This window comes from Rousettus aegyptiacus, unplaced genomic scaffold, assembly GCF_014176215.1.
Source record: "Rousettus aegyptiacus isolate mRouAeg1 unplaced genomic scaffold, mRouAeg1.p scaffold_m13_p_9, whole genome shotgun sequence".
NCBI classification, from domain to species: domain Eukaryota; kingdom Metazoa; phylum Chordata; class Mammalia; order Chiroptera; family Pteropodidae; genus Rousettus; species Rousettus aegyptiacus.
The window spans coordinates 82,232,734-82,347,679 of record NW_023416312.1 but is presented as its reverse complement, the minus strand read 5'-3'; the positions used below and the strand labels follow the sequence as shown (position 1 = coordinate 82,347,679).

At 47.1% G+C, this 114,946-nt stretch overlaps 2 protein-coding genes across 13 annotated transcripts; one reads left to right on the top strand and one right to left on the bottom strand.

Annotated features, from left to right (window-relative positions):
* The first annotated feature begins 14,533 nt into the window (after positions 1 to 14,533).
* Positions 14,534 to 52,692, top strand: ELF4 (E74 like ETS transcription factor 4). 3 transcript variants are annotated; one of them, XM_016152780.2, is made up of 10 exons: positions 14,874 to 15,100; positions 15,573 to 15,753; positions 39,074 to 39,348; positions 42,825 to 42,996; positions 43,418 to 43,510; positions 44,798 to 44,989; positions 45,685 to 45,768; positions 45,837 to 46,029; positions 46,605 to 46,982; positions 47,840 to 52,692. In XM_016152780.2, the coding sequence occupies exons 3-10, from the start codon at positions 39,277 to 39,279 to the stop codon at positions 48,654 to 48,656; spliced, it is 2,001 nt and encodes a 666-aa protein (XP_016008266.1). In that variant the 5' UTR covers positions 14,874 to 15,100; positions 15,573 to 15,753; positions 39,074 to 39,276; the 3' UTR covers positions 48,657 to 52,692. The 3 variants fall into 3 exon arrangements, with proteins under 3 accessions (XP_016008263.1, XP_016008266.1, XP_016008264.1); XM_016152777.2 differs by lacking the exons at positions 14,874 to 15,100; positions 15,573 to 15,753 and adding an exon at positions 14,534 to 14,812; XM_016152778.2 differs by lacking the exon at positions 15,573 to 15,753.
* Positions 52,693 to 55,760: 3,068 nt separating this feature from the next.
* On the bottom strand, positions 55,761 to 113,261 carry BCORL1 (BCL6 corepressor like 1). Of its 10 annotated transcripts, none has more exons than XM_016152772.2 (15): positions 113,244 to 113,261; positions 112,193 to 112,272; positions 95,055 to 95,184; positions 92,110 to 92,200; positions 88,565 to 91,822; positions 84,039 to 84,204; positions 82,907 to 82,987; positions 80,566 to 80,955; positions 76,636 to 76,859; positions 72,447 to 72,668; positions 70,145 to 70,311; positions 69,095 to 69,240; positions 62,408 to 62,485; positions 61,195 to 61,345; positions 55,761 to 57,935 (listed from the first exon to the last, which is right to left on the bottom strand). In XM_016152772.2, exons 3-15 carry the CDS (start codon positions 95,138 to 95,140, stop codon positions 57,656 to 57,658), a joined length of 5,340 nt encoding a protein of 1,779 aa, XP_016008258.1. In that variant the 5' UTR covers positions 95,141 to 95,184; positions 112,193 to 112,272; positions 113,244 to 113,261; the 3' UTR covers positions 55,761 to 57,655. The 10 variants fall into 10 exon arrangements, with proteins under 10 accessions (XP_016008258.1, XP_036082291.1, XP_016008256.1 ...); XM_036226398.1 differs by lacking the exon at positions 113,244 to 113,261 and adding an exon at positions 112,859 to 113,020 and having other exon boundaries at positions 112,161 to 112,272; XM_016152770.2 differs by lacking the exon at positions 113,244 to 113,261 and adding an exon at positions 112,859 to 113,020.
* Positions 113,262 to 114,946: the final 1,685 nt, after the last annotated feature.

Genomic DNA, 114,946 nt, shown 5'->3' with positions numbered 1-114,946 from the left:
GAGACTGACTCCTTGAGGGATCATGAGTTCTCAACTCCTCTGCCAACTGTCCTCCAAACAGTGGAGAGGACAGAAATATGCCCTCCACTAACCCCTTTTATCTAAAATAAGCTTATAGGCATACCTCACTTTACAGATAGTACCTGGGAATATAAGTCAGAGTTTCATAAATCAGCTTTTTTTGTTGTTGCATTTCAAATTACTTAGCTTTTAAAATTCAAATCTTATTTCAATTAAGAGAAAGAGTCTAACTGAATCTTTTTGTAAAGAGAAAATTATGACCAGCCTGGATTAATTTTTCATGTTGTGTTTGTTTAAAGGGGGTTGAAACTACAACAAAATCCCTTCTGAGCACTAGAACAAGACAAATGTTCACATTAAGAATGAGCTGAATTAGAACAGTTCTTATTACATGTGTACAGGTTTGGTGAAATATAATTTGATGCATGATATCTAAGTCTGTAGGTACAATACTCATCTAGTATCCTGTGAGATAGGACTCATTTATACAGTAATCATCACTGCTTACAAAGATGGTATTCTTTGAGTGCCTACTATGAGCCAGGTGGATGTTATAAGAGGAAGACAGAGAAAACATGGTTACTTCTCTAAAGGAACTCCTGGTGTCAGTGAGGAAGGCAGACACGTGAAAACATAATAATAATATAGTGAAATGTGTCCTCAGAAAGACACAAAGTACCACGGACACACCAAGAATGGAGATCACCCAGAGCATCCACACTTAAGTCTACCACTTCTGCTAGATCACTTCCTAAAGCATCACTTGGTCCATGTCCCTCCCACCGCACCTTACCTCACCTTGTTTACATACAACGACTCTGTTACCAACCACATCAAGTCCAAAGTCTTCCATAGCGCTCCTGATCTCATCCCACTCTGTCCTGTCTAGCCTCCTTTCCCATGACTTCATACGCACATGTACATGCACACATAAACATCTGGTTTATTGCCACCCTTAAGCTTTTGTTCATGTTCTTCGCATCTGGAACTCCATCCCGATACCCTTTTACCTATCCAAATCCTGCTCATCCTTCAAGGCCCAAATGAAATCCTACCTTGCTCTTAATGTCAAATTAATAAAATCCTCTTTAAGTCCAAGGTCTTTGAGTTTAGTTCCTGTTTTCTTCTATGCACTTTATTGTTTCAGGTCTTATATTCAGGTCCTTAATCCATTTTGAGTTAATTTCGGTGTATGGTGATAGACAACAGTCTAGTTTCATTCTTTTGCAGGTGGCTTTCCAGTTTTCCTAGTACCATTTATTGAAGAGGCTTTCTTTTCTCCACTGTATGTTTTTGGCTTTTTTGTTAAAAATTATTTGCCCATATAAATATGGGTTTATTGCTGGACTCTCAATTCTGTTCCACTGGTCTGTGTGTCTGTTTTGCTGCCAATACCATTTTGATTACTGTCACTTTGAAGTATAATTTGAAGTCGGGTAGAGTGATGCCTTCAGCCTCGTTCTTTTTTCTCAGGATGGCTTCGTAATTTGGAGTCTTTTGTGCTTCCATACAAATCTGATTATTTTATTGTTCGATTTCTTTAAAAAATGCCAAAGGGATTTTGATGGGGATTGCATTAAATCTGTATAACACTTTAGGTAATATGGTCATTTTATCTATGTTGATTCTTCCAATCCAAGAACACAGAATATCTTTTCAGTTTCTTTTAATAGGGTCTTGTTTTCATTATAAAGGTCCTTCGCATGTTTCATTAAATTTGTTGCTAAGTATTTTATTATTTTTCTTGCAATTACAAAAGGAATTATTTTTGTACCTCTTTTTCTGGCACTTCATTATTAGAGTACAGGAACGTTGATTTTGTATCGAGACTTTACTGTATTTGCTTATTGTTTCTAGTAGTGTTCATGTGGAGTCTTTAGGGTTTTCTATATAGAGAATCGCATCATCCACAAATAGTGACAGTTTGACTTCTTCATTTCCTATTTGGATGCCTTTTATATTTTTCTCTTGTCTTATTGTACTCATTAGGACCTCCAATGTTATATTGAATAACAGTGGTGATCATAGACAGCCTTGCCTTTTTCTTGATCTCTTTTATTGTGTTATCTTTACCAGGTTTTGGTATCAGGGTAATATTGGCCTCATAAAATGAGTTGGGAAGTATTGCCTCCTCTTCAATTTTTTGGAAGAGTTTGAGGAGAATAGGTATTAAATCTTCTTTGAACGTTTGGTAGAATTCACTGGTGAAGTCATCTGGTCCTGGACTTTTACTCTTCGGTAGATTTTTAATGATTGTTTCAGTTTCCACACTATTGATCAGTCTATTTAGATTTTCTAGTTCTTGATTCAGTCTAGGAAGATTGTATTTTTCTAAGTACTGGTCCATTTCTTCTAGGTTATTAAATTTGGTGTTATATACTTTTTCATAGTATTCTTGTATGATCTTTTGTATTTCTGTGATATCAGTCATAATTTCCCCTCTTTCATCCCTGATTTTGTTTATTTGTGTCCTTTCACTTTTTTCTTTAGTGAGTTTAGCCAGGGGTTTGTCAATTTTATTAACCTTCTCAAAGAACCAGCTCTTGGTTGCATTTATTTTTTCTATTATATTTTTCAATTTCATTTATTTCTGCTTTAATTATGATTATTTCTTTCCTTCTGCTGACTTTAGGCCTCGTTTGTTCTTCCTTTTCTAGTTTTTTAAGATGACGCATTAGGTTTTTATTTAGGCTCATTCTTATTTTTGGAGATAGGCCTGTAATGATATGAACTTTCCTCTTATGACCATTTTTGCCATGTCCCAAAAGTTTTGATATGTTGTACTTTCATTATCATTCATTTCTATGTATCTCTTGATCTCTCTTTTTATTTTTTCCCTGACCTAGTTATTCTTCAGTAGTATGTTGTTTAATCTCCATGTATTTATGGTTCTTCCTGATTTCTTTCTGCAGTTGATCTCTAGTTTCAAAGCATTATGATCAGAGAATATGGTTGGTATGATTTCAAACTTCTTGTATTTGTTGAGGCTATCTCTGTGTCCCAGTATGTGGTCGCTCTTGAGAATGTTCCATGTGCACTAGAGAAGAATGTATAAGAAGCTGTTTTGGGGTGGAAGGCTCTATAAATGCCAATTATGTCCAGTTGGTCTAATGTGTCATTTAAGGATGATATTTCACAGGGACTTATTTCCGCCTGTACTGATAATCAGTACCAGTTGATGTTTGGCCCTCGGTAGCCAGCCAGTGATTAGCTAGGCCATAGCACAGTGCAGAATAGGGCTAGTCACACCCTACAGAAGAGTTGAGGCTCTGCCCAAATATCAAGTATTTGGAACCCACCCACTTAATTTCAATCTCGCTTTTCTTTGCCGTTTTGCAAATGCTATCCAGTGTCACCTCAGCACTGCTTCATGATGGTATTAGCCTTTGCCTGGTCACCTATAAGGAATAGCAGAAAACGTCCTCATACTTTAGCTGGACAGATGGACCTGAGGGAAGGAAGTGTGTTTTGATTGGAAAGGGGTCAGTGTATGCCTCTTCTTGGAGGATGAAGTCAACACATGTAAATTTTTTGTTTTAATCAACAGGGCCTGTTTTGGAGACAAGAGACTTAAAGCAGAAAGGGATGGGGGTGGGGGCTGCTTCCTTGAAAGAAAATAAACAGATTCTCTAGAGACCCACTTATACAAATGAATTCTCTCCTCCCTTCCACCACTACTCCTTCCCTTTCCCACTCCTCTCAAGTTTGGCTACTGCAATATCCTCTGTGTCCTGCCCTGACACCACCTAAAGCGGGGCAACCTTGCTGCCCTAGAGATTGTTAGGATTCAATCTCAGTGCCTTGCTCTCTGGGCAGAGAGGAAGTCCTGCTAAGCCCAGAGGTGAAGCAGGACTACCTCTGGCCTCTTTCCCATCTTATCAGGGAATATCTGATGGGCACAGACATATATACACAAAACCACACACAAAGACGCAGCCCAAATGGGTGATGACGTTCTCCTGCCTGGCTGGTTCTACAGGTGGGTGTGACTGGGTCAAAGTATAGGGAGGGTCTAAGTATTTAGATACTAGACTGCCAAGCCTTCTTTGGAAAACAGGGATCATTTCAAAATGAGCATTTTGAGAAAGAGAAACTCAGCCCTTGACCTCTAGAAGCTGACCTGGCTGGGACTGTCAGCTAGGCCTCAGTGTTGCCACGAACTGGCTTGGCACTTACCACTAGGCCTGAGTGTTGTGTTGAAGGTAAACAAATTAAAAAAAAAAAACAGCATCATTGTACAAGGCCATTCTGACCATGGTGGATCAAGACAAAAGCAAGACTACTCCACAATCTTGTAAATACAGATAAAAACATGAACATTGCCCAAACCACAGAAATGACCAATACCCCTCTCCTCTCCTAGCTAATCTGAGCGACTGCTGCTTCCTTACCAGTTAGAGCATTAGCTTCACTCTAGTCTGCTCATCTAATGGATAAAATTTATTTAATAAGACCCAATCATCAAAATTACCCTGCTTCCTAACAGCATCCAATCCGGAGCAAAACCTCACTTCCTTAAACCCCGCCTCCCCCAAATCAACCAGGCCAGCCCAAATCCCATAAGTCCTTTCTAGCACCTTCTTCCTGAGACACCCCATGGTTCCCTAAGGTGTGCATTCCCCCTTGTTTCAGTGAGCAATAAACCAAACTCATTCAACCATAAGAGTGTCCCGGTGGTCTCCGGCTAGTGGGTGTTGACAATTTGGAGACAAAGAGCCAAAATATCTTCTGGAGGCCCACTACCAGGCAGGGATCCCTGTTAATTTTGCCTAGTCTGTACTTCCCTGAACATCTTACCTAGTCCCAGTAGAGCCTCCATGGTCTGTGTCTTAGTTGGGGAAACCTCAAGAGTCAAGTCTGGGACAGAGGTGCCTGGCCTCCCAGGCAGGTTCCCACCTACAGTGTCTTGGCATTTGCATGGCAACACGGATTTTTCTAGAGGAGCACCTAACATGGGTGTTGAATTATGAATATATACATACATTAATAAATTTGTCGGTCAGCTAGCAAACATTTACTGCACAGCTACTGCATGCCATGGTACGACAGGCCCTGGAGATAAGAAGATGAGTAATATATAGTCCCTGCACTCAGTGGCTTTATAACCTAGTGGCAAACACAGATGGATCAACAGGTACTATCAATGCAACATAAGTATTGGGAGTATGATGCATGAATTCAGATCGGAACTTCTTTACTCCTCAAATTGCTTCATGGTTCTGCTTCTATCTAGGCTTTTCTTTCACCAACAAAATCATGATTCTTCCTCCAGTCTATGGTATATTCTCTGTCATCTCTAGGGACAGAACATGAATATGTTTACTACGCTTAAATGAGTATGTGTAATACGCTTATAACAGAGGATGGAGCCGACATTCAAAGAGATTACACCTCTTTCTCTTCACTTTTCCTTAGCTCCTTCACTTTCCCTGCTTCCTCAGAGATCTCTGCATGTTCCCACCCTTTGTTTTCCTTCTCCCTGTGTTTCTTCCTCAGGTCCCAGTAAGTGCTCCCTGCCTGTGTGTTTTCTTCCCAAAGTAGTGGAGCATAATGGAAAGAGCACTCTTCTGGATTTTGAGTCTCAGCTCTACCATTCACTCATGGAGGACCTGAACAGCCACTTTCCTAAGTCCCAGCGGCCTCATCTGGGAAATGAGGGGAACAGACTAGATCATTCCTCCACCTGCTGCTCTAACCTCCTGTGTATGGCAAAGTCTCTCATGTGCTTGCACAGGACTTTCTTTGTCTTTCCATGGATTCAGTCACTTTCCATCTCTTAGGTCAAGAGCAGGTGCTAACGAAACCTAAAGTAAAGTCCTTGGCAAACATCTCCCTACCTTGCCTATGATGTCTCTTTGGCTCAACTAGATTTATGGGTTTGGTTTTGTGTTCATTTGTAGCTTATGATTCTTTGGTCTAGCAAGTTACATTTAGACCTAAGACCCCTAGAAATTGCACCTTGCCTTATTTGCTCTCCATTGAGAGTTCGACGGCCTCAAAACTGGTTGCATGAAAGGTGGCATCCCTCAAACCCTAAAAAGGGTTGGCTTCAAGCCCAGAATTTCTCTAGGAAGGCTTTATGATTAGATTATTCTATGCCATGTTCAGGCACATACATTCCTATCCAATTATTTAATGAGTCCAATCCCTCCCTGACACACACTGCAGAGCTGTTGGGTGGACAGCCACCATCACCCAGGGTAGCTCTCAACTTGATGCCAAGAACTCAGAATCATCCCCCACCTCATGCCATAAAATCCCCAAGACCAGCCTGTTCACCCCCTTTGCTCTTAGTCCATGGCCATTTCCACATTGGCCATGGTCTTGACATAGCCCTGCCCAAAAGTGCAGTGACAAGTGAGCTAGGAAGCTTGCAAGCTGCATCAGCACCTGGCTTCTGCCATAGAGACAAAAGGAAAATGCATAGAGGGAAAGAAAAAAATCCAGTACCATGATTTGCTGGGTGGGAAAAGACATCTAGAGATCATTGACTCCTCTGGAGGGAATGAGGAGCTTTAGGTGTTTCAGAGATCAACAGAGCTCCTCCAACTTGAAGCCTTCCCTGGCTCTAGCCAGAGGCCCTTAGCCACCTTGTTGAGACTAATATCCCATGCAACCAGTGTAGGATTCTGGTCTCCCACTCCAGCGGGAGTCCTCAAACTAGTGGCATGGTGGGGAGAGGTGCGTGAAAACAGAGAATCCTTGGCTTCAGAATTATCCCCACCTCAACCTGGACCGGGCCAATACCAAGTTCTAAGAGGAAGGGCCACAGTGACCTCTCAGGCAATCAGCTTAACTTAATACAAAGGTCGAGGGAAGCTGAAGGCTCAGATATTCCCCACTTGTCCCCATGGTGGCACAAGACCATGTGCTGGGCTGTTCCTTGGAACATGAGGTACCAAAGAAGAAACCTCAGCCTCCAAGTGACCTCTGCAGCCAGTTCTGAAGTCCTGAGGCCAGAAAGAAGTCTCCAGACGCCCTCCTCTCAGCAGGTGCTCTTTGTGCGTGGTAGATAATTGCAAAAGGATACCCGGGTACCTTTACCTTGATTTGGGGATATGCAGTTCCCTCTCCAGCATTCCTTGTGTGCCCCAAAACAGTGCAGAGAGGCCTGGCTGGGACAGAAACTCCAAGGTCTCCATGAGGACTCTGGTCCTACACTTTACGTCCCAGCTGCCACACTGAGTGTTTCCCCAGGACCCCGGGAGCCGCCCTTGCTTGCACGGCACGATCGGAGGAAAGAAGAGGGGTGAGAGCGGGAAAGAAGGGATTGAGGGGAAGTTTCAAGGTGTGTGTCAGAGACGGGGGAGGATTCTCTTTGAGTCAGTGGATTGGGTTCAGTGTGACTTCACGATTTGCCCAGAAGAGGCTCCCGGGGCAGAAGGCTGCTGGGAGCGCAGCTGCAAGAGTGCAAGGTCGGAGCCGCCGGCTGCCTGCTCTGGGCGGGCGCGGAACAGGCTTGGGGCTGACCAGGCCGCCTGGGGCTGGGGCAGCGAAGGGAGGCCACACGCGAGCTGGGAAGTCTCCGGGCAGGAAAGCTGACCTCTTCCTTCTCCTCTCTCCCGGACTCCTCCTGGAGCCCTGGGCCCCAGACTCCGCGTAGCGCGCGTCCCGCCTGCAGGTGGCGCTGCGGAGGCGCCCTGGGCCCATGCCCTTGGGGTCGGGGTTGAAGCTCAGCCCTCGGGGATCTGGGATCCCTCTTTGGAAGGCGCAAGCCAAGAAAGGAGGTGGCCAGGGAGATGCGAGAGGGGCCGATAGAACCCCCATCGCCAGTGGGCCTAGGGCTCCCCCCACGTGGTGGTAGATTCGAAGAGCGGACCTGCAGCGCTAGCGCACAGGGGTGGGGCTGGCTCAGGCACAGGCACGCTTCCAATAGTCCCTCAAGACACCTCTTGGACCCTGCCAGGCTCTGGGCTGCTCACCTTCAGGAAAAGGACTGCGGTCTTGACCCGGGGGCTCTTGACCCAGGGGCAGTAGAATGGAAACTCTGTGCAGCCACTGTCTAGCCGGGCCCCCTTGGGACCTAGAATGCATCTCCTGCACAGGGATAGACTGTGGCAGGAGCTGGGGAAGCATCTGGAAACAGGGCTCGTCCTAAATGAGGGGTAGGGACTCAGCATTGGGCGATGATGGTTAGGGATCCCTGAGCTTGTAAATCAGGTCGTCAGCACCCATAAAGAAAAAAATCTAAGAGGCTCATCTGGGGCTCAAAACCTGCAACCTTGGTTAGCCTGGGTAGATAGAACCTTGTGTCCTACCTCCTTGCAGGCCCTGAGCTCTATAAGTCATGATGCTACTGGCCTTCTTGTGTTGGTTCATGGCTATGTGTTGGCTGTTTAGTTAACATAATGAGAGTATCGGGGCACAAAAATAACCTGTGGCCAGACACCTTTAAGCTGAAAAAAAAAAGTTGTTGGGGATCCAGTCTCATCCTTTTCAGAGGCTTCAGTGGCTATTCCTATGAAACAACTTTACATACTACAGAGTGTGTCTTCCTTCTCTGTGCCAAGATATAAAAGCTATGTCCTGTACTAGTGTTCTGGGTGCCTCTTCTCTCCTGTCAGTCAGTCTAGCTTCCTTGCTTTCAGGATATCCAGAGCCATCTGAGAAAGTTCTCTAAGGATTTTCCATAAAGAAGAGGAAAGGTGGGGGGGGGATAACCCCAAAGATCCTAAATGTTCCCAAGTTTCAGTGTGTTCCAGGAGAAATACCGTCTGTCTCCTGCCCAGACCTCAGAGCCTGGGCCTCCTTCCTACAGGGTGGTGCCTAGCTATTCCTGGAAACCCCCTCCTTTCTATTAACACCCTCACCAAGGTGTCTCCTCCCAGAGCAGGACCTAGGAAAAGGATCATATTGTCAAAACTTGATGTCCCCTGTCCTGTCTCTGTCCCCAACCTGACTTGCCAAAGTCCTTCTCTTGATGCCCTTAGGCTGGCTTCTTCTCCTCCAGCCAGAGCTGTGCCTTCTCTCTCCAGTCTAGCTCTACGCCCCACTAGATGACTAGAAGAGGATCAGATATGCTAATTTGTGCTAATGTGACAACAGGAGTTAATGGGGTCCCATGTAACCATGGGCCAACTTCTAGCCTGGCCTCACAGCCTCAGCCCCAAGTCAGGCTGCAGGAATGGGAATTTCAGGCTGATTAATCTGCATAGCCTGCTGCAAGGGCGGGGGAGTAGGAGGAACTGAAGGCCTGGAAGATCCCAGGGTGCTGGCGCCTTGGTTTCAGTTTCATCCTTGGCTGACGCTTTCCTCCAACTAGTGGAATTGCTTTGGTTTCCCTCCAGCCCCTCTCCCTTCCCCAGCTGCTCCCCTTTTGGACCACTAGCTTTCCTCAGCCAGCCCTTCATTTTGTGAGGGGAGAGATGGGAAGATAATTTGGCAGCAATGAGGAAAAATGTACACGTAGACACCCTCAGACACACAGGCTCATATGCCATACTGCCTTGCATACACGCGCACACACACACACACACACACACACACAGCCACAGTTACACCCTCATATCTGAGAGACCCACATGGACACACATAGAGGCAGGCAAGGCCCTACGGAGACCCATCCCACACACAGACCCACACATAAGCTCACGTACTCTCACACACAAACCAGCAGCAGCCGCCAAGTTGGATGGCTTCCTCAGAAGAGGGCTGGAAAGTTTGTTTGCTGCCAGCAAAGGGGCCTAGACATTCTGTAAAATAACTCATAGTGCACCTTTATACACACTAAATGTTGTATTTTTCTGGATTAAACAACAACCCTTGACCCGTGCCATGGGGGCAGGTCAGGGAAACTGAGGAGTGGCTGCATTCCCATTGGGTCTCTGTTTCAGGCTTGTCTTTTCTTCCCTGTGGGATGGGGCATTCCTGAAAGAGCAGAATCATCTATCTCCTGATACAAACCTCAGCCCAGAGCCACCCCTTGGCAGGATGTCAAGTGGATGAAATTGGAAACTTAATGAGTCCCCCTTACAGATTCTCCCCACTACCCCCACCTCACCCCCAGTCCTGGAGATCTGAAGTCAGGCCTGGTGTCCCCAATGTGATATCTCAGTCTGAGTCCTTCCTGATCTCTCATTCCATTCAAACACCCCTTCCCAACTTTCCTGGGTCTGTCCTTCCTGCCACCACCGCACACAACTCCAGGGGGTGCTATTCATCTTGTACAATACATAGCACCCCATGCAATGTCACTGGAGCCCCTTCCACTCACCTGAGCCTCCTCTCTATATGAGGAGTGAACATCTAGCTTGATAGTTGCTTGTGTCTCTGTCCCCTAACCCAAGGGCCCCCAACCTCTGGCCCACAGACCAGTACTGGTCCATGGCCTGTTAGGAACTGGACACACCAGGAAATGAACAGCAGGAGAGTGAGAGAAGCTTCATCTGTATTTGTAGCTGCTCCTCAGCGCTAGCATCACCGCCTCGGCTCCACCTCTGATCATCAGGCATTAGATTCTCATAGGAGCACTGGTCCCTGGTGCCAAAAAAGTTGGGGACCAGTTCCCTAGCCCACCCAAGGGCTCACAGAAGGTGTCCATGTGTTGGCATTTATTTACCGCCACCCCACCTCACCCCAATCCCAATCCCTGCCCCCTAGCAGCAGTCTCTTGGGTCAAAGCTTCCCTAGGCCTACTCGTTTGTCCTGTGGGCCATGAGGGGAGGCACCTTTGGAGTGTCATTTGACCTCTCCACAAGTCAGTGAGGCACAGTAAGGCACAGTAATGCTGACCACCACATAAGATGGGTATTGGGTCAGCAGATGTCAGGGGTTGAAGGGTTAACTCTGTCTCCGTTGGAGAGTGGCCCCAAAACTCTGGATGCTGCACTGCCTGTCATAGGTGCCCTAGAGCAGGAGCCTGCCATCCACCCTCATCTCTGAGACTTTTCCAGCCTGAGCTTTGGCTTCCAGACAGAGGCTAGGGACCAGCGGGATTAAAGACTCCAGGGGGCTTGCCCTCAATTGTTGAACTCAGCCTGAAACCACTTCTGCCTTATTTTTTTGCAAATGAACCACAGGATTTGGTCCCTACCCCTACCCCACCCCCCAAATCTTCCACCATTCAAGAGAGCATTGAACCTATCCTCCCTTCCAAAACTAGGCCTGCACATGGCACCTCCTACATCCTACCTTGTCAGGGCTGTCATCTCCCTCCAGACAGGACGTGAGCTGCTGTCCAGCCTTCCAAGAAGTGAAAGCCAGTGGTCCTCTTAAGTTTTGTAGGTGCTCTCATGGTTCCAGGTCCTGTCCCAGCAAAGGCCTGGAGGGGAAAGGTGTAACTCTCCATTTAAATGAGAGCAGGGTGTGACGGGGGTGGGGACCAAGTGGTTTCCCAAGAGCTCAACTAAGGGAGGAAGGAAGGAAGGTGACCCCGCAGACGAAAGTCATGGTCTGGGAAGTTGCTCCTAGGTTCACCTGAATACCTGTGTTTTGCTTAGGCACACCCCTACCCCCACCCCCATTACCCCTCAATGTGGGCCAGGACAACAGACTGTCACCTGGGGAGGTAGCTATCCTAAAGAATTCTTCTAATTTGTAGCTACTCAACAATCTTTTTCCAACAAACACTCCTTATAATGCCCAGCCACAACCTAGGACTTAGAGCTTTCTGTCTGTCATTGGATCTAGCTAGGGTCTCATCATGTAAACTTAATAGAGGTAAACCTGGAGTTATTGAACATATTAACAGAGGCATGATTTCTGGCTAGACAGAAATTTATAGGGGGCCTCTTAGCTTTACAGGTGGGAGGGTTCCTTTTAAATTATAATTTCTCTCCTGGCTTTTGAATATGCTTCTCATTCTGAAAGTCTGGTTTATATTGTTTATGGTGGAAAGTAAGGGCCATGGCCACAGAAACCGTGGCACTGTGGTATTTCATTCTGGCCACAGGCTTGAATAGAATTTTTTGAGGCTAAGGGGTTAAGGGAGGAGGGAAACAACCAGCCACTTTGTCTCCAAAGAACTTGGGGTGATCTACAGAAGAACATAGGCTGTCAGGTACTGCTTAAAAGAGGGCTGAAAAAGTTGCCAAGGTGATAAGGCAAGTTAAGTGCAGAAGTGAGGAGGTGGTCCTACAGAGGCTATGGGCAGTCAGGAGGCCCCTTTTCTCCTGGAGGACCCAGGTTCTGAGGCCTGAAAGGACCGAGTGGAGGTTGGAGAGTTGGGGGAAAACAGGACTGGAAAGGGAGAAACTGAGACTACACACTGGATGGCATGGCCTGGGCATCCACAGGGAACTCGAGAAGGGGAATTCCTGCCAAGTCAGGGAATGAGCCATTGGCAGAGACAACATGACTGTTGTCAGGAATGGTGATCTCAGCCGGCTGGCCCCACCTGGCTAGGGTTCACCCAGTGGGTAAGTGGAAGAGCAGGGAGCCAAGTAGGGAAGGCCTGGCAGGCTGGGGAGCACCAAAATCATAGAGAAGGGCAGCCTAGCTGACCTGGAGCCATGGAGTCAGGAAGGTCATTCTCGAGGCAAGGTTGGCACAAGATTTTCATCAAGGGGGTGGGGTTTACTTTGGATGTAATTCCCAAATCATGGGGCTGTAGTTAGTTCCAAGTGGCCTGGGATAGTGAGAATTTATGGGATTCTCACAAGCTGTGGGCTCCAGGTCACTGCCAGGCATTGGGGCCAGTCACTATGAGCTGGTCAGTATAGTGCTGTCCTCTTTCCCTGCCCTTCCCAAGAGGAAGACTTCTGCTCTGGCTTTTCCATGCCTTAAGGATTCATCCTTGGTTTAAACCACAATCACAGGATGGATCCACCATTAGTCCTCTGTAGCTTCTGGCCTGACCCTGTCAGACTTCCCCCCATCCCAAGCTGGGTAGAGAAAAGTGAAATGAGGACAAAGATGATGCTGAGGTCAGGTAAGCTAACAGTTATTAAGGAGTTACTAGGCACCAGGCACTGCCATAGACATAGGTTACCTCATTCGGTCCTCACCGCAGCCTTATCTGGTAGGTTCTTAATATTGCCAATTTAAAAATAAGGAAAGTGAGGCTTAAAGAGTTTAAAGTGACTTGCCCAAAGACAAACAGCTGGAATAAGAATCCATATCTGTCTGTTGTTAGAGACGACTGAATTCTTAGCAAAATGGGAAAGAGTGAGTGAGTGAGTGTGTGTGTGTGTGTGTGTGTGTGTTCATTAGTGAGTTTCAAGATCAAGGCCAGCAGAGAATTCTGTCCACAGGATATGGAATCCCCTGGAGAAAGCATGCCCACCTAGGAAAAAAGTGGAAATTTTCTCTTGGTGCTTATTTCAGGGACTTGGCTATAGATAGCCAAGAGGTCAAGGGCCAGTGCCGCAGTGCAGCCCCTAGGTCCTTTCCTGAAGCTGCCTTCACCACCATCACTCACCACCACTCCTGTCCCCCAGTCTTGTGCCAGGAACTATCCTTTCCTAATGCTGGGGAAGCAATCTGAAACTGATGGCCGGAGCAGGTCCTTGAGCTTCAGATCCTTTAGCCATCCCCGCCCCTCAGAGGTACTTCCTTCCTTGGGTCCCCTTCAGTTTTGCTTTCTGCCGAGGAGATGCTTGGGCTGAGGCCTGGTTGGTACCTTCCTCCAGACCATGTAGATCTATAAGGAGTGACAATTCCCAGTGCCTTCCTCCTAGTCTCCTAGCTATGGGACCAGACGGGAGGACTGGTGTGGAGGTTGAGGCAGATCAGAGAAAAGAGCAAGGAGGAGAGAGAAGGGAAGGCTGGGGTTCAAGTGGGTGCCTCAAGCAGAGCAACCTGGCTTTGAACAGAATAGGACATGGCCTTTCTCCCAGCACCTCAATTCCCGCTGCCTTTGCACCTGCTGCGCAAGCCCTTCTCTCCCCAGCCCTTAACCCATTCATATCCTTCTGGCCTCCCCAACCAGGATCCCTAGGTCAGCCCAAGTTCGGGATGCATTTGGCCCAGTGATTCTGCAGTGTTTGGCATTTGTTCTCAGGCTATATCCTCTGTTCACCTTCTGGCCACACCCACCCGCGCAGCCCGCCCTTGGTTCAGGTAAGCACACAGCAGACGCTCAAAAATCTGGAGTGCAGGGCTCCAGCTACAGGCTTTGAATGAGTGGAGTGTGAAGGCCAATAGGGCTGGATGAACCATCCAAAATCCCCCGGGAATGGAATTCTTTCAGAGGCACTGTGTGGGGGCTTCCCGCCAGGAAGAGCCCCACAGGGAGCTGAGAAGCCCCGGGACTCGCCGCGTGGGAGCCGAGTTGTGGAGGGCGCGGGCCAGGGCGGGGCGCGCGCCGTGGGCTCTGAGGAAGCCCTGCCTTCGCTGTCGCCGGGGGGCGAACAAGCCGTGAGGGGAAGGAGAGGCCGCGCGGGCCCCTGGCACAGCTCCCCTGCCGTGCTGGCGACTGCGGCGGGCGGGGAGTGGAGGGGCGCTGTTTCCACCAAGACGTCTCCTCCCTCCTTCACTCCCTCCCCCACTCCGCGCGCCCGCGGTCCCTCCCGTCGGTCCCTCCCTCCAGCTCTTCCCTCCCTCCCGCCCAGCCTCCTTCACTCCCGCCCCAGCTGCCGCCTGCGGGGACGTGTGTGGCTCTGTACAATTTCCCCTTTTGCTGGGTTGTCTCACAGGTCTCTGCTGGCTTGCGCCCCCTCCTCGGGCATCCCCGCCGCCCAGGCCGCCGGCCTGGACCCCACCCTGCGTCCACCCTGCCCCCCGGAGTCATTTTCTCTGAGGCGCCGCCGTTCACCTGGTATTTGCATCTCTCCTTCCAACTTGCCATTGGTGGCGCGACGTGTGGGAGAGCCCTGTGCCTCGCCCGCCCCGACCGGCCGGCCCCCGCGCTGAGGTGAGTCACGGGCACAGGGACGCGGGGGCAGGCGGGCAGGGAGCAGAGGAGGGAGGGAAAGGGGGAGGGGGACGCTGGCCCTAGCGGCCGCGGCGACCGACTGGGCGCCGCGCTCAACTTCCACTTCTCCTTTCGTTGACGCGGAGGTCCCGGCGCCGCTTGCCCGGCCCGGCTTCCAAGAGGAGAAGGCGGGCTGGCGGGGCTAGAGCCCCGCGTCTCAGCCCCCGGAACGGGGAGGGGAGCACGGCGAACGACCCCGGCCCGTCAACTGAGCCCACTTCACCTCAGGTACTTCGATGGCACGGATTTTTCGAGCCTTCAGGGACCTCAAAAAGTTTTCCCGAGGGCGGGATATGGGGCGCCGCGGTCCCGGAGTGTAGATGTTGAGGACCTAGGGAATGAGGGGAGAGCCTCTCCCTTTGCTTCGCCCCACCGCGTGTGCGTTAGGGAATCCCGGCTCCTGATCCCGGGTTAGAAGAGGGAATGATTTTCCGAGTCCGGGCCAGTTTTCCCGCGCCCTAGGCAACCCGGCCCGGGTTCCGTGACAAGGCCTAGCGCAACAGCGGGTCTCCCCAAACCCTGGGTTCGCGAGGGCAGGAGGTTGGGCCAGACTGTGGCGGGGCTGTTAGATCCGGCGGCCCGTAGGGCTTCTGGGGCCAGGCGACTTAAGGTAAAATACACGCGCGCGTGCGCGCGCGCACACACACACACACACACACACACACACACACACACTTGAATAATTGTATCGCCAAAATAGAGACCCCTTGGCTGAGGGCCGGAGTTTGCGTGTGAGATAGCCGCCAGCCTTCCCTCCCGCGTTCCCGCTCTCCCGGGTTCTTCCGCCTCTCTCTTCCCTCCTTGGCTGCCAGCAACGAGAGTCCGCAGCCACGCAGCACGCGATCCCTTCCGACAGCGCCGTACTTCGGAAGACTGCTGAGGTAGTAGTGATTTTATGAATTCCTGGTCCCTCCGCCACACCCTAACTCTGCCGCCCTTTCCTCACGACTGTGTGAGGGGACATGGCCTTTCTGACTTCCTGAACTCTTGGAGCCTGGCTTAGCCGTGTTCTCCCTAGCTGCTCCCACCACCACCACAACCCAGATGTGGGATTTGATGGTTGTTTGATTACTGCCCCTCATCCCTCTGCCCGAGATTTAAGGCCTGTCTGGTCTTGCAGCTTCTTCTGGTTAATGTTTGACAGTTCATTGTACCTAATCATTTTAATTAGCTCTTAAAGTGGGAAGGAACAGTTAACCTTGGACTTCTCGATTTTTGCCTGGTGGGGCCTCAAATGGGAGGAGTGCTGTGGAGGTGGGGAGGTAGGAGCGGAAGTGAGGTCACCAACCCAGGGCCTAAGCCACCACTGCTGGGCCCCAACAGCTGGTGGGAACGCCCATCGGGGACTCAGCCCCTGTGAGCTGACCCCTGGCCTGAGTATCAGGTGGGGGTTTGTGAGTGAACAGATCTAGCTCTCCCTTTTAGCACTCAAAATGCCCAGGGAACAAGTATGCCTGGCAAGAATGCAAATCCCTCCCCACAGTTAGTTACACAAAGTTTGACCTGTTGTAAAGTGCTTTCTACCATTAATTCAGTGGACCCAGAGCAGAAGAAACTTAGCAAGGAGCTATTTTGAATTGAGTGAAGGACTGAGCTATCCTGGAGGACTTCCTATCCCCAAAAGTGTAGGGAAAATGCTGCCTTGCATGTGGTTGTCTATAAGCCTTGGTTCAAAGGCTGGGATGTCTTGTGGGGGATAGGGAGAAAGGGGAGCAGGCTCCACGTTGCCATTCTCACCCAGCCTCCATCGTGAACTGAAGGAGTGGCTTGTTTGCAGCCATGTCTGGCATCCCTCCCACTGCTGCACCGTTTGCTGGGTGGTTGCTCAGGAACTGGTGCCCACCCCTGGACAAGCTGGGGGTTTGAAACTCACCCTCTACTTGCCTAGAGCTAAGGTAGCAAGGTTGCTTCTCTCTTATATTGGTAGTTAAAAATTAGGGTGCAGTGACCTGTTGTTCATGAGCCTGATTGATAGGATGTGCAAAATGTCCCAAACCTGCAAAAATCAGGACTTTTGTCTCCTAGAGGCCCAGCCAGATGAAGGCTGAGAGGGACTGCTTTACTAGAGACTGCTTTACTAGGCCCTGCTCATAAGCGTTGCCTTGGTCCTCGCCAATCCTAGCCTCTAACTTTCTCATTTTCCCTCTAATCCTTAGAGCCAGACTGTCTGGGTCTAGATCCAACTTTCATATTTACTAGTCCAGTGATCCCAATCCATTGCATACCTCTTTTTCCTCATCCATCTAATGGGACCCACTTCATAATGTTATGCAGAAGGTTGAATACATTAATACACATAAACTGCTTATCAGAACAGTTTGCGGCACACAGTAAGTGTGGGCTAGCATGATGATATTGCCTAATGCAGTGCCTAAAGTTCAGATTCAACTCAGCAAGCATTTTCTGAGAGCCAATCTCAGGACCAGTCACCAGTGGTAGTGAGGAAAATATGTCGGTGAAAGAGACACCTCCTGCCTTTAGGGATTGTGTATGTAATTGGTGTGGGCTGGAGATATGGTGGGGTGTGTGAGAGGGGCTTGGGAGAGTGGCTAGGTCGTCTATAAAAATAACCATGAGTCAAACCTAAGCTCCAATCCTTGAGCCATTGCAGGGAGCTAGGTACCCTACATTTGGAGGCTTCTCCTTGCCTGAGGTCCCTGGCTGGGTTCTGGGCTAGATGCCACTCTACCAGTCCCCCACCCCTTGCTGTCAGAGGCCTGTCCTGGGATTTGGGTGAACTACAGGGAAAAGAAGATCTGGTTCCTGCATGGGCCGCAGGTGGCAAGCATTCAGTGGTACCATTTATTGGTTCCAGGGCAGGCTGGCATTATTTAGGGCCATCCCCAAACACCCGTGAAGCCCCAGGAGTGGCAGGACCCATGCCTGTCATACTCCCCATCCCCACACCTCCTGGAGGTTCCTGCTGAGCTGGGAAGGGCCTTGGGCAGACTCCTATCCTCAGGCTTGGGTCTGACCCCAACCTGAGTTTGGTTATTTCTGGGATTTCTAAGCTGCAAAGAGGTTTCTGGATTCACTGCCAATTTATTCTCTTTGTGCTTTACAAACTGAAAACTAGTTCTGCAGGGGAGAAAATAAACTCATTTGAGGTACCCAGAATCCCGTGGGCGCATTCCTAGGGGTCAGAGGCTTTTCTCATCAACACAAACCTGTCTGCAAATCTTGGGCTGCTGAGCCTTGCGTGGCCTGTAATGGTGGCCCTGCCACTAATTCCCTGTAGCCCTGGCCCTAGCTTCGGTTGCCTAGAAACTGCTGATTGGAAAGCTTATGAAGGTTCTGGGTTCATAAAGGCTACTGAGTTTTGATTCAACAGACATTTATTAACACCTACTGTGTGCTCAACCTGTGCTTGGTGCCATAGGGGAGGTGTGTGAAGGAGGCGGTAGGGGAGAGATGACTAAGACATGGAAATAATCAGAGGCAGGACAAGCAGTCAGGTCAGTGGCTGGTTAGGTGCTAATTGTGCTCCTTGGAGTAGGGGCCAGAGGTGGTCAGGGCTCTGAGGTCAGCAGTAGCTGGAGGAGGGAGGCAAATCTTTATGAGGGAGGCAGCTCGAGCTAGTCCTTGAAGGGAGATAGGGCGGTGCGGGGGAGATTTGGCTAGGCAGAAAGGGGAGAAAAGATGCCTTTCTCTTCCATGGCTAAAGACTGACCTTAGAAGCTTGAATATTTGGCGAATGCATGTCACATAAAAGACCAGGTTAGCAAGTGTGAGTGTAAACCTCAGTCTCCACTCTAGGAGATATAAGGCAGCTAGCCCAGACTAGGAGCCCAACCCGTATTGTTAAGATACAAAGGGTGGCCAGGCTTCTCTGCCTCCCAAGCTGAGGGGATTTCATTTTGAACCACTGCCCGCCCCACACACACAGAGGCCCTGGTGAGAACAGAGAGGAAAAGAAAGATGGTAGCGGCGGGGTGGGGGAGGCACCAAAGGGGCAGAAAAACTGACACGACACAGGTGTTCATAGCAGGCATAGGCTGGTTGGGTACCCCCTTCCCCAGGCTTCTGAGAGTTCCCTGGAAGCCCAGAGGTTCAGGTGGAGGACAGAGATTTTCATTTTCTCATCCATCTGAGAACCAAAGGATCTAGAGAGTCCTATATGTCTCTACCCAGACGACCTGGCAAGGGCAAAAACTGGCCATATATTTATTCTGCTGCTTTTGTGTCTCCCATAAGTAAGCATAGAAGTTGACGGGCCCTTGTTGAGTTTAATTGGATATACACACCTGGATACACACAAAACCCCCATGCATCACTTTTCCTCTTTCACTGCCCCCTTGTCTTGCCCCTGCCCCGGTACATTGCAACACCGCAGGAATACGCCAGAGTGCCCTGACTTCTTGGCTGGGAAATTGTGTCCCAAGGTAAGTTTCTTTGCACAGAGACCCCAGCCTGCTCCTAGGGTAAGGAGGAGGTACAGGCAGCAAGAAAGGATGTTTCATACAGAAGGGTCTGCGAGAGAAAGTGCCAGAACATTTCTCAGACCAATAAGCAAGAGGCTACACAGCTTGCCCAGGATGAACAAGCTGTGTCTTAAGTTTCTACCTTTGTGATGGATCATTTTCTCATTCTGGTGCTGGCACTTCCCTCAGTCCCTGTCCTTCCTGAAGCTACCTTCCCTCTTCTAGTCTAACTCAATATGGTTCCCAAGAAGTCTGTTGTCTAGAAGCAGGAAAGATCATAGGCTTTCTGCATTCATGTTCCAGAGCTACTACTTACTGGCTTTATGACTATGGGCTTGTCACTTAACCACCTTGGGTCTCAGTGCCCACCTCACAGCATTAGAATGAGGGTTAAAGAAGATAATGCATGTAAAGAATTTAGCATAGTACCTGGCACATAGTAACCATCCAATGAGTGCTAGCTGTTATTATTCCTGTGGCTATATTATTATTATTGTTGCTGTCATTTCCCATCACACACCTTTGACTTTGCCAGGCTCCAGGGATCAACTGCTTCTCTGGCAGTTTTTGTAGGGCATACCATACCCATTCCTAAAATCGAGAAAAAGATTTTCCAGAACTTTCTGCTAACTTTTTGTTAACACTTCCATTACACAAGAAAAGGAGGGGATGTGGAAGAAGAAGGAGAAGGAGGAGGAGGAGGAGGAGGAGGAGGAGGAGGAGGAGGAGGAGGAGAAGGAGAAGGAGAAGAAGAAGTTTGTGTGTGTGTGTGTGTGTGTGTGTGTGAGAGAGAGAGAGAGAGAGAGAGAGATAGTCTTTCCGAGTAGCAGGCAGTGCCGTAGTGAAGAGTGAAACTCAAGTCTTTTCTATTTTTATTAAAATTGCCATCTTTATTTCTTCATTACTTTCATCTTGAGTATTATTACAACTTAGTTCCTTTGAGAGCAGGTCTCACTTTCCACCCCAGGCGAGTATTTAGCAATCATGTTTGTTGTTCTTACACTACTGAATGTAGACTTCTGGGAGCCAACTGGCCAACATTGCTCACTTTCTCCCTCCTTTCGTTAGAAAAGATGATGGGTCCATTCCAGGCCAGTGCTTATAGAGGTCTGGGGTTGGGACTGGGGCAATGCCTTTGCCCAGAAGAGTTCCTAGGAGGGCTGGGGACAGTCCCATTCTAAAGGACTCCCAGAAGATAACTTAGAGGTTTCATCTGCTATCAAATAGGTCGTGTTTACTTGAGGAGCCTGTGGCCATCCACAAGGCCTAGGATAAACTGGATCACCCTTGGACCATACCTGAGCTACTTTGCTCAATCCTTTGGTCCCCATCTCTTAAGTTAAAACTGCTAGGCCTCAGGAAATGGGAGAGTAGGCAATTAGTCTTAACCTCCTGAAATTCCTAATGACCTGATAACAAGGAGATACTTAAACATACATTTAAGAAATAATGTGTCTTTTTTTCCCATAATGCCTTCAGAGGCTAAGAGAGGCTAGTTCAGCTTTGCTGATTCTCTGAAAATCCATGCACAGAAAACACCTTTCTCATTAGATGACTACGGTCTTGATGCCATGCTAATCTCTCTCTCTCTCTCTCTCTCTCTCTCTCTCTCTCTCTCTCTCTCACACACACACACACACACACACACACACACACACACACCAGGCCCAGCCCCAATTTTAGGGTACTAGCAATGCATATGCACTTAGTCCCACAGTGGGCAGGAGCTGAGGTGCTAACCAGCCTATGGCACTTAAGATTTGTTTATTGGGTGATGATGGGGCCCATGGCTTATCTAGAAGATCATTCTTCTCCTCAGCTTCACTGAGGAAGGCTTCCTGTGGTGAGAGGGCAGATGGCTTTTCAAAAGAGGAAGGAGAAAGTATTGGCTGTGCTATAGGGACATTCCAGGCTAGGTGGGACAATAACATTGATATGAGAGTGAGAAAAAGATAACACAACACAAACTCACTAGAATCAGTACACTCAGTAAGTCCCAAGGTTCAGAATTTGTCTTTGCTGGTGGCACTGAGTATGTTTTCTAGGAGGGCATTGGTGTTCTTGCTTCTTTTGTCTTTCCTGCTGTTATAAAATAAAATTCTACATAGTTAAATTACATCGTAATGTGACTTACTAAACACTTAAAAGTGTTTGCTGCTGTTGTAATTTTATCCAATGTGAGAACCTTTTCCTTTCTCTTTGTTTAAGGACTTTATTGAGGTAATATTGACATACAAGAAACTGCACATATCTAAAATGTGCAATTTGATAATATTTGACATATGCATATACTTGTGAAACCATCACCCCTGAAAGTTTCCTTGTGTACCTTTGCAATCCTTTGTTCTCATCCTGAGCAATAACTTATCTGTTTTCTGCCACTATTGATTAATGTGCACTTTTAATTGAAATATATTTGACACATAATAATGACTGTGTAAATTTAAGGTGTACAACATGTTAATTTGATGCATTTATATACTACAACATAGCTGCCATTATGACAATTAAAATTTTTGCCACTTTACATAAATATCCTTTTTTTAGTGATTGAAATAATTAAGATCTAGTCTCTTAGCAAGTTTGATGATTATAATACAGTATTATTGTCCTATACTCACTATACTGTGCACTAGAGCTCTAGAGCTCATTTGCTACTCATTGTAATAGTTTGCAATGAGTTGTATATAAATAGAATATATTTCATGTACTCTCTTTTTTGTATGATTTCTTTCATTCAGCATATTTATTTTCAAATCCATCCATGTTGTTATATACATCAGTATTTCATTCTTTTTTATTGTTAAGTACCATTCCTTTGTATGGATATACCATACGTTGTTTATTTATTCATCAGTTGATGGACGTTTAGTGGATCTCTCACCTCACCCCACCCCACCCCCCACCAATTTTTGGCTATTACAAACAAAGTTGCTGTGAACATCTGTGTACAAATCTGTCTATGGCTATTTTCTTGGTTATTTACTATATAGGTGGATCATATAATAATGAGATAATGAGACACATTATCTCATATAGTAGTTTGTAGGTTCAGCTTTTTAAGAGACCATCAAACGGATTTTGTAAAGTGGCTGCACCATTTTACATTCCCATCAGCAGTGTATGAGAGTTCCAGTTGTCCCACATCCTTGTCAAAATTTGGTGCAGGCAGACTTTTTAGTTTCATACATTTTAACAGGCGGGCAGTGCTATTTCATTGTGGTTTTAATTTGTGTTTCCCTAATGACTGATGATGTTGAACATCTTTTCATGTACATACTTGTCATCCATATATCTTCTTTGGTGAGGTAGCTGTTCAGAGCTTTTGCCCATTTCGAAATGGACTTGTATTTTTTTTTTCTTGTAGTTGAGTTTTGAGAGTTCTTTATATATTCTGGATGCATGCTGTGCAAAGATTTTCTCTGAGCTCGTGGCTGGTCTTTTCATTCTATTCCTAGTGTCTTTGAAAAGAGGAAGTTTTTTTAATTTCAATAAAGTCTAACTAATCAATTTTTATTTCTGGTGCTTTTGGTGTCATATCTAAAAACCTTTCCACTTAGCCTTAGGTCACAAATATTTTGTCTAATGTTTTCTTTTAGAAGTTTTATAGTTTTAGGCTTTACATTTTGGTCTTTGATCCATTTCAAATTAATTTGTATGGTAAGGAGTATGGATCCAAATTTATTATTTTTCTTTTTACATATGGCTATCCAATTATTCCATCACCATTTGTTGAAAAAAAATTATCCTTAGTTTACTGCAGTTGTCCTTTTATATGTGGGCTTGTCTCTGGACTCTATATTCTGTTTCATCGATTGATTGATATACTTGTTTATTTTTATGCCATTGCCTATTGTTTTAATTACTATAGCTTTATAATCTTTCTTGGAATCAGGTAGTATTAGCCCTTCAACTTTGTTCTTTTTCAAAGTTATTTTTTCCTATTTTAAGTCATTTGCAATTCTGTATGAATTTTAGAATCAGATTGTCAATATTATCTCATTTTTATACTTGAATTTATCCTATTTACAGTCATTGCTATAGCAGATATGCTTGGCTGTGCTTTTGTGATCTTATTTTATAATCATGGATGACCCTGATGTTACTGTCATTTTAGAAGATGCTTAATCTGTCCATTGGTATTCTTAGCTAAAAAGTTCCTTAACTTTACTATGCATTTGCAAAATAAGACCATTTATTTGCCCTTCATTTATAACACATTTTTTGTAATGCACCAAACTGATATTTATGGCCTTTTATAAAAATATGAATATTATATCTGTAAAAAACTGATTGACTCTGTTCTAAATTATAGTTATATATGTTGCTCCTAACATTCTTTTATTTTTTTTATTTTTATTATTTGTTATTTTTTATATTCTATCCCCATTTCCCTACTCCCCTCCCCTTTGGCAACCATTACCTTGTTCTCTATATCTATGAGTCTGTTTCTGTTTCGTTTTGTTTATTTTCTTTTGTTTTTCTGTAGATGCCACATATAAGTGAGATCATACAGTATTTGTCTTTTTCTGTCTGATTTATTTCACTTAGCATAATACCCCCTAGGTCTAATCATGTTGTTGCAAATTGCAATATTTCATTCTTATTTATTGCTGAATAATATTCCTGTGTGTGTGTGTGTGTGTGTGTGTGTGTGTGTGTGTGTGTGTGTGTAATTTTTTTGAGGCATCTGCATACTGTTTTCCATGGTGGTACCAATTTACAATCCCACCAACAGTGTATGAGAATAACCAATTTTTGCTGAATAGGTCTATGATTATCTGCTCCATACATCATTTTATAGATGCCAATCATATCCCTTTCCAACCTTGTCTGTCTAGACAACAAAAGGCCTCTAAAAAAAAAGCTTATCCTCATATAGTTATCTTCACACTCTGTTCTCTTGGATCATTTTAGCTCTTAGAACTGATCCAGAATCATGAAGTCTTTCCCAAGTGTTCACTAATCAGACCAGCATGCAATATTCCTGGGGTGGAAACACTGGTTTTGTATTGCCTTCTTGACGCTGTTTGGAATAAATGACTCTAGCTGGTATATGTTTCCCCTAACAGGCTTGCAGTTAAAAGGAAACAATTTTTGAGCCTGGAGACCTTGCCCCCTAATTCTATCCCTATCCCACCCCTAGACTGTTTCTATCAGGACCCAGTGTCTCTTTTCTAGAGACCTTACTCAGGCCAAAGATTTACATGGATTTAATTAATGAATGCCCATACCTGTGTTAGAGTCAAGGAAAGATGAGATAGGCCTTAATCCTATGGATTTTACTGCCTGTTGAGGAAACAAGATATATACATGAAATAATTAAAGGACAGTTCGAGACTTGTGAGATTAAGAGATTTTATGGTGGAATTTAAGAGGCATAGGAGTTAGAGAAGGGGGGTACACTCTAGTTATTAGGGTGTAACCAGTTCCATGGGTTTGGGGAACTTGGTTGGGACCCTTCTGGATGCGCACTATTTGATTAACCAAAACAGAGAAGCAAGGACATGGCAGGCCTGAGAAACTCTGTGAATGAGCCTGGAATGTTCCCTCAGGGGACTATGAGGAGACCACTGGGCTTGAAGCCCAGCCTTGAGTTGGGAAATCATGGGAAACAAGGCTGAGTAGGTAGGGTGGGGTCAGACTATGCAGGACCTTTGGAAACCAAGCAGATGAGTTTAGACCGTAAAGCTCTGTGGAGTACAGTTGATGTGGCTACAGCCATAGATCTAATAACTATGTGCCCTGGAGTAAGAGTTGGCACCAGCTCAAAGGTTGAGGGAGGAGCTATGCAGAAGCAGGGCCACAACTGGATCTTAATCTTTTTTATGCCTACTCAAGTGGGCTTTCTGCTGTACCAAGCCTAGTTGTTAGCTTTTTCAAAGGCTTTTATATCCACTTTGTACAGCTTTCTTACAGAGACCACAGGCTTGGAGAATAGATGGTGAAGGCCAGCTTGGTTAATGGCTAATGGTATGACAGGAGACAGAGCCACCTAGAAACACTCTTGGCTCAACTATGGAATAGTCTGCTCCACTATTGCCCTGGAGCCACCCCTTAGTCTAAAGCAAGGTAGCTCCAGATGGACGTTTAAAATGAAAATATGTTAAGGAGAAAGTTGGTACATTAACCCAATATCACCCATTAACACATGAACATTAAATGGTCTATATATCTGAGTGGCGGGAAAGTCATTCCTGAGGAAATGGGATGGTGGCTTGCAAAGCCCTGACTGCTACTGGAGCCAGTAAGCTTCAGAGGAGCTATGGATAGCATGAGATCTATAGTGAAGAAGGGGAAGGGAGACCCAAGGCTTCAAGAGCCATGTGGCATGGCATACCTGTGGTTACATAGCCCATTAATGGCAAAATTGCCTGAGCAGAGTTTCTCCAAACTTTCCCACCCAAGTGCCCAAAACTATTGAATTGTGTGCTATATATCTAGAAGGATGCAGTCTCATAAGATTTATTTGAAGTATGGCATTTTATCTTAAGTATGAATGTTGCAATCTGCTACCTAAATATATTTTAATTAATTTATCAGTGAACAAAATGGAAACCCCTGGAAGATGAGCCAGGTTTGGGCTGTGGCTTTGATTCCTACTTTGGAACTTCATCAGCAAGCCATGTCCCTTGTGGTACCTGCCTATGGACAGGTCAGAACTTGAACTTTCAAGATATTAGCCCAAATGCTAGAAGGGAAATGGAAATCCATTACCTGTGGCACGTTCATTTGCATACTACCCCCATCCCTGTCCCCTTCTTTGGTTAAAATCTAAGCCCTATGTACTGGGAGGAAGTTGTTGTACTTGTTCACTGTTTAGCTCTGGCCTCAGCCTTTGGGTAGGTGAGCAGATCCCATGGTGAGATAGAGACAAGTGGGACCTGTGAGGTTCCAAAGTCTGGGCATGGAGTGTTTGAAGCTGTTCCCATGGATTCCTCAATCTTTCCTCCTCCTCCACAGCCTGCAGCTCCTCATTCTGCCTGCCTGGCCTTTAGCTTGGAGTGGTTACAGTACTCTGCTGTTAAAAAAAAGTCTGCCTATCCTCTCTTAGAACCTTCCAATCTAGTTCTGCCCCTGCTCATCTCTTAGTGACTGAGAACAAAAGAGCCGAGGAGGTACTCCAGGCTGAAGAGCCTCCTCAACAGCCCAAGTATCTCATTCCTGTCCCCATAGCCTGCAGACAGAGACATTACAGTATAGAAAGAACAAACCAAGCTCTTCTCCAGCTTGAGCAAGGTGGATAAAGCAAGCACTATGAATATTCAGGTTTCAGCAGCTAAGCCTGCATCTATACTCTCTGCCTCTGGGGCAGGGTGGGGGAGTGATGGGGAGTTCACCAGACTGTGAGTGCCTTTAGTGACCAAACCACAGCAGGTAGGGCCCCGGGCAGGCTGGTGGGGCGGGGCAGAAGGCTGGGTGAGGCCCAGATTCCCCAGGCTGATAAGACAGCCTGTAAACACCCAGCAAGGGGAGGGGGCAGAGTGCAGGCAACCAGAAGGCCAGAGAAGGGGGGAACCGGAGACCAACCTTAGCTGCAGGAAGTGGGGTTTGATGTGGAAACATCCTGTCCAGCGGGGGCTAGACCAGTGGCCATCAGTGATCACTCCCTCCACTGCAGAGGCAAGCTCAGTATAAAGTTGGGCTGCCTGGGCACCAGGCCAAGAACCTAGTTCCTGACATCTCCAAAGGAAGTGATCAGCAGGTCTCTATTATGGGTTATTCTCCCACCAAATACTGCTGGTGGAGAGATCAGAACCAAGCTATCCTCTGTGGAGAGAGGCAGCAATAAAATTGTCTGAGAGAATTTGGCTCTCACTGGAAAGTCCTGGTCATCACTAGCAGTGAGGATCATTGATTAGAAGACCTGATTGTGTCCAAGGCCTCCTGTAGCACTCTGAGAAGAACCATATAGCTGACACGCCATTCTATTCCATGTTGCAGTGCTTTATAATTAGGACCTCAGAGCTGGTGGAGCCTTTTGCAAGGGCTCACCAAATTCATTTGCTTCACTTTTCAGATGGGGACACTGAGATCCAGGGAAGGCCATAGCCACACTCATGCAGACCCCTGTTCTAAAGCATTTTCCATTGCTTACCCCGTTGCTTTAGGTCCAGCCACCAACCCTCACGTATTGGGCTGGCCCTGCCTTGCACATTCTGTGAACCTCGGCAGTTATCCTTGCTTAGGGTTATGGGGAGGCTGATAGGAAGAAAGAGCCCCAGAGTCATAAATCAGAAGACCTGGAGTCTGGTCTGAGCTGCTCAACTTGCATGTGGCTTTGATTGAGCTGCTGCCCTGCCCCCCAGGCCTCTTTTTTTTTTAAATAACAGCTTTATTAGACACAGTTCAAAACCATATAATTCACCTAATTAAAGTGTATGATTATGATTCAGTGTCTTTTAGTATACTCAGAGTTACACATGTATCACCACAATCCATCTTAGAATATTTTCATCACACCATAAAGAAACTATACCCAGTAGCAGTTGCTACCACTTTCCTCCTAACCTCTGGGCCTCAGTTTTGAAGAGATATTTGCTATAGAAGTATTTTGCATGTGCGGAGGAGGCAGGAGGAGAAACAGCAATTTTGTTGAGGTGAATTGGCTAACCCAGCTTATTGAGAACTTAGATATGAAATTCGACCACAGAGAAGAATCAGGTAGGCCCAGAGGTAAGCCCTTGGCCATGGGTCTGGCACCTATGAGGTGCTCAGAGTTGACTTTCTATAAATATTTGCATAAACATGTGAACCAACACCCCAAGATAAGAACTCAGACTTACATTATGTGTAAGCCGAGAGCCAGTGTATATTTATGGGGCAGGGACCATGCCATGGCCACTCCAGGTCTGGATCCAGGAACTCTCTGGAAATGGTAAGTCCCTGAGGTACAAGAATAGCATTAGCCTCATTCATACCAGAGCTGGAAGCCTCCTTAATCCACAATATCCTTCCTCTACAGCTGGCCACAGGGGCTCGATTTATCACCAGTTTGATGCATACTTGGCCCAGGGAAGTTAGGATTGGCTTATCAGATATAGCTTTGGTTGAGATTGAGGCACCAGGAGGGATGGGACATTGGCTTGGGAAGCTTTTGTTAAAAGGGCATCCTAGAGGCTCTGAGCCTTCAAAGTTGAGTGTTGTGAGAAAGAACTGAGCTAGGGATCTGAGCAGCTGCTCACCATCACAGAGCAGTGGGAAAGCAGGCTTTGATGGATAAAGGTCACACAGGCCTGGGTTTGAGTTCTCCCTCCATTCTTGACAGGCAGTGTGACCTTGGTCATATTACTTAATCTTTTATGAGCCTCACTTCTGCTGTTTTTTAAATGGAACTATTAAGACAGGATTATTACCAAAAGATTTAACTGAAAACAGGGTTTGAGGGGTGAAATAGTTGGAAATAAACCCCAGCTCTGCCATTGACTAGCTACTTTGTAGGTATGTTGGAAGAATTAAAGGAGAAAGCCCATGTAGTAAAGTGCCTGGTGTGACACCAGCCGCACATAGCTTGTACCCAACGGATGTAAGTCCCTGCCACCTTCCCTGTGCTCCACCCTTTCACTCTATAACTTTTACTGTTTTGCTCTCTTCCTCAGAAGCAGAGGGAATGACTTGAAGTGTTATCAGAGGGCAAAAAAGAAAATTTTGACCACGTTTAAACAAGTACTTATGCCCCTCTGTTCTTCCCCCAACAGGTTCATGGCCAAGGTCACAGTGACCACACCCACCATCCCAGGTACAGCGCTAGGTCAGATCAGTGCCAATCCCACAAGCACTTGCCCTGAGCTGGCACTAATCTCAAGCACTTCCACCCCCTCCTCCTGGTTTAGATGTGCTTTCCAAACACGTGCCACTAGCTTTGAGTTGGGCTTGTAACCAAGCCATGGCCCTGGATTTGTACTGCAGATGTTGGGAGGGGCTGGCAGGAGCCCAGGTGCACATCCAGATGTTGTCTCTGAGGCTTCCTTGGTGACCTGCATACCAGCTGTGAAGCAATATTTCCTACAGTTTGCAGGGGTGGAGAAACAGGCTTGTGTGGAGCAGTCACTCTCCTCAGGAGCTATTGGGCCCTATCACTGGGGCACAAGATTCTATTTGCCATGAGGGGCCGTAGAGGTAGTAGGGAGAGGGGAAGTGGGATTCTGCTCTTTTGACAGGAGGCCTGGCTGGGCAGGGCTCTTGGCCAAAGGTACATGAGGATGGATGACTTTTCAGAGCATTTGTTGGCCCACCCAGAACCATCATTTATAGGGCAGCTCTATAGCTTCTCTCACTACTATTTGAACCTCATGGAAAAATATTATCACAGGGAGACCAAGCTATTGTGTCTATCTGCTACTAGGCCACCTCAGGCATCAAGGTTTCTAGAACCATGATCATGGACTTCTAACCTGTCCTCAGGAGGACTGATAGCTGAACAGAGATCTGGGCCCTCAAGCTGCTACTGCTTCTCTTACCCCTTGCCCTAGGAAGGCTTGGCAGAGCTGGTCACCTGCCTGCAAGATTCCTCATGGGCACAGAGCCTCATCGCTAGGAGCCCCACCTTGCAAGCACATCTGGGAGGTATTTACGAGTGGAAGTCACCACACCAAATCAGCCTTAGCTATGTAATGTGATAGCTTCCTATTTCATCACTCAAAATGACACTACCCTTGACCCACATATAATATAATACTTTGCTCTCCATTGTTGCTTCTGTCCATTTGGTGCTAAGGATAAGTACAATCATGAAGTGACATTGATTTCAGTGTCACCTGCCCCTCCAAATTAACCCCATTGTTGACCGCTTTCCCCAGGCTCTTGCTTTAAGCAGCCCCTCCATCCGAAGCCACCAGGGCTAGTCCTAAGCCCAGCTGGACATTAACCTCAGCATTTGTAGTCCAGTCTCTGACCCAATCCTCTAAGGCCAGGCTCATTAGTCCCCAAGGTGATTGCTAGATAAGATGATGAACTCAGCTCTTCTCATCTGCTAACAGGAGAGGGTTTGTGGAGACAGCCCCATTTGCCTCCCAGGTCACCACTCCCATAGCCCAAGCAGGCTGGCAGAGTTTCTGCTGGGGCATCCGCTTGTGTAGACAGCTGTCTCCTCGGCCTTCCTGTGAGGGGTCCTCCCCACTCACCCAAAGGGCCCCTTCCTTTCCTGTACTTTCTGACCTGTGAGAGAGGGCAGGGGTGGGGCTGGGTGGGCCAGTAGGCCCCAAAGGGGAAACTGCTGAAACTCCTGGGACAGGAAGTGGCAGAGAGGAGCTGTTTCCTCTGGCAGAGCAAGGGTGTGGTAAAAGCTGGCTCTGCCTCCTGCCTGACAGCTGTGGGCCCTGGGAGGCTGGGGAGAGCTGAGAGCCCTTCTTTCCCTGCCCCCACCTCCACACACCAATGGAGGCTCCTGGCCCACCAGATTGGAGGGGGAGATCTCTCAGAGGAGAGCATCTTTTTTTGCAGGGAGAGGAATTCTGAGAAAAGGGCAGACAGGTCAGCAGAAGGGGAAGGGAAAGGTGGGGTGAAGAGGTAAGTATGGAGTCAAGGGGGCCCACAGTGGCAGCGGAAAACCACAGCTGGGCAGAGGATTCTTCTATAAGCTCTTGTTCTGAGATAAAATGAGCAGGATTGTGCCTGCTCAAAACTGCGGGAGTTGGAAATGCAGCAAATGACTGACTCTCTAAATCTCAGGGCTATAAAAGACCTTAGACCATCCGGTCCAACCTCTCATTGTTTGGCTGAGGAAACTGAGGCCCACAAAACAGAAGTGATTTGCTCAAGGTCACACCATGGGCAGAGCCAAGGCTAGGATTTTCTTTCTATTGAAAAGCTGCTAAGTTTGTATATGGTGTTCCATACCTTCTTCCAGGCACCTCTGAGTGCTCTGTGGCATCCTTCTCAGAAATGAACTTTATGAATTTATTCACACTGAAGGGGAGTGAAATCTTTAGTCCAGGAGTCAGAAAACTTTTCCTGCAAAGGACCAATTAGTAAATATTTTAAGGCTTTGTGGCCCATACAAACTTTGTCGCAAAAATTCAACTTATCATGCAAAAGTAGCCACAGGTAATACATAAATAAATGAGCATAGATGTGTTCCAATAAAACTTTATTTGTGGACACTGAAATTTGAACTTCGTATAATCCTCACGTGGCATGAAATATTATCCTTTGGATTTTCTCCCCAATATCTAAACACGTAAAACCATTCTTAGCTCACAGGCCATACAACAACAGATGGTGGGCCATAGTTTGTGATCCTTAGTTTAGTGTAAGAGGTCAAGCTGAAGTGTTAGGAGGAGGGGAGGAGGAGAGAATATACCAGGTGGGGAGAAAGTAGGTGAGGCGTTTGCTTCAGATCTTGAATGCCCTGTGGGAATTGGAGCCACCGAAATTGGGGAAAGACATATCATACTAGGGGACACTGAATAAAAGCAGGGAGGTGGAGAAATCAATGGGAAAGTTCTGTGTGTTCTGCACATGCATGGCTGCATTGTTATTTGCCAACCCTGGGTCTTTGGCTGCTGTTCATACTCACCAGAGGAAAGGTTTGGTTTTTGAGGATGCCGAGAGACAGTGAGGAGGGGAGGAAGAAAGATCCCCTTGGGAGTAACAGCAGCTAGCTGTGTGACCTTGAGCAAGTCACTTCTCCTCCCTCAGGAAGTTGGTGTCTGCAGCTGGGTGATAGGAAGGATGGATGTGATGATTTTTCAAGGTCCCTTTTAACTTTGATATATCATGGGACTCTGAGTCAAGGAGAGCCTGTCAGCAGTGTGGGTGAGGGGAAGGAAGACCCCTGGGAGCTCATGGTGACATAAGAGCTGAGACTGCCCTCCCTGTCTTCCCACGTCACCCTCAGCATAAGCCATCTTTCCACCTCATCCTTCCTTGTGCCCTCCTCTCTGTGTAGGGAACACTGCTTTGGTTGGCCTGGGAAGTGGCCAGGGGGAGGAGGCATTTGGAAGAGTGCCCAGAACCAAGAAGGCAGTGAACCCAATGTGGCCCCTCCCACAAGGGGTTATTCCAGATTTGAGCTAGGAACCTCTGACTCAGTTTTTAGGGCACTCGCTGGCAGCAGACTCGACGAAAAACACTGTCCCTTCAGTAAAAGTTATTTGACCTAATAGCCTGTCGGCACAGAGTTAAAGATTACCCCAGCTTTCAAAAAACCCACTAATGGATGTAGTCTCTGCTCAGTGTTTCTGTTGCCTCCCTCTCTCACTCCTCTTCCCCCATGGAGATACAAGCAGGCCTTCTTAGGGGCAGGGGTGAGGTGTGTGCCATGTGAAGTCACCTTTCATTTGGCACATGCAACCTTCTACCACAGTATTGTATCTGTACTGCCATCCTCACTAGGCCAGGGCTGTTCCTTTGGCCACTGAAGGCCTATCGAGACCCCTCTGGCCGTGTGTGTGTGTGTGTGTGTGTGTGTGTGTGTGTGTGTGTAGCAAATGACTCTCTGGGTCCTCTTTTCTTTTTTACCATTCCTGGGTTTTTTGAGGTAATGCCAACTTCAAAATGTCCAAGTTGAACTCATCTTCTTGCCATATTTCTTGCCCTAATCATTCTATATCCCTTAGCATTCTTACAGCAAAAACAGGCTACATATCTTGGGGTCTCTACAACAACTCTGTCATCTTTCTCCTTCAGGGTAGCTCTGGATTTCACCTCCTAGGTTCCAGCTGCCCATCTCATCTCCTTCCATTTTTCCCACTCATACATTAGACCAAACCAATCTTAATAAACAACTGCTAGCTTTGCGCCCCTCCCTTGTTCAAGAATCTACAGTAACTCCCAGTAGCTTTCCATATTTTCACATTCTGCTGCCTGGTGAGTCTCGGGCCTATGCACTTATTCAACTGATTTCTCTGACCACCTAATCCCTCTCCCCGTAGTCAATCTGGTTTCTTCTCTCTATCATAAGTTTTACAGTTGTCAGTTATGCCCCGCTCCATTTTTATTTTATCACACTATCTCCATTTCCCCTTCTTCCTATCCAAATAGGTAAAGATATGCTGACTACTTAATGAGTGACTGTGACCAAAATGACAAATCAGACTGGGAAATTGAAAAACATGTTTGAGACATAACAGAGGGGGACTCACTGCCCTATCAGGACCATCCTTGGGCTACGGTGGTTGTCCCTGTTTCACAGAGGGGGAAGAGGACCTGCCTAACCCCCAAGGCAAAGCTGTATCTTTTTTCTGGGAAGCCCATGCCTTTACAGTCAGCTGGGACTTCTGGGGTCCCCCTCTAGGCTCTAGCTGTTGGCCCACCATACTGGGGTTCAATAGCTGCCTTGGACTTGGCTTTGCCTCCCTTTCCTGCAATGTGTTCTCCTGTCATTAACTTGTCTTTCACATCTCAGAAGAGCTCTGTGCCCTTCTGCCTCCTCCCTGTTCCTGAAGCATTAGAGACAAGAATGTGGTAGCTCCAGGCACCTCTAGGAAGTGCTGTTTTGGCTTTTTCAGGCAAGGCCCCTGGGAGTCAGGGAAGCCAGGAAATCAGGTTCCCTTTGTCAGTAGCCCTTCTCCTGCCCCTCCTCCCCTATTTGGCTTCTGTAGTGCTCTTCTTGACACTTAACCACATCCCAAAGGGCTGGGGCAGGGTGAAGGTGGTAAGGACAGGGGACCCTGAGCACTCCAACCACAGCAGCCTGCCCCTCCCTATGTGGCCCCCAACCCGGGTGAGGAGCTAGCCCCTCCAAGCCAACAATAGAAAGCCTCTAGCCCCATCCTATGTTCTGGAGCCAGTGGTGGGACTTCTAGGGCCCTTCTGGGGCCCCAGTTCCATTTGGTCTCTGGGAGGTCATCTGAAACTAATTATCTGGATGAGTACTTTTTAATTTTCAGTGTTTTCTCACCACCATCTTCATTCACCTGAGACTTTCTGGTGAGCATCTACTAAGCCTGGATTACCCTCAGCCCTCACCCACTTTAAGGATGACAGAAACCACAGCGCAGAAATAGGGCTGACTTTTCCAGGGTCACACATCTTGTTGGGATGCAGCCAAGAGAAGGCTTCCCTCCTCCTCCCCCAACTTGGCCAGCTATGACACACACCATAGGTCGTAGGTCACCTAGTGGATCTCCTGGAGAAAGAGGAGGGGGCATTTCTCTGTCTGCAGCCTGCCATCTTCTGTAGCCCTAATTGCCCCACCCCCCACTGGGACAGGCCAGGGCCTGAGAAGGTAGAGACAAGACTAGAGCTGAGAAAGGTGGGGGACAGCTGGAGAGTAGCTCTGGATCTGCCTCACCACCAAAGCAAGCCCTGTACTGGAATCAGGCAGTGACCGAGGGCCAAGGAAGGAAACTGGATTTCTTGTGAATAAACACAGAGAAACCCCTACCAACAGAGCTTACAAAACCTTTGTTTTTCCCCTCCCTCTTCCCAATTTCATCTTAAATGGAGGAGGTGGTAGAAAGAAAGGAATACAGGGGAGGAGCTGATAAAATAGCTGCAGCTGCAGTCCCCTTGCTGGGCATTTGCTCAAGGAGGAGAGTTCAGCTTGTGATCTGAGTCAAGGTTGTGCAGGAATCCTTTGGATGGGTTACCTCTGCTCTGTCTGTGGTCCGTGGCTAGAGATTGGATCCCTGATTCTGGCCTTCTGTCTCTTAAATACATGCCATTGGTCACGTGGCACATCATGCAAATTTGCTGCTGGATGACTTAGCTGGAGGAGGGGCTGTTTTTCAGTGGAGGGTACAGCTATTCCTGGGGTAGTCTCCATTTTGTTTGTGGTTGTGGGGGAAGAGTGTTGACAGAGTGGGAAATGGCATGAAGGAAATTGTCACTTCCTTTCCAGAGAATTCCAGAAAGGTTTCATAGGGGACCGGGTATTTTAGAAGTGAGAGCTGGCTTGGAGGGGACAAAGAACTGGAGGATAAGAACTCTGCTTTGTGGCCCAGCTGACCATCTGGCCCCTAGTTTCCTGGCATGTGTGGAAATGCCATGGGTGTTAGCAATTCAGTGAGAGCCATTGGCTCAACTAAATTGGTATAGATTTAAACTTACTCCACAGAGACTGTGGATGTGGTTTTCACATAGGGGTGGCTTCCTGTAGAGGAGGCCCTGGTGGGTGGATGCTGGACCCCGCTTGACATGTTCCAGTGACAGCCCCAGAAAGGGTCTTTATGTCTGAAGTGGACCCAGGTGTGGTGACACAGGAGCAGCTCAAACCACTTGTATTTTGCTATTTTGGTTTTGAAATGCAGTCAGAACCGCAAAGAGTCAGAGGTACGCATTTGCGGGCAGAGGATGTAGGCTCCCTCGCTTGCTCGATCCCTCCTGTGACACACACACACACTCACACACAACATCTAGGGGCCATATGCTTTTATGGAGGCTTTGCTTTCAGCCCAAGTAGGACAGGCTCTAGGAGCCAGGGATCTTGCAGTGGCCTTGAAGGCAGTCAAGGGTATGGAACTTTTGCCACCCTGGGTGCAGACTTTCATTGCAGCTGTGCAATGATGGGGCCAGGTAAGGAGAATTCACCACTGGTTACTAAGGGTTCCCAGATTCCTCAGTTCCTTGAGCCAAGTGTTTGTGTGTACCTCCTAACCCCCTACTTGCCAGCAAGACATTGTCCAGGGCTCTAGGCTACTGAAGCTATGTCCCAGTCTGTAAGGACGATGGGAAGGGAAGCCCCTGGTGTGGGCCTCTGTAGCCAACGGCAAGGCAGTCGGGCTTTCTGTGGTGATGTCTTCTTTGGTTTCAGGTTCCTGGGAGAGGGAGGTTATTTTGAGGGACTTGGGGAGGTGGTTCAGGGGAAAGTAAGTAAACATGCAAATGAACCTCTCCCCACCTCTCACTTTCAAATCCTCAAACATCTGAAGGGGGTGGGATAAAACTTTCTGGACTGCAAGTTTCCTTGGGGCAGAGGGAAGGGGAGTTTTCTTAACCTTGGCCAAGAAAGTAAGACAAATGGGACAACAGCTTCCTCACCCTACACTCCTTTACCTTGGTTTCAGGCTTGAGATTGGGCAGAATGAGACACCAGGATCAGCTGTGGGTGCTGGGTGCAGCCTCCCAATACTCAGAGTCCTGGGCCAGGTGGACCTGCACCAAAAAGGTCCTTAATTTAGAAATTTAGACATGTGGAGTCTTAATGCAATTGCATTAATCTCTTTTATTTCAAACCTCTTCTCGCGTTGATGGCCAAGATTTCCATTCAATATAGTGCAGTGCTGCCTCCCCTCTTCTACCACCTCCCTAGCAGAGTGGACCTTGTAGGGCTCACTCAAAGGACCTGTGGACCACATATATATTCTTCTGTTGGCATGCTCTCTCTGGGCAGCATAGGACTTTGAATTTCTAGAGTGGGGCAGTGGCAGCCCCCCACTAACATCTTCACTGCAACCTCTTTGAGCTGGCATGAACTAGAGGGGGTAGGAGGAACCAATGACTGAGCTTGCTGCCCTGATGGGCTGACCAGGGCAGGTCTTTGGCACACAGAGGCTCTCATAGACTTGTCTTCACACTTGGGACACATGGGCACACCTTGCACAGGTGCATATTTACGGTGTGTTTGCACACCTATGTTGTAAACTGCAATGCAAAAATATATGATGTAACATACAGAGTGCACACATTCCTCTCACTCTTGTATGAGCCAGAGTACAGGACACTCACTCCACACCCAGTGCACACATGGATATACTTACTGCCCAGAAAACACATCTCACTGGTACTGACTCACCAGTACCATTCATGCATTCATTTATTCATTCATGGTTTCTGCAAACATGAATTGAGTGTCTGCTACATGTCAAGCACAGTACAAGTTACTAAAGTTTCATCAATGACCAACATTGTCCCTGCTCTCAAGGAAGCCACTATCTAATGGGAGAGGTAAGGAAGGTACACAGAAGTTCCACAGGCTGAGGTCATGAGCAGTGAACTCGCAAACATGAAATACTAGTATCTGTGAAGAGAAGCCAAAGAGATGAGCAAACCTAGAAGGAGAGGGAGCAGACACAGGAGTTTAGAAGTTTTATGTTTAGACAAAGTGAGACTAGGTGAAAGTGATAGTCTTTCATTTGATTTGTTTGAGAATGCTTCCTGGGGGCAGACAGCCTACCTGTGGGACGGTGACAGGAAACTGGGTCTCATGCAGGTTCAGGGATGGGTGGAATTCAGGTGAGGACCATCATTTCATCGGTGCCTCCTCTCTGTTTTAGCAGGCATCAGCCTCTCATTCACCCAAAGGGAAACAGACCTGACAGGTTGAGTTGAGAGGCTTCTCAAAGTTTTTGTTGGGGGTGGGTAGAAAGGTGTGGGGGTGAAAATGGGGGTGGAGAGAGGGTGGAGCCAGCCCTGTGGGCTAACGGAAAGGAAGTGGGAGAGGCCTGGGTGTCTCCTGCGGGGTAAAGCGGTCATCAGGGAGGTCACCCATGGTCCCCCTTCCTTCCCTCCCCTTTGCCCCTCTCTGAAGTTCCTCATTTTTTTCCAGGCAAGGAGAAGATTTTGCCACCCTGGCACTGCCAAAGGAGTGTCAAGGATGTAGGGGTCAAGTCTGTTGCTCCCACTACGGTGTGTGACCCCATTTCTTCAGGTGCTCATGGTTGAACTAGGCTGTCTGTAGACCCACTTCACATGCACACACACACATTCTACTAAAAAACAGCACATTCTACTAAAAAACAGAACCCTAAGAGCCAAAGACCTGGCACCTAGAAGTGTAGAAGCCCAACTGTTTAGGGCTGGAGGAGTGGAGCAGACTGGCAGGAAGCAGTGGCAGCTAAGGCTTTGGGAGACAGGCATGAATGAGAGTAGCAAGCAAAGGAAACAGTTGGAGGCCTGGATGCCACATGAATGCTAGAGGTGCAGACTGTGAACACAAGAGGCATTCAAAGAGAAGGACATGTGGTCTACAGTAAATAGATGTCCTGGAAAAGGGGGACCTCTGACCCAGACCTGGAGGATGAGAAATGTTCTTTACACCCCTCCTCCAGCTGAGGCTCTCCTTAGAAGTTCCCAGGGTGACAGTTCAATCTTGAAACTGAAAGCAAAGCTGAACCAAGAACATAAACCCACAACTGGCACAGAAGCCGTCCTCCCTGGCCAGGCAGCAGTGGTGGCAGAGTGGTGACAAGTGCACACAGCATATGTCCCACTTGTCCCTCTGTCTCCAGGCTCTCTGGAGGTGTCGCCATGTCTGAGAGTCCCATCCCCACAAGCAGGGTCAGGCTGACAACACAAGCCTCACAGTGAGACATTTCTTCCTCTGTAGGCTGCCCTTGAGAGCTAGGTGGCCCTCACTCCCAAGTTAAACTGAGCTAGGCAGAATATGGAAGAGTACCCTGTACACCTGTGGGTCCTCCCCCGCCGCAAGATTCTTTCTTGAGCCAAGGGAATTTTAGGGCTTTTTCATGCTATTTCCCCATTCATGAAGCTTTGACTTTCCTTGTAGCTGAACCCTGGAGATTAATCTCCAGGTTGGAGAGAGGCCAGAGTCCCTAAATCTGTCACCTTCTCTAGAAGAGTGAGGGAAGGATGGGAGGGAGGCTATGTATCTTCAAGGCCAGCTCAGGTACAAATGCTGGTGACTCAGACTGGTGTTGAGGCCTGGCCACTTCCCACTGGAGGTGACTCAGTTCTTTTCCTCTTTTTCCTTATTCCTTTACCTACCTCCTTTTTTTCTCCTTTCCTGGTCTTCTCCCATTGTCCTCCCTTTTCAGCCATCCCTCTTCCAAAAGTCCGCATTGGCATGGCAGGGTCATTCTGGCTCACCAGCTGTCCTTGGAACAGAGCTCAAGGGAGGTGACTTAACTTACTGCCCCCATCTCTCCCTTCTCTCTAGGTACTACTACAATTGTCCAGCCCAGCTTGCAGCCTTGAACCTGGCTTAGGTCACCACCTACTCCAGCTCTCTACGCCCCATATTCTGCTGTGGCTCAGGGTAGGCTCTAAGCTCCAAGGTACCTGAGCAACATCTCTTCGTCAAGAAAACCCCGCAGGTCCAGAGAGCCTTGTGAATCCTGCTGTCAGCTCTGAGAAGACAGCATGGCTATTACCCTGCAGTCTAGTGACCTGATATTTGAATTTGCGAGCAACGGGATGGATGATATACACCAGGTATGTCCCCAGAGAACAGAGCTTGATTAGATAGACACAGACAGGCAGGCAGACAGCCAGTAAGCCAGCCAGCTGGCCAGCTAGCCAGTCAGCAAATATTGATCAAGCACCTACTTGGTTCAGGGCACTGGGTCTGCTTGCCAGCCAAACTGTGTGCCAGCTAGTCACTCATGAGGCCATTCAGTAATCATTGGGTGGTCATTTAGTGAGCCAATTGCCCACATGCAATTACGGGCACGTGCAGTCACTAAGTCAGCTAAGCAGCTGCTAAATACATGACCTGAGCTGTTGGCCAGTCAGCAATGTGGGCTGAATGCACAGGTGTGCACTGACCTTTCTGTGCATTTTCAGTCACTTCCCTTCACCACTAGTGCCACAGTAAGAAACTGTTGGGACAACCACATAGCAAGAGTGAATATTGCCAGCTGGAACGGCAAGGCAGAGTCTAACCACTGGCACCTTCAGACTCATGTCTCTAGCCTGGTTGGCGAATCTTTCCATAACTGTCTTTCAGCCTCAATCCGAGATTCAGGACAAACTGGACATGGGGTCTTCAGGAGGGAGGAAGTTGGAAAATAGGACAGACTTTAGGTGCTTGGGCCCCCACTGCTCCATACCTTGCCCTGCACTGGGGCTAAGAGAGCATATTTTCTGTGCACTTAGCTATACCCATTGGATGGTGTCCTGTCACACTCATTGCCACCCTTCGCTCCCTTCTTTTCACAAACTGGAGAAGAGGCAACCAGGTACCGCAGAAGTAACGAAAGATTAGGAGTCAGCAATCCTGGGTTCTGATCTCAGTTTGGCCACCTAGGCAAGTCCTGTCCCCTACCCTATCTGGTTGCCATCTCTCCATCTTCACCAAGAGTAAATTCAGCTGGATCTCAGCCTAATTCTGATGCTCTCTATCCTGAATCCTTGCAAGGATGGAATACTGTCTTATCCAAAGTTGCCTACAGAAGGCTGCCCCCTAGTGGGCTTTGAGCACGTTGTAATTTCTGTCTACCTGGGTCTTAAAGTTGCTCAGTTTTATTGAACACCTCAGGTTTGCCTAGCCTTGTCAAAAGCAATTATGGGCTGAGAAAGTAAGAAAAATATAACCTTAACTGGGTTCTCAATGCTACTGGTCATTTTTTACTTGTTTCTAGCCTGCTTAGCAACTGTTTCTGTTCTTCATAGAGGCTGTTCACAGAAGCCCTCAACCCCGTATCTCCCAACACCACACGTGCCCTTCCACCCTCAGCAGATAGCCTCTCCTCCAACCCACAGAGAACCTCAAAGCCAAGGATGCCCTCTGTTCCCCTTTATCCTCCCTTTTATTGATAAGAGCACTGTTCTTATTTCCTTTCTACTGACCTGGGAGAAACAAGTGTCCCTCTTCCTTCCAAGGGTAGTTTCTGTGCCTGCGCCTAACCTCATCTCTCCTATTTTCTTCAAGACCTCAAGCTCTCAATCACCTCCTCTCTCATATCTTTCAGTCCTCCCAGACCTTTCTGCTAAACCTAGACCATCTTCGGGTTTCACCAACCTTAAAAGAAAACTTTGCCTCTCTTCCACCCACCTCCTTCAAAATACCACCTTTTTAGCACCATTTTTTCTCCCCAGCATAGTCTCCACCCTCTGTGTTTATGTTCTTACCTCCCTTCTCTCACTCTTTTTAGGAAACAATTTTTATTGCAAAATGTATCATTAATACAAAAAAGTGCATAAATCACATATGTGTGTGTACATGTATATATATTTATTTAAAGAATAATTATATAATGAACATCCATGAACTCACCATGCAGGTTAAGAAATAAAATTTTACCAGTCTCCTTGAAGCCCCTGATACCTAAAACAATGAGAACCTACTCTCTTCCAGGCCCTGTTTAAGTACTTTATATGTATTGATCCACTTAAACAATCCTATGGGGTCCATAATATGATCAACCTAATTTTATAAATGAGGAAACCGATACACCAGAAAGGTTAGGTAACATGCCCAAGGTCACACTGCCAGTAAGCAGCAGTGTTTGGTTTCAAACCCAGGCAGTCTAGCTCTATATCAGCATAATCCAATAGAATGTTCTGAGATGCTAAAGGTGTTCTATATTTGAGCTATCTAGTATGAGGCTGCTAGTCACATGTGGCTATGGAGCACTTGAACTTTGGCTAGCACAACTGAAGAGCTGATTCTTAATCTTGAAAAAATAATTGCATTTATATTCAAATAGTTACCCATAGTTAGTGGCTACCATATTGGACAGACAGCTCTTAACTTTATGACCTTAATCACTATACCCTACTGCCTGCCTCAGTCTGTCTGCTTTGTTATCCATTGTAATGTACCTTGGGACCCCAGCACTCCCCTGAAACTGCTCTAGCCAGGGTGACTGCCCAATCCAAAGGAGTTTTATTAATGTTTATTACTCTGGATCCTTCAGGAACACTAGGCAAGACTGAGCATTCTCATTTTTTTTCCATGAAGAAATTATTAACAGTCCCATGAAAAAAAATTTGGAAAATACAGAAAAGTAGAAAGAAGGGGGACAAAATTACCCAAAGTCCCACAACCAAAATATAATTATTATGAGCATGCTGATATAGTTCCTTCTATACATATTTTTTAAAAAATTTAAATTTGAAAAATCACACTCCTTTTTTCTTTAGCTTTGTTTGCTTTTAGAACAACTATGTCCTCCTGGGGTCAAATTCTCATCCCGAGAATTTTATACCTTCCAAAGGATTTAGCAACCACCCTTTTGAGCTCCTGGACACATATTTTTGACTCCCTCAGAGGTATCTCCATTTTAAATATCTCTAAGGTAACTCGAACTCACCATATTCAGACACTGTACCTCTTACCTTTATCCAAAAACATGCCCCTCTTCCTCCCGGGTTCCCCCTTAACATGAACAGTATCCTCATTGAATCAAGTACCCATTGATTCAAGCTGGAAATTGGAACAGTCTCTCCAACCCAGGCAGGGGCTGGGGCCTTACTTTTCTACCTCTATAATGCCCCTGTTTTTCCATCTTCATTGCCACACACTGAGCCCCAAGATGTCCACAATCTGCACCCCTAACTCTGGGTACTCAATCCTGACTGTAGGCTGAGTCCCTCACCTGGCTATAGATCAAACCCTTGCCCTTGCCATTGAGTAATCCTTTCCCATTGGCCTAAGAATGAGCCTAACCCTTCTCGTAGACTAAGCACCAACCCTGGCCATGGATTAACCCATAACTACAACCAATTAACACTGTCTGCCCTTGGTTTAGCACAGGTGGTACAGAGCTAACCCATCGCTATTAATTAAGAATCCACTCAAAGTATCATTTAGTGAGGTTGGACCCAGAGTAATGTCATCTCATACAAAGGACAGCCTCTGAGGACTCTAAGAATTAGGAATTATAAGAAGGATCAGATTTTCTGGTAGTGTGGGCTTCCTAGAAGTGGCAGATAGGTCTTGAACCAGATCTCTGTCTTCTCCACAGCTGGAAGACCCTTCAGTGTTCCCAGCTGTGATTGTGGAGCAGGTACCCTACCCTGAATTACTGCATCTCTACTCAGGACTGGAACTGGATGACGTTCACAATGGCATCATAACGGACAGGACCTTGTGCATGACGCAGGATCAGATCTTGGAGGGAAGTTTTTTGGTAGCAGGTCTGTCCCCTTCTTGGGCAAGGAACATGTGGTGGAGGTGGAGAAAGGGGTTCTGTCTTCAGGGAACAGTATCCCACAATTGCTTCTAGTGATACATGCAGCAAGGGCAAAGGCCCCAACAGTTGGAAATTAGATGGGGCTCTTAAGACAAACAAAAAGGTAGTACCACTTCATAGAAGAGAGACATCTAAATGGATTCGTGATCTTTTAAGATCAAGGGGGACAATGAGGAGTGGAGATGGCTGGGATGGGTGTAGAGAGAAGGTGAAAGATTAGGGTGAGAGGTGCATTGGTCCCTTTCTGGCTATCTCTTGGCTCCTTAGCACCACTCTCTGGGCTGGCCTTGGTTATGGCTGTACCCCCTGCCCCGTGCCCTGAGAGAACTTTTCTTCTTCCTTCCCACCATGGAACCTGGAACTAGATGACAATGAAGCAACCTCACAAACTATGTCAGCCACTGAAGTCTTGCTCAATGTTGAGTCTCCCAACAATATCCTGGATGAGAAGCAGATCTGTAAGTTTGAACCCTGGTGTCTTAACTTAAGGCAACACAAAATGATATTTTAAAAGATTGCATCTGTGTATTGGATTCTCAGGCACATGTGTAGACAAGGAAAAGATGGCCAGGGTCACTTTTTTCCCGATTTTTAAATTGTGGTAAAATATACATGAAATTGACCACCTTAACCATTCATCAGTGGTATTCAGTGTTATTAAGTTCATTTGTATTGTTGTGCAGTTATCATCACCATCCATCTCCAGAACTCTTTTCGTCTTGCAAAACTGAAACTCTGTACCCATTAAACAACAACTCCCCATTTACCCTCTCCCCTCAGCCCCTGGCAACCTCCCTTCTACTTTCTGTCTCTATGAATTTGACTCCTTATATAAGTGGAATCATACAGTGTTTCTCTTTTGGGGACTGGCTTATTTCACTGAGTATAATGTCCTCAAGGTCTGCTCATATTGTAGCACATGTTAGAATTTCCTTCCTTTTAAAGGTTGAATACTATTGGCCAGAGTGACTTTTCAGGTCTGTCTGCTCTCTTACTGGGCTCCCAGGAAGGCTATGCAGGGTGTGGCTTATTTTAAAATGTACCAGGCTTGGAACCCCCTCATCCCTTCCTGGTTCTTAGAAGTTGGCCCTCAGTCCCCTGCCCCCAGGGCAGGCTTCTCTCTCAGGAACCCCTCAAACATTTGCTCTGACTCCATAGGAGGATCCTTGGCCCTAACTGCCCCTTCCCAAGAGGGAGCTGGGATATAGTGCAAGAAAGAAAGCCCTGAAGCTGCCAGTTAAGAGTCCTAGCATTTATAATCCCAGCTCTGTCACTAATATTCATTCAGGATTCAACAGATAGTTATTGAATGCATACATATACCAGGTACCAACTTGCTGTGTGACCGTGGGCATATGTCCTGCCGTCTCTAGGTCTAAGTTTCCTCATCAAGAAAGCAGAATTTGATTAAATTTTGTCTAAGGCCCCTTCCAGTTGTAAAAGTGAGTGAATGACTAAATCATGGTGTCCCTTTACCCTGGGTGTTGCCTGGAACTTCCCCACCATCAGCAGTGGGCTCAAAATGTGACAGCCATGATTGGGGCTGGCTCATGCCCACAGCTCTGCAGATGTTTCCTCTCCTCATGGTGCAAGATACATGAGGTGTTTTCAGGTGTATCCTGTGTCTGGGCTGAGGGTAACAGCAACTCTGCCTTCTTTGGGAGCCTGCCATACTCTTGAGTGCTGAGAGACCATGCTCCCACCCTGCACTGGGCCTCAGCCACCTCGGGCCTTTATTCTTGCAGTCAGCACCTCTGAAATGCTTCCAGACTCAGACTCTGCTCCAGCCGTCACTCTGCCCAACTACCTGTTTCCTGTCTCTGAGCCCGATGCCCTGAACAGAGCTGGTGACACTGGTGACCAGGAGGGGCATTTTCTGGAGGAGAAGGTCCCCAGAGAGGAAGGTGCCAAGAAGACGGGAAAATCAAAGAAGAGAAGTAAGAGAGGGAGAGAGGGAGAGGGAGAAGAAGAGAGAGAGGCTTCAAGGGGGAGGGTGGTAGGTGAGGGAGACCTTAGAGGTAAATGGGTAGAGTCTCACAGACACATGTTGAATCTTAGACTGTTCAGACACCAGGCTTGGCCCTCTGGCCAGTCCCTCGTCCCATAGGGACTACTGCCATGTGCTTATCTTCCTTCCTGACACTCATGGAGACAAGACTGTATATGAGAGAGGACTTTGGGCTTTCCCAAGCCTCAGTGTTATTGATTTACTTGGGTGATGGCTGGGTGATACTTCCTTGTCAGCGTGGCAACCCAAACCCCAATCCACAGTTACCTGCAGTTGCACTTTTGGGCTGTCTTTTCATTTCAAAAATTAAGGTAGGTGGGTTCTGTTCTTCTAAGGGTGACTTAGAAGAACAATGTCTGCATGCACTACATTGCCCCACATTGTAGCAGTGTTCTGTTTTACCTTTGGGGCCTGAAAATGAGGGTGGCCCATTGGGTAGGTGCACGTACCTGAGGGCTTTGGCCATGGAGAGTGATCCTGGACCACAAGCCCTGGTAACCTGGCTCTTTCTTGTCTGTCTTGTCACTCTCGACTTGATAAGCTCTGGGCTCTCCTTCCTGGAAGCCTGTCCTGGAGCTCTTGTCATGGTCTCAGCCTCATCCTGCTCTCACCTTCTCCTCACAGTACGGAAGACAAAGGGCACCCGCAGTACCTCACCTGTCACTGACCCCAGCATCCCCATTCGGAAGAAATCTAAGGATGGCAAAGGTAGGGCTGGGAGTCAGGTGAGGTGGGAAAGGAGCTGGGGCCACCCCTCACTGCCTTCTTCTCTGCAGGCAGCACCATCTATCTGTGGGAGTTCCTCCTGGCACTTCTGCAAGACAGAAATACCTGCCCCAAGTACATCAAGTGGACCCAGCGAGAGAAAGGCATCTTCAAGTTGGTGGATTCCAAAGCTGTGTCCAAGCTATGGGGGAAGCAGAAAAACAAACCTGACATGAACTATGAGACAATGGGGCGGGCACTAAGGTAGGAGTTGATGGGGGACCCCGCCCTGAGTCACCAAGCTCTTCTTTATGTGCAAGGAGGCCCTCCCACTTTATGGTCTCCTGATTCCTATTTGCATATCCCTAAGCCCATTCCCCAGGCCACCTCTGGGAGAAAAAATTTCCTCCCTCTTGTAGCTCTGTCTTAGTTTTTTTTTTTCCTTTAATACGAGAACATTTTAGGGCCTCCCATCCCCAAGAAAGGCTTTCTTCACATTCTTCAAGCCAGGGACCTAGGGATATGGGCTAGAGTTACTCATAGTTAGTCTCAGCTGGGGGACTGCTAAATCCCTTATTATCTATTCATCCCTTCCCATCATCCTTCACTCACCCCTTATCCTCTACCCCAAAGCAGGGTGGGGGTTGGTATTTGAAACTCCTTTTTCTGGACCCTTTGAGTCTTCATGGGAGATCTCAGAAATTTCATAAAAGCTTTCCAAGTCTAAGAGTCTCTTGCTCTTGCCCTTGAGCTCCTGTCTGGCCCTGGCCATTCTTTGCCTCATGCCTGCTCTGCCCTGGAAGGTGGTCTGTCCCTAACTACCCACTCTTTGTTCCCAGATATTACTACCAAAGGGGCATCCTTGCCAAAGTTGAAGGGCAGAGGCTGGTGTACCAGTTTAAGGAGATGCCCAAGGACCTAGTGGTGATCGAAGATGAAGACCAGAGAAGTGAAGTCAAAGAGACAACCCCTCAAGCCTCCACTGCCACTGCCTCCTCCATGAGCACTGCTCGAAGAGCCAGCTCCAGGGTTTCATGCAGGCCTGCCTCCCAGAGCAACAGCAGCCCTCCCTGGGAAAAGCCAAGGGTTCAGCACATTGGTCTACAGCCATCTGCGAGTTTGGAATTAGGACAGTCTCTAGATGAGGAGAGCCCCACTACCTCCACTGTGTTTGTCTCTCCATCTGAGGGCCAGGCCAAACTCACCAAAGCCGTGAGGTAAGGACACCCAAGGCGTTATGAGTCTTCCTATAATACTCCAGGTTGAGGGGGCCTCAGTTTTCAACCTCTTGCAAAGCTCTGCTATATGTCCAGTCTTGTGGGACACTCGCAGAATCCCTGGGAAACCAGTGGGGACATCTGTTGGTCAAGAGAGGAAAAGCAAGTTGCCCGAGGTCACATACTAAAGTAATGGTAAAGCCGGCACTTGATCTGGGGTAGGGGGGTTTCTGATACCAGCTGGGGCTCTTCGTTTCACTCCAAAGTGCTCCCCAATCAGCCACCAGAGGCTTCCACATCTGCCCCCCCAAACCACCCCCACTCCATAAAAGAGGCAATAGAAAATGTTACAGAGAGGCTCACTCTACTTTCCTGAGGCCCTCCAGGCCCACCTGGTAAGCTCTTGATACTTGTACATGCTAAGTGTTTCTAGTTTTCTGTGAAAGACAATTGGACTTTGTCTTTCTGTTATGGCTCACTAAAATGCTCTTCTAAGGAGGGACGGCAGTAGAATGGAGCAGCGAGGAACATGAGCTCAAGTCAGAGAGCCCAGATGTGAGTCCTTGCTATTAGCTGTGTAATGTAGGGCAAGTGGCATAACCTCTTTGTGCCTCAGTTTCCTCAAGCTGTAAAATCAGATTAATCTTATTCAATTCATGGGCTGTTTTGAAGATTGATAGAAATACTATCTGTCAATCATTTTGAGTGTTTCTGACCTATACTAAGTACTCAGTAAGTATTAGCTGAAACAACGAAGTAATAAAACACCTTCAGCTCCTTTCCTTCTATGCCCTCCTTTCTAGCCAGTTGGGAGATGCTTCCTGTCTTAACCAAATCTCTTGTCTGTTTCTTCTCAGTACTTCATCAGTGCCCAGCAACATCCACCTAGGAGTGGCCCCTGTAGGGTCAAGCTCAGCCTTGACCCTGCAGACAATCCCGCTAACCACAGTGCTGACCAACGGGCCTTCTACCAGTACTACTGCATCAACCCAGCTAGTTCTCCAGAGTGTTCCACCTGCTTCGACCTTCAAGGACACCTTCAAGGACACCTTCACTTTGCAGGCCTCCTTCCCCCTGAACACCAATTTCCAAGAGCGCCAGGTGGCAGCACCGGGGACTCCGCTGATTCTCAGTGGCCTCCCCCAACTTCTGGCTGGGCCCAACCATCCGAATAATCCAGCAGCACCCCCAGTCACAGGGGCTGGAGCAACAGGGCCCAGCTCTCAGCCCCCTGGGACTGTCATTGCTGCCTTCATCAGGACTTCCAGTGCTACCACAGCTCCTGGGGTCAAGGAGGGGCCACTGAGGCCCTCCTCATATGTGCAGGGCATGGTGACCGGGGCCCCCATGGAGGGACTGCTGGTTCCCGAAGAGACCCTGAGGGAGCTCCTGAGGGATCAGGCTCACCTTCAGCCACTTCCAACCCACATGGTTTCAAGGGGTTCCCACAATCCAAGCCATCTGGGAAACCAGACTTTCTCTCCTCCCAGCTGCCCAACTGTTGGGCTGACCCCAGTGGCTGAACTTGAGCTCTCCTCAGGCTCAGGGTCCCTGTTTATGGCTGAGCCTAGTGTGAGCACATCTGGGAGCCTGCTGACTAGATCCCCAACCTCAGCCTCCTTCTCTCCATTTAACCCCACTTCTCTCATTAAGATGGAGCCCCACGACATATAAACAGAGGTGTGGGGAAAGTATGACCTGCCAGGAAAAGCTGAGCAGCATTTTCCTATGGACTGCCTCTAGCAGACCTGACTTAAATAGCTCACCTACCCTTAAATTTTGGTGAGATGTCAATACACCATATCCTCTTTGTCCCCCACTCATGACTGATGTCACTATGGTCAAGCCATGCCCAGTTTGAGCATCCCTGGCATCAGACCATGGCCTTCAAGAGTATTAAGGGATATGCTTTTATCAGGGGTGATGGATTGACGTGGTGATGAAGGGATAATCTCCTGAGAAGTTGGTGGCCATGGAGGGTGCAGGGGCTTCATGGGAAGAGCCTTTTTTTGACTGGTTGTATTTCACCATCTGTATTCCCTCTACAGGGAACTTACTATCCAATATGTGAATATCTCGGTATGTATTTTGAGTGCACTCATGGGTCTGTATTTTTGTTTCTTTAGAAGAGGGTGTACTTATGAAGTATTCAAGAACATGTGTCTCTCTATGGGTCAGTTGCAGAGGTGAGGATTTGTTCTAAGGAAAAGAATTCTCTAGTTCCCTTTGTACAAACCAAGATTCCATTGCTCTGAGATTATGGGGTGCAGGTTGGATCCCCCAAATCTGGAGAGATGTCACAGAGCTAGAGCAGGTCCAGGGTGGCAGAGCTTTGATTGGCATGTGTGTTGGAACAGATGCAGTTTTAGGGATAGAAGGCCGAGTGGGATAAAAGCACAAGAGAGGGAAAGGAACTCAGCCCTGGTGAGCAGCCCCCAGCCTAGACTGAGGCCCTCTTCCTGGAGTCGGCCTCAATACCCAACACACTTGTAAGCATGCTGGAACCTTGGCCACCCCAGAAGGCTGTGCTGAAGTGTTAGACAGGGGTTGAGTGCCCCTCCAGAATCAGACCCAGCCACCAAGTCTGACTTAAATGTTTGCATAAAGGGCTGGAGCTATAAGACCATTCTTTGCACTTGGCTTATACCCTGAGTCCTGGGTTCCACCTTGATTCATTTCGTTCCTGATATTTTCCCGCTGCCAGGTATTGCTGGGAGTAGCTGTGTAGCAGTGTAGATTATGTCTGCCTCCATTCTTGCTCATGTGCGCCCGTTGCACAGCCCATATTCTAATCACCTTGTAAGTTTGCCAACCCACCTGCCCCCACCATGCCTACAGCAGACATTCAAGTGGACCATTGCCCCTCTTTTCCAACTTTCACATCTGACCAATTCCTTCTTCACCAAGAAAACAGGAGCTAGCAGATATGAGTTCCCATGGAACTTCTGCCTCTACATGGCTCCTTGCTTTCCTTTTTCCCCTCTCTGAGGAAGGGTCAGCCAATTTTTCTTAAAGCCAACCCCTCAGCTTAGGACCTGGATCCTTCCCTCTCCCTTCTTTGAATTAGCTTGCCTCTCTCCTGCCAAATTTGGGGGCAACGCTAAGAGCTAAGACGTATCAACCTTGGAAATAATTACATTATCTGGTGAATTTGGTTAATGTGAATCAATGCCTTAGGACCTTGGCTATGTCCTCAGTGCAAAACCATCCACTTGATCTAACTACCTCCCCAGGTTGTTCTTTCTCTCCTAGTCACTGCCAAGCCTACTATCATCCTTTCTCACTTTTGTTTTCCCCCACAAGGGAATCATATATAGTTGTGCAGGTGTATTGATTATATATTCCAGCACTTGGCATTAAAGTGCTTTTTTCTAATAAAATCACTTTTTTTGACAATTTCCTGATGGTGGAAAGAGTCACCTTTGAAATTTTTTTTGCATAAAGGTGCTGCATGGGTTATGGGTGGCCCTAACCCCTTCACCTCAACTTCATAATACTCATCATTTGAAGGTCACTGATGTCTCTATGGTGACATCAAATGTCTTCAAAGTTTTTGGCTCCTGTGAGCCCTCACAGCATGGGGAACTACCTTCCATCCCCTCCAGCACTAGTCAGACTCAACTTTTCCCTCCATAGCCTGGTTCTGTGCCCATGCTGGCTCCGCATCTATGGGTATCCCCTGAGTCTCATCCATCCCCTTGGCTCTGGCTCAGCTCTTCAGGGATGAGTAAGAAATCTAGAGCTGCAGCCCCCACTTTTCTCCTCAGTTCCTGGCTTGCAAGTCCACAGTCCTGCTGGACATTTCCACCTAGATGCCCACAAGGCCCTTAAAAACAGCCCCTCCCCTGAAAGCTGATTTTGAAAGTCTTCACATACACACAAAACCCTGCCAAGAAAAAAATGAAAAGCCGTCATGACTTGCCTATTTCTATTAATAATGCCCCCATTTTCCTGACCTAAGCTGGACATTTCAGAGTCATCTGATGGTTAACTTCACTTGACCCCATCCCCTCCCCCATCTCCTGAAGTCTAGCACCACTTGCTGTATATTTCAAATCTGGCCTTTCCACATTTCCAGAGCCTCAAATTACCCAGAGCTTATCACCTTCCCCAGACACATCTACAACACCACTGTGACCTGTCTTGTCCCCTCCAATCTGCCAGGGCACCAGTTCTGATCTTCCTCTGTGAAAAAGAATTCAGGGGATCCTCATTGGCTACAGGTAGGGGTGACACTCAAAATAACCTCTAATCCAGTGGTCCCCAACCTTTTTGGCATCAGGGACTGGTGCTCCTATGAGAATCTAATGCCCGATGATCTAAAGTGGAGCTGAGGCGGTGATGCTGCCACTGGGGAGCAGCTGAAAATACAGATGAAACTTCACTCACTGGCCCATCACTCACCTCCTGCTGTGCAGCCCAGTTCCTAACAGGTTACTGACCGGTATCGGTCCAAAGCCCAGGGGTTAAGGTCTCCACTTTAATCCATTCTAGGATTCGAAACCATTTGCTGAATCATGAGGCTGTCCAAGGGTCCTGGAGGAGGGCATTTGAGAGCTCACAGTAGTAGTTCCAAAAGTATTTTGAGTTTAGCATAATCCCTGTCTTCAGACAAGGTCCAAAGTCCTTGACCTTCTGTCAAGGTACTTCATCAATGGATCCCATCTGACTTACCAGCTGTCTTACATTGCTTCCCTCATCCCCTGTATTGCTCCAGCCAAATGGATGGGCTTGCTGGCCTTTGAGCAAGCCTCTGTTCGAGTTTCCCTGTGTCTTGCTTTACTAGGTTCTGTTCAACTAGAATGTTCCTCCCACCCCACTAATACCAATTTAATCCTATTCATCCTTCAAGACACAATTTATGAGAGCTGGCTCCCCAGAGTTCTTTATTTGAAACTTATAACAATTGCTACTCTTTAGGCAGTTGACCGCAGCCTGTGATGTCTTCTCTATTATAATCACAAACTGTTACTTAAATTGTCAATGGCCTGGAGTTATTTCGTCTCCCCAATTAGCATGTTACCTTCTGAGGGGTGGGTAACTATATCACTCAAAGCAGGGCACACTACATACCAAGCATCTAGTGAGCAAATGGTTACTGATTTGAACTGGTGAGCGATGAGGACCACACTTTGAGGTAGATGACACCAACCCCTCCTCTGCATAGGCACTCGCCCCAGATGTTCCACTGCCCAGGGCCTGCAGTCCTTGACTCAGTGCCCTCATGGTTCCCCCACCCCAACCCGAGTTGTTACTATTCTGAACACTCCTCTCCTCCTAAAGAAACTTCCCTGTCCAGTTTCTTTCCTAACTCAAAGTGTTAAATGAGCTAATCTGATAAACTAACCTGTGCTAATATAGTTATGGGAGAGGGCTAGCAGAGAACCTCAGGAGACATTCATTTTAACCAGAGTTGTGTGGCATCAACATCCCTGCCTTCTCAATGGTTTAATGGAGTTAAGAGACTCGATACTTGCCCCCAGCAGCTGATGTATTACTCCCTCCTCTGGGCTCCCACAGCACTTTGTATATACCTCTTACTGTATGTAGCAGCACATGGTAGCTCCATAGTTATGTGTTTATATGTTTCCCCTCCAAAGACTGTGAGCTCCTCAAGGACAGGGACTGTGTGTTAGTCACTGATGTATCCCCAGCAACTAGCACAGCGCCTAGCACACAGTAGGTGCTCAATAAATGTTTATTGAAAGAATGAATGAGTCCTGTGTCTAGTCATGGGGTTGTAGTCCTATACTATGACAGGTAAGAAGGGTGGGAGGACAACCTATACTTAGGGGCTACCAGAGCTTTTTGACCTCTCATATAACACTGCAGGAAGCTGTTTCAAGGAGCCCAAGGCTGTTGTGTTTTGCTGTCACCAGGTGTTATGGGTGACTCCTGAACTCCTGCCCTTTGCTGCTGCTCCTTCCTGGGACAGCCTTGCCACTATTTCCTCATTCCTGGGTGGGACTGATAGAAAGATCGGGGCCTGTGGGAGGGGCAGGACAAGAAGTTATTCTCCAGAACATAGGTCTTTCTGACTTTATTATGTATTTTTAAAGAGGCAGTTGCCTCCAACTCCAAAGCTGCTGGATCCACGATGAGGGAACTTATTCCTCTCCCTGCTCCCAAGGTCGGAAGTCCCAGGCCGTCTCTGCCCTCGAGATCCCAGGTCCTGGCACATCAGATGTAAGGGCTGATGTGCAGCAGGGGGCGCTGTCAAGCTGGAGACAGCTGACAGGTGGTTGGCTGAGCCCAGAGGGACAGGCGGTTGAGGCAGGGCCTGCCGCTCCCAACATCTTCCCGTCGCTCTATCCTGATCCTGCGCCCCCAACTATCCCTGTGTGGCTCCAGTCCCTACCAAGGCCTTCAATTACTCTCAAGCTTCAAACTTTCCCTGGGTCCCAGCCCCCTCCACCTTACAAGGGAAAAATGAAACAATTAAATGCCCTCTCTCCATTGGCCAGACGCACCCTGGCCCCGCCCAGGGAGGCTCCTCCCCGCGGAGTCCGCTGCCCCAGCCTTCTGGACCAGCAGGTAAACACATCACGGGTCCAACCACTCAGCTGCCTCCACTCTACCCTGGGTGGTGGAGTGATCGTGGGGGCCGCTGACTCTGTCCTGGCCGCAGGTCGCCAGGCCTGGCCCATCTCTGCTCCCCGGCTTGCCTTTAGCTACATTTTCACGTGGTGCTGCTTTCTGCCATGAAATCGGAGAGCAATTGAGGTGCCCGCGACAGGAGAAACTAACTTCAGCTACACTGTGTGATTCTCTTCCATGGTCGAGAAATTGAGCCACATCTGGCAGATGGAGCAACGAAGTGAAAGATTTAGGTTCTCACTCAATGTCAGCCTAGGTGGTAAGTGGTGGAGCTGGCACTTTTCTCTGGTGTTAGAAGGTCATTTAATGAGACCACCATCCTCACCCCTACTTCGACCAGGGATGTAGATTTTGTATCATGGTTCTTACCTCCTGTCTTGATATTCCCACCCTAGCTGAAGGGCAGTAAGTAGACTCTAGGAAAGGTGTGGGGAAAAGAACCCAAGAGCAAGAAAAGAATAAACTGCTGTTTGGTGCCACTTTTAACTCTCCTCCTTTATGCAGAGGAATAGAGGAGTGTGCATGCCCACACACCCAAACCCAAACACACATGACTGTCCACGGTTTTCCAAAGGACCATCGCCTATCCCTTTGGGGTCATTCTGCCTGCCTACAGCGTCTCCTTCCTGGCTTAAAAGGAAATCCTTCTAATATCCCCACCACTCTCCCTTCATCCTCTCTTTGGAATCACAAGCAATTACCTTTCTTTCCTTCCCTCTGCCTGTCCTACCTCTAACACATTTTTACCATTTTATTAAAGCAAAAAGAAAAACAAAAGACAATCCCGTTTAAACCCAGTTTAAAGTTTCCCATTTCCCTATCACCTAAGGCAAAAGTCCAAGCCTTAGTCCTTAGCATAGCCGGCAGGTCTCCTGTGCCCACCCCCTCCCCATCTGTCCCTTCCAACTGTGCTGGCACTGAAGTGGACCATAGTTGCCTGCACGTACTACCCTCTTTGTCCTCAAGACTTTGCTCGGATTGTCGCCTCAAAAATTCTTCCTTGTTACCCCTAATTCCTACTTTTCTACTTGTGTAAGGCATCAACTCTCCCAGGAAATCTTTTCAAACACCCACCCCTTGTGTGTTCACACCCAGTACCCTTGCCCACCCCTTCGAGCTCCCAGAACATCCTGGGCATCACTGAGTCCTTGTACTTACCACATGGCTTTCATGACCTATTGATAAGTCTTAGTTCTTAACTGCAAGTGTCAAGCAGAGGACTGACCTAAATCAGTACTGTTACAGGGTTGTTTGGGAACCTTAGGAAACAACTATTCTAAAGGGACTCTGGATCAGAAAGTGGGGAAATGAAGGCCAATGAGGACAATTCATGCTGGGGCTCAAAGGGGACGATGCTCCTCCATCTGACAGAAAGATGATGGTAAAGGCTGTTTCTGGGCCTTGAGTAAAGAGAGTAACTCAGTTCTTTCCTGGGAATGGCTGGACTCCAGTTGGCCAGACACAGATCCCCTGGCCTATACATTGACAGGGCTCTCTAGAGACAAACCACAGTGAAGGCCCTAGAATAATGCTTAAAATAATGCTCACCTGAGGCCTGCCAAATATCTCCTTCCCCTCAAACAGTAACAGGAACATTCTGGAGCCAGTGGTCAGAAAGAATCATAGCTTCTATCACGGTTTTTCAGAAGTTGGAAGAAACATAAAATCCAGGGCATCCAGGCAAGTTAGGCATCTTACCTCCACAATAGCTGGGACTTAGGAAACCAGAACTTTGGTAGGCCTGCACTAGGTGGTTGGGCAGGGGGGACACTGGTACATAGTGAGGGCAATGATAAGATTGTGCAGTTAGATGCCAACATGGGTGATCCAGGGAAGGAAAGAGAGACAGCAGGCAGGTGATTTCCTTGAGTTAGAGAGGATCATTCTTCACGGACACCTAAAAGAGGGTTCCTCTCTCCAATCCTGCTACTCCTATAGCAAACGAGGAGTATGTATGCATCCCTAAACTAATGCAGGTATGTAATTCTCCACACCAGCCCACCCCCAGGATTTGCCCATGCTTTCTTAATCACTAGCTACTCTACCTTTTCTTCCTCCATTAAGAACCCAAAACTGTGAAGCAGGATCGGGGTTTCCCCTCCGACTTCATTAGGATGCCCATCTTCTTTAACCACAGAAAAGCCAATGTGGGAGAACAGTAAAGGAGACGGGAGACAGAAGCCCTGACACAGGTTTTTCAGTATGCAAGAGTTATTGACTCTATAGCCAGTTGCTTAAAATGAAACATAAAAGGCAGCCAGAATACACACCCAAATGCAAAAAAGTAAAGGCAAACATAAAACAAACCACAAAATACCATGAACCCCAACAAAACCAAAAAATTCAAACCCAAAACCCCTTTTGTTTGTTTTAAAAGGGGGAACATCAGTTCAAAACCAACTGGGCAGTATGGTGTGGGTGGGGAGCAGTCCTACAGAAGGGGGCTGAGAACCTCCCCCTGGGAACAAAGAACAAACACAATACAAAGAAAATAGCCACCAAGAGTCAGGAGTCTCTGGAGAATAGATTGTCCCAGCCTCAAACTGGCTTTTTTTTTCTTTTTCTTTTTGGTCTTTTTTTCCATTTTCTTCTTTTGTTGTTGTTGTTTTAGCACCTGTACAATAAAACTGTACCATCTCCAACTAGAGCCAGCCACAGTGAGGCCCCCCTGCCTTTGGATGGCACATACTTTCTATAAGGATTGTTCGGAAAAATAGCAATCGGTAGAAAAATAAGAACAAGAGTGGGAAAGTCGATGCCACAGAGGGGGTTGGGAAAAAGGAAGCAGCCCAAGCTCCTCCCTCTCCTCCTGAACAAGGCCAGTGCTGGAGGCCAGAGGCCGGGCACTCAGCCCCAGGTCCCTACCAGAGACTAGTCTCCTGCTCTCACCTAGGAAACAGCTTAGACCTGGATTTCACATATGACAGTCAACCCCAGAACCCTCTACAGATTGCAAGGAAGAATGAGAGGCAGAGGGAGAAGGAGGAAGGAGAGAGAGAAGAGAGAGGAAAGGGGTGCTGTGTCTGGTGAGGGGGAGAGATAGGGGCCAAGGGCTCGGATCTGAGAGGCTCAGTGACCACAGAGCGTGAGGGCATACCTAGGTGAGGTGGCTGGGGGTACCGGGGGTACAGCCGCAGGAACAAACCCATATTGTGCACTCTGAGGGGAGCAGCAAAGAAAGCATGAGGAGGGGGCAACTTTATCTTTCAGGTATACTCTCAATTCTCTATTAGAGTAACTAATTAAACCCCTCACTCCCACAATCCTCTCCCATCTCCAGTAAACACTAATATCAAAATAGTAGGGCTGCTGCAAAGGGAAGGGGGTGGTGAATTGAGAAAAAACTGGGAGTGGTGGAGCACCAAAGCCTCAGGATTTACCCTTGACTCTTCAACCCTGGGCCAGTATCAGTCACCTTTGTTAGTCATAAATCAATGGCCTCCCTACTCCCTCCCCAGTGTGTGTGTGTGGGGAACCTGGGATTAACTTTGTCAGAGGGAGGGAGGAAGCAGCTCCAGAGCTTATCAAGAAAAACAAGGAGGTGAAGTCCCTCAATACAACAAATTGTCTCAAATCATCACAGTGATACAGACTTATCAGAAACCAATGAAATAATACAAATTAAATACTAATAAAATAAATACTATGGAAGACAGAAGAACACAAGGGAATAGAGGGGGCACTCAGAGATTTAACTTTTCTCATTTCTCCTCTGGACAGCCCATGGCTACCCAGGGCCCAGGTTTGGTCTTGGTCATACACAAGGAAGCCAGTCCAAGGGAACATGGTGCCACCTCCCACCACCCTGGGGACCTCTTGTCTTCAGACGTGGAGTTCAACTTTCCACCCTCATCATCAACCATACAACAATAACGATGACAGGGAGATGTGAGCTAATTTTAACCCCACCCCCCAAAAAAATCCAGTCACTAATGCTGGCATTGATAAGGCGGCTTCTTGTTGGTCCATATTATTGCCTCATTCTGCAGTCTGGTGCTGGGTGGGGGAAAAGAGGGGAGGTGGGGAAGGGTGAACTTGGGAGGAGAAAGAAGAAAAGGGAGGGACTGTTTTCCCAGTCAACTGTTCCAAGGCTGGAACTCCACCTCAGACCCTAGAAGCCGAAGTAGCTCAGGCTCATACCGCACCAGCTCCACAGTCTCAGAGGAGCCTGGGGGGCATTCCTCCAAGCCTCCAGGCCTCTCAGCAGGAGTCAGCAGCTGACTGGAGGCCACCTGCCGGTAGAACTCAGCCTTGGGCAGGGTGGTAATTTCAAAGTGCGGGAACCGAGCCTGAAATATCCTCGAGGAAAGCTTCAGCCTCTTCAGGACATCAGTAAAGAGAAACCAGTTGCAGGGCCTGGAAAAGGCAAGGATGGGAGTTAGAGAAGGGGACTGAGGGGAAGTGGTGGGGACATTGGGAGCACTCTGGAAGGCCCAGGAAGGCTGTAAGTCTGGCTACGCCCCCGCCCCTCAAAACCAGAGGATTCCTGGGTATAGCTAAGGCAAAATTTTTCTGCCCCTTTGTTGGCTGGCCCAGCTATCAGCTAAATGGCAAGCATTTAACCCATGACTGATCTCTTCCAAAAAGTGAGAGCAGGGGGGAAAGGGGCCTTCCAGAATCTAAAACTTAGCAGGGCTTCCCCAGGCCTTACACACACCCATGACCTGGAATTTACCATCGACTGGGACCAGGTCTTTCCCCAACCAACCCTTGCCGGCCCTGTTTGGTTTCCTTTCCTGTTCTCACTCCTGCATCCTCTGCCTCCTTGTTCTCCAAGATCTTCCCCAGCAGAGGGGGGCCATGGAGAAAGGCAGAAACTGTGGGTAATCTAAAAGGCATTTCTCTCTGGCTCTGGAATGCATTAGGCAAGTTTTTTTTTCCCCTCTAGCAGCAGCACCATGGAGGGCTGGGAGCTCACGTTACAGCAAGTCTGCCTTTGCTGAGCACACCCAAGTAAACTAGGCGCAGCCTAGGTACAGCTGGGAGGGGTACTAGAGAGAACTGTCATAGGCCAAACATTTGCCTTGACTAAACCAGGAAGAAATGTTGCATCCCCATGCCAATGGTCCCTGTTTCCAGGGCTTTCCCTCCTTGCCATTCACTATCCCACATCCAGCCTTCGCCATTTTTGGCCTAGACTATATTACATCAGCCTCCTAACTGGTTTCCCTCTGCCAAGAGTCACTCTTCTGCACCTCCCCACTGGATCCTCTGTTACTGTTTTCTAAAAACAAAATTTGACCTGCTCGCTTATTTCTAAACAGCTTTCAATGGATCCCTAGTACTCCCAGAAAAAAAAAACCCTCTAAATTCTTTCACATGATATTTTGCAAGACCTTCCAAACATAACCCCATTCAACCTCTTCAGCCCAATCTCCACCCAATAACCTCCCCGCCAATCTCTGTATACCCCACCCCACCAAGTGCCAGCCATTTGAGGAAGGACTAGCCCTGCTCTCTGAACTTTTTGAACTTGTATGTCTCAGTGCCTTAACTCATGGAACACCCTTCCTCATTCTCTTCTCTTAGCCCAACTTAAAACACTACATACCCTGTGAGGCTTTCTCCCAATATAATTGGTTGCTCATCCTGTCTTCCATAGTCTGGTACTTTGTTCACATCCCTATTATACTACTTATGATGGAGCCCAAAACAAACTTAAACTGTGGTTCTCTCTGTGGCATAGGAATGGGGGCTCAGGGTAGCCTGGAACTGTGATTTTTCACTTGATACTCTTCTGAACTGTTTGAGTTATTTACAATAATTCATCTGCTTAGGACATTTGGTCTTTTATTAGGGTTAAGTATATACTTGTCTGTCTCCTCCACTAGACTGGAGACTCTCTGAAGGCCAAGCTGTATTGTGGTCCTTGGGGTATGACTGGTTCGACTGCTTAAGGCGTGTTTATGGAACTGAAGGTTCTATACAGTTCCTAAAACTTCTACCGAAACCTGCAATCCTCATCCCTAAAATGCAACGTTTCTTCCAAATTAGTGCAAACTATGTCATCCCACACACATCAGGAAATGGAGTGCTCTGGGTTGAGAGAAAGGGCTTACAGATACCATACATCTGGACCACCACTTTCAAAACATGGGGGGGGGACCCCAGAACATTAACACTAGCGATAAGAATTCAGTTTTGGTTTGATGATGCAGAAGGCACTTCTGAATCCCACATGGCCTTAGAGTCATTGTTCTACTCCCCTGCACGTGCGTGCGTGCACACACACACACACACACACACACACGCACACACACACACTTCTTGAAAAACAAAATTTTTGCATTGTGCTGAAGTTGTGAGGAAGTGCAGATTCAGAAAAAGTACTGGGGGATGTAACATCATGAAAAACAGCTTTGCTTGCAGCAAGGTCTCAACCAAAAACCTGCCTGCCACCCAGCTAAGTGGTGCACAACCCTGGTTGCCCATGTTCTGTCTGCACTACTCTGGTCCTTTTACTGCCCAGGGCCCAAGATCCTGTTTCAGAGAAGGAGGTGCTGAATACTTTGGAGGAATTAACTGTGCAATACTATATCTCAGAAGCCTAGCCCTACCTTCAGGGATCAGCTGATACCCAGAAGAATAAGGACCAAAAACCCCTGAAACTGACACCTAGTAGTGTCATCGTATAGGCTATTTTTATTCTTATCAGGCCATGGGGGAAGGGTTGCAAAGAAACTGGTTGATTAGTTACAGTTGTCAACCAAGGGACTCACTTGAAGGGTTCCTAATCCACTGTCCACCCCTCTCTCTCTCTATCTATATGTGCTTCATGCTCTTTCACTTAAAAAATAGGGTCTGATATTTTAAGAATAGATATCAAAGGAAAAGTATCCTTGAAAGTGTTCACAAAGGTATTTGAAATATGTGAAAACAACAAGAAGAAAATACTTAATGATGGAGGTTAAGAACAAAAGGACAGTTTATCCTGCATCATTATAACCAGCACTGCTACACCCTGCTGTATAGTGAAGCCAAAAAGTAGCACATACCTGCAGGCTGTCCAACTCCCTTCTGAATCATCAAATAAAAATTAAATGGGTTCAGTCTAATGTTAAGTGTCGGGTATATTCTAGTCTCTGAAGATGGGTGATCCCCATTATAAAATGCATGGTAACCTGAGATGACAGTTCTGATGCCATCATCTTGCTAGCATTATGGCTATGAGAAACTAGCCTGTGGATTATTTAAGGACCCCAGTGGCCCCATAGCTATGGCAACCATATGTCCTGGCTTTTCCAAGAATCTCAATTTCAAATATTCTGTCTAGCTGTCCCCAGAAAACACACAAAATGTTCCAGAGATTCTAACAGTTCATAAGCCCAAAGATCATCTCTTACACCCAGGAACAGTGCAAAAATCCTTCAAGAGTGAATTTATATCTGAGGTTGGGGAAATAAATACAATCATTGTATCTAGAGCTTATAGCCTCTATTTTGAACGTAACCAATCTGGGTTGGAAAGTCAGACTGGCCTTGGTCACATATCATCTTTCCCATGCTCCAGCATTTGTCTCAGCTCCCTTTTGGAGAACTCCACCCTTCCCAGGGAAGCAGGCCAGGAATTATCAGGATCCTGGAGCTCAGTCTCCATAGATCTCTCAGACACTTACCCATGGGACACTGACACTTGGAGGTTGTAGCAAGGGAGAAGAGGCCTGTCTGAGAATTCAAACATAAAATCATCCTCTTCTCCATCGTCTCCTTGCTCAGAGTTCCCAGGGGGATTATGTAGGAGGTCACAGGCAAACCCGTCTTTTTCCTCTGTAAGATGAGCAGACAGGAAATTAGGACTTACCTACATGCACAAAACCAAAGAATAGAAATGTTCCAATGAGATAAAGGGGCATGAATGTGTGGGTGATTAGGAGATAAACAATAAGCCTACAGCTTCCTGGCTAGTGCCATGGTTCACTGATCCCATGGCTCCCATCCTTGGGAGGGCACATAAAAGTTCTAGCCCTGGAAGATAGTACTTTGAGGCCAGAGGTTCACTGTGCTCCTCCACATTTCAAAAGGAAAAAAAGCTGTTGGGAGATGGAAGCCTGAAGATACCATCACAGTCAAAGGCAAGGGAAAACACCTGTCCTTCACTTATCACAGCTTTCCCAAACCACCCTAACTACCTGCTGGATCCCCAAAAGCCTGAAGTGGGCTCAGCCAGTTGCCCTCCCAAGCCATGAGTTTGGGTGTGGCGTATTTCACTCCATCCCAACCTTCTCCTGCTCCAGCTTCCCCTAAGCCTAGAGGTGGGTGCATCCCACAATCTGCAGCCACTGGCCTGATGGTGAGTGCTAGATGCCACAGATAAAGACTGATTGCTCTTCCAAGAGAGGAAAGCTTAGGCCAGAAGGCTAAGGGCTTGGGAGACAGTAGCTATCTAAGAAACTCTGTACACATTGTGGTGGCAGGGGAAGGAGGGAATGGCAGCTAACAGATGAGGGGCTGGGTCCCTCCTGAGTTTGAGCAACATCACAAAAGGTGACAATGTAGGGGCAGGGCTTCTGGCAGGGTTAGGACAAAACAAAGGAGAAAGGGACCTTGGAAGAGAGAATTAGAAATAGATACCAAGAATAGGGAATGGTAGAGGGCTAAACAGCCTTTTCGTCCAAATCAGTGGCATTTCCTGGTTTAGGCCAATGAGTTCTGAGTCTGGGGTAGGCATGTATTAAGGTTTCTGCTGAAAGAGTCTGCAAACTACTAATGGGAAGAGGGGCTACCTCCACAGAGTCACTCCTGCTTTTGAGAAGAATCAGTGAAACCCAAAGCAAATCCCACATCTCTGAGCCATAGATGGGGGTGAGAATAATCCCACTGAAAGCTTACCCAATACAGAACTGCTATAAAAGTCCCAGGATACACCAGGATCGCCCTCTGCCCGGCCCTGAAGATCCGAGAGGTGATCTGATGAAAGAAGAGAAGGCAGTGACACAAGGAGGGTAGGCTGGAGAAGGAACCTAGAAGCAAAGTATGTCCATGTGGGGCTAGGAGAATGGGAAAAGAGAAGGACCACAAAAGCGGCCAGGAGTGACAAAAGAGTGATACACTTCTGGCTGTCAATTAGAGGTTGCAAACCAGCAGCCAGGACCAAATCTAGCCACTGACCATCTGGGGTTTGGCCCAGTGTTTTAAACTGCCCCTCACCAAATTAACAACTATCATTTTTAAAAGGAGAGATTTCACTTAAAAATCCAGATTTCCAACTTTTCTTGAAAAAAAAATATCAGAAGGTCTGGCAACATTGCATCTATATTCCTGCATGTCAACAGTTGGCTGGAGGGAGAGGTGACATGTGCTGTTCTTCAGTTCAACAGACCCCACCCGGCCTGCTCTTTCTTACATGAAGCCATTCAGGTTCGGGATCCATGCTTTAAATGTAGGAAATTACTCTCTAAGTAGAATCCTAGACCTATCCCAGGATTTTAACTCAATGCTGGTCACAATGTTTTTATCCAATCATGATCTCCCCAATTCAAAGTGAGACAGGAAGCACAATTTTTGTTCATCTTTGAAAAACATGGGAGAGATGGCCAAGTTTATCTTCATGAAAACATTTTGCTTCCACTCCTAGGTATAGACACAAAAGAAATGAAAATGGGTATTCAAACAAAAACTTATACTTGAATGTTCATAGCAGCTCTATTCACAACAGTCCCAAAGTAGAAACAACCCAAATGTCAATCAGATAAATCAGGGATAAACAAAATGTATTATACCCATACCATGGAATATTATACACCTGTAAGGAGGAATGAAGTGCTAATATATACTGCAATATGAATGAAACTTGAAAACATTACACTAAGTGAAAGAAGCTAGACACAAAAGGCCACATATTATCTGATTCCATGTATATGAAATGTCCAGACCAGGTACATCTATAGAGAGAGCAAGCAGATCAGTGGTTAGGAAGGAAGAGGAAACGACTGCCTATTGGGTACAGGGTTTCTTTTTGGGGTGATGGAAAAGTTCTGAAACTCAGTGGTGATGCTTGCACAACATTGTGAATCTCAATTATATGTTTTAAAATGATTAAAATATTTTATGTTATAAGCATTTTACCACAATAAAATAATTTTTTAAACCATCTTTTGCTTACTTGATCTGAAGACAGACATCAGGCCACCCCTCAGCCTGCTTGTTTCCTAGCTAAACGTCACCTAGTAGAACTGTTTTACCTCTCAACTCCACGTGGACAAGAAAACAGGTTTTCATGACAAATTCAATTGTGTCATCTGTGGACACATGACCCCGCAGTTGTCAATACGCTACCTAGTACTGCTGGCAAGCTGATTTAACTGTGTACAGTTGCTACTAGCCCTCAAGTGACACCTGGACAACAGAACAAAAGAGAGTCCACAGGGCACAGGTAAGGTGAGGGTACCCGCTGTAAACAAAATCCCAGGAGGAAGTGGGCTGCCACTCTTAAGGGAGTGGAGCTAGTTTCCCCCAACGGAAGGTACCACTGCACTCCAACATACCTTCCTTTTGGGTCACACATCCTATCAGCAAAAATGCCTATTAGTTGTTATGACCTACAGAAAGAAGTCCTTTTTTAGCAACCTTCTAGGAGATGCAGGGCTTCTTTCAATAGGAAAAGGCAGCCAGAGAGAAGCTTTAGTGGAAAACCTTTAGTTGTGTCCATTAGATCTTTTGTCCATTCCATGAAAAAAAATCCTGAGGTCGTGGCTGCCAGCTTATGTGCTCTTCTGTATCCTGTGCCACTTGAGAGCTGGCACTAGTTTCTTCCCAAAGCATTTGTCAGTTAACTAGCTGTCTATTCTGTGCCTATCCCTGTGCTAGGTGTCCTAGGAGATAAAAGAATGAGATCCTAAGTTCCCAAAAGGCAGGGACCACGTCTGTTTTGTTCATTATTGTCTTCTTGGTACCTAAGCCCAGGTGCCTGGCACATAATAAGAGCATAATAAATATATGGGGAAGAAAGGAAGGAAGAGAGGAATTACTGCAAGGTGAGACTATGAAGTTATGTGCTTGCGTAAACGACATGCTGAAACCTAGGCATTAAAATGACTGCTGTTCCCCGTAAGAGGTCACGGAAGGATTCCATCAGAACAGCCCTAGCTCACCACATTCCTAGGGCTCCTTTCTAGGAACTGCCTTTAGAGCCTCTGGCTCATTCCTCTCATTCTCACTGGCAGCAAATCTTTTGTTATTTGCAAGTGAATTTACCTTTTTGAGATAGCCAAAAGTTAACTGGCTTGAGCAAAGATGCAAAAGTCTAAACAGGACGTAAGTGGTATACAAGAAGAAACTGCAAGGTTTGCTTGATGGTACAGCTTCAAGTCATATTTCCTCAGAAGTATCACGATGAAGACTGACTTTCCTTTTCCTTGATTCTCCCTTGCCCCCTCCCACAACTTTCAGTCCTTTACTCTTATCCTTTCTTTCAAAAGTATCTCAGCCTGGCAATCCTGCTCCTAGGTATATATCCAAAAGAACTGAAAACTGGTACCCAAACAAATACTTGTACATGCATATTCATAGCAGTGCTAGTCACAATTGCCAAAAGGTGGACACAACCCAAATGTCTATCGACTGATGGATAAGGAAAATGTGATATATCCATATAATGAGTTATTATTGAACCTTAAAAGGAATGAAGAACTGAAACATGCTACCACATGGATGGACCTTAAAAACATGCTGCTACGTGAAAGAAGTCAGACACAAAAGGTCCCACGTTGTATGATTCCATTTATATGAAATGTCCAGAATGGGCAAATTCATACAGAGAAAATAGATGGATGGTCGCCAGGGGCTGAGGTCAGGGAGAAGAAATTGAGAGCAACTGGTTAATGGGTACTGGGTTTCATTTTGGGATGATGAACATGTCTTGGAACTAGAGAGGGGTAGTGGTTATACAACACTGTGAATGTACCAAATGCCACTGAATTGTTTACTTTTAAATGGTTAATTTTACGTGAATTTTGCCTCAATTAAAAATAATAATAAAGTACTCAGTGTGAGTGATCACCCTGGCAATAGGAGTTTCTCTATTTTCCAGGGTCCTATCATACCCCTATTCATCTCCTCCAACCAAGTTGCCAGCCGAGGGACATGAAAGGAGAGAAAAACAAAAAATAACCAGTCTTCTACAGGGGGTCCTGTGGCAGAGGTGTCTGGCAGGAAAAACAAAAACCTGTGATTCAGTGACTTCAAGTGGTAAATTGTTAACCCTTTCATCAGTGGAAGAAAAAGCAATCCTGATACTTCCTCCAATGCCCAAAACCATATGGCAACAATGCCTCCAAGTTTCTACATTCTTTCCAACAGAGAAGGAAAAATGAAACTCTTTTCCTTTGGCTAGCTTGGATATTATTCTTCTCTTCAAAGGGTCAAAGGCAAATCAGTCACATGCCTGACTGTCACTTGGCCTGAGGAGGTCTTCTTCCAAAGGCCTTTGGGAGGGTTTGGATGGCTTGGTGCTCCAAGCCCCAGGACAAGAGAGAAAGGACCCACTGTCTGGCCTCAAGTATCTAGCATTGTACCTGAAACCTAACAGGTGCTCAATAAATGCATGGATGAATGAATGAAGGAAGGAAGGAGAGCTGCTATATCCATGATCTCATGAGAAACAGGCCTCACTTTAAGCCAACTCAGTATAGGAAAAGTTACATTTACAACCCAGATGAATACCAACATCTTCTACTCTACAAAAGAATTAAATACAGTATACCTGTAAATAGTGACATTCCTTTGTGTGTTTAAAAGGGGATTTGATTCACAGAACAGAGGCCTTGCACAAAATGAGGGAAGTCATAAATGAGGTACAACCTGATGCTCTTGCTCACCTTTTCTGCCTGCAGAAAAATGGGGATTTGTACCCTATAGGGATTCACCTTCACTTTCTGCCCACTAGGGGAAGAAAAAAAGAAGACAATTAATCTGCGGAGAGTCTGGTCAGGCAAATGCTTGGGGATGAAAAGCAAAAAGCTTTTTAAATACCTCAGCCAGACAAGCAAGATTTTTAAAAAAATCTACAAGTCTACCAAAATGCATCCAGGTGTAGGGGTTGGGGGAAGGCAGTGGAGGGAAATGCCTCTCCAACTTCATGTTGATCCCTACAGCCACTTTGCCACTTTACCCAGTGGCTCCTTGAGATCTGGGGATGGGGTACCAGGATTTAAAAAAGAAACAAACAAACAAACAAACAAAACAGAAATATTCAGTTCATGGAATAACAACAACAACAAAAAAATCTGATGATGGTTGTACAACATTGTGACTATACTAAGTGCCAATGAATTATTCACATCCAAATAGTTGTTAGGTGAATTTCACCTCAATTTAAAAAAAAAGACACTGAGTGTTGTCCTCTCATATCCACCAAAACAGCCTTTGGGCCCAAATCCCCCTGAAAATCTGCTGACTGCTGCCAGTGCCCGCCTCCCTAGGGTGTCAGGCCAAGGTCCTAGTCCCACTTGCTAGCACTTTTCCTAAAAGCCAGACAGAGCTCTTCCTTTGATGCCACTTGATAATTGCACAGAAAAGAGGTGGCCCAATTTTAACACTTCCTTCAGCTCCTGACCCCCATTATGAAGCTACAGTTCCATCTAATGCAGCTGAGAAACAACGTCAAGATTTGAATGGTGTTCCGCCTGGACAGGCTAGGGAGTGCAGGAATTAAGAAAAGTCTCCTCTGGATTCTGCAGCAGGCATTGGCATTCGAATTAGTTCAAGGAGGCATCGAAAGATGCCTCGTAGTTGGGATGTTGGCAGAGATGAGAAGAGAAAAGAAAGTGTTTATTTTTAATTGAACTACTGAAAATAGTTTCAATATTTAAACTTCTTTAGGATTTTGGACAAGAGGCCTGGGAAGAAGAGTTCATCTGCTTACTCTGGTGGTCAGGCATAGCTTTAGGTGGATGCAGAGGGCTCTAAGACCCTCAGGATGGCGGTCTCTATCCCACAGAGGCCCTGGATTACAGCTGTTGATCAGAGACAGAGCTTTATGTGGCGTTTTTATCAAGTTGAGATGCTCTAGATGGTCATCTTTGACAGTGTTTCCTAGGAGTCTAGCGTATGAGTGTATGTAAGAAAGAGTGAATATGAGGCACTGTATGTGGGAGGAGGCCCTGCAGCCCAGTGATGGTTCAGCTAAAGGGATTAGGAGTTATCACTAGCCTAGGACAAATGACTGAATGAGCCTCAAAGTGACTCTGCCCCTCAATGACAGGGGTTTGGGACTCCAGAGCTAAGGGAAAGGAAAAGGCAGTCCTCCTTCCCCGAGCTAAGGAGGGGCTGGGTCCAGCTGTGAGGCGTGAGGCCTATACATGGTAACCAGAGACTGCAGAGTTTAGTTGGCTTGACTGGGGACTGGATGGGAGCTGGCTGAGCAGAAGCCAAGGCCCCCCTCGGTGTCCTCCTATTGCTCTCCCTCTAGCTTTTATTAGTATCTAGGTTGCACTTCCCATCTAGTCCTCCTTTCATGAGGACTTTCAGTTCAGGTTCCCTTGTTTCTTCCTCCATCACCAGCTACCCAGTTAACCTTTGTTCCATAAACAAATGAGCCCCTGGTTGTGAGCCCAGAACTGCCTCTCTGGGGGTTGAGGACCAACCATGGAGTGGCCTTGGGCAAAGCGTTGGTTTTGTGGGCTCCCAGTTCAAGAGGGGTCCTACCACAGACATCAACAGCTCCAAGGAGGGTCAGTGATACAACTCCCAGCTGCTCTGTCTCTGTCTGCTAAACAGACTGTCTGAAGAAGTAACTGCTAGAGCAAGGGCCAAGCTTTGATGTCACTGAGGAGGCATGGTTCCTTCCTTCAGAGTTAAAGTCTGAGGAGATTTCCACTGAGCATGTCCAAGTTAGAATTCCTTCCTTATCTACCCTCCTCCCCCACTGCCCTACTCAGTAGAGCTATCTAACTGCAGATAAACACCTGCAATCCACTGATCAGAAAATAAGCCCATGTTGGCTTGTGGCCCTTGCCATGGGCCTGAACACCAGACACTTTTCCAGAGGGGACAGGTGAGGGAATAAGAAAAAGGAAGGAGGGGTACAGAGGGAACATCACAGTTACCACAAGCCAGGGCTAGGAGGAATGAAGTGTCAGGAGGTGTTCAAAGGGTTTCACTGTGATCATCAATAGGAGAAAATGCGAAAACAAAAGCAAAACACTAAGTGTCACTTCTCTGCAAATGCCACCCCATTCAAAGAACAGGCCAATTCATTTTGCCCCCAACTAAATCTATTAGTGGGGCTGCTGCCTCACAAGGAGGCCTGTCCTATATGCCTCCCCATGGGCTACCTGGGCCCTGAAGAGGATGCACATGATGTAGACACTCACAGCATGGAGATAAGAGGAGGTAGATCTTTGGGCTTTTAAAAGTGCATAGAGATTTCCGAGACCCTTGAAGGAAATCCTGTGAAGAGAGCTGACACCTCTCATGGAAACTGTTTGAGATGGAGGGAGATGAAGAATATCTCCTCAGAAGTTAAGGAATCAAAGGCCAATCCCAAAGATGATGGCTTCGAGTCTAGGCTGTGCTTACCACTGAGAAAGCGCTTCATGGTGTCGCTGCTGGCCAGCTTCATGGCCGTCTGTCCAGAGTAGGTGGCCAGTGTGGGGTCGGCCCCATAGGATAGCAAGAGCCAGATGGTCTCCAGATTGTCGTTGACCACTGCATCATGAACTGGCCTGCAGAGATGATACATGGTGAGGACAATAGGGCTCAAGTGGTAACCTAAGTGTCTAGACCTCAGGCTACCTCATCAGGAAAAAGTAAAATGAGATGACCCCAGTGTAATGTGGATATGATTTAGGGTGGAGGAACCACCTCTGGGCTGTAGCCCTCGCTACATCCCCTCACCTTCTCTATGTCTCTTTTTCCTCCCTCTCATTTCTGTCTCTTATGTTCCCACATACCTTGGGACAATCCCTAGGGCACAATCCCTGGTAGATCTGGAATTTGGGAGAGAACAGGCCTCTGACTGAGGGTAAACTTAAAGCAGATGCTGGGTGTTAGCAACAGAAAGACCAGAATGACCACCTGTGAGCAAGGATGAGCAGAACAGGTCCATACACCAGGTGGTGGCCAAACAGAGCCTAAATTCTTTAACCCAAGTCTCATGTCTCAATTTTGCCCAGGAAGTAGGCCCTCTGATGGAGAAGAAAATAATGGGCGCGATTTCTTTAAGACACATCAGGTGTCTTTTTAAAGTGTACAGAGATGAAATCAAGAATAAAATCTGGATGTTACCCTAAGGTCAGCCTCCTGGTTCCTAAGGCCCAAGATTCTGCCTGAGACAGGTACACCACCAGGACAGTTTGCAGGAAGCCTAAGCAGTCTTTCTGGTGAAGCTGCATACGATGGGGGTAATCCCTAGATAACTCCGGCCTTCCCTTGGTAAATGATATGGACTGGCCAGCCAGGAACACATCTACCTCTTCCCTAATCCAGTTCCCCCTGTAGTCTACAGATGTCTTCCTGAAACACCTCCTGATAAAGCCTCTCTATAACTCGCAGCCTGGTGTGATGCAAAAGTCCAGACTGGGGCTTAGCCGGGGGAGGGTGGAGTGGCAGGGGAAGTGGCCTTCTTGCCTCGTGCCATCTTGTGCACTGCAGTTCACATTGGCCCCGTGCTTCAGCAGGATGTTCAGGATGTCAGTCCAGCCCCGGGAGCAGGCCTCATGAAGGGCTGTGTAGCCAGCATTGTCACGGTGATTCACGTCCTCGCTGTCTTTCTGGAGGCAGTAGAGAACAACATCCTGTGGGGACAGAGATAGGTCTATGAGCAAAGAGAGGCCTAATTCTTAAAACCACTCCAGTTAGGGTCAAAACTCTCCAAATATCCGTAGAGTCTTAGAGCCTGTCCTTTATTCTGGGGACTGACAGGCAAGTCTCAAAATCTTTTGTCAACGAAGTCAGTCCAGAGCTGCCATCACCGAAGCCCCAGCTCTGGGCTTTTTTCTCGGCAACAGGGAGACGTTTCTTATGACCAAGAACACTCATCTGAGTGTGAGTTGTTGGGGTGAGGTCCTCAGACAGGCTCACCTACCCGCCCAGAGCCCAAACCCTCAGGCCTCCCTCAGCACCAGTTCCTTGGTCTGGGGTTTTGCAAGAGTAATGAGATTTGTGGTGGCAAGCACAGCCTCTGGTGGTAATTTGAGAACAAGGACTAAAGAACTGGTTTAAGTACTATCCGTGGGTGCTAGTTTTCATTGTTTTAAGTACTATCCCTGGACGCTTATCCAAATCCTCCCTTCAAATCAGGATTGTTTCAAGTATAATTCAGTGTGCTCATTCATCCATCTAGTAGTAATTAGCTTCCCTAGGCTGAGAAGATAGGACCAGAGGCAGGACTCTAGGCCTAGAAGCACCCTAGGTAGTTTTGGTTATGAAACTGGTGAATAAGCTGAGGGGAAAGGAAGAAGCAGCTCTTCTTCTGAAGGAAGAGGGCACAGAAACTACTGGGGGCCTATCATCAGCCCTCCCAGGCCCTGGCAAAATGGGCTGCTCAGCTATCTTACTGACAGTGAGCTCACATGCTGGCTGGTAGAGCAAGTAAGCAAGCTTGCAAGTGAGCATGTATACCTGAGTTGGGGGTGCTGCCTTGGGGGTGCTGTCTCCTGGATATAGGAGCTATCACACAGCCTGTGCCTGGGGGAGCATGAGGCCCTCTACTTTCTCCACCAATGCAGATGCCCACCTCTCTCCCAGGCCCCAAACTACTCTTCCCTCCCTCCTGTGACATGCTGTCCTACCACTCAGGCCCTGTCCTGGTTGGTTCTCCTGTGATTTCCTGTTTACTGGTTTGGCTCCATGTTAAAGAAAATTAACCTTGACGGAAGAAGTTGCTCAATGTCTTTTCTTTAGATCTCCCTTGGCAGTCCTCCAGGCACCTGCACTAGGTGCTCAAGAAAGACAGCTGCTTGCCGTGAGACACTGTCAAGGCAGTTCTTCTATATGGGCCAGCCTGGCTAGGTGTATGGCTGTCTTTAAATGAGTCAGTTATAGGCATCGGAAGCCTTAAAGAAAAGAGGGCTTACTCTATAATCCAGCAGCTCCACTCTAGGAACAAATCCTGAGGAAATATTTAGTGTGATGGGCAACAGTACATGGTCAAGGGAGTTCATATCAACAAAAAGTGGGAAACCAAAATGTCCAGCATTATTTCATGATGGTGAATGAGTCAGGCTTCCACCCCTACCCCGGCACTTGGGAATCAAAAAGACCTTGGTGTGAATTCAGACACATATGTATGTAGTAGTTGGGTGATCTTAGACAAGATACTTAATATTGCTAAGCCTTGATTTTCTCATCCGTAAAATGGGGCTAATAAAACTTACACCCATAGGCTTATGGTGAAGATGAAATGATATGAAGTAATCGGAGCTCCTAACATGACAAAAGAAGTGCTCTATAAACACCAGCTTCCTTTTCTGCTTTCATTCTGATCCATAGGGAAGTAGTATACAGTGAAGTGAACCCAGCCCTTCCCTCCAACATACTCCTGACTCCTCTACTACTGGAAGCCAAAAAGAGAGGTTGTTAGATGGGGATATTAAGGATGAGCAATTATCACCCCTGTTCCTCTCTGAGTGGGGGAGCCACTGCACAGGGAAATACAACACCAAAACTCCCAAATCCCATTTCTGGCCTAGAAATGTATTGGATGATATTGTGCTACCATTTTAATTATGTTCATCATAAACTACCAAACGAGCTTACATTCGCCTGCACCATACCAGGGACATGTATGCCCCAGAAGCCAGCTGGGCAATAGAAGGCCAGCCTGGGCTCAGGCCCCAAACAAAGCTCTGCCCAGGCTACAGAAGAGCCAATAGGAGAAACTTCACCACAGATGCTTGGGCAATGGCATCCTGCAACTAGATGCTCTTACCTTATAGCCAAGACGAGCCGCCCGCTGGAGAAGGGTTTCACCCGCATTTTTGTTCACTATGAGCCGACGTGCCTCTGGGGGAATCTGCCGGGCTACAGGTGACTCTGAGGCCTCCTCTAGGCTGGCACTTCGGGATTTAGATGGTGTGCATGGTTCTATGGGTTTCACTAGGGTGGGAGATTTTGGAGATCGCGCCTTCTGCTGGCTCCAACGCCCTTTGCCCTGGAAAGCAGAGATGCAGTCCCGGATCAGCACAGGTTTCCATCCACTTCCACCCAGTGAGTGGAAGCAAAGGGGCTCAAATCCTCCACCACAAAAACACAAGGAATAATGAAGGGAATGGAAATCCGAGATTGAGGGGACATCCCAGCTTCTCTCAAGTACTCTGCCTGCCTTCTTCACCTGCCTCAATCCCCATTTACTGAGGTTTTTACAAGTCATCTATATAAATAAGCAGAAGCAAACTGAGAATAAAGAGAAGCAGAGATAGTTATCTTTGACTAAAGAGGCACAGCTGCAGAAGCCTTCACTCTTAGTGTAAAAACCTTCCTTCACATCTGACCTCCACCAGGTTTTCCCCATCTTCCACCACACTGCATCCCCAGGTCACAGTCATGACCACATGGGGCGGGTTTGAATCCTGCCTCTGCCAGCCACTAGCTGCAAGGCCCAACCCGAGTCTCACTTTCTGCCTTGCAGGATCTTCGAGATAATGAACTAGAAAGGCTCCAGAGCAATTCACAGGGTAGATACTCACAAACTATTAGAGTCCTTTCTTCATAAATGACCCCTGTGTGTCTCCTTTATCCTCCCATTTGAACTGGAATGTCTAGAGCAAGTTCCCATGCCTATCCCACCACGGTACATTGCATTTGTGGGGATAAATAATATGTCTCCTTAGTTCAGGGGTCTTTGTACCAGGAGGAACTGTGCTCCAGGAGCTATATTCAAGGAACCAGACCCAAGGAACCACATCTAAACCTGGACCTAAGTTAGATGATGAGATTCTAAACTTGAAGCTGATGCCATAATTGGTTGAGATTTAGGAGGAGCCTTGGGAAAGGTGGGGCATGCCTTGCATGTAAGAGGGACATGAATCATTGTTGGGGGACAGTGGGCAGACAGTACCCTCATTAGACATCACCTCCTGATGTTTGTGCTCTTGTATAGTCCCCTCCAACACTGTATAGGGCTAACTTGTCTAGCCAATAGGAGACTGCAGGGATGATAGTGCGTGACTTCCAAGGCCTGGTCCTAAAAGAGTCTGTGGCTTCTGCCTTGCTCTGTTGGATCACTAGTTCTAGGGGAAGCCAGCTGCCATGTCACAAGGACACTCAAGCAAACCCTTTGGAGAACGCCATAAGCAAAGATAGGACACCTCCTGCCAACAACCAGCATCAACTTGCCAGCTATGTGAGGGAGCCAACCTGAAAGCCCCAGATCCAGTAAAGCCTTCAGATGAATCTAGTCCTGGCTGACATTCTGACTGCAACCTCATGGGAGACCTCAAGCCAGACCTAGTTAAGCTGCTCCAAAATTCATGATCCCCAGAAACTGTGTGAGTTAATATATGTTTATCATTGTGTGAAGCTGCTATATTTTAGGGTCATCTGTTACACCACAATAGATGCATTCCTCAGTTTATCCAAACTCATCAGGGCATCAAAGTTTCACTTAAATCATAGGTCTTCTATAATACTCTGGTCCCCAATGCCATCTTTCTCTGCATATCCAGAACACCTAGTCCAAATCACATAATCTGGTACCTGATGCCTGTCTTAATTTCCTTTCATTGTTTCATGGGCAAGTCTGGCCTCCCCTGCTAGGTTTTAAGTTCCTTGGGAGCAGGGTTCATATTGTCGTCTTCTCTTTTGTCCTTTACAGCACATAACTCACAGCTGGGCACATCATCACAACAAATATTTGTTGAGTTGATTCAAGACAGCTACATACAGAGCCCTAGACGGCCAGAAAAGACACCTAGAAAGACATGAAGCCAGGTAAAAAGGGCTCCAGGTATTTGTTTCCTCTCGTAAATCCCAAGACAACAGCAGCTGCTTTCTGTCCCCGTCCCAAAAGGGCATACAGAAACAATCATTAGGAGAAAAGCATGAGCTCTGAGTGTAGAATGCTGCTCAACTGCCAGGAGAACAGAGGTGTATAATGGCAGTACTAGAGGATGCTGAGTAGAGTGCCCAGGTTTTTGCAAAGCCAAGACAGGAGCCAAAAAAATGACTCTTCTTCCAGGGGCCAGAGCTGCCGGAGACAAGGAAGGCTGCCTGGGAGGGGGAGACACAAGAGCAAATGGGGGCTACCTCCCTCTCCCTCGTTTCTTCCTGGCTTGGAACCCCTGTAGGAAGAAGCCTTTGGCCAATTCCCCAGCTTCAGTATTGTAGGCACATCCCCTGGTCCCGCCATGCCCCCTTACCTCGCACTATTAAGCACCATGCCATGTGGGCAACTGTAGCAGGTGGTGGTGACTGGGAGAGAAAGAAAGGCAGGAGAGAGAAAAGGAGGCCCTGTGAAGGGACAAAAACCTCTCCAGGAAGAACATTTCATTGGACACACTACCAACAGAATAATCAGACAGAAGTATTAGCATGTGCTCCTGAATGTCAGGTGGCTGGGCATGGGCCATCTGACTGTTGGGAGGAACAGGGGGAATGGAAGTAGTTCGTCCACCTTTTGCCAGAACTGCTCAGGGTGTCAGTGTTTCCCTGTCTATCTTCCCCCTCCCCCAGTGTCTCTGGAATACAGACAAAAGCCACCCATTTATAGGGTGGAGGCATATGGAATGAGCCGGGAGGGAGGTTGGGCTCCAGAGGGCAGCCAGGCAAGCTTTACAACCCAGCTGTCACTCATGACCACTGAGTAACCTTGAACAAGTCCCTTAACCTCCCTGAGCCTCAGTTTCCTCACCATAAAAAGAGGGCAACAGTGCCTACTTCCAAGAGCTGCTGTGGGAATTAGGAACACTCAGTAAAGACCAGACTTCGCTGCTCCTCCCTGTCCTCTATGGAGGTCAAGGGAATTGTCACCGCTACTTTGCCACTCCATGCTAGTACCTCTATCCCCTCATTCTTTCCTTGGTTGAAGCTGAAGCTCAAGGATGTACACCAACCTTGGTGAGCACTTTATGACTATCAAAGCCTTTAATATTGCCTTCTTTGTTTCCCTAAGCACTCTTGTGAGATGGAAAGGACAGAGAATATCATTTCCATTTTTAAAGATAAGAAAATAGTCTTGAGTACCTCTTCTGAGCTGGAACCAAATTCCAGAATGGGGGAGGGGGAGAGAAGCAGGAAAGGAGGAGGTAAATGAGCACCAGCGTCTCCCACCTTTTGCCAGTGCCACTCAGTGATCCCTGCTCTGGAGTTGGAAAGAGCCGGAAGAAGCACAACTACCAGAACAAGCCCAATTTGACCTTTTTTTGGTTGTCAATGACAAACACATATTACAGGTATACATTTGAACCCAAACCTTCATTTTTCTCAAACATACAACTTACCTAGGATGAGGGCTGCATAATTTTTCCAAACTGTACAATGTGGAACACAAATGCCATAAACATCAGACCCAAGAGACATGTCAATTTTGAACATGGTTTCTAGACTGCTCACCTGGCTACTGATTGGTGAGTGCCCACTTACCTACTCTTTTGCTTCCATGAGAAGGGCAGCACTATAAAGGGGCCCAAGTGGAATTTCTTTAGCTCCACCCTCTGGCAACCTTATCTGGACATTAACATCCTTGCTCCTACAAGTGGTTTTCTACCCTGATTGACTCAGAAAGCTCCTTGATTGATTTCCAGTGAGTTAAACCCAGACAAAAGCTTCTTGACTGAATATTAACAAGCCAGTCAGGCTAATATCCTGCCATATTCTTTAACTTTCCTTAATTCAAAGGAGCTCCAAGGACTGTTGAGAAAAACCCATCATGGGCCAAACTATAGTTTGCAAATGCTTATTGTTAGCTTTAACTTTAGTTCCCATTCTTCGAATCTGACCCTGAATCCTCCTAGATCTAGTTTAAAATACTTTAATAAATATGGGTTAATTTGATCCTCCCCATCTACTCACTTATTCTCACTTACTCATTCACTCAGAGACCTTCTGATAGAGGAGCCTGCTGAAAGCCTGCAGCCCTGACCCACTCCCCTCCCCAACAAGTCCCCTCACTAGCAACACACCTTTGCCTCTTCTGAGACATTCACCATGTGCTTGGTCTTGCACTTTCGTTTTCCTGATGGCTTTTCTGAAATTTCAAGGCAGGCTGGTTCCTCCAGGTTATTTGGGAGGAAACCATTTGGTGAATCCGAGATCCCCTGGGCTTTGTTGGGCAAGAGAAGGTTCCTGTTCCTGAGGTGGTGCTCTGAACTTTGGGAGGAAGTCTTCTGCTTACGGGCCTTTAAATCTGAAGGCAAGAGACATGAAAAAAAATGGATGTCAGGGAAATGGAACACAGACAAGCAATGCCTTCTTCTAAAATAAATCAGAGAAATTTGAGCATTAGAATCTCAGTACAAAGTTGTGTAACTATCGGTTACCTGTATCACTTCTCAGATGAACACTGTATTTCACCATCAACATCCCTCCTCTACAAACAGGCGACAACTCCCAGCCCTGCCAGGAGGGGGCAGCCCATCTGGGTGTCCACAAATGAGGGTAATTTTTAAAAGTTCCCCATAGCCCAGAGCCAATCAGAACTTTCCTCTCAGCTTTTCCCCAACCCCCTTTGTCTCTTTCTCCATTCCAACATGAAATCAAATTTAGAAGCCCTGCTGAAGCAAAGTATGAGGTATACTGGGTAGGGAGTAAATGGTAGGTGGCTTCCTTCATAGCCTCAGCTCTAACCACCTGACTGCCATGGTGGTCACTCTCTGAGGACACAAAGATCAAAGCCACAGAAACTCCCTGAAACCAGAAGGTGCTATGGGGACTTAGCAGACGGGCAGTCGCAGAAACATGGGGTCTTCCCTGGTTGGAAATCAAGTCACTGGAAAACACTGGGCAACATCTCTAATTCTAGCCACAGTTCACTGAACAAAGTACTTTCTAATTTTTAAAAGTGTGGTTGTGATTCTTATGGCTCTTTCCAGTTCCAGAGCAGGGATCCCTGAATGGCACTAGGAACCCATTACCAAGAGCCTCATCTCCCAGGCCAGTCCTAAACCCCATTTGTATGGAGGATAGACTAGGTTTACCCTTATGTCTTAGCTAATATTAGTGTTACCTGGCTTGACCATTAGCTGTGTGACTGGCTGGACACAAGTCATAATCTCCCCAAGCCTCAGTTGCTAAGCATGTAAAATGAGGAGAATATAATCCAAATGGCAGGACTAGTATGAGAATTAAATAAGGCACCATATGCAAAACCTCTTTAAAAAGTGTTAGAATAAGGCATCATAATTGCATTATTTAAGTATAAGCTCTTTATATAGGGCCATGCTCATGTGTTCTTTATCTCCCCCACAGGACTGACCACTATGCCTAGCACATGAAAAAAGATCTCTATGACTGTGAAATGAGTAACTGTGGCCTTGGTTTCTCCAATTTGTAAAACAAGGAGGTTGAACAAGATCCAAAAGTTCTCAACTCGCCTCCCCGGACCTTGGTATTTGCTCTCACGTGTGACATTTCCAAGGGTGGACCTAGATGTGGGAGCCATTATTACAGTATGAGGAATTGGGTGTAGGTTATGCAAAGCTGTTAGAAGCCGTCATATCATCATACCACCCCCCTTTCTCCCAACTAGGTCCAACCCACGAGTGGGTCCTCCCACCTGTCCAAGATCTGGTGTGCTAGATCAGCAGTCCCCAACCTTTTTGGCACTGGGGAACAGTGCTCCTATGAGAATATAATGCCTAATGATCTGAGGTGGAGTTGAGCCTGTGATGCTACTGCTGGGGAGCGGCTGCAAATACAGATGAAATTTCACTTGCTTACCCACCACTCACCTCCTGCTGTGCAGCCTGGTTCCAAACAGGCCACAGACCAGTACCAGTCTGCAGCCTAGGGCTTAGGGACCCCTGTGCTAGACGGCTTGTAATGCCACTTTCAACCAAAACATTCTAAACCAAAGCTTTTGATGCAACAGGTTCGGACTGAGGCAAAAAAGGAAGGGACAGAACCATGCTTTGTGAATACCTCAGGAAACATGGAGAAGTCATATTATAGCTTTTGGTACCACAGGAAAAGCAGCAGCCCCTACCCTGTTACCCAGAGCATGACAGGTTCTGGAGTTTAATTAACTGTGGTAGAGCAAAGGCTTCCTAGTAGCACAGAAAGGAACAGAGAGTAGATGTAGTATGTGTGTGAGTGATCTTTTTCTTCCCTCCACAGGTCAAGAAGGGGGAGATGCAAGCCCAGGACCAAAGGAAAGGTCATGAGGCTCAGACGGGAGTAAAGTGATCTGTCTAATTTGGGCTCTGCCCAACTCCCTGATGTCCACCTGAATGATAGGCAGTAATTAGAGGGATTGAGCTTTTTCAGAAAAGAGATGTTTGCCAGGCAATTTCTCCATGTAGATGTCACTATCAGATCTAGAGGAAGGTGACAAGACCATATGCTAAAACCAACAGCCACAACTAGAAACTGTAGGCAAACACATAGAGGGAGGATGACGTACTTTCCAATGACTGGAGCTGCCCCCAAGTCAAATAAGAGGCCTTGCTAAGTGGTGTTCTCCATGCTCCTTTGACAGGTGTAGAGAAGGCAGAAGTGGGAACACGCAAGATGCCCAAGGATGCCCTGGAGATGTTTAAGTAAAAGCTGCCTGCCAAGAGTGGGGATCTCTGTATTGGGTGGAAAACTAGACCAGGCAACCTTGAAGGTTCTGCTTCTGAAAGCCCATAAGTTCAATAAGAAGCTTCCAAGCTTCTAGGAAACTAACCCTATTAAAGAAGATTGGTAATACAAAAGGTCCTCTTCATCTTAACACAAATGGCTGAGGCCAATGGCCTGACAATGCATTCCTGAGCAATCTATTATGGTTCTGGCAGAAAAAAAAGGGAAAATTATCCCTGCTCTCTCATATAGTTGATGAAAATTAGCTCAATTTCTCTCATAAGTATAGGGATCGGTATCATATATGTCTCTATTTGAACAGAGCCAGAAATGAGGTTTAGCCTTCTTTGCATTATAGCAAGCCTAGATTCTACCACCTACTCAGAATGTAGTTATTCAATTTTGCTAATCAGGAGACTGAAGATATTTACCAGCAGCTCAGAATGAATACATTACAGGAGACAATCAATTGTTGCTTCAAGGGCAGAGGTCAAAGAAAGAGAGAGACAGAGGTGCTCTTATGGAACCCAGAGATGTGCTTTTTGTTCATCTACAAATCCATTATAGGAATGCTCCTGAACAGTACTTAATGGAACATACTGTTATTAGCTCGGTGACAGGCTGTGCCTCCATGATTACATATTATAGCATTTGACATGGCCAAAGAAAGCCTGGTTTTCTCCTTGGGCTGCCTGCTTTTCCAACTCGGGTCCAACAAAAATAATGCCATCTTGGGTCACCTCAAAGCTTCACCCTGCCTCTTAATAACCTTTGTGGCTTTAACTGAGAAAGCAAAGTTGTGCCCACTTCTACTTGAAGTTCTTCATTGGGTTGAGAAAACTACTGCACTTCTTTCAGTTTAGGGGCTGGAGGCAACCCATAAAGGTCAATCGATGCCCTTTCTTCTTGAACCCAGGATTTTAGGAGAGAGTGCCCGACCTCCCAAAAGATCCGACTTCCTCAAGCCAACCAGAGAACTCCCTGGTATCGAGTTGTCTTATGCCAAGGGTATCACTTTGGCCTTGCCCACAGGTTTAGATTTTATAAGAAACTGGAGGGCTTGGGCCAATGTGTCCTCAGCTCTCCTGTAGGTCAATTGAATTTATTCAATCTCAACCCTAAGCCAAAACCTCAGACTGGTGTTGAGTGACCCCCTCTGGCAGGTGGAGTTCATAGCACCAGGTTTCTTTGGGTGCAGAGGCCTCTAAACAGGCATAGAAAAGGCAGAGGTGAAAACACCCAAGATTCCTGAGGGTGCCCAGAAGCAAAAGCCATTGTGGTTTGGGGATGGGTGACAGCAGCTTACTGGGGCAGCAACCCCTGCCTGGTCTTACCTGCTCTCCCTTTCCGCCGCTGCTCTTCTTCTTGCTCAGTCAGGTACTCCCCAGTCTGATATTTTCGGCTCTTCTGCCGTCTCCGCTTCTTCCTCTTCACAAGGCCCTCCTCCTCATCTTCCTCCTCCTCCTCATTTGTGTCCCACATTTGCCGGGCAGCCTCTGTCCTCCAGGGCATTTCTCGAGCTCGCCACAGGTGCCTGCGGCCCTGGGTCAGCAGAGTCTTGTCCTGGGCATGGTGGCTGCGATACTGAGTGTCCCGTTGGGTCTTTCTTACCTTCCGACGCTTAGCTGGGATGGGGGTTACCTCCTCCTCCTCCTCTGTTGGGAAAACTTCCTGGCTTCCCATGTCACTGTCTGCCATTCCAGCAAAGGAGCTACAGATGCTTCCTGTGGACAGGATGTACAGAAGACGGTCAGGTACCTCTTCAAAGGACAAAGAGTATGGTGTTGAAGCAAGTGCCCTGGAATAGGAGTTTGAAGGTCTGAGTTCAAGTTCAGGCTCTGCCAGTTATTAGCTATAGGCTCTGGGACAGTTCCTTCACTCTGTTTCCTCACCTATAAAACGAGAATACTATTTTCTGCCTTACTGACCTTGCAGGACTGTTTTGAGGTTCAAACAAGATAATCTGCCTGTAAGTGCTTTACAGAGTCCAATATATCACACAGCTATAGAGTATCCAAACCACACGCCATTTCTCATCCACGCTGCCACTTTAATCCATTCCACAAACTCTTACTTAGTGCTTCCGAGGCACCAAGCATTTTGTGAGGGGCAGAAGAGAGCCAAAAGTCCCTGCCCTTTGGGAAATCAGAGTTTAGTACAGAGGAAATGAGAGCAGACTAGCATGGCGCTCCCACCCCTGCTTACTATGTAACCACCAATCTCACTGATATAGCCACTGTCACAAAAGAAGAGTCTCAAGAAAAGAAAAGCGAGAAGGAGTTCCCTTCCCTTGACATGGTATGGGTTAGTTTTGCCCAATTGCTCCTCAACCAGGCCCTCTTCCCTTACATTGAGTGGCCAGGAGTCCAGGGGTGGAGCTTTCTCCCTGGCATCTTCCCTGCCCACTGCAGCTATTCCTCACCTCACCGCTGGCAAACCATTTCCCCTTCCTCTCGCCACCACCCCAGGATGATGGTACCTTTCCTGCCCTCCTCTGCCACCTTGCCAAGAGGCCATTTTTCTCCTCACCTCTTCCTTCAACTCTGCTAACAACAGAAGTACAAATCCTAAATTGGCCCGATTTAGCACTACAGGAGAACTGACATCTTCCTCAGAAACAGCTCTAAAACACCACCCTTTTTCTCTCAAGGCCTCACTATTAACTCAATGATCTCCAAAGCTAAGTAAGGTCAGCAGAAGGAAGAAATGGTTTGAGGCAAACAGAGCAGCCCTTGACCAAAGCTTCAAGTCTGTCAGACCACTTAAAGACAGCAAATATCCAGCAAACTTTCCATTATACAGACCAGACAGGGAACAAAGTGTTCTGATTAATCTAATATTCTGGTTAATACAGAATCACCATAGAGCTCACACAAGAATCTCCAGTTTCCAAAGAATCAAATGCAGTACAATGTGTTTAACACTAAAATGGAATTCTCTCTTCAATGATTCAGAAGACACTTGAGGATTTTGTGAGGCCTTCAGGCTGTCATTATGAGCCCCAATTACCACTGAGCTGTCTATGTGCTGAGGTGCTAGTGAACAGAATGTCAGATAACTGAGTTTACAATGTGCCCTGTTTCCCCATTCTATCCACCCTGCATGAAAATCTGGGTGAATCGGGGCAACCATTTTCAGCACTATGTACCAACACGGCAGCTAGCAGACAATAGAGGTGGCTGGAAAGGGCTATCCCTTTTAAACACTGGGGGTTGACCAATACAAAATCAGAAGACCATATGTGATACTACTGGCCCTGACTACTCAATGACCATTTCCAATTTTCATAACACCTATCACATAGGGCAATAAGACAGAGGCCCAAAAGTTCAATGTCTGTACCTGAGATTGGCCCTAATAATCATTAGATGCCAAAGCTTAGAGTAGAACTAGTTTTCCCCAGTGGCGCAGGCCTTTCCTCTTTCCACCATTGACTGCCAACAAGAGATGCTAAATCCCTGCTCTGAAAAGCTAAGCAAATAGTCCTAAAATTGGGGGCAATGTCCCCCAGTCCCCACCCTGGCCTCTTGTGTCACCACCAGCATCTGGGCATCTTGACACAGTGAATCAAATTCCCGACTCTCCACCTGAGCCAACAGCAAAATCATTCAGCCAGATTGCTACCTCTCTCGGTAGAGAAGTGCCAAGATGGGACACAGCCTCAGACTTACTCACCAGACTGACTGCGCGTCCGGGTGCTCAGAACCACGGGGATGAAGTCACGGAAACTGCTCTTTCCTTTCTTCTCCAAGGAACCTGAAGTAATGTGTGATTTGGGGGCAAAAGACAGAAATGTCATAATCAGAGTCTAAGGACTGGAAAGCTCCCCTAAGAGGCTCAAATGAAAAAAAAAATTCAAGGGAGGGTTTGTGTTTTCCCTGGGTTTCATTTATCAGCTCCTCTTATGCTATCATCTACATAACTCTTTTAGAGAAGGAACATTTCCCAGTGGTTTTTGAAAATTAGGAGTTGGGTCATTTTTGCTGATACCAAAAAAAGGCAGTGCACTAAATCGATTAGCCAACATGCCACAAGGCTAGGCTGCCTGTGCAACTGTGCGGCTGCTGCACCTCCACAAAGTTCTAACAGAACTGGAGCCGGTCCCCCAAAAAATGCAACCTCGATGAAGCTTAGAAGATTGGGTGAGACAGGAAGAGGAAAGCAGGAAGTGGTGGAAAGAGGGAAACTGCTAAATAAGAACAAACTAGAAAGAGGCAGGTTGTGTCAGATGGTCAAGGCCCTGAACACAGGCTACTGTGGGCAGAAATAGCTGGGTTTCCTCTCTGATGTGGGTGCCAAGGAACTATTAGTGGCAGAGTATACAGGCTAAGTACAAATCTCCCCATCCCAAATATCCTGTGTGTCCCTAAACAATAAGGGTTTAAGATTTCTCTAAACCTTTCTAACTAGTTAGCTAGCAAGCTATTAACTTTTAGCTTTTTATAATGAGAATTTTCAAATACACCAAAGGTAGAGAAAACAGTGTAATGGACCCCATTCTGCTGTTTTAGTCTCGATCCTCATTAAACCCTTTGCAGGGTAATGGGTTGGCTACTCTGTTGTGGGACTGACTTTTGTCTGAAAACTGTCTCTTTCAGTCTTCAGGGTGTGCCTTATTCTAGTGACTTGGGCAAACCCAATAAGCCACTTCTCCCCTCCTTTGACTTTGATTTCAGGGGTGTCAATTTTATCTTCCTTCCAGAGTGAGGAAGTCTCACTTTTTGGTCAGAATCAGAGCCCCTCCCCTGAGCCTACCATAGGGATCCCTCTGCAGCCCAGCCCAGAGGGCCAGGACCTGGGGGCCTACCTTCCTCATGGCCATCAGCTCGTTTTCCTGGAGACTGGGACTCTGGCTTGGTTGGCTTTCGGTGCTTGTGCTTTACCCTGACTCCATTGTGCTCTTTTCCTGAATCTGAAGCTCCCCTGGGACTTTTCTTGGTGGGTTCCTGGGGGTCGCTGGGTGGCTTCCGGCACTGTAGAGAGGTAAAGAGGGTCAGTTCTGGGACCAGTCTCATTTCCTAAGAAAGCTCTCCTAATGCTGAGCCCTGTGCCCTTATTCTGACATGGACATGAGCTGCCCAGGTGGGGGCCAAGGGAAAGGGCTACCTGCTACCTTCTACAGTGGGCTAGCGAGGATTTTCTGGACTAAATCCTGTGCCCTAGCTAATCCCTGGAGACATCCATACCCTACCGTTTTAAAAAGGTTTACAGAGTCTACATTTATAAGCCAAAGAAACACCCAACATCATTTTAAAAGGTACAAAGTCCATCTCCATACTCTCTATACCCAAACAGCAATAGAGAGATGGGTAGAAAACAAAAATGCCTCTTATGCAAGTTGGGTGACTACATTGTCCGAATAACTTCCCTGTGAATGGTATTGACAGCTACAACTGAAAATAATGTGCAACATTGGCCAACCCAAGATAAACTGTCTATGTTCACATGTAAATTAATACCAAAAAATAGATTCAACTAAGGCAAGAAGAAAGGCACAACACAGGAGCAGTTAAAATCTCCCCACACTTTCCATAAAAGACATTTAAAAGTCCAGGCATTATTAATAATGCTATTTTGTACTCTGTACTACTTTCGACTTTTCACAATACTCTATTATTTGATTTGATATTCTCCAAAAACCCTGAGCGGAGAATCTAAAATCATCCCATTGAACAGATAAGGAAACTTAGGCTCCAACACAATAAGTTAAATGATTTGTCCGGGGCAACACACAACCCATGGTATCTGCTCACTCAGGGGCTGCCACTTACTAGGCAAACCTACAAGTTGGCTCATTTACACTTGCAGTGGCAAATTGGCAGACCTGGGACTAAGACCCAGGGCTTCTGGTTCCTAGCCTGGTCCTCTTTACATCACTTCTCAATTTCCATACCTGTGTCTTTGACTGTTTTGCTCAGCCCCACTCTCACCTACTGACTGGTGTGTCAAATAAGCACAATGGTTGTACTTATACACTACAAGGACACTCTCAGCCTAACAGTCATATATTCTCATAAGCTTTGAGGTCTCTCCATGCCACCAAACAAGAAATAGGGCAAGGTAGGGATTTCTAGTATTCTAGGATCCAGGGAGTACACAATAAATAGAAAGTCTCAACAATGAAAGTAGACCCTAGGAAAAGTTGTCCCCTATCCCCCAGGAGACCCACATGCCATCTTCTATAAGGTTATCACTATCTAACTCCAACTAAGGGAATGGCAGATACCTTATTGATGGAACATTTTCGGGGGGGGGGGGAAGTGTCTCAATTTTCCAGGGTCAGGGAAGTCACCATTCCCCATCAAATTCCAGGGATTCCTACTATCCCATGAATTCCTCCTGCTTCTTATTTAGCTGAGAGCTGAGCTCAAAATTCAAGTTCTGTTCCCCTCTTTGCTTGCTGCCAGTTCCTACAAACCAAAGTGTTAAGAGAAAAACAAAGTATTGGAGAGGAAAGAGGAAGATGGGAAATTGCTTCTTAAAATCTGACCTTCAGGTATGGCCAGAGAAAAACTATTTCAAGCCAGGGAGAATAAATTTCCATGTATGTAAATTTTAACATGTCCTATTTATTTCTAAATATCATTTTAGCTGGCTCTTTCAAGTACAGATCATTAATTTTTACTTCCTAAGACAGACAAAAACAAGTACAACATCTAGAAGATATTTTTGTCTGTATCTTCTGCAAGGGCAGCACTGAGGGTAAAAATATGTTGCGTACTTCAACTTAGGCAAAAAGTTGAAAGGGTGGGGAGACTGTGTAAAATGAATATTCCAGTGAGCAGAGTTTTAAAAAGGTTTTCCAAAGGATGATAAGACAATAAAATACACCCAGATGAAGCAGAACTCCTTCTTCTCAGATGATTCAGTAGGCCCAAGGATTCTGCGAAGCCTCGGGGCAGGTGAGGTTGGAGATAGGTGACTTTTCTGATATTTGGGAACGTCCTGAAAAGGGGCTGCTTTGAATTAACCCCTGATCATAGTTTGCTTATCAACAGTTTCTTTCTCAGGAAAATGGAACATAAGTAAATAAAGATCTAAGTTATTTGTTCTTGTGAAAAATGGACATTAATTAAATCATTATAAGGTTTTGCTAAGGGCCACTTCAAGGCCCCTGATCCTGTAACTTTATTCTCTGCCCTCTGCATCTGTCAGTGAGCCAGATAGCTGTTCATCCAGTATAGGAAGAGGCAGTGCCGACCTGTCACTGGACCATCTACAAGACATAAGCTCTGTGAGAGCAGGGACAACATCTATTTTGTTGGCAATACTAACAATAACAGTGGCTGCTACCACTTACTGAGAACCTACTAAGTGACAGGAACTGTTCTCAGCATTTACGTATATCACCTCATTAAATCTTTTTTTTAAAAAAACAACTTCGTTGGCATATAATTTATTGAGATACACCATACAATTCATTTATTTAAGTTTACAATTCAATTGTTTTTAATACAGTCACAGAGTTATGTAACCATCATCACTATCTAGTCCCAGAACTTTTTCAATCACCTCTAATGTAAACTCCATATCCATGAAGCCATTACTCCCCAATTCCCCATCCCTACCAGTCTTAGGCAACCACTGACCTACTTTCTACCTCTATTGATTTGCTTATTCTGGACATTTAACATCATCATCTCATTTAATCTTTACACTGCCTTATGAGTAGGTAGTATTGTCTCTGTACAGATGAGAAAACTGAGGGCCAGAGAGATTAAATAACTTGACTGACGTCATTCAGCTAAGAAGTAGGGCCAAGATTCAAACTCAGGTACTGTGCCTGGCTCCAGAGAGCACACTCCACACACACAAAAAGCATTATACTGCTCTCCTAATGATGTATTTCCACTGCCCAGGAGGAACTGGAATGTAGGAGCTGCTCAACAAACACTTGCTAAGTGGTCAGTGAAATAGCTATACATAAGGAGAGTGGAAGATGGTATAGCTGAAGATGAACATGAACTTTGGAGCCAATGAGATCTGAGTCTGAGTTCCAGCCCTGCCATTTAATAGCTTTGTAACTTTGGGTAACTCACCCACTCAGTCTGTTTCCTTTCTTTTCTAATCTGTAAATTGGATGTAGTGTTTACCTCATAGGATTATTGTAAGGATTAAGTTAGATGACATATGTAGAAAGCACTTGGTGTACAGTGGGAGTTCAACAAATGGCAACATCTATAATGACATGAATTATTATTATTTTTGTTACCACCATGAGCAGATCCCAGTTTCCTGAGCAAATGCTCTACTACATCATGACCTATATTCCTCCTTGGCACATCTCTGCTATACAGAGGCGGTTGCGAGGTCATTGAGTAAAACCCACCCAAATTCTGTCCCAGGGGTTCTTAACCTCAAGTCCATGGGTGGGCTTTGGGGAAGGGGTAGATCCGTGAACCCCCTGAAATTATTGACAAGATTCTGAGCTTATGTTTCTGGGGAGAGGGTCTATAGCTCTCATTACTTCTCAAAGTGCTCCATAGTCCAAAAAAGACTAAGAACTACCGCCACAAAAAAATTCAGGGCTAGAAATCTTTTGATCAATGTATATCAACATCTAATTTAAAGTCTTGTTGACAGAACTTCAACTTGCTCCATATTTTGAATAAGCCCTATCATCAACTGCTTCAATAATCTCCCTGGATCACCAATGGCTTTCATATCCCCTCTTGAGGACCACTGGATTCAAGTTGAGTCCTTTTGGCCCACCTTTTTGTCTAGAACCCTGCCACCATCCTTAGCCTTTTAAGAATCCAGACCCAGATACCCACCAGCCTTTCACATCAAATTCCCAGTAGGCAGAATTTGGGGGGAAGGAAACTGGCACATAAGCCCAGATGCCAAGTTAGCTCTAGCCCCACTAAACTACAAGCAAATCATAAGCAGACTCCCCCAGTAGTGCAGAGAACAACCCTGTCAAAGGCTCCTTCCCTCCCTGGGCCCCAAGTTGTCAAGGCTAGCAGTCATCTCAGAAAAGTCAAAAGAAGAATGGTTATGCAGGAAAGGGACTGTTACTGATTTCCCTTGCCAATTCCTTCTGCTTTCCAACTTCATCTAGGACAATGGCTTCCCTTGCTTTAGGGGCCAAATCACTTCCCACATCCTACAAAATACAAGCCAGCCCTTCCCCCATGCTGTAACACCATATATGGAGAATGTGACTTACAAAGGGAACAGGAGGTCATTATTCACTTTACACAAGCCCTCCCAGTCAGTTCAGTTCGCAGAGCTACTCAAGAACACTACCACAGTTAAAAAAGGTTGACATGTGCAGGATAAAGCAGACCCCCTGTATCTTGGCCTTGCCCTCAACCTCAGCCCAGTACTCACCTTGAGTCCATGGGAACTCCGGGACATGGCCTTGGCTTGTTGCTGCTGTTCCTCACCATCCTTCTCTTTGCCACACTTCATTTTCTTGGGTGGCAGAGGTTCAGTCACCCCATCAGTCACTACTGAGTCTGGCTGCCACTTGTTCTTGCAAGCAAAGACTCCTACACTTTCCTGTTTCACTCGAGCCTGCCCAGCCTTACTCCGAACTTCAGGTTGGCCCCTCTGAGGAGCTGCTGGGAGGCCATCAGCCCGAAAGCAGGAAGCTAAATTGAAGACCACATCACCATCTACCTTCTCCATTTTCACCCGCCCCAAGTCTACCTGGCTTCCAAGCTGCGAAAGTTCTGTGCTGGAGCCCCTCTTGCCGCTTGGGGCCATCTCCAAGATGAGTTCCTTGGGGCAGCTGTCATGAGGTAGCGAAGGCAGCTCGGGCATCTTACGTAGGTTCTGGGAGGTGGCCAGGACCAGCTCATGGGACATATAGGTGGCCAGCACTTGGTTCTTAGGCTTCGTATCTCCTACCAGCTTCAGACCACAAGTCCCCTGGGGGCCTTCTGTCTTAGGAGTGCTGTCAGGGCAGAGGTGGCTCTCTGATTCCTCAGGCCCATGACTCACTCTTATGTCCCCACTGCTAGGCTGAACAGACAGCGCTAGGGTCCCTGTCTGAGGGCTGAGTGTCAGGAGGACAGGGCTGACTTGTTCTTCATAAGGCTTGGCAGCAATCCGGCAGGTTTTGTTCTTTGTGCCAGTGTCCTGATCTGGAGCAAAGGGACCCCCAGGCCGTGGCTGTCCCTCAGGAAGTCCATGCACAGTTTCACTGGGGCCAAAAGATGGCACGCCAGAAAACTCAGAAACAACGCTGGTAGGCCTAATGGGCACCCCCTGACTGGGGGTCAATTGTCCGGCACTAGAAATGCCAATGGAAAGCAGAGATGCTTGGTGATATGGTGACCAGCCAACAGGCAAGACCTGGGTGCTGGTGGGTTTCCCATTGACTGAACACCGTGGGTAAATATTTGTTGACCCTGTGGGCTTCCACAGAGAGAGCTCCTTGGTTTGGCAGCCCGGCAGCCCTGGGGCAATGCGGGCTGGGGTATAACGTTTGACGGTGCTTGGCTGTCCTTCAGTCCCAGCCTGGCTACCCTTCTTGCCACAAGTGGCACCAGTGCTCTTAGGCTCTCCTTGATCAATGATGGAGATGGGCTCCTGCTTGGGGAGATGGCAGGGGTCTCGGTTGAGGCCCAGATTGGGCTCTTTGTTCAGCAGCAGAGAGGCAGGCACTGGGTTGGCCACACCTACGTAGGTGCCGGGAATAGTACTGATAAGCGCAGTTGAGTTCTTCACCCAAGTGCTTGGGTCCCCATTCCTCACGATCTCAGGAAAGATGACAAAAGGTGAGGCAGTGGAGCCCAAGCATGAGGTGACATTGCTGCCAGCAGCCTGCGTTGTGCGCTGAGACCTAGACAGGACTGTAGAGAGGAGGGCCTTGCTGCTGGTGTGCACTGGGGTCAACACGGGCATGGGAGGTGTCTTGCGTTGGTTCGGCAATGGAAGTTTCTGGCGATTGGACTTGGAGGAAAGGTCTAGGGGCATCTCACTGCACTCAGGTGGAGAGGCCATCTCTCGCTCCAGCTGTGGAGGTGACTTCAAGGGAGAGAAGGTGACGGAAGTCCCTTCTGTTTGCTGCTCGGTGCCACCCGGCATCTTGGTGGGGTGCGGTGGGGCTGAGCTCATGCTGCGGGCTGGCAGCAAAGGCTGTGGCGCTGGAAGCACCTTGGTAGAAGCAGTAGAGAGGGAAGTATCTGCCAAAGGCCCAGGGACCCCATCAGGCACAGGCTGGGTACTGGTGCTGCCGGATGAGGAAGCACATGGAAGCCTGTTCACCTCCAGAGAGACCAGCTTGGAATCTGAAGTCAGAGGTCGGGCCACAGAAAATGCATAGGGGTAAGACCGTAGTTCTGGGGAGGCCAACACGCCTGGGAGACACCTGTCCTGCAGATACGATGGCAGGACAGGGAGTGTAAGTGTAGAGGAGACCCCTAGGGTGGTTGGCAGTGTGGCCACACTGAGCGGCTGCCCACAGCTTGGAGGCGGGATATACACTAGTGGCTGGCTTGGGGTCAGTACTGTCCCTGGCTGAAAGGAAAGAGGGACTTTTTGCATAGCTGGTGCCTGAGCTGTAGGAAAACACACTCGACTCAAGCTAAAGGAGGCAGGGATGGGTGCAGATGTGGGAATTGCAGTTGGCGTGGCAGCTGGCATGGGCGTGGGGGCTGGAGTAAAGATTGGGGCTGGGGTGGGTGCAGGCACCGGCGTAGGAGCAAAGGCAGGGATGAGAGTTGGGGTAGAAGGTGGGCCAGAGGATGGGGTTGGAGTTGCCATTGGCACTGATGGAGGGCCAGGAGCTGCTGGAGGTGTGGATGCTGGCAGGGGAGCCAGAACTGGAGTGGGGACAGGCGCGAGGACGAGGGTCGGAGCCGAAGGGGGTACAGGAGCCTGGATCAAAGCCAAGGAAGGAGCTGAAACTGGGACTGAGATAGGAGTAGGGGCTGGAGCTGACAGGGGAACTGGGCCTGAGGGCGGAGCAGAAGCTGGCACAGGCACCAAGACTGAGGCCGAAACTGAGAGGGGGTTCGAATCAGAGATGAGAGTGGGCACTGATGGTGGTGCAGGAGCCAGAGCTGGAACTGGTGCTAAGGGAGGGGAAGGAGCTGGAACCGAAGTAGCAACCTGGACAGGAACCAGCCCAGAATGGGGAACCGGGGCAGGGACAGAGAGGGGAACCTGGAATGGATCCGGAACAGACGGGGGGATAGAGGCTGAACTGGCAGCAGGCGGGCAGATGGGGGCTGGCAGAGGACTAAAGTTAGTGGTAACCAGAGGCAGGGCTCCCTCTACAGGAACTCCAGTTCCCAGAGTTGCCAAAATGAAAGTATTCTTCTCCCCAACACCTGCCTTTAACCCAGCAGGTGAGCAGTCCACCTGTTTGCTCATTTGAGTGTTGAGGGGAGTCCAGGAGCAGTCAGCCCTGCTGTTGCTTGCCTCAGCACCGTCAGGAGGAGGAAGCTTTAGCCCATCTCCAGGGTTGCTCAGGGGCACCAAGAGGCCCTCAGCCTCTGCCACATTCCCAGCATAGTCCATTTTCGACTGGGGGTTGTCAGGCTTGTCTTCTGACTTGTGCCCAAGTTTTTCTGTTGCACTGCCATCTGGGTCTGCCCCCCGGGCATTGCTGCCACTTCCAACTGCTGTGAGCTCCACCTGCAATGACAGAACAGCATGCCTGTCTTAGTAGCTAGCTCCCTGTGGATGGTGCAAGTGTCCCAAGGCCCAAGAGAGGTAACTGCTGCTCCTCTTTGCAACTCGACCAACCAGGTCTCGGCAGAAACAAAGAGCAGCTGGCCAAGTTCTGTCTCACAAACAGTAATTCCTGGGAAATACCCTGTCCCTTCCTGTCCCCCTTCTGAGGATGGCAGACTGGGCACATCACCCGGGCAGATCAGCTCCACCCTTTGGAGGGTGGCATGTGCCACCGCACAGCCACTTACCTTGGAAAAACTGCTGCTGACACAAAACTCCTGAGATCCAAAGTGCTGGCAGTCACCTGTCGTAGACTCCTCATCAGAAAGAGGTGCTCTTCTAGCATAAAAGACACAACCAGAGAAGGGACATGAGGTCTAGTCTTTGGGCCACCACCACCTTCCTTGAAATGCCTTCTTTCTGCCTGAAGCCTCATAAACCTTCCTATCTTGCTTCCCTTGGTGGCTTAGGGGAAATAACAAGGAACTGCAGGATCCACGTTGCAAACTGGAACCTCCACACCTGTAGCTTTGCAAGTTCCTCAAAGAAGCCTGGGCTGACTAGACTCCCCTCTTTGCGCCATGTAGCCTGTTCTCAAGGGTTCTTTCCAGGAGTGTAGAAAATATCTCAGCACCTTTGCCTTGTCCCCAGAGCTTCCCTATCAAAATGACCATCTACAAGGTACTACACATTGCCAGAAGGGGAGATGTGAATCACAGAAGATCTAAAACTGCATGCAGACTGCTTTTCTCTTAAATGTGATCTTGTTTTAAGCCCATAAGGGAAGCAGGCTGCAGGTACCATCAGGGTAATCCTTTCCTAAAAATTTAGAACTGTTTCACGTTCTAAATTTCTGAACCTGAATCATCACCTACTCAACCAATGGGCTTACCTAGAACAGATACACGTTTATTAGCGTACATAATGATACTGATCAGAGGCTACCAGGTCACTGGGCGCTGAGGGGCATTTCAAGGGCACGACTTCATTCCTTCCAGGGTACCTCCTCCCTCTTTCTAGACTATCCAGTACCAGCCAGTGCCTTCCCTCCTACCTTTCTACCCTGCCTGTGTCCCACCCCTGCCAGCTGTCGATTCTCCCCTTGGCCTCCCAGCACCACTGTGTTCTCTCCCATCCAAAAGGGAGGCCTTCAAGGCCACAGACCCAAAATTTAGATTGGTATATCACTGAGGAAGGGCTCAAGACCAGAGAATTAGGTCTTAAAACTTAACTGTATCCCAACTTGCTCAAAAAGTCTTCTCTGAATTTCAGATAAGAATCATAGAAAATGGTACATCCTGACCGCCCCCCCCCCAAAAAAAAGTCAGACTGGACTGGGAGAGTGAAGATGAAGAGAGGAAAACACCCATTAGAAGTTTGATAGTTTGAGTAAAGGACAAACGTACCACTGTCCGTTCTAGGGAAGACACAGTGGGGCAGCAGCCATGGTGTGAGTGGCCCAGTAGGAGGTTTGGGTGCAAGGATAAAGCTCCCACAGAAGTGCTTCACTGCAGTCCCTAGAGGGCAAAGCAGAGGAATGCTCTGTGCACCTCTGGGGAGGTGGACTGACTTGGGTTTTGCCTCCCTCATTCAGAACCTCACCCTAAGCCCCTGAAGAAGCTGGCACCCACCTCACCAGTCACCCTAGCCAGAAGGCAGTCTGGGTGCCCACAGCCAAGCCCTACAAGAATGGTGAATGCCCTGGTAACTCCTTCCCTCCCACTGGAACAGGGAACTATTGATAGACTCTAAAATTGTACATGGGGCAAGAGAAGCAAAAAAGGCAAAGGAATCACTGTGGGCCTCTTGCCATCTTTTCAGGGCTCCAGAAGGGGTTAATAGGCCGTGGGGGCGAGAGGCTTCTTCCCTTTAAAAGGCAGCTAAGCTGGCAGAATTAGGAGAGTTCCATTGCTGGCAACAATTGTTGGTGACAAGCAGAAATGATGGTAAAGAGAGGCAAGGGCTGAAAATGCGGTAAGGAAGCTCAAGGATGGGGAAGAAAGGGGGCCTGAGGGAAAGGAAAAACATACTTTGACAACAATTCCTGAGAGACCAGAAAAACAAAAACTATTGCCAGCTTTGGGCTGAGGAAGAATTTTGTCTTATTTTCCTTGGTCTTGACTTTTATATTCTAAAATTAAATTCCTTTTAAGTCCACTCTAACTTGTTCCTCAGTATAAAGAAGAAGCAATCAGGTGTTAATGGCTTTTTTAAAAAATAAAAAGATCCATTCTCCTAACCTGAACCTGTCGTTAACAACAGAGAAAGAAAGTAGATACACACAAAGATGTCTATTCCATTTCCCTTAAAAATTGCCAACACTCCCCCTTGTACATACATACCCATGCACACACTTCTAAGATTTACCCAAGGAAACACCACAAATTGAATCCTAGGAAAAAACATATCATTCTGTGTTCTAGGTGATTGATCTGCAACAGCTAAACACCAGCAAGCATGGGAGAGCCATGTCTTCTCTAAAAAATGGGAGAGACATTGCAACAATCACACGCAGTTCTTTGGCCAAGGGTTATAAAAGCCAAATATAAAATCTAAAGGCCATTTTGAGTGCTCTTCATATGGAGCATGATCAGAAAATAGTGTAGCTTAGTCAACCAAATATTTTGGTGAAAAGATAACTGAAAACACACACATATCAAACAGGCATCACTGACTCTCAATTTCATATGAAAACTACATTAAGCAGTTTGATCTCCCTTTGATACTTCATAAGGCTAACTGTCATTAGCCTCATGAGGCAGGAAAGCACTGATCACCAGAATATCCACGAACAGTACCCAGTACAAAGCTGAATGATAGAACGGCCTTTCTTCCAGGCTTAGATCAAGGGCCAAAAATATCTTATGCGTATCCTTGAGCACTGAACTGCAGCAAATAAAAACTGTGAATGCCTCAGCTTCCCTTTATTCTACCATCTGACAGTTCTCAATGAATAGACAAATATTAGTTGGTGAAAGGTCATCTGTTGGCCTCCTCGCTTTCTTCTGAACAGGGACAGCAAGGCAGAGCAGGTCGCTCACACATTCCCAGCCTCGTTCCATCTCAAGAAAATTAGAAATGACCAACAGCCACCTCCCCAGGGTCCTCCCCCAAGCCCTGTTGTGGCTGCCCCTCTGGTGAGTGGGTACTGCTTACTAGAAGTTGACAACAGCCACCTTCCCAGCCTCCTCACCTCTCCTCGTTGATGCCGCACATGCGAATCCGGTCAGAACTGGTCCAGTTGTGCACGCTGCTGTAGAGTGATGCTGTAGAGATCATGACAGCCACTCACCACCAGAAAGGACCTGCTTTGGCCACTCCCCCTGAGGAAGGAACCCAAAAAAATCAAAATTCATAACAGGAACAGCTGCCTTAACCACCTTTAACTATGAAACACTTAAATAAAGGTAATTATAGCACCAAAAATGTTAAGACAGTTTCTCTCACAAGCCAGCCTGTTATGGGAAATTAAGGTCCAAATGGGGATAAGGGAACAAAAGCTTTTTAGGAATCCATGGGTTTCAGGAAGGAGATGAAGACACTGTTAATCACCTAGAGTGATTTTTAAATTATCATAAAGACAGATATACTTGAGTGTTCAAGAAAGTCAATCTATTTTGGACAAATGAGATGATAGTATATTTTTTTACACACATTTAGCCTAACCAACTACAATTTAGAGGGTCATTCCCATATGTGAACAGTACATTGAAAGACTACTGGGAATCTTTTTCTCATCAACTCTAGTCCATGGGTACAGAAGTATTTGAGTGACATAGCCAATTTAAGCTCTCCAGAGGAAGTATACACTTTCTTTATAAGCCCTTCAAAAATACTCTATTCTGATTTCGAGTTGAGAGTTATATAGATATGATGCATATATTTAACCTGCTTTAAAGCTCTCTCCAAATCACATGCAATACAATAAGCAAAAAAACAATGTTCCATCAAGAACCACACATTTCTGTCCTTGTCCCTTCCTATCAGTCTGTCATTCCCATGACCTATCACCCCCTTCACCAGCCACTGTCTAGCTTGCACTGTTGACAATCACTGCACAGCCAATTCACCTTCAAGAGAAAATGAGGGCATCAAGAAAAAGAGATTTATCCAATGAGCTCGTCTTGAGATCATTAACCTCTTGAGCTAAAAGCCTTAATTCATCAAAGGTTCATCTGAACAGAACCCTATAGTGATCAAAATTTTATGCTATTTTCCACTTTCCAACAAAGCAAGTCACAGTAAAATATGGTCACATCAGGGATTTTTTTTTCATCTATTCTTTAAACAATTTTCGGAGATTGTCCATATTCGACACAATATCATTATTCACTCAACAAATATTTACTGAGATCCTACTATGTACCAGCATTGTCCTAGGTACTGGAGATTCAACAATTAACAACAACAACAAAAAACCTGCCTTCATGAAGCTTACATTCTAATATGATGAGATAGACAACAAACATATTAAATGATTATATGTTTATAGTATGTTGGAAGGTGGTAGAACACGGGCTAAGAGGTATGGTGATGGTTGGGGGTACAGAATGGACTACAATATGAAATGGGTGATCAGGGTAGGTCTTGCTAAGAAGGATACATTTTGACATCTTGAAAGAAGCAAAAGGTGAGTCATATGGATATCTGGTGGAAGAGCATTCCAGGTAGAGGGAATGTTCTATGCAAAGGTCCTAAGGCAAGAGGTTGCCTGATAAGACCAAGGATGAGCCAAGAAGCCAGCAGAGGGAGTGAACAAAGGCAAAGAGGCAGTAAGGGGTGAAGAGAGCTGCCTACCTCTTCTTGGTCCTTACCCTACTCCCTATCTCTACAGCATAGGCAAATGCTGCCTGCACTCATTTCTTTGTTGTCCTTGCTCCTCTCCTGGTTATACTAATTCAGTGCCTGCTGGCTTCTCTATTGCCCTTCTCTCCCACCACCTGCCCCAGAAACCTGGCCTTCATCATGCTTAGTCTCTCCTCACCTCTGCTATGCTCTCCCATCACTTCCCCTTCCCTCACTCTTTCTCTTTCTATCCCCACCCATCTCTCTTTCCTTTCCCTTTCCCCTCACTCTCTTTCTCCTATTTTCCTCTATTCATCCTCATCACCCCCCTCTTATCCCTATTATCCTCCCAGCTATCTCTCTTCCCCTCTCTCTGAATTCTCTTCTATCTCCTATCTCTCTCTACCACTGTCCCATCTCCTCCAACTTTCTCCCCTTCCCCACCTCCCTTGCTCCTGTCCTTTCCCTCCTTTACTCACTTTCTTCTTTTCCCCTCAGGCTCCACTCTCTCTTCCCTCTCCTCTTTCTTCTGCCATGCCACTCTCCTTCCACACATCTCAGCCTTGTCTCCTTCTCTTGTCTTTCTAGCTCCCTCTATCTCTCTTGTCCTCCTTCTCTGTCTCTTTCTGTCTCTCTCTAGTCAGTATGGCTCTGGCTGGCTCACCACTTACTCTCGTTTGTGTGTGTGTGTTTGTGTGTGTGTGTATGTCAGCTCTGCCCCTCCTTCTATCTCAGCTCATGAGTTCTCACAGTTTCAACTCATCCCTTTGTGCACTGACGACACTCACATCTATATCTATAGCTGACCTCTCTCCTTAGAACCAGACCAGAATTTCCAGCTGCCAGAAACTCACCATTAATTGGATGTCCACTGAGCCCCTCAAACTCAATGTCTTGAACTGACCTCATTATCTATCTATTCCCATAAACCTGCTCCCAACCCCCACGTCCAGTGTGTTTCCTATCTCAGTTAATAGTACCACTATCCCTTAGCATTGCCGTTGTTGTCTCCAACTCCTTCTCTCCCCCACCACCCACATCCAATCAGGAGTCAAGCCTCAATAATGCCATCTTCGTCTTCTCCTCCTACTCCTCTGGCCAATACCCTGATGCAGGCCCTCTCTTATCTAGAATATTACAATAGCCCCTTAACTGGTATCTCTGCCTCCAATCTCTCAATTCTACAGTCAATTCATCTATTGAAGCACCAGTTCGATCCCATCATCCCCCTCCTCCTCAAAGCTTTCAATAGCTTTCCTCTGTCTTCAGAATTAACCCTGTGTTTCTTTACACAGCATTCAGGGCCCTCCATGACCTGGCCTTCTCTCTAGTCTCTTTTGCTGCCACATCCTGCCATTCCCCTGCTGCCCTTGTCATTCTGACCCTCCCTTAAACAGACCGTCCAGTTTCAAGACTTTGCTGTTTCCTCACCCTGAAATGGTCTCTCATGTGCCCCCTCTTCCTTTCTGGGTAACCCTCAAACCCTTGCTTAAATGTCATCTCCCCAACCTCAGCCCCTGGTCAGTTAACTCTTCCTTCTCTGGTTCTGAAACATTTCATTTCTACCTGTACCACGGCTTTGATTCTTATTCTCCTCTGCAGTGTGGTTAGCTGGGGGTATGGCATATATGTCTCCCTTACCAAACAGTTGGCTACTTAATGTAAGAAATACTGTCTTTTTTGTCTCTAGTTCCTCTGCAATGTCTTACATATAGTAAGTACTCAGTAAACGCATGTTATATGGAACTGTATCCTGGATAACAATTCAGGTGATGACCCTGAGAAATTATAAGAGGCAAAATCAGCCCCTGCCCCCCACCACCAAATTATCCACCATGCATACTTACTTACCACAGGGAAAAAAATGTACTTCAATGAAAAAACTATGCCTCTATAGCACACCATTCATAGCTGACAGATCCTAGCCTGGTTCATTGTCTTTAAGCTATTTTGCACCTCCATAAATTACAGGTAACTGATGGATATGCAAACTCTGTCTTGTCCCATAGAATTTGGATTGACTTCCCTCCCCACTGTGGAAAAACCAGTTTTGCCTCCGTTTGCAACTCAGTTCCTTCATTCTGTATAGATTTGTGCTTTTAGACTTTTTTCTTTCAACCAGCTATAACATCTGTCTGGTTCCCCTGTTGATTAATGAGTAAAATAAAATTTTTAACACATGTTCATTTCTATATTTGTACAAAACTCATGATTTTACTTTTTTCTGAAAATTATCTTTAATATTACGAAGACGGTTATATGAATTAACACATAATTTCAGAAAGATTTCAACAAGGGTATAACAAATGGATTGGCTGTCTGCTTCACATCAGTTCACCACGACCCCTTTCCCTGAACATCCTGAGTAATTGCATTTTGACTGTTTCTTAGAATATCTTGGAATATCTCAGTTGAAGAAACAACAGTTCAGTCTATCGGCTGATATGCCAGGTACTTTTTTCACTTTTTCTTTGAAGCATTAGACTCAGGCCATGAAAGAGGCTGTTCTTGCCATAAAATGAAGTGGTTACTTGAATAGTGGCTATTTGAATATTTTTAGCCGGCAGATATAAGTCAGTCACCATGACTTTTTCACTCTTAGGTTTATTTTTGTTCTGTTTAGAGGGGATTAGTAGTTTGTAGAGCCTAGGACAGAAATCAGAGGGGGAATCCTGATATTTGTAAAAAGAACAATATATAAAATATCATCATCTAGAGAAAGGAGTTTTTAAGACTCCCCCCAAAATCCAAAATAACAACCACCGGAAAAAGAAAACCAAGTAAAAAAACAAAATAATTACCACACAATACATATTTTATAATTACCTTGAGAGCAAAACTGATATTGGGCACCACGTTTTCACAAGACCCCAAAGATGGAGCATCTGCTTAAATCTTGGCTTTAATTACGATTTTATCAGAATAGCAACCCTTCCTATATGAAGCCCATTGCTGCTAATTAACAGTAGCCTTTTCTGAGAAGGTAAGGGGAGGGGTAGAAAACACAGGCAAGAAAGCATTGAGAAAAGGAGTCTACACAAGAAGGCAGGATGTGTCCTCTCGAGCCAGAGAGTAAGCAAAAGGAACTTCTAAAGAGGCAATGAGGGTATCAATGCCCACATTGGATGCGAGGAGTCGAGATGGCCAACATACAGCAATGTTTCCCAAGCCAGGATCACTAAGGAACTTGTTCAAAATACAGAGTCATATGTCCCAGCCCTGAAGAGCCTGATCCAGTAGGCCTAGGTTTTTGTTTTGTTATTATTATGTCCAATCAAATTACTAACCATTCAACTGGACACTACTTCTCAGGAGAGACAAGCAAAAAAAATCCTTACAGACATACCACACTTGGTAGGCTCTGCTGATATACTCAATTGTGTACTACTTGCTTTTGCTTGCAGCACTCACACTCATATGTGGCATGTATTCTCAATCTTTCTACTCACACTCCCTCTCTGAGGAGAACCATCACAAGGGCAAACGGCAAAGTTCCTAAAAGGAACTTGGAAGAAACCTGGTAATCCCATGTGACCCAGGAAGCACAGGCACAAGGATATGAAATACTTCAAAGGATTTTTCCAGATGTCTCATCCATGTAATTGTTAAGAAATGAACAGCTGTATGGCCCCAGAATCAAATGCTGGTCACTGCCTAGAAGGCAGTGGGACTATCATGAGCTATCCCCACTTTGGAGGGGAAAACTCAAAAGACACATCCAACTCATTGAATGAACAAAGGAGAGTACATGTACTGCCAACACAAAGTGATAAGTGTGGCTGAAAAAAAAACTTTTTGATTTAGGAGGCATGTGTACACACAAGTAGAAGGACGGACCAAAATCCAAAGGAAAGAATCTAACAAGCAGGCAGCAGAATAGGTAGCCAAACATAATCACCACACTACAAAACGGAAAACCAAAACAAAAATGGACTAATAGAAGAAGGATAACTTTAAAATGGTGAAAATAGCAGCTAAGCTGAGGGAGAACAGGTAGTAGAAGAGAAACTATAATGAAGCAGAGATCTTTCCCCTCCAAAAAAGTACATAAGAAAAAAAGACGCTGGAAGACAAGGGCAGATGTGAAAGGCATAAAATAGAAGCCCATATGAATATAGCAGCCAAAAGGAAAAAAATGAAATAGGGAACCTGAAATATTTCACCATCATGGGCCAAACTGAAATACTGTGGGGAAGCGCTGAAGACAGACATTTTAGAAAAGTTTAGTGAGAACATGTTATCAAAAGGGGAAGAACATCAAATTATAGCCCAAGTCCAGGTTGAAAGGAATTGGTAATAGGGACAGTCAGCACTAAAACTCAAAGATTTTACAAACTGGGTAAACTTTTTGGTTTTGTTTTGAAATGAAGATGCCCAAACAAGCAGATTTCACAACTATAAGCAAAGGCATGTATATGAGGAAGAGAAGGACACGAAAGGAGGTAATAATAGAGCATCTATCATCTGACAAATGCTTTGTACCAAAGTAAACACTGTTTAAAAAGTTAAGCTTGAAAGTGACCAGACAGGGTGTTCATCCTGTAAGTTTCCCAGAATCATGAAAACATGCGTGAAAGCTACCCATTTATTCATGGTTGGGCTCTACCATTAGGACAGTAAATTAGAAACTCAAGATTAAGAAGGTCTCAGTTAAACTAAATCTGGTAGTACTTCTTTGGTTCACACTTCCTGGTGACCTGGAAGCAATTACGACTTTAAAAAATGAAAGAGCAAGAAAATATTCATCATGAAGCCTGGCCCTGAATCTGTCCTCAAGAGGATAGGCAGGGCCAGTAGACAGTTTAGGAAGGAGGGTGGGATCAGTGATGACTAATGAGTGAAGAAAACTAACTTTGGAATCTATTGCTCCAATAGAAATTTAGAGCTCTGGATAGAGCTCCCATAACATAGAGGTAGTCACATTCAGTCTTCACAGAAGCAAAGGAGAGGCCATCCTATTATGTCCCTTTGGGAAAAGCAGCATCTAAGACACCCCCAAGGAGATCCAAGAGATCACTGACATTGAGTACCTAGGGCTAAAGTGCAAAGGCTATCTATGACTTCCACCTAGCCACCACAGTACCTTCAGAGAAAGGTCAAAACATCTCAAAGTTGTTTTCAATATGAAAGTGTACACATACCCAACAAGCATAACTTTACCTGACTTTAGATATGGAATGCCTATCATAGATCTTACCCTCCTTGTTGCTCTGCCTTCCCCCACGTATATTCAACAGACTAACATTCCTGTTTTCCTTATTAAAATATATATGCCAAACCTCGCCCCCTAATGGGGAAGTTCTCCCAATGTAAATTGTTCTAATAATTTAGTAATCTTCCATATAAGGGTATTATAATATTCTCCTCAGTATTTTCTCCCAGTATCTATATCCCCTCATCTTTCCCTACCATACATGCCCCAATCACTTTACTTTGCTTCCCTTCATGCAAAACAGGTTTCCTCTACCACCACATACAAAATCAACTGTAAATAATCTGCTGGGTAATTGAAAGGTAGAAGGGGCCCTTTGCACTATTCATCCCAACCTTCTGCCTGACAATTTATCCTAGCACTTTCTAATTCCTCTGATTTTTTTTCCTATCCAAATATATCCAATGGTTCTATACCAAGGGATCAGTCTTGTAAGGGACACTGCATTCTGTTCTGAGATCCATTAATTCCTGTAATTTACCAAGAAGACGAAGTAGTTGCTTGCACACCACTTTGGCATGAACATCTTCATAGACTCCCTGGGTACTTCCATGTTTAAAAACCTTGCCTATAAGCATTTATGAGACTGCATACAAAGAAATGTTAACTATCTGTTAAATACATGAGAGCTTATTCATTCAAATGAATGTAGTTACCTCCAATGTAGTCACAATGGAGGCTAGAGATTCATCTCAATGAAGTGGTCAGGTCTTGTGATCTTCCTGGAGCTCTTCTTTGGTGAGCATTACCATCCAAACCCTTTTCAACCCAAACCACACCCTTTTCAAATTCCTTATTGTGTAGATTACTCATTCATTTAATTTGATGTTGAAAAACTGCCAAAATCCATTTGGAATCATCTAATCAAACAGCAGCAACACCTGTTAAGTGTGATATACCCTCGTACCCACATCCTAAACTGTAGGGAGAAAACTTTGAGCATATATCTTCAACCCTCCACTTCTCAGCCATCTCAGACACCTCACTATGTCCATTTACTATGTCATCTGCAAAATGGGAATAAACTAGTCCCTACTTAAAACTGAGACTAGCATGAAAGCACATAAAAGGACCAAAGGTAATCACAACAATGAAACAGACAAAAGCAAAAGTTTTATCTCTCATTTCCATTCTATCTCTCATTTCCCATTTCTCATTTCCAAGAGCTAAACCAAATTGGTTTAGCTCTTCTACCCACTGCCATGATACTTTTTTTTCCTTTTGTTCAAATAGTACACACTTCCATTTCCTGCTGTAAAGAAATTATTTTCCTTCATTTAAGGAAAACACCTCATCAAATCTTTAGACCAGACCTAGGATCTAGCTACAAGATTAGATGTCACAAATATCAAGAAAACCTAGGCGATCACCACAAAATTAATCAGTCCTTTTCAAATGTAAAAACACCTCAAAATGTCACCCTAAGTAACTAGTCATCTTTTGAGCACTTCTCATTTCTACTAGATCAACGATAAGAGTCGGCTTTCCTCAGTCTCGGTCTTCAGTAGGACCATGTGAATATTTAGTGTATTTCTCACACCTCCAAAGTTGAATCATTATAATCTGAGACCTGATGCTTCTGTGACAGTGGCCTTCAGCCATCTCTATTTCAATATACTGCATTTATGATATGGAATTTTTTTAATCTAAAAAGGATTCCTCCTCACCAAGCTTTTGGGCTTTTTTAAGAAAAAGTCCTATGGATCTCTTATACAAAGATTTAGAAAGGACATTATCCAGCTATTTTTTGTATTCTCTCACCCAAGACTATGGGTTCAACTAATTTTATAGATATTATTCATTCAAAGGCGTACACACACACACACACACACACAAAATTAGCTCACAGAATTTCAGACTCTCAGTATTGGCTCAACCTGCTACCAGTCTATAGGTTCCTCAAAGCCAGAAAGAATATTTCACACTTCTTTTAATCACCTTCCCAATAGTGTCTAGCATAATACAATATGCACTCAAAGAATACTTGCTAAACTACAGGAAAAAAACTGAAATCTTCTCTACATATAAAAATCAAGAAGCCTATGTAAAAAGTATTGGGTCTATGATTTACTTTTACTTACCTTGCTTGCTCATAAACTTTCTCTTCTTTCTTTTCCTTACTTCCACAATAAAGACAATCACAGAAATAAAATAAAATTGGGTGGGGCAAAACAATAAAATCAACTCCCAATTATCTGACTGTGGTTTAGCCACAGCTAATTTTTAAACCCAGATGACTTATGGACTGTCTTCTGCCACTTATGGTAGATATATGCTCAGGGAACAATTTATTTTAATATTTGTCTAAGCAGAAATAGGAAGGTAAATCTGCTGTGGAGGGGGCAGATAGAGAATAAGAATGCATTTCCAAAGACAAACAGAAATTATTATAGTTGTCCTTGATCAAGGGTTTGAACTGTGCAGGTCCACTTGTATGTGAATTTTTTTCAATAAATATACAATTGGCCCTCCAGATCCCTGAGTTTTACTTCTGTGGATTCAACCAACCATGGATCAAAAATAGTATTTTCGATACAAGGTTGGGAATCTGCAAATGCAAAGAGCCAACTGCCTGCACTGTCCCCCCCACCCCCTACCCCAAGATACTAAAGGACAACTACAGTTAAGTTTTTTTTGGGGGGAGGGGTCAAAAGTTATATGCAAATTTTCAATTGTGTGGGTCGAAGTCCCTGACCTCCACATTGTTCCAAGGTCAATTGTAATTTGTTAACTCATCTACTGTTTTAAATTGGCCTGCTATCACTCTCTCCCTATACTGGCATAACTGATTGTTGGCATCAAAGTCCACTCTGGCTACAGAGAGGGACTCTATTTTATAGCCCATATTTTTTCTAGGAAGTTTGGTTTGATGATACCTTAGCTATTTGAGATGTTATTCTCTCCCATCCAATCACTGATGAACATCTTTGTCATAGAGCCATTCCAAGCCCAGGTAATATATATCCACTTTTGTAGAACTTCCAGATGTCAGAGATAGCTGGAAAGCCCTACCAGTCATAATTAAACACAGCAGCCCTTTTCAGAAAGCAGTGGCTTTTAAAATTGTTATCCTAGTAAACTAGGCTTCAGTTATTTTTTAAGCATGACCCAAAATGTTCCCTGAAGTTTCAGCTGTATATATACTCTTCTGTTCCTGCCCTGAAATATTGAGTAGTATTACAGCATGGCTGTTAAAGAAGCTGCCACTTCTACCTCAAAGGTAGATAGAAAAATGTAGTGATGAGCCAAACTATTTCTTCCTATCACATTGTAAATGTTAAATATGTACTGATACAAGAATATGGAGAAAGAGCACAGAGGATCAAGATATAAAGAGAGTGCTCAGGAGCTATTGACAGTTTTCATTCTCCCACCAAGTTCACAATAGTGTAATATAAAAGGTACTGTCAAAGGACACAACTGAATAAGAAAAACTAGATTATAATATAATAATAGATGCTATTTACTGGGCACCTGCTATGGACCCGGCGCTATATGTACATCAACTCATGTAATCCTTATAGCTCTGCAAACTTGAGATTATCATCTCCATTTTATAGATGAACAAACTAAGGCTCAAGAAAGTTAAGTGACCTGTTTCTTTCCATCCACCTAGAAGGTAGAAGAGCAAGAACTCTAACCTAGGCTGTATGTCTTTAACACAAAAAGTTATTCTGATGCATGCTAAAGTTTGAGAACCACTCTAAGATACTAACCTGGGTATGTATGGTACGACTGAGTCAGACCAAGTCAAGCTTCATCATCATAAGATACCTAAGCACCTGATGAATCTAGGTATAGACTGCACTGACTCTTCCCGGGGATCAGAGTCATGTGCAGTGCATTTCTCTACAGAACTTAGAAAAATGAAAATCTGTTTGCTCTCCTTGTCCCCAAATACCAGCATTATAACAAAACTCAACTGTACCCTTAAATGGCACTAACACTAAGATTTCTAGGCATACCTTAGCAATGAGGTAAGCAAATTTTGTTTCTTAGCACACATTAAAGAAGCCCGAAACACAAAGCTTTGCCTGCCCCTTGGTATTCTCAATTCTTCACAGACGCTTAGCTTAATTAAGGTCTTCTTAAAATCCAAATGAAGACATATCCTGGCTCACGTATCCTCACAAATAAATCTGAAAATTACGTTTTACAAATAAATAATAAATCATCTCTTCGAATTCATCACAATTCATTGACTAGGGAAAATATGACTTTGACATGCAGCCTGCAGCCACTTTTTAAACAATTATACATTTTTAAATGTTTTATGGGAACAGGGTGGCTTCTACTTTAAAAATAAAAGAGAGAAACAGAACAGCATATTTGAATTACGGGGACAGAAACAGAGTTAAATTTTACTCTTGACCAGAATTCGACTTCAGTTAACCAAAGAAATTTTTTGTCATAAGACTACTTTTAAGTTATGAACAGTGGTAAAGTGCAGATTTAGAATGAGAATGGTTTCTACATTATTTTAGGGTTGACCATTAAAAAACTGGCATTGATAAAGCCAGTTCACATGTGAGATTATATAAAACACTACCAACATCCTAGTGGCCAAAAAGTAGATTACCTCTTATTGCCTCTCTGGCAGTACTAAAGCTAAACCTTCTGAAAATCATAGACTCACACCTAACTGGAACTCCAGCATTAAGAAATTTCCTTTCTATTTGAAAACTCAAAGGTCTAAAATCTTCCTTCCCCCTTACATAATCATCAGTGGCTTCTCCCCATTCCAGTCTATTATATATCAGCAACAATTTCCACTTTCTCCACTTTTCTCTCTGTTCCACTCCAATGTTCGCTTTCCCAACCAATTCTACTGTGAATTCCTCCTCTCTCAATCTCAGATTCTGGTTGATGCTGGAAAACAGCTCCCTACACCCTGTGGCCGTTCTATTGCATCTCAAACTTAGCTCAGCCTAGAATAGAACCACTCCAGATGCCCAATTACAATGTTTTAGCCCCTTTCTTCCATTCCCCAACCCCACCTTCCACTTCTGGCCTAAGGCTCTCAGGTCACTGTTCTTTATATTGTTTCATTCTGGACTTTCCATAACTCATCTTCCTATATCTAGAATTCCTCCCATTTGCATACTGGAAAAACTGCTGTATTCCCACTTTCTCCTTCTTCCAAAGCTATTCTATTTAGGACTATGAATTCCTTCCCCCATTCACTATCCTTACTTTGTCTAGATTTTCTAATTAATGCTTAGACTTGTAAACCCTGGATATCAGCTAACCTCTGATTCCTGGGCTCTCCCAGGGCAGCAGCTACCAAAGTCAAGTTTTTAACATTCTCTGATACCAGCTCCAGATGACACCTGAGTACACATCTTCCTCCTTCAGCTAGTTATTCCACCCTTTCTCTCATATTTTGTACTTATTAGCCTATATACTATCTCTAGATTCTCTATTTCCTTATGGGTAAATATTTTTTATATTTCTTCCTACATGTCAATTTCTCCTCAACCCTATTTTAACCCAAGATCACTCTTCTCTCTTGTCCCACATTAGTGAGTCTATCATGATCGTGTAAAGAGCCTTAAAGGTTCTTCAAATTTTACTTTAGAAAATATTATCCTGGATTTTCAAGGTTCTAATTTTTCCTTAGTTGGCCCTAACATGGGACCAGTAACAATAAGCTTTCTTCCCCCTTCACTGCCCAACCAACCCTCTTCCTAACTTCTCTTTTTACCCCCCTTCTGTCTAGTATTCAAGTCCTTTTCTCCCACAATTCTGTTGCCCTAAAAGAGGCACCTCTCTAAAACCCATGATCCAGACTCATCATATTGGGAGATCCTCGGCCATCTGCATGAAACCTTTTTTCCCTATATAGTGAACTGCAGCATGATTAAAGCAGAGACTCCTGAAGTAAGCCCTTCTGCTTACTAAGAAAGTCTATGCCACTAAGAAAGAAAGGAATCCTCCTTCCCGCCCTCTATCCCCTCTCTTGGTAAATCAAAACAGATCTATGAGTGCCCTTCGAGCAGCCACCATTTCTTCTGGAACTCTCCTTCTCTCTGCCCAATACAGCCTCCAACAGCAGAGCCTACCAGTGACTTAGCTTTATTCTGCCCTATCCCAACAATTGACCTCTTTTCCTTGTTGGCCTATTCCAAAGAACTAGTCCTCCTTAACCCAGACATCTGAGTCCCCTCCCTTCCTCCATCAATGATTTCTCAGAGCCAAAATGGAAAAAAAAAACCTACCTACTCTTGCTGCAAAGATGATAACAGGGTTAGTTAGCCTTCTTAAAAGTCGATTTAAGTAAGACCTTATTTCCCATAGTTTGTGCCTCTGGTCCCCTACAGCCACCCTCATGGACAACTACCTCAGTTGCTCTATCAAAAGATGAGTCTGCTTATCAATATCTAGATGTCTTAATCAAGATGGTAATGTCCCCCCTAAACTCTATCAACTTTCAGATTCTCTGATTTTGAGTCACCAAGCCCCCCGCTCCTCCTAGCTCCCCCAGCCTTTTCTACTAAATTTGCTTCCTCATCAAAATTTTACAGGTTCCTCCACCAATCTTTAACTTCTATTTGGAGCCTCTGGGTGATTCTCAGGATTCGGTTACCCCACTTACTCCCCAGTAGAATCCTCCAAATTTCTTTCCTGAATACTGTCCTCTTTGGTATCACATGGTAACATCACCATCCAATTTGAGTACTGTGATACCAAACTTATCTGTGCTCCATTGTGCTGCCTACAATTTTCTCCACAATAAACCTCCCTCTATCCCAACTTTCAAGGGTAGGACAGAAAACGGAGAACTAAATGAGCTTTAAAGTCTCTTCAAGCTTGGAATTTTATTATAAACCTAACCCACTCCCGACCCCAAATGTATCTCCCATTAATTTACCCAAAAAACGTTTCAACATGGTGACTTTGAGAAACATATTTCTAAACTGAAAGAACTATGGGGTTACCAGGGTAACACTAACCTACAACTGCACCCCTAAAAGTCTCACCAAAGATTTTTGCAATAGTACTCCACATCTGTGCCATAGGAACGACCTCCAAACTGGCTTGAGAGTATTCAGCTGTCATACGAAGTTACCGGGCCTCCTCCCCACACTCACCTAAAGAAGTCCTAAACCCTATGCTAGATGCGTCCTCGGCAAGGGAAGCCTTTCTTTATCGTCTACTCTAGCAGACACCAAGAATGAATAAGTATCAACACATCGACAGCTTCGTACAATCAACGCTGAAAATTTCAAAACAATAAAACAAAAACATAGTGCTTCCACTGGGGGAGGGGGAAGGTGCGGGCAGAATAGAAGGGCACCCCCATCGGCCTATGCTGTTGGCCTCCCAGGTTTGCAGTGTGTTTCCCACCTGCCTTTCCCTTCAACCACATCTTTCCCTACATAACGCGAAATCCCCAGCCGAGGTGCGGCCGGCTCCTCCCAGCCTTGCCCCGGACGTCCCTCTGGCCCAGCCTTCCTCTCGGCGGGACCCTGGCGAGGAGGGCCCCCTCCACCGTCCAGTTCACCTCCCTGTCTCTTCCTGGGCTTCTGGGCACCCTAGCAGGGCTCCGTCCCGAAGCAGAACTCGAGGAGCCAAGCCCACGAGGCCCGTCGCGGGACCCAACCCCCCTTCCTTTTCCCAGCACCTCGTCCTCCATGCACCGGCCCCCGGGGCTCTTCGTCGTCGTCGTCCCGGCTCGCACCGCCCCCGTCGGGGCTCCACCCCCCGCCTGCCCCCGCCCCCAGGACGGCCCCCTACCCACAGCGAGCCGCCCGCGCCCTCTGCCCCGGCACGGGACTGCCTTTGGCCTCCGTTCCCCGCCCAGAAGCGGCGGCGGCGGCGGCAACGGCTGCAGCGGCCCCAGCAGAAGCAGCAGCGGCAGCGGCAGCGGCAGCGGCAGCAGCAGCGCCGCCCCGGCCCCGCCCCGCCGCCCGCCGGAGCCCCACGCCCCGCCTGCCCGCCCCGCTGCCGGACTGCTCCCCCCGAAGCCCACCACTAAGCCCCCCCGCCCCTGCCCCAACCGCGATCTGCTCCAATCCAGCTCTGCTGGGCCTGCTGTCCGTTTCTCATGCCCCTTAGGACCGGGGTGGAGGAGCCCTAGGGTTCGTGGCCATCCCTTGCCCTCCTTCTCCTAAGCTGGGGGATTGCCCCTGATCCCGAAACCCGGCCCCGTAACCAGAGCCTCTCTCCTTCCAGACCTCAGCTTCGCTCTCAGACCCTTTGCCTCCAGGCCTGGCGTGAAGCGGGTGTAGAGCTTGTACACCGAATCTCCCCCTGGGTTGCTGGAGCTAGTGGGAATTGCCCCCCGACCTCATCCTCCTTCAATTTAAGCCCCCTTCCCGCCGCGCCTGGCCCGGTGGCTCCCGCCCCTAGAGCGAGGGCAGCGGAGCCAGGGCGCTCTGAAGTCATCCCCCGCCTTTTTTCCAGGGACTCGGATAATTGCCCCTGCCCCCATCACAGCACTCCCACTCCCGAACCCAGGCCCCGCCGCCACCTAGGGGTACCCCTTACCCTACGGTTCCTGCACACCAACACCAGGGAGAACGCAGCCCTGAAAAGCACCCGTCGCACCTCCCCTCTTAGGTTGGAGGGTATTTTCTCCTGGTTTCTTCAAGACTTCATCACGGACAGCAGCCCCCCCCCCTCAAAAAAAATAAAAATAAAATAAATAAACAAGCCCATTCTCGCCCTGCTTTGCTCGCCAGCCTCCCTTACGGACGTCGGATGCCTGGATTGAGGGGGGGGAGGCGTTGGGGCCAGGTAGTTAACAAGATCGTAGCCGCCACCTTCTGCTCTGAATAGTGGGGTAATTCCAATGGTTTCCCACCCCCCAGGATCAATGAGACCCCCGTTTCCATGGAGACCCCCGCCCAGCCAGGAAGAAGACTCTCTCGAATTGTGGAGAACAAGTCTCACCTGGCCGAGGGAGAAGGGGGTGAGAAGGGGGTAGGGTAGGGCAGGGATGGGGTACGAAGGTGGTAAGTAGAAGGGAGCTGTCCCGAAGGGAGGGGCTAGAACAGGGCGAGCTCCAGGGAGCGCAACGTCCGGAGACATGGAGAGGACGGCGCCCCTGGGGGGCAAGCAAAGCAGCCGCGGGGCGAAGAAGGGACAGGGTTGAGGAAAGGCTTAAGATAGAAAGAAGCGGGTGGGGAGGGAGAATACGAGAATACTGGGTAGTCAGTCAAAAGGGGTGGAAGGGTTGGGGGAGAGAAAAAAAAGACGCACCTGTTCCCGGGTCGGCTCCGTGGGGAGGTTCAGGCCGCCACCCGGGTTCTCTCTCACTCCCTCAGTACCGCCACCCGCCTCATACTGCCCCGATCTGATGCCCCTATCCGCCCCTTATCGCCACCGACCTCCTTCTCTCTCTCGGCAGCGGCGGCGGTCGGACTCTAGGAACTGAGAGGAAGAAGGGAGGGCTCAGCAAAGCGGAGGAGAGACAGAGCCACACACTGGCAGCAGCCGCGGCGAGCGAAAAGAGTGAGGGGGAGAGCGATGTGTGTGTGTGTCTGTGTGTGCGAGCGAAGCCTGGTGGAGTGGGTGCCGGTCGCAGAGCTCGACGGGAAGTGGAGTCCGGCCGGGTCCGCGGGCGGCGCCAGCCCTCCTTCCAAGGGACTACAACTCCCAGAATGCCACCTGCCCCTGCCCGTGGGGAGGAATGGGGAGGAGGAGGCGAAGGGAGGGAGCGAGAGAGAGAGAGGGAGGGACGAAAGCAGGGAGCAAGCGGCGGCGAAGGGGGCAGAGCCAAGCAGCCCCGGTGACACGGGGAGGGGAGCAGAGGAGGAGGGGATCGCTGTGAGGACCGAGCGGATTCCGGAGAGGGAGCCAGCGGCGGCTGCAGCAAGCCAGGCAAAAAGCTAGACTCCCAGGAGAGGTGGAGGCGCTCAATCTGAGGGGCTGAAAGAGTCCCAAGCCCTCCCTTCGATGCCCCTCGAAGGGGGAGATTGAGAAAGGGAAAAGATAGGTGCGCCAAGGCCTGAGGGTTTCCTCTTTCTTCCAACGCTGTCCACCTTATGCCCCACCTGACTTTCTCAGGCCACTGGTGCCTGATCTAGTGTGCAAATCCAGAGACCCTAGATCTCCCCTGCTGGACATCACAGAGCAGACACATTGAGTCCCCTTCTCCAAAGGGCCCGAGGGAGGCTCTCCTTGCTGGCAGGGCATGATTCCCCCTTTCTTCCCATCGCCCCCCATTGTTGCCACCCCCTTCTCCCTCCCTGGAACCCCTCCTCTGAAGCCGAGGCTCGAATGTCCCTCCCCACCAAGAAACAGAGTCCTCTGGGGGCGGTTACCCAGCCCCCTCACTTATGCTGGGCCCCTACCCACCAGTATCCCCTTCACGGCGTTGCCCTCCTCACCAAGGTAGTAGTGGGGACGACACGAGTTGGACTGGTGGCTATTTTCCCTCTGAGACTAGCAGTCCTTGGCCACACCGAACCTGTGTAGTGATAGAAAAGCACATTAATACTCCAGCCCCCCACCACTCACCCAAGTTCGGATCCCCGTGGAAATGTCTCACAGAGAAAGAGAGGTTGGTAGTGGAAGTGAGCTGGGAGTGAATCCCAATCCTAAAACCTCATCCCAGGCATGGAAATGCAGGGGGTAGTCCCTTTCCCTAAAAGCCATCAAATTGCTTTGGGGTGGGGGTAGTGGGTAGTAGATTATCTAAACCTCAATGTCCATGCGACTCAAAGCGACGCTACACATAGGAATAAGATACGAACTAGGCTGCCGCGATGGGAGGGAAAGTATACCCCTCGCTGTCGTCCACCCCCAAACACATACCCCTCGGAGAGTCAGATGGCCAAGGAAAGGGTTAGGCGGTGGGAGTGCTGGAGAGTCAAAGGGTTGTGGCAGGGAGGGTCCGCGGCCCCCTGAGAGTGGAATCCAGATGCTACGAAGTGAGTGTGTGTGTATGTGTGTGTGGTGGTGGTGGGGGGGTGTCAGCATAATTGCAGACCGTGTCTTTCCTTGCTTTTCCCGGAATCAGCGCTGAACACCGTCAAACACTCGTAGTTACTTACCAGTCAGTACCCTAAACCCATCTGTGCGCGTGAGACGGCGGGAGCCCGGGAAGCCAAGGCATAAACTCCGCGGAAGCTGGCTTTCCTCGCCGCCGCGCTGCCGCGGGCCTCTCTCCCTCCGCTGGCGGCCCTGCGGATCTACCTTCGCCCCCGGCCGAGGCCAGACCCCGCTCACAACTCCACGCCCCTACTCCACCCCCCGGCTTTCCCTCCCCTCGCCCTCTCCCTGCGGGTCCAGCCCAGCCCCTAGCGCCGCCCCACCCTACCACTCGGTCCCGAGCCCAGCAAGTGCCCCGAACTCGCCCCCCGCCCCCACGCCCAGGCCAGTCCGGCCAGGCCTGGTTTCCCCCTCCCGCCGCGCCCCGCCCCCGAATCCACGTCCTACTTCGCCACCCAACTCGGCTCGGTCCAGGTTCGGCCCGCGCCTAGGCCATCGCAGTCCCGGGTTCGGTCCAGTGTACCGCCACACACCCCGCCCTTGCCTGGGTGCTGGCCTGGCCCTCTGCCTGCGCCCGCCAATCCGGCCCAGGCGCGTGGTCCGGGTCTGGGTCCAGGTCCCGGTGCCGGCCTCGGTCCCCGTGGTGTTGCCGCGTCTCGCCACGAGGGCTTGGTCCACGCAAGATCCGAATCCGCGCGGGGTAGGGGCCGCAGAAAGCAAGTTTCTTTATCTTCCCTCCGCCCCCGCAGCAGGGCCGCACTGTCCCCCCACCCCCCACCGCGCCCCCTTCACCTGGGCAGAGCCCGCGGCCGCTGTCGCAACTTTGCTCCTCTCCACCGCGCGGAGGAAGCGGGTGAAGCGGCAAGAGGAGGAGGAGGAGGGAGGTGGCTGCGGGGGGGGGTTTCTGGGATCTGGCCGCTGGGCTCCGGGAGGACACGTGGGGGAGGAGGGGAAGGAGGAGGAAGAAGGGGGAGCGAGCCTGCAGTTCTTGGGGCTCCCCCTGCCAGCCCCGGGGAAGCCGGAACCTCACGGGGCAGTCACAGACCCCGCACCGGCTACGGGGGAAGAACGAACCCACCTTCCCCAGTCAGCCCCCAGCTCTGGAAAGGGTGGGGGGTGAGCAACGCCGCTCGGGGTTGGAGAGCAAGCCTTTTCGCTCGTGCTTTATGTGTGATTCTCTCGCTCCGTTTAGACTCAGTGTATGGGGGGACGTGGGGTCTTGCATGAGGGAGAATGCCCCCGCTAGATGCCCCGCCCCTCTCCTGGATCCCCACTTCCCTAACCCGGGCGACCTCCATGCAGGGCTCTGGTGCTCGGGCACCCAGGCAGCCCGCGGACGCAGCCCCAGCCCCAACCCCAGAGCTGAAGTGGGACAGGTGCTGAGGAAGGGACAATGCCGGGGCTCGCTGCCTCCTCTCGCGTCTGCGGGGAGGCCCACCCTTCGTGGCGACCTCCGAGACTGCAAAACCCCTGGGCCGCCTTCAAAGAGCATTCCCTGGCCTGGGTGTGTAGAGGCATCTGGCGGGGGCAGGGGTCAGGACGGGGGCTTGGGGGGAGATGGGAGCGAGGGGCCTGAGGGAAGAATGAGGAAGAAGGAGACGAAAAGTCTGTAAAGGGGACGCCTGCAGGACTCCGGGTCGAAAACCGGGCTTGAAAAGGACTCAGTTTCTGTCCACTTTTTCCGGGCTCCTCAATCATCAGACCGAGCCCCTTTACTCTTACCCTTTAACCTAACTACTCCCCTCCTGGCGAAGGAATAAATTCTCCTATGTGTTTACATCCCAGGGCATCCCTGGAAATGAAGGGATGAGAAGTCTGCAGTCAACATTGGAACTCTGATGACTTTATGTTAGCTACGAGAGCAGCTTGCTGAGGAGCTGAAGCTGCGGTCCGACTTGCTTTCAGGCTTAGGGTGTTTCTTAGCAGCTCCAACCCTGAGCTGGTGGTGTGGACTTCAAAGGCATCGCCTCAGCCTAGAGGGCATTAGGGGATGTGCCCAGCAGTTCCTGAAGGGGTCAGGGCTTTGCAAACAAAACATGAAACAAATAGCAGGAATTTGAAAACAGTCTTTATGTGCAGATGTATTAATATTATTTATTATATACTTATCTCTACTAAGGATGCCAGAAGGTCATTTGTACCAGTAGAAA

Coding starts and splice junctions, on each gene's coding strand:
- BCORL1 (XM_016152772.2), bottom strand. CDS start 95,140: ATGATCTCTACAGCATCACTCTACAGCAGCGTGCACAACTGGACCAGT. Junction 82,988..84,038: donor AGCTGATGGCCATGAGGAAG/GTAGGCCCCCAG, acceptor ACATTACTTCAG/GTTCCTTGGAGAAGAAAGGA. Junction 61,346..62,407: donor TTATAGCAGTTCTGTATTGG/GTAAGCTTTCAG, acceptor CTCATCTTACAG/AGGAAAAAGACGGGTTTGCC.
- ELF4 (XM_016152777.2), top strand. CDS start 39,277: ATGGCTATTACCCTGCAGTCTAGTGACCTGATATTTGAATTTGCGAGC. Junction 39,349..42,824: donor GGATGGATGATATACACCAG/GTATGTCCCCAG, acceptor TCTTCTCCACAG/CTGGAAGACCCTTCAGTGTT. Junction 43,511..44,797: donor CCTGGATGAGAAGCAGATCT/GTAAGTTTGAAC, acceptor TTATTCTTGCAG/TCAGCACCTCTGAAATGCTT.